The sequence below is a fragment of the Aythya ferina genome, assembly GCF_964211825.1.
Source record: "Aythya ferina genome assembly, chromosome: 1".
NCBI lineage: Eukaryota > Metazoa > Chordata > Aves > Anseriformes > Anatidae > Aythya > Aythya ferina.
Genome location: NC_140296.1, coordinates 145,232,255 through 145,370,046, shown reverse-complemented (window position 1 = coordinate 145,370,046; position 137,792 = coordinate 145,232,255). Strand labels below are relative to the sequence as shown.

The following is a 137,792-nucleotide window of genomic DNA, read 5'->3' as shown; positions in this document are numbered from 1 at the left end:
GTTTGGTTTTTAAGATGCAGCTTTCAAAATTTGAACCAGAACTTCACATTCCCTTGGGAAAAACAATAATAATAATTAAAAAAAAAGACACCCAAAATTGCGATTGAAAAGGTAAATATAAAATTCACAGTATGTATTGCACAGAACTGGTAAGACTCTTCCCAAATTTGTAGGCAACCTGAAACAACAGGCTTTGAGAGAGATAGCATTTACCATCAAATCAAATTGTCAAAGCTAACCAGTGATTGTGGAGGTATTGAATTATCAGTGTCCCAAATGGAAATGCTTCGGAAGCACTCCATTTTAATTCTGCCCTGTAAAATTGTATTCTCTTATATGTCAACAAGCAGAAATATGAGAGCCCCAAATCACTGTTGAGATTTTGGAGTTTTGTCCTCAGAAGTATAAAAAAAGTCAATTTACAAGTCAGTGTGATTAACTGCTATGCCACCCAAGAAAGGAAAATATTATCCACTAAAGATCTGCTTTCATTTTGGTGTTGGGCTATCGGTACCAAAAATATTTTAATAGATCATTGATTTGTCTTTCCATTTTACTTTCCATTTCCATTTTACTTTCCATTCCCTTAGACAATTAAAAGACCCCACAGATTAATTGTCACCTCTGACTCAACTGCCCATTTCCTCTTTTATTTAAAAAACGTAATTTTGTTGACAGCATTTGATATGCAGCCAGCGGGCTGAAACAGCTCCAATTTTGCAGATATATTCCATTATCAATTTCTTGCATGCCAGTGGTTTTCATCCACTGTCCTTCCTCAACTACATATAGGCATAGCTCCCTATAAAGCATGGTAGATTAGATCCCCAAGAAGTACATAACTCTCATTATAAGCTTTTCTGAATACATTTTTATTGCCTGCCTTTTCCAAGTTATTACTGTACCACTGGCAATTTTGGATCTTACTGGCTTCCTTAGAGTTCTATGCTGGCCTTTCTTTTAATTATGATAGTCAGAGATGGGAAGGCAGTAGGTTAAAATTCTTTCAGTTGAAATTAAAATTCTTTAACTGTAGCATTTAAACTATTAAATAAATTTACTGGAACACAGTTACAATAAGAATGAGCCTCTTGGAATTAGTCATAACTAGAATTTGGCAAGCAACTTATGCTAACATACAATTAGCTTTTGGGATTTAACAACAGGTTTGTACAGGAAATATTAGTGAGTTTGTTGTATTTCTGATTAATGCTGTTAACTCTTTTGCTTGCATGTCCTTGTTGATCCATTTTTTTTGATTCTGTTATTTTCATCTTGGAAGCATAGGAGGAAATAATTCCTTATTACTACAGCTTCATGGCCTGAAATGTGAAATTGGCACAAGTAACAAATATTTGAGTTACAAATAGAATATGACTGTATTGCCTGATTTCATACAGATGACTCCAACAAAATCTGATGTCATAATTTCTGGCTCCCCACAAGCTCTGAGCCTGATGAGGCAGACGTGCCTATAGCCTAGAACTGATTCCATTCATTCAGCCACTGAGTCCACTGCTTCCAAGATGTGACTTTCATAGGGCTGGTGATGAAAAGTACTAAGGCTTTGTAAGACAGCAGAATCAGCTGCATTGCTTGTGATCTGGGTGAAAAAAAAAAAAAAAAAAAAAAAAAAAGTTTACACAAAAGGAATAAAAGAAAATTTACGTTCACATTTCCACATTTCCGGATACAGACATCAGGACTCATCCACTGATAGCTTGTTCTCTTATTATAAAATCTTGGGTTGGAAATTTAAGGACCAGAAACTAATCAGCAGCAATCTATGGAGAACCTGGTTTAGGCATTTTCCACAGTCATGCCAGCAGTCAGTGTCTAATCTCATCTCTGCATTTACTTATTCTAGCCACCTTCTTCTCACATATACATAGAGAGTTAGAAATTGTAAATACTGACAAAAACATTAATCTCAAATTAGCAGAAAACAAAAGGCTGTATGGTTGGTCTTCTGAAAATCAGATTTATTGCTTGGTAAATTTCCTGAGTGGACATCTTTCAGTTTTAACTGAATGCTTCAGCTAGTCAGTTCCAATGTTTACTTTTTGCTTTACATAACACAAAGCAATAGAGATCATTGATTAAACAATGTGGGGATTGTCGTAGCTCCTTACTGCTAGTGTCCCTAGTGACCTGAAGAGATAAAAAAGCATATTTCCACTCCTTCTATGGAAACCACCAGATTGCTGCAGGGAGATCTTTATATCATGCTGGAAACAACAGCCCATAAAGCTTCAAGTGGCTGTCTGGAATACTGAAGTTGTCTGTTGCACTCTGTCTCTGTACTTGCAGTCAGTTTGGACATCAACGAAAGGGCAAAAAAACTTATCCAGAAATCCCTAGAAACCTCAGCTACTGTAGATATGCTCCAGCCTGTTTTTTTTTTTTTTTTTTTTTTTTTTTTTTTTTTTTTTAGTGAAAATAGGTGATATCCACTGCTTTCTTAAAAAGGAGAAAGCTGAAGTTAAAAAAAAGTAAAAAGCTTGGGGGAAAATGGGAAAATCTTACTTCTCACAATCTATCCCACAGAAAGTAAACCCACATACACACACCCTTTGGGTCCTGGTGCCAAACCCAGCCAGGAACAGATAAGAAGGGCTTACAATGAGAGATTGCCTCCCTGCTGTGTCCAGTACAGATTCTCAACAGGTCATGTCTGTAACAGGGCAGTCACAGCCTTCTAGAGCCGCATATTTCTCCACAGCATTGCCTCTGCTGATGTATGTGTCTCAGCACTCTGGCCTCTGCATGCTGCCTACTGCCTCGGTTGCAAGGAGGTATATGAAAGGAGTGTAAGTTCATTCTCTACAGTCCCCATAAATGGAAAGTCTCCTACATTGCACTCTGGGATTACAGCTCTGGCCTCACTGTCCAGTTTAGCAGAAGGAGGAGGCTCCCATTGCTATCAGAGTAGAAAGCAAGTCCAGTTTGGTACTGAAAACATACATGTACTTGAGGACCTTTTCATTTACCCCACTGCATGGCAGCTGAACTCTATGTAGACAGAGAGCATCTGAACTTGAGTTTGCCTAGCTCCTTTCAGCTCAAGCAGGATATTGTCTTGGGAAAAAAAAAAAAAAAAAAAAAAAAAAGACAGAGAGGGAGAGAGAGAGAGAGAGAGAGAGAAATAAAGGCAATATGATCTAACCAAGAAACCAAGAAACTCTGAATTTGTTCTGCACTGTGTACTTGTTCACAGATATACCACATCAACACAAAGACACTGATAAAAAGCACAGAACCAGTAAGGTTTGAAGAGAGTAAATGTTAAAGAATTCTGTTTATCTTTGCTAGCAAAATTTGCTCTGAAATGTTTCCAAGTTTGCACTCTGCAGGATATTTATTTAAAAGGAAGGAGAAGGAAAACAATAGACCTAAGTGAAAAATCCATCAAAAAGTATCATTTCTCTGCCAGGTGCAACAGAAAGGAAGATAAGACAGATAATAACACTTCTGAAGCAGAATACCATTTAGGTTGATGGAAGAGATGTGCTGACAGCATGCATAGACTGGTGGGGTGGGGACAAGCTGTTGGTATAGTGTCAAACAAAAATACATACATTCTTGTTTTGCTCAAACACAGATCTATAACAAATGATACAGTCCATCACTGTCATGTTTTTTTAATCTTTGAATATGAAGTTACAGAACATTAAAAAATCATGTAGGGAGTGCTGCTATACACACAAAGAGAGCTGAGGTATCCATATCTGAGAAATTTCAGTTTGTTCCACTGTAACTTTTATACCACTGAGGATCCAGCTGTCAGCAGAGATTGTATTCAGCAAGATGGTAGGATACAGCACTTGGCATTCTGTTAAGTGAACACATTAAGTTCACTGGGAATAATGTTAATACGTTAAGGGATGTGGGGAAAAGGAGGCAGTTCTAAAGAACAGTCATTGCATCATGTCTTGGCACTACTGAGGAATCTGGTGAGATGAAAGGGAGGAATGTGATGTTGCAAGGTGAATATACAAAAATATAATGTTGGAAGAGTTGCACTGCATTTGCATTTATATTTATTGTAAAATTCCTGTGAGAAAGGAAAGATTCACAGGTAGACCACAGGTAGATGCGGAGTTGTTTGTTTTTTTTAATCCATTAAAACATTTTTTTTAAACCATTTAAACCTTTTTTTTGTTTTGTTTTGTTTTGTTTTGTTTTTGTAAACCAGGCCAGTAGCTGGAGCAAATGAGCAAGCTCTTGGATACACAATGCCTTAAGCAAATTTTAAACTTTTCCTTAGATAATCATGGCCGTGACAACATTATTGAATGTCATAGTTCTGAGAGCCCTTTTCAGTTGTGAATCATGAAACATAGAGCAAAGGTAGAAAAAAATATGAGCAGTACATTATATAGAGACAATCTGAGGAAAAGTAAGGTATAGCAATTTTTAAAAGTTATTCAATAAGAATAGAAACCAAGTATCCAATAATCTCTTCTCCAGCATTATATGTACTGAATCAACCTGTGACTGAGTTTTTTTTTTTTTCCCTTTTTAATCCTTAAAATTTTGGAATTGACAATTAAGTCATATTTATGGTATCACCTCCAAGAATGTGGTATGACCTCTTTATGTCACACAAGAGGCCTTAAGTTCTTGGGAGAATAGTTGTATGTCCCCTGCCAGTTTTGCTGAAAGCGTTTCAAATGGCGTAGACAGAGCTACATTAGGCAGGTTGTTATGAATACCTCTACACCCAGACTCCCTTCTAAAGAGGATTTGAAATAGGACATTGAGCTGGGTTGGTTACTTCCCAGTTAGTTCACTATAGGAAAAATAAAAGCACTTATTTTTGCAGGTAGGAAACTGCTAAAAGCAGTTATTTCCTTAGATTGTTCTGTTTGGTATCTAGTGACATGCTACTAAAGACCCAGAGAGCAACTCATACATATGTTGCCACAGCATCATAGGAGAAAACAAACAATTGACTACTCAAATAAACTGTGTGAGTAAATAGTTCATTCTTACTCTTGTCATATTTAGGAGCAAAAGAGACTTTTTTTTTTTTTTTTTTTTTTTTTTTTTTTAAGGAATTTCTTAATAATTTCATTTTGACAATGTTTACATAAATTCTGGTTTTACACACTTATGCTCCTGCTACTGCATGACTTCAGAATTAAATAAAAATTGCTTTTGACTGCTCTGATTGTAGTAGAATTTTCTTTCAAATTCCTTCACTCCTCTTAAAGAAAAGTTTGCCAAGCCTTTCTGAGCTTTTCAGTAGCTCTCAAACTCTGACAAAATAAATAAATAAATAAATAAGAATATTTTTAAGTAAATATGAATTTTCTGAATTTTTATTTTACTATCATTTAAAAATAGATTTATTTTAACAATTTGAGCTCCCTATTCTTGTAAAAGTCCATAAACTTTTCTGTTTATCAAAAGACATCTTAAAATATTATGCATTGATAGTAAAATTTCTAGTAAATTTTAATTAATACTCTCTCTTTTGCAGTGCAAGCTTAAAACATCATAGGCAGTTATACACAGTCCGGAATCAACAAAAGAAAAAGACAGAAGTAGCTTTATCCCTTCTAGTGTTCCATGATCTTAAGCTACCATATTTTGCAATGCCCAGCTATTCAGGGCCTGAGCAGCAGTCCCCAAAAGCATAACAAAAAAAAAAAAAAAGGCATAACAAAAAAAAGCATAACAAAAAGTTGCCCACAGTGATGTCAAATTCCCATATGGACTTTTGATATGTTTAATACATGTTTCCAAAGATTGAATCTTCCAGTAATTTGAACAGAAAGGTACAGCATTCAACAGTACTGGCTATAACTTGGAACCCAATTTACACATGTTTTAGGCCACTTTGAAATCCCACCCCCAAGTTACAAGGAAATCCAAGAGCTCTGGATTTCGGTCAAGGCAAATGATCTTCCTAGGGTTTATTTGCTCCCCTAGCCTTCAGTGGCACCTAGTGGAAAAGAAGAAACTTGAAAAACTTGAAAGGAGGAACACTTTGGAGGGAAAAGTGTACTACACGGTCTTTTTCCAATTTTGTCAAACAACCTTCCTCCAACCCCTCCAAAGGAATAACGATGTGGAGTGGCTATATAGCAAAAAAATAAAAAAATGAATTAAAAAAAAAAAAAAAGGACAAGCTTCTGGTGTAGAGCAGAGCTGGCATTTACTGGTGACATGAGCCTCTTATCTTGATTTTGAATTGCCATTCAAAATAAGCCCAAGAGTTGCCACATGTACAGGTAGAAAAAGAGCTAAACACACATTAACATGAAATAGCAATGTTAGAAGAACAGGCTGGCTGCAAAAGTGAAATGAAAGAGTAAATCTTACCTGGGGGCTACTGGAATCTCTTAACACTTCTCATTATAAGTATGTACAAGGTTTTGTACCGTTTTTATATATTTTTTTTTTTAACCAATGCAAACTCTGAGTTGCCTCTATCCATTTAAAAGCCATAGCAGGAAGTTTAAAGAAAGTCTTCTCCTTTAGTGATAGTACCTTTGTTATTTAGTAATTAAGGTTAGATTATGCCATTTTGTGGAAGAATATTCATCCAGTTTCCTGGCTTCTTCATGACAATTTCTCTGTGTATTATTGGACGGTCTGCTTGCAAAACTCCTTCTTGCTTCAGCTACTCTTTAGGGATGAGACTTTATTTTTAAATTTCCCTTCATCTCCCTTTCCTTCTCCTCAGCCCCATCAGCTATCAAAGTTCCTAAATGATAATCTCATGAATTTGGCATTTCCCATTTATAGGTGTTTTTGTTGTTGTTTTGGTAGTGTGTTTTTGTTTGTTTGTTGTTAGCGTTAGGTTGGAGGTTGGACTCGATGACCTTGAGGTCTCTTCCAACCTAGAAATTCTGTGATTCTGTGATTCTGTGATTTGTTTGTTTTTAGTTCTTGAAAAAGTCTAAAGCCTCTTTCAGAGCTGTACTTCCTTGGCTTGTAGCATTCTTGGCATTTCTTACTCAGTTCACTGAGAAATCTATGCTGTAAAGCTCAGTTATCCACATATGCCACCTGTCTTAAGTCTGCCAGCACCTAAGTCATGAAGTTTTTAAGGGAAAATTTTCCATTTTTCCCTTAAAAGAAATGTGAAGCTTCAAGGAGATAAAGCAAGGATTCAAACTAAAGACAAAGGGAATTATGTACACTCAGTTACCCCTGAACTTCTGAATCTTAGTGTAATTTCACTGCCTTTTTTTTTTTTTTTTTCCTCCTAGTGAAACATTTGAGGAGTATTCACATGTTTTAACACAGAGTTTTCTGATGACTGGTTGTCTCCTTATAGCCAGAATAGATCTTTCCATGTGTCACTCTTTCACTGCATTTCCATGAAACATTACACTATTCCTGTAGTCCACCCTTCCCATTCTTGTACTTCTTCCTTCTGTATTCCTTGAGACTGTCATCCTTGTACAGCTGAAATAATGCCAAACAAAACAGTGCACTTGTGGGTTCTTTCTCCCTTCCTACTTCAGCTGCACAAGCATACACTGGGTTATTTCTTTCAAAAGAAAAACATACTGTTCAGTTCTGTGCTCAAATATTTTTGGCAGAGTTTTCATGCAAAGAACTCACTGAACGCTGAAAAATAGGACAGGCTTAAAAAAAAAAAAAAAAAAAAAAAAGTTTCTTTCTATCCTGTGTTTTTCATCTGTTCTTATGTATTTGTTTTGATTCATCTCCAAATTTCAAGAGTGGTGGCTTGAGCTTGTGGCAACTTTCCTGGGTAGGTGGTTTGTTTGTTTGTTCTAAATGTCCTCTCCTTTCATCTGTTTTGGTATGTATGCACCAAACAGTACTGAAGCCAAAGGACAGAAGGAATCTAGACAGACAATTTATCAATAGCTGCAACTCCATTCTATTGGGCTACCGCATTTCCAGCAGTACAGATTAGCCCTGTCTACAGTACAGCTTGTCCTCATGGTGCCAAATACATCATTGCTAGAATCTGCTTTTAGCATTAATCCTATGGTATTGTTCATATTAACTGCCTCAGTTGTTACTCAGAGCATAATAAAGGAGGGATTGTTAAGGGTTCCTTAATTGCTATGAAACTACAATACCAGAAAACTGATGTAAAGATCTCATATTGCCCATTGTTTATTAGAGAAGTTCAAACATTAGCTTGCTGGAGTGGGCTAACATTTCTAAGTCTTAGTGCTTAATAGTAGGCTTCTGTTAGGATATTTAAGCAGTTAAATATAAGCCTTCACATATATGTTTGAGTAAGAATACAAAAAGTTAATGTTTCTCAGACTCATTCTGGTTTGAGAATTCAACCTATGCCCAACATCAATGAAAACAAGCAAGGCAGAATATAATTAATAGGACTTTACAAATTAAATGACCTCTCTTTAAACGATCACTCACGCTAGAGAAGGTTGCTTAACTGGTGATAAGAAAACACAATTTATCATCATCATTAAATACAACGGAGAAAATGAAGGAACCACAAGAATTAGAAATTTCCATTGACTTTATTTCATACTGAAGTCAGCCAAGACTGACACCTTTATTATACTCCAAGTCATCTACTGACAGTCTCTACATTGTATTTTAAATGAAAAATCTAAATTTCCTGAGATCTCAGATTTCCTAACAAATGGTCCTTCTTACACAGTGCTTTGACATGTACATGTATTATATTTACTTGTGAATATTAAATAGCATTTTACAATTTTACCAAGTGATTTAATTCCTTTACCATACTCACCATTTTCCCTAACACTAATATACTCTGTGTTTGTCTTATCTCTTCCTTCCTGTTTCCTTCTGTTAAGTGTTAACACGATATAATGAAAGCTGCAAACAGATCGGTTTCATATCTGTTGATCTGTTCACCTTTAATTTTAAAATAAGGTACTGTAATTTCCTTCCCCTTCTTGGGTTCTGTTTTAGCTTCCAAAAACCATATTGCTAGTTGTTTTAGAAAACATTTTAATGCTTTGATAATATTGCTCAGGGAATACACAGTACATGAAGTACTTGGAGAGGAAGAGGATATGTCTGTTTGCAGTTCTATTTTGTGTTTTAAGGACAGAAGAAGCGTTTCATTTTTTTATTACATTTTTTTTTTTTTCTTTTTTTAAGTCAAGACCTTTTCATTCCCTTAGTTTCTTGGAAAGTCACTAAAGTAATGCAAACTCAAATAACATGTCTAAACTTACTTCTAGATTCACTACATCCAGAATTTCTGATCTTAAATCTGAGACGAGATGTAAGAAAACTTTTAAATCATTGTCAAAAAGAAGGAATGTTAAGAAAGCTATATAGGGTCTACAGGGCCCAGCTCTACACACAAACAAAACTTTTGTATTATTAAAGGTGAGACCTTCCCTGCCTAACCTCTCCCATAGAAGGGACTCTAGTGCTTTCTGCAGAATGAGGAAAAGACATTGTCTCCAGTCTTGGAGCAAGGGACATGGTTTAGTGATAAACTTGGCAGTGCTAGGTAAGTGGTTGGATTTGATGATCTTGGAGGACTTTTCTATACTAAGTGCATCTCTGATTCTGGTTCTAAGGCAAACTGAAGAAAGAATCACTTTTAAATCCATGCAGCGACTATTCAGCCTTACTAGTTACATCTGCTTATTAATTTAGATGTCCGGTTTAATATGCATCTCTTAGAAAACATTCATTACAGGAATAGCTACAGAAGCCAGCATAGCACTAACACAGATGAAAGTAAAACAAAACAAAACAAAACAAAACAAAAAAAAACCACTTTGTAACAAGAGGGTGATTGGTAGAAATGTTGCTTGCTGCCTGTCTATACTCAGCTCAGATTTAGTTACCACTATGAAACCATCCTTTCATAACTTTAATAAATAAATAAATGTATAATAGTGAAAAAAAAAATAAAAAATAAAAAAGAAAGAAAGAAGATCATACAGAGAGGGATAAAATTTGGTTGGAAAAATATAGCAATTTGGCAGATGGAGGTCCCACCTAGCAAAATAATGTACATCTGTCCAGGATTTATAAGCCTAATTCCCACAAATAGCTACAGAATAGCCAGGTTCTATTTTTAGTCTTTGTGAGAAGCCAAAGGAAAAATAAAATATACAGCTGGAAAATTGCAAATGTATCATTAGCTAGAAAATCTTGTTTTCAAAGAACATTTGCATACACGTTTCACAGACTTTCTTTTTGCAAAGTATTCCAACATCTATAATAGCCTCTTTGTTCTGTTCTATCTGCTAAAGAACTGGTTATTCTCCAGGAGCCTGATCTTAGTAGGAACTGGGTATTCCTCAAGCAGTATGAGCAGCTATCACTGCTGGGTAGTGTTCACAGAATCACAGAATTTTCTAGGTTGGAAGAGACCTCAAGATCATCAAGTCCAACCTCTGACCTAACGCTAACAGTCCCCACTAAACCATTTCCCTAAGCTCTACATCTAAACGTCTTTTGAAGACTTCCAGGGATGGTGACTCCACCACTTCCCTGGGCAGCCTGTTCCAGTGCCTCACAACCCTTTCAGTGAAGAAGTTCTTCCTAACGTCTAACCTAAAACTCCCCCGGCTCAACTTAAGCCCATTCCCCCTCGTCCTGTCACCAGGCACATGGGAGAACAGGCCAACCCCCACCTCGCTACAGCCTCCCTTGAGGTACCCATAGAGAGCGATAAAGTCGCCCCTGAGCCTCCTCTTCTCCAGGCTGAACAAGCCCAGCTCCCTCAGCCGCTCCTCGTAGGACTTGTTCTCCAGGCCCCTCACCAGCTTCGTCGCCCTTCTCTGAACCCGCTCAAGCATCTCCATGTCCTTCTTGTAGCGAGGGGCCCAAAACTGAACACAGTACTCGAGGTGCGGCCTCACCAGAGCTGAGTACAGGGGGACGATCACCTCCCTAGCCAAAGTGACTCCAAAGTGTTCTTTGGAGTCACTGACAGATGTGGATGGTACATGTCTTCCAGGGGCTCTCAGCACTTGTAAGAATCAGCCCCCACCTAAAAGTTAGCAAGAGTCAACAATGAGCATTAACATCTTTCTGTATTAACAACATATGAGAGTAAAATGAAAGGTATGAGATCATCCTGCAGTGACTATAATGTGTGTCTGTATTCATGAGTGTATGGAGGTGTGAGACAATTCTGAAATAGAAGAGATCAAAAATAACCCTTAAAAATAGTTACCAGTAGCAGGCACAATACTTATGTACTCAAGTTAGCACCTTGGTAATATAGAATAGACATAAATAGCAAGAAACAAGCTGATATTACCTGTTTCCACAAAAATGATAGCAGGTGGATCTTCCTTGTTGTCATCACAGCAGATGGGAATATCCTGGAATCACAGGCAATTTTTTCTGTCTGATTTCCTGGTCCTGTCTCCCTAGACTTCTCCTTTTCCCCCAGCTTGTTCACACTAGAGCAATGAGCCATATTTTGTCTTGTATCAGGTTACATATGTTCATTAGTTTTCAATGCTGTGTCACACTAGGTGTGGATGAAGCAAACCATGCCTAAGGGCAGTGGACATGGGCTCGCAGAGGTATAGCACTTTCTTGCCAAAATACTGCCCTCAGTCAGAGTGAGGGAGCAGCAAGGGTCTGCTCTGTGCAGACAAAGAGATGGTGGACAGGTGCAGACAAGAGCCTGGATCACCAAGGAAATGCATGAGGATGAGTCAGGTCCAAGTTCAAGTCAGGAAGTCAGTCTGCAAGCTGGGATTCAGGTCACCAGAGGTCATGGACAGGTACAGATGAGGCTGGTTGCACCACTAAGGCTTGTCTGTGACCTCAGAGTCCTGGCAGCCCTGAGGAAACTGTTGACTGATGAAGGAAGAGCCTATTAAAAATTATTTTTGTCGCCCTTGAAGAAATTCTGTAATAACATCCAGCTGTATTGTTGACATCTAATCATGAGGAAGGCGCTAATTGTCAACTGATTATGAGATTGTAGCACACATGTATTGAAACAAATTTACGGCATTGAAACAAATCTATGAACTGGCCCATTGGACAGCTTTTAATTGCATTGAAAAATGTAAATCCAATACCAACATTAAAGGATGCACATGGCAAAGTATACAAGCACAAGACAGGTGTTCACTATTCATATGTTTAATATCATGGGCAAGATTAGGATTAAGAGAAATGGTGTTTGGAGGGTTATGTGCATACATCTGGTGTTAACTTGTACCTAGCCCAAGCCTCAAAGCTCCTAGGCATGTTTTGCTTGTGATTTAGAGTATGTTTTATAAAAACACTTAATCATGTAACAATGAATAAAATTTACACAGTGAAGTTTAAACAGATCATTGAGGTAAGGTTAAGAACCTGTATGTGTCTGTTCCTCAACTGGGGTCTCAGAAGCTGTAACACAGACGATGATGTGCTCTTCCTGACACATGCCTCCCACAGCCCTAATTGTCTGCCTTGCTTCATCAGTGCACAGACTGTCCCTCACTGCACAAAACAGAAACAGAAATTAAGGTATATTGAAACGAAGGGAGGGGATGAGATGAACATTGTAATCTGGCTGCCACAACAATGGAAACTGTAATATTATTACTATTACTTTGATACTTCTATGTATGTGTGTATATGTGTATAGACAAAATATACACACATACTGCCATTCAATCTCAAAATGCCTTGGATCTCAGTTATACATACCTTTGGAAGAGGATGGCAAAAGTTATCCCATCCATGGTGATGGAAGAAAGAGAATTTGGGCAGGACATGAAGGGTGGATACCTACTGCTGCAATACAAGGTGAAACATATTTGTTTTCTTGCAGACTGGAAAAATACTGGAAAAATAAACAGTATAGAAGTGATTTTTTTCCACCTAAGGAGAAAGAAGGATTGAGTTTCTCTGCAAACATGCTGTGATCCAAGCCTAACATGGAATCACAGGCATGTTTAACCTGATCTGTAATCCAACCCTGGCATCTGACCAGTCATATTCCAACATTTCATATCCTAATATAATACAGGTAAACTTCTAGCTGCATCAATGAGCATTTTTGTGCTTTGTAGATCCCTGTATTACAGCACAGCAACACCTTGCTATAGATACCTTAAAAAGGGATTCTTCTAAAAAGGGACATATCATAATGAGCAAATATTTATGCAGACTGTAGTGACCATACGTTATTATAGTCACATTTTACCAAAATTCCTTAACCAGTATTTTTTCTCATTAGATTTTGAATGAATTTTTTTATTCCTTAAAAATAGTTCAATGTGGTTGAACAAAGTAACCGTGGGACACTCACCACAGTGTGTACCTCACCTAGTGTTATAGTTCTTGGCAAGACTTCACTTCCTTTCCTTGGAAAAGTTAGTCTAAAGTGTACCACAGTGAATTCTATTATGGAAGTTCATTGAGGGGCACTAGACATAGACACATAACCAAATCACAAACTGATTCATTTCTCATTCATTATTGTCACAAAAGAATGAAAATACAGTTGTCTTAAGGGGTCAAGAAACTTATCGGTATTACTGTTGAATCCACGTTATAGCATACTGCGGCATTAACCTCTAAAGTGTCTGAGATGGACAGCCTGCAAAGCTGATATCTTACATCTGTCTTTGCGATCTACTCTGCCCTGTACATAACGAAAAATAGAGGTCCTTTTATGAAAAGCTGAGCACAGCTTTTACTGGTTCCTGGAGATTGGGCACAGTGGGGGATTTGTCTGCCAGAGCTACTGCCGATGAATCATCAAAGCCCAGGAGGATTAGAAATTCAGACTGAGAAATGTGCACAGCAGCAGGCCCAGGCCATGGATGGGAGATGCAAGCAATTACTCACTCACGCTCTATTTTCTGGACAGGACACGTGAGCAAGCAAAGCTGCAAATAAAGCACAGCCAGTGGATTAATTCAAATTCTGCTGGTGTAGAGAAGTGTTTAATAAGATGGTAGACATGGAGTAAAATGAATGTACTGCTCACTAATACTTCTTGATCATAAATCTAACTGCTAACTCAAAGATATTTTTGTTGGGAATCAAAAAAAAAAAAAAAAGTATGCTCACCCAAAAAAACACCAAGGCAAACAACTTCATTGTATTTGTGGTTGAGAAACCTATTTCTAGCCCTAATTTAAATGGAATCCAAACACTTTCATCCATTCTTTATACTGCCATCAGTTTAGGTTTCTGGTGCTGTTTTCCTGGCAAGCACTAGTTTTCAGACAGAGACATATATATGATTTATTTATATGGGACTGAATTAGGAATTTTTTATGTCAAAACTAGAAAACAAGCACTGATTGCTAGGGAAATGTTGCTTTCAGAAGAATTGCAAGGTTGCAGGAGTAAGTTAATGTAAATGGTTAATTTGTATTAGACAGGCTTTGTATAATATTGAGGCAATCATCCGGATGAAAGCAAAATTACTCTTCATGGTAAAATAATATCAAACCATCATTTCAACCTCTAAAAAGGCATTTAACTATTTATTACAGTGTTATAAGCACATATTATACCACATCTGGATCTTAGGAGATTTCAGAGTACAGGCCAAAAAAAAAATCAGAGCGGAGGTAAATTTTTTTTAGAAGACTGAATAATTATATGATACATAAAAATACATCTTTATCTAAGAGTAGAAGTAAGAGTATGAAAGTAAATTCAGTCTCAGACAAGAGGGAAAAGCTCTTTGTGAGACTATCTTGGAAGAAATTTATCTACTTTCCCACTGTAGAAGGCTTTGCACAGTTGATTGTGCTCACCATAGAAAGTGAGGAGCAGTGCCTTCTTTTGAGGAAGGGGATACTGCTCACTGTAGCATGAGCAGGTGTTTGTCACCTGGTTATGACTTGCTCTGTATGTCTCAGGTAGAAATGTTTGGGGATGTGCCCATGCAGGGAGTGATCAGGTCCTCTCCTTGTGCAGTCCAGGTGTGGACATGACCCAAACACACGCTGTTGTTGAGTGACTATACCAAGATGCTCCACTGAGAGCATCTCCCTGGAAACACAAAACTGGGAACACACAGAGCTACTCTCACTTTCCCTGATCTGACAGCCAACAGATCTTGTGGGCTGCAGAATAAAGAAAAGCTGTTCTGCTAAAAGAAAACGTCCTTGCTGCCTGACCAAACTGCATCCAGAGACACCACACCTCATTCCCTGCTTACTACTGGGAGCAGCAGAGCTCTGAAACACACACAGTCTTTAAGTCTTGTCCAATCAGCAAACCTTACCTAGTCCTCCTAAGAAGCACATTTCAGAATTATTTTGTGTTCCTCTGTAGATTCATGTTTCTCATTAGCCAATAAACATTTTATTTTTTTTCCACCTTGCATTAAGCAATGGTACTATATTTTGTGTTTGTGATACAGCAGCAATTCTCCTGACTTGTCCATTTTTTGATTTTCCCTTTTTTTTTTTTCCTCTCACTTCTACTCACAGCTATTAGAATGTGTTGCTCTAATTTAGTGACCTGAGTAGAGATATGAAGACAGTGGAAAACAATCATTCAAAACCTCATTAAAATAACTCACCTCCAAGCAAGGTCGGTAGCCATTAAAAGAATAAAACAAAGAAGAAAATTTGTTAAAATGGAACAAGTGAAATACATGCTACGTTCTGTTTTTCCAACATTTCTCAAAGATCATGCCCTATCTCCAGCTTCACCTATTTTGGACAATTACCACAAGCTAAAAACAAATTTTCAAATTCTTGGTGGTGTCTCCTTCACCACCTTCAGGTCAACTCTTTTTTAAATCTGTGTTTGCTGCCCCAATAGGATCACAGAGGATGACACTCAAAGACCGTGGAGACTTGTTGCTCCAGCTGTTATGCAAATCAGCTATGGTTTTGTAAAACATAGCTTTCCATGGCCAGCTCAGCAACTGATCTTCATTCATTTTTTTTGGTAAATAGTCCCACTTTTTTAAAGGGTGAAATAAGAGTGCTGATCTCCGATTTGGCAGATGGAAAATATACAAAACACATAGTGGTCTCGCTTCGAGAGACTGGTCACGATGAACAACTGCAGAGAACAACAAGCTGAAGAGACACAAGGCAGAGCCCCCTCCATACTACCAATGATGCAAGTATGGCTGATACCCAGGGGCTAGCCTTGTGCTCTTTGGTCCTCTGTAAACACAGAGCAAGAAGGACCTTACGTTTGGAAGTCCAGCTGAGGGCTGAAGACAGAATGAAAGAAAGCCCCCAGGGGAGCACAGAGAGCAAACGCACCCAGTGGAGATGACCTGTAAAGAGATGGTTCTGAGAAAATTCCTCTCTCCTAGTAACATGTTTCAAAAGCTTTTATATGCAACTAAGCCCTTGAAATAATAATAATGGTAAGGACTGGCTTAAAAAATCAGACAAATTTTCATATATACTGGCTGTTTTGCTTGTTTTCTTCAGTGTAAATATAATTTTGGAGACCAAAACAATTTTCCTAGATAGCTTTCTTCTCAGGGTATGAAGATGTCTGTATGTAGTTTTACATTGTAGATGAAAGTCTTTGTGCCTGTAGCACAAATGAAGTTATAACTATCATCTACATTTATTTCACATTTTACTCAGGATGCTTCATAATTTATTTTTTACAGTTAATCTGGATCTGGTAAGATAGCATAAAAAAATCTTATTAATTTTATTAGAAGCTTTATTAAATATTTACCAAAGATTTATGAAGTTTTGACAAATCTAGTTATGTAGGAAAAAGAAAATAAAAATAAAAATAAAAATGCTTATGAAATATTTAAATATATATCTGGGAAAAAAAAATAAAAAAAAAGCATTTAAAAACTACTTTATGATAAAAGTGAGGTTTCAAAATTGAAGTAAAACCCTTTTAATTACCTAATATATATATTTCTATTTCTAATGATCCTTGACTATTTTTTAGCATTTTTTTCTGTAATATCTTCAGAACACTGGATTCCCACTTGTTTTCATAACTAGTTCTAACTGCACTTGTTTAGATGAAAGTTAAATCAGGGTAACAAAAATGTTCTCATGAAGCTACATTACTTTATTTACTAACACAGATAGATCTTCTAACCACAGACTGGAAACAATTACTGAGCCAAAATCAAATTTTCTCACATTTGCTGCCTCTCAGATGTCTTTGTGAGCATTAATAGTTCCATTTTCAAATGCAGTTTTCTTGAGATGAAAATGAATGTAAACATTGCCATCATTCCTGTTCTCAATTTTCCTCATATTCTTGCAGTATTAGAGAAATGTGATTAGTACTGAAGTTTCTGCACTGCCAAATGTGAAGAAAGAGTCAATTTTCAGATGAAAGCTACTTGCAGACAGTTTGTCTTGTATTCTGCATTTAGAGAGAACATCTAACTTTATATGTTCCCCTATAACTGGAAATATTGTTCCTCCTGCCAAGTGGAGAAATGATCATTCTAAGGGAATAAAGTGTGTGCATGGGGTAGGGGAGAAGAGGATTGGTATTCTCTATTTCCCTTCCAGCTGTTCATTTAGAATTGAATAGATTTAAAACCTTTCCTAGCATTTTGCATGCTATTAAAAGAAAAAAAAAAAAAATAATTCTTCCTACTCCATGCATTGTGCAATTGAATATTTATTCTCTTTTTACTCTAAACATGGTTGCATGAAGGCAATCTCCTTGTTCTGTAATGAGGAAATGTATCAGATTGTGTAATGATTTTTCACCAGGATGAAAGTGGTATGAATTTCCAGACTTTCTTGATTAAGGATCAAGTAATCTTGCTTTGCCATAGAGTCTCTACTTTGGGATGTTCCTGAAGTCTTTTTGATGAATAAATTGCACTCAGGAAATTCCCTGGTGTTTCTATGGGAAAAAAAAAAATAATAAAATTAAATAAATAAAATATAAAAAAAATAGTTACTTTGTCTTCAGGCCTTGTAGGTAGGAAGGTATTTTTAATTATGCAGTTTCATTTGCAGTTGTTGAAATACAGTGTTAACTGGTTGGACTGTATGAAGCGGTGTGGAGCTGCAATGGTGGTCAGACATCCTACTAGTACCCTTACGTGCATCTTTTTCTGAATCTTAGTTATCTTCAGGAAAGGTGGATGTTTTTTGGAAAACATTGCAAGAAACAGCTTACCTCCTTCAGAGGACAAGAATGAAAATATACTTGTTTTTCCCATTTGAAATAAGACCTAACAGCCATCTCATAGGAAGGTTCTTTGAAGATGACACTTGAAATTCAGCAGAGCTGCTTCCCTTTTTCTGCTTTTGCTCTCTCTCCTCCATATGGCAGTGATATGCATTTTACAGTTCCCAGGAAATTTCTTTCTCATTTGATTAGACACATGGGAAAAAAAAATCTCTCTATGCACAGATAGAATCAAAACTTGTTAGGAGTTCAGAGTGTGCCTGCAATTAAATGCTCCTACCTGGGTCTGCAGGGACAGAGCAGCACATTCTCTTCAGTGTCTTCTTTTTCTTTCACAAAGAAGATTTTGGCAATTTTGAACTGTGTGCCCTCAATCCCTTTCCCTCAACTTCTCTCTCTGCCAAAAGTGCAGAAAGACAGCAGAGGCTGAGTTCTGTGCCAGAGTACCAACTCTCCTGTATACAGGACAAGCACCTGACTGTTCCTGTGTGTGGCTTTACACTGGGGTGAACACAGACCAGAGAGCAGAAAGTCTCCTCAGAGATGCCTGGGTCATACAGAAGGTAAGTAGCACAGTGGCAAGGAAATTTGCAAGAGCAGAACAGGGCAATGATGCAGAGAAACTGAGAAGTTGAGATTATAAACAGAAATAAGAGGTGGGAGGCAGCAGAAGAGAAGAGAGCAAGAACTGAGCACTGGAGATGCTGAGATGCAGGAGAAGACAATGAATAGGAGGTGAAGGAGAGAGATAGGACAGCAGCAAAGGTAGACAAGAGCAGGATTGAACCAAAGCAGGCTATAGACACGGAGACCAAAGAACTTGCAGCCACTGTAGAACTCTGCCCTGTACAACCTGGAGCTGAACTCTAATTGCTGTAAAAAATAAGAAAAGATCTAATATAATTTTGTCTGCACATTATGTTGTTATCATTACCTGATTACACTTCATTGATTGCCTTTGAAAATGAAATGTCACTTTTATATAACTAAGGACGGTACTCAGGTACTCACCCAAGAATAGTCCCTGTAGAAAGGGAGATACACAGATGAATTTGGTGAAGATACTGGTTATGAGACATTTATCAGTTGTGACTATTACAAAACTAGAGCTGATAAAAGAAGACAGGCACAAGTCAAGAAGAACAGAAACAAAAAGAAGATAGAAAACAATAGACAATGGACGGAACAGAAATGCAGTGAAGATAAGAAGACATAATGAAATTGGGAGATGAAAAGAAAGAAGATAATGAAGAAAAGTGCTAGAATAGAGTTTCTCAAACTTTTTGAAAGTGTGAACATGTTTGGTCTCATCTGTCTCTCTATGACCTCCAGAGAGCCCAGACACTTGGTACAATGTTTTTAGCATAGATAATTCTTAAGCTGTTATGAACACTTTGCAAATCATCCTTGCACCCTTTTACAACCCCCTCTTCAAGAAACAAAACTTAGATGATTTTTAAAGTGCTAGCAATGGCAAAGAATGAGTTTATTATTTTTTAGTAATACTAGTATATGCATGTACGAAAATATTAGTGATGAAAATAATAACAATATATATATTAAATCTCAAGCATGAAAGAATCAAGCCACTGTAGGGCTGAATAATGCAGCTCATTCAACCTCCATCTATTAAATCCAGGAGTGCACATTGAATTAACTAGAGTAAGAGCTCCTTGGCCATTTTTTGGGCCTAAAGTACCACTTTACTGGCTTATCCTTGTCTTCCAGTGTAAAACCAATTTTCATTTCATCTACCCATGCTCTTACTTCATACTATAAGATGATTTGAGGCACAGAGCACCTGGCTTTAAAATAAGCATTCTGCAATCCTTCCTCCAATACATCTGGAAATCTCCTGGAATTCTTCTATAAAAAATGACCTCTTTGTAACAGTTACCACATTATTCCTTTTCCTTAGAGAGACAATATTTCTGAACCGAAAAATGTTCAAATTTACATATTTGTGTCCTGCTGTCTTTGCTCTGTGGACTGTGATTATGCTTTACTTAGTAATAATAACAACAATAATAATATATTTAAAAAAAAAAATAAAACAGGAGCCAAGACCTTGGGGTCAGGGTCAAAAGGAAGATCTTCCCTTTTCCCTTGTGTTAGGGTACCTCTAGGAACTGAAAAGTTTGGGCTTGAATTTTTGTCCCTGATGAAAACTATGTATACAAATTCCTAAACTTCATTAAAACTGTATATCAACTACTTGATTTTTCAACTGACAAACTCATGGTACTATGGTTTCACAACCAATTAAAATAACAAAATTAATGAAATAGAAAGATGCTAATAGCATGTCATAAAAGTAGTTTTCTCCAGATGCATTCTACATCAGAACCTCTTTCCTGTATTTAAAAATGTACCTTTTTAGCTCTTTTCAACAGGCAAATAATAATAAAATTAAAAGTAAGCTTACCTATGCATAAATCTTAAATCCAGATATCAGCTTTCTTGGACGTAGAGTGGTTTTTTTTTTTGTTTGTTTGTTTGTTTTGTTTTAATCTCACAGGGCTCTTAAACAAAATGACATTTAACCAAAAATCAGAAGCAGCAAAAGAATCATTGGTCAGCTGAGCAAATTGTCACCTATACTTCCTTAAATCACAATAGGAAGGAGGGGAGTAGTAGCTGGCATCTACACAGTTCCAGGAGTTCCTCAAACAGTCTTCTTCATTAGGACAGTAAGTTTTTACTGACATACAAGCACATGTGCACAGCAGAGTAAAATGTGTTGTGAGTTATTGCTTATAATAGGAGCCATGCATGCTTGTTTGAGTGTGTGCTCATTCATCCCAAGCTGCATGTCGAAAAGGCTGGGGTTTTGGCCCCACGTGCCTAAAAAGTGGATTCAGTCATTAGCAGGACAGGGAATGAAAACAGCATACCTGGTTACACCATCTTCCTCACGGGATGTGGCAGGAGTTGGCATACACAACCTGTCAGATTCACATTACATGAAGCAAGCTATCGCTCAGCTCCTTGGTTATGCCAAAGAAGAAGACAGCTGCTAGCTGTCTTCTCATTCACATACAATGCCATGAAGGCATCAAACAGAGCAAGATGTAAACTGAACATCTGTTGGACATAGGGTCTGTACTGGTGTGCAAGTGTGATCATGTGTGAAACCTGTCACTACCCCAACACAGTCAGAGATTTTAGCCTGTCCTGGACTGTGCTGGCACTGAGTGGCAGCTTTCAGTCAGCTTTACTGCTGGATTCAGGACATAGCCTTACCAGTGCTTCTGTCCTCCTGGGACATATCTGAGATGCACTAATGTCTAAAGAGAACAAAGTTATCCAGGGAAATAATATCTGAGAACAGATTAAGGGGAAGAAGGCAATAGTCCTTACAATACAGGTTTACCGATCTTTTTGTGTGCTGCAGTGAGGCAGGCCTTTCTCTCCATACTGCTAAGCAGAGCTGCCCAGCCGAGCTGAGCAACTCTCTTCATAGGACGAGCATCTTTGCTCTCTGAACTTGATCCTAATATAAATACCCCCTAGGCATTTGTATATCTGGCAGCATAGCAATATGTCAAAATTCTAAGTTTCATTTTATTTCTATATTAGAATAAAATAAAGTAGAGGAAATGATTTTGTGGAGTTTGTTCAAGCCTTTTCAGCAGTTGATAAGAAGTACATCATGAAAAAGGTGTCTATACAAAATCAGAACAGCAAATGTTAAATGAAAAAGAAAATAAAACTTTTTAAATTCATGCCCTGTGTTTTACAGCCAATTCCAGTTACTAAAATTAAAAACTAGTCTATTGGTTTTGGCATTGTGTTTTTCCTTCTCCTCACAACTCTAATTATGGTAAGCAGAACAACTACACTGTATTTTAAGAATGGGCTCAAGACCAAGGTCCCTGACTTTCCATACAACTGAAATGCTCCTGGAGCTGGCTGCAGGTGGCCCAACTAGAACAACCATGAGAGTGTCCTGGGGGAGTCCTGTGCACTTGTGGACATTTGACTGTGGCTCAGAGGTGCCATGTAGCCTGCAGTGAAAATTCTGACCTTTTATTTCTAGAAGTAAAGTAGTAGAATAGGGCCTGATCCACTGATACCGGGTTTGTCTTTTCAGTGACTGCAGTGGACAATGACTCAGGTGGAAAAAAAAAGAATATATATATATATATATATATATATATATATATACACATATGGCACAACATCAATATCTTAAAGGGACTGTATAAATTGTTCAGATGTATGGCTCCTGGGGTGAGTCAGGTTTATATCTCATATTTGATAACTAAATATTCTATTCTAAGTGCTTAACAAGGTAATTGACTCATACTAAGGAGGAAAAGTCAGATATTTGTAGCTCATTGTCATCACTGTAGCATTTAATCCTAAATGCATATCCTGTGTTATTATTTAAAAGTCTGATTTTCTTTTGCCACTTTGATTTCCCAATTCCAAATAAACCTGTTGAGAATTTATGACCCCACAGAATAACTTCCTTGCAGCACTTACCAGAAATACAACATCAGTTTATGAATTCATACTACCCAGCTAAAATAGGGTTAATTTCCATTACAAAGGACCACAGAAAAGCTGTGACAAAATGACTGTAATCCAGTCCCAGATTAACAGAGGAATTCTCTGGGATGGAGTTTGGGAACAAATAAGACATCTGCATGGTTGCTCTCATGGATGCAGAGCAAAAAATTCCCATCCAACAACCTTCCTTCCTTCTCTTTATGCAGTTGAAGTTTCCAATTCCTTCACACCTGAAGTAACCCTGTTTGCTGCTGTGCACTCCACAGAGGTCATTTTTAGAAGATTAACATTCTCTGATGAGAGAGCAGGAATTAATTGAAATTTTATCACTGAGCATCACAGCCCACTCTCCCCTGGATTTATATCAGAGAGTGCTGCCACCTGGTTATTGAAATACAGATTATCAAAAGGTGGCTCCAGTTGCGTATATGCATCGTTGAATCACGTTGTAGAAATGCAAAGCAGCTGCCATTGCCACTGCTGTATGAACTGTGCTTCGTAAAGTTTTCTGCATAAGGCAGAAACAGAAATTAAGTGCTAGACATTTTCTTTGGCAAACAACTTGTTACCAAGGCGAAACACGTTTCTAATTAATACAATAAGCTGAAAAGAAAGGAAGCTTTCTCTGAATACCCTCAGAAGTTTGATTCTTCATGTTCCTAACACATTTTCCATGACTTTACTGATAATCTAGTTACTTCAAAAAATAGCTTCTGTGTGCTGATTGTGTAACAGCCAAGTGGATGTCCTTGGACCTTTTCCTAGGAAGCCTTTTATAGAGATGGAAAGGTGCAGCAACCAAGCTAGAGGAAAATGTGTACAGCACTCTAACACTAGTTACAGAAACAAGGCACTTTTCACATTAAAACAATGTGCATGTTGATCCAAATAATAATTCATTTGAGACTTGCAGGACAGAGGAGAGGATACATGGCTTCAAAATTCTCTCACCCTCAAAAAATAAAACAAATAGACACTCGCACAATTGTTGCTTAAATAAAGGAGCCACCAAAAGTTGTGTCTTGGCCTAGATTTTGTATACCAGGGAAAACTAATCAGAGTTTTCAGTTCTATGTAATGGTTAAAGTTCTTCAAGAAATAAAGATCTAGAGGCCTTGAATTCTGGAATTTACAGGAGGGATGGATTTACAGTGGGATGATAAAATTTCCCACGTTCCCCCAAGAAGAATATCAGCTGTTCTCTTCATCTATAAAATGGGGATAAAAATATTGTATTGCACAAGGGACAGCTAAAGTGAGATAATCTCTGCAAGAGCCAATATTAGTCCAATTCTGCTGTTATATCTATGAGAAGCACCACCTCATATAAGCTACTAAATAGAATGCTGAAATATGACAAACAGCAGGCAAATATCTTGCCCAGAAATGGCTTTTGTCTGCAGATGCATGGATCTTTTTTATTCTGTAACAGAAAACACCATAGATTGGGTTTGTTTCTACTGAACAGCTGTCAGTAGAACTGACTTATAGTCCGGAAAATAGGTCAAGTAAATAATTGCTACATTTGTACCTCTTGTATCCTAGAAGTTCTGAAAAGAAATGTGGACAGCCTGCAAGGTTTGGTTTTCTAAATTCTTGGGACATAGTCCACGCAGTGAGAGATGTGCAGATGAACAGCAACACCAGGTGCAAGAGCCCCTTTAAATATTTTTGGAAGCTCACAGTATCAATCATCCCTGGCAGAGAAAACTTACCAACAGAGACAGTGACTTGATGTTTCAGCTCAGGATAGGAGACAAAAAATTAGGTGTTACAGCTCTTTTCCATAGTGTGAAAAAGAAAGCAGGTGTTGAGTTAGAAACCCTATTCAGGGTATTACACTACTGCTTCTTTGAAAATCCAGCCCAGATGGCTCCCCAAGCATTTGACCTTATAAGGCTTAAGAGGTGTTAGAAAACACAAGTGAAACGGAAGGAAAAGAAAGGGGGGGGAGGTGGGGGGAGATCACGAAAAAAGTCAGAAACATGGCACAGATGTACTCACTAATACAGTATTACTTGGCTATATTTCAAGATTTTACACTCAGCCAGTTTGGCTCTTAAGTGACAGACATGATTCCTTTAGCACATCCATATTACTTTTCTGGAGATTTTTAGTCAATACAACTTTTTTAATTTTTACAACTGTTATTAATTATAGGTCTTTAAATTCAGCAAGTGGCATAAATCTGTAATAGCGCAAAGCCTTAACTAAATATCTAATAAATCCATTTCTATTTATTGCCTTATTTTTATTTCTCTGCAAAGGCCTCAGTCTTGAAGTTACCTCAACAGGTGTATTACAGTAATCTGAGGCTCTGGACACATCATAAAACTGGATATGGGGCCAGCCTTTCCCTTCTTCCTTTTGTAGTGACTGAACTTTACACCTGTAAGGATCTTGATCAGGGCTTACCACCGCTTCCATTTGGATCAGTTGGCTTTTTTTTTTTTTTTTTTTTTTTCTCAGCCACATGCACAGCTGAAGCCTCTTCTTCTAGGAGGAATAGCAAGGCTCCATTTCTCCTTCATAGACAGGTTTGTAGGGTCTTTACAGGTTATCTCACTTCTGTCCTACTGCCTGGGGACAACATTTCTTTACCCATACAGTGCTGAGCTGCAACAGGAGGAAGAAAGGAAGAAAACCAGTCTAGATGAGATTGGTTTCAGGCTCTCAGCTGACTCCAGTGTCACTGCAGTATGACCAGGTGAGGCACAAATCCATGTTTTTCACTCAAACCAAGACAGTTAGAAACTTGTTATTGAAAATTAAATGTCATAGGCAAATGTGTTTTCAGAAGTTTAGGATACAGGTTGGACAGTAAGGCTCAATTAGATATATGTCTGTTAAATTTGGCTATGTCAAATTCCACAATCACAGAGGGTTCCCATCAGTATCACACATCTCACACTTGTGACCTGAACCTCCAGGGCTTATCTTCCAGCATGTCTGAATTGCTACTACCCAAATCCAGTTCCTTTTAATGACAGAATGGTTATTTCCTGTGATCAGCATCAAGAATTGGCATCAATATTTGACTTCATAAATCAAGATCGTAGCCTGATTTTCCTAGTTATTATCCAAACATATGCATTAAATCTTTGCCTTGAAGAATTTAGAATCAAAAGGCCAACACAGATAAAAGCTAGTAGAAAAGAAATATTGGTATTCACACTTATTGATATTAATCAAAAATGAAACCTAAGACTGGGCCTAAACTTTGGACATTTTTTCTTTTTTTTTTTTTTGTTTATATATATTTTTTGATAGATCTCCTTCAAAAGGGATAGCTCTGTGAACTAAGAAACAAAACAAAACAAAACAACAAAAAATAAAACAAAAACAGAAAGGAGGAAGTATGTTATAAAAGCAGGTAGGACCTTATTTTCTTTATCAAGGATTATATTATGCAATTGAGCTCATGGAGCAGATCCTCCTGAGAGTCATCACGCAGCACTTGCAGGGCGGGCAGGCGATCAGGCCCAGTCAGCATGGCTTTATGAAAGGCAGGTCATGCCTGACGAACCTGATCTCCTTCTATGACAGAGTGACGCGCTGGGTGGATGAGGGAAAGGCTGTGGATGTGGTCTACCTTGACTTCAGCAAGGCTTTTGACACTGTTTCCCACAGCATTCTCCTCAAGAAACTGGCTGCTCTTGGCTTGGACTGGCGCACGCTTCGTTGGGTTAGAAACTGGCTGGATAGCCGGGCCCAAAGAGTCGTGGTGAATGGAGCCAAGTCCAGTTGGAGGCCAGTCACTAGTGGCGTCCCCCAGGGCTCGGTGCTGGGGCCGGTCCTCTTTAATATCTTCATCGATGATCTGGAGGAGGGCATCGAGTGCACCCTCAGTAAGTTTGCAGATGACACCAAGTTAGGTGCGTGTGTCGATCTGCTTGAGGGTAGGAAAGCTCTGCAGGAGGATCTGGATAGGCTGCACCGATGGGCTGAGGTCAACTGCATGAAGTTTAACAAGGCCAAGTGCCGGGTCCTGCACCTGGGGCGCAATAACCCCAAGCAGAGCTACAGACTGGGAGAGGAATGGTTGGAAAGCTGCCAGGCAGAGAAGGACCTGGGAGTGATGGTTGATAGTCGGCTGAATATGAGCCAGCAGTGTGCTCAGGTGGCCAAGAAGGCCAACGGCATCCTGGCTTGTATTAGGAACAGCGTGACCAGCAGGGCTAGGGAGGTGATCGTCCCCCTGTACTCAGCTCTGGTGAGGCCGCACCTCGAGTACTGTGTTCAGTTTTGGGCCCCTCGCTACAAGAAGGACATCGAGGTGCTTGAGCGGGTGCAGAGAAGGGCGACGAAGCTGGTGAGGGGCCTGGAGAACAAGTCCTACGAGGAGCGGCTGAGGGAGCTGGGCTTGTTCAGCCTGGAGAAGAGGAGGCTCAGGGGCGACCTTATCGCTCTTTTTAGGTACCTCAAGGGAGGCTGTAGCGAGGTGGGGGTTGGCCTGTTCTCCCACGTGCCTGGTGACAGGACGAGGGGGAATGGGTTTAAGTTGAGCCAGGGGAGTTTTAGGTTAGATGTTAGGAAGAACTTCTTCACTGAAAGGGTTGTGAGGCACTGGAACAGGCTGCCCAGGGAAGTGGTGGAGTCACCATCCCTGGAAGTCTTCAAAAGACGTTTAGATGTAGAGCTTAGGGATATGGTTTAGTGGAGGGCTGTTAGCGTTAGGTTGGAGGTTGGACTCGATGACCTTGAGGTCTCTTCCAACCTAGGAAATTCTGTGATTCTGTGATAATTGTGAAAAGTGGATCAAGGATCAAAACCCCCTATAAAATGTGCAAATCATCTTATTCAAAATATTTAACTGCACTTTCAAAGCTGATGTCAAACATTAACTTCCCATTGATGGTTATTACATTTGGAAATTACCTGACATTTTGGTTGCAGGTGTAGAGTTTAGATGAATGATCCAATTATTTCCATGTTAAGTCTGTATAGTTCTTTGTGTATCCTTCAATCAGCCACTTCGTTTCTCATCTCTTTACTGAAACCAATGGGAATTTTGCTTGCACCAGAAGTTTAGGAACCAAATAGAAAGGAGAAGATTTTATTTCAACAGGACTTACAAAAGACACACTCCCCAAGACTCAAGTAAATATTAGACAGCTTAGAGAGACTTTTAAAAACACATTTTATCTGGCCTCCCTAGACAAGTGACTTTCTCTCTCTCTCTCTCTCTTTTTTTTTTTTTTTTTTTGAATGTTTGAATGACAACCAGAGATGTTTTCCTGACTATCAGAGTCCAGAATTGAGCTAACAGCCTCAGGAGTCAGATATCTGTGGCACCTCACCATTAATCTACTGAGTCATCCTGCTGATATATACCTGTTAGTTTCCATGATAATCTCCAGTGTGCTTTTCAATGCCAGGACACCAAAAGACATCTCTGAGAGATCTGTCCAGCCAGAGTGTTATATCCATAGTCACTCAGTTCCTCTCCACTTCATACTAATTCAACAACAATTCAACAACAAAACAAAACAAAAAAAAAGGAACACCTAGCTTGTCACACAGTTTGGCTTGCATGCAAGGGGTTTATTTCTTACTCTTGACCATTTAGCTGCTGATTCCACAACATAGGATACTTGGTCAGGAGAAGACAACTGTATGGGAATCTACAGGAAAATCCTGAATGATAAAAGATATGCTAAGCACCTCAGGAGCATAAAAGTTAGGCAGCAATTTCAGGCCCTTTAATATACACTTCCCACAAAACTTATCACAAATATTCCCACTGAATTCAGTTTATTCACCATTCATTTTATTCAAGTGAATAAACATTCTCTGTTGAAAAGAATGTCATAATTCAGTCTGAACTCAGCACACACCTTTTTATTGTTGTTGTTTGTTTGTAATTAGTCCTCAAGATACATTTAACTTGAATGTTCCATATTTGACTGCCAGACAGGAATTTCTGTAGATGACTCTTTATGTCTACTTTTTCATAAATCTTTTGTTGTGACTCCTTAACATTCACAGTTAGAAACATATTCTTCCATATAAAGGTGAAAACTATGATTTTTCCTTTCCATGTCAAGAAGACTTCGGTATAATTTTTAGCTCTAGGATTAGGGGAATAATGCTTGCTCAGTTCTGCTTCAGAGTTCTTATTATGCATCTTCTGAATCGTATGTCTTTAAATTTCACTGTTTTTATGAAGCTGCTAGCTATTGTACAAATATTTCCAGAAATATTTCTGGAAAGCAAAAATAAAGCAATGACAAATGTGAAAGCAATCTTTATATGCCTTTTTCCCAGGTTGCATTCCCTGCTAAGATATTGGGCACAGGCTCTGAGAAGTCAGGAGACATTATGCCTTTATTCTTCCCCTTAAACTGCAGTAGGTAGAAAGAACTCACTTTTCCCAGTGCATTGGTTAACAGAACGCATACCAGCAAAGTAGGGCTGCAATTTGCTGCTTCTTTTAAACTGTTAGGAAATGTTAATGTGTTTGTAGCCTCATAAAATTAAGGAAGTCTATACACATTGGACCCACTTCTATATGTAGTTCTTTTACTCATCATCCACAGATGGCAAATTTGTGATGACGAACATAGTTGCTCAACATTTTTACTATGTTTATCTAAAATGGATTTTTAACAATATACTACATTCCACATTTCTTTACAGCTTTCACAGTCAGGAGGGAAGATCTTATTTACGCTTGACTAAAACAAGTATTTCATTTGCTTACCGATATGAGACTTGCATATCAAGTTGTGAAAATATAGAAGCAATGATTAACACAGTGAAATAATGTGCCAAAGCTTGACGAGTATAAATGTTAAGATGACACGTTTATTCTTAAACACATTAATGTAGCAAAACATGTACTGCTCATGAATATCAGAAGGAACTTGTATAAAGAGTTGGGTCTTGTGCTGTTATATTTCTAATGTTTCTCCTTAATGCTGGTGAGGAAAACAGTATTGACACTTCTCTCCACACTGCTTCATGACTTTGATCTTCTCATTGTTTGCTTTTCTTTTATCATGACAATGTCTCAGAGTGAAAAGGTCCTCAAGTTTTCAACAACAAGGGTGACATTATAGATAAATCAAAAACCAGAATTCCTGTGTGCTCTGTGAGACCTTCCTATATCCATTTTCGTTCATTTAAATGTAGCTGAAAATACCTCCCTTTCTGGAAAAAAAAAAAAAAAAAAAAAAAAAAAAAGGTAAAATGAAAAGTGCTAAGTCCCCATAAACACCAGACAAAATACAACCAAATACAGAATGAGGATGGGCACCATGGGCAGTAAGATAGAAACAGTGAATTTATGCCTCATCTCCCACAAACTACACCATCTACAACACTCCCATGTTCCCAGGAGCATCTCCCTTCTACAGCCCGCACTAATCAGCTTCTGTCTGGAAACTTCGTGTTTAAGTCTTGGAAAGCCAAGGTGCATGCTGACTGTCCAGCTGATGCTGCCTCTCAGAATGGATAAGGGGCAGAGTTCTTGCTTTTCTACCAGTAGTATTGTTACTGCTCTCTCTCCTCTCAGCCTGCTATTTGTACTCACATATTTCCTAGCAATTTAATATCTTTGGGATATCTCAGTCATAACAGGAATCAAATAGTTCCAAAGTGTATTGGGGGAATGAAAGATACATGGGCAAATGGGGTAGGAAACTAAAATATACAGAGGATACATTGTTTGTGGAGAGACAGTTTTAAATATCAACAATAAGACTATACATGTAGATAAACTTTCATTACAAAATGTTTTACATGTGAATAACTTAGCTCATTTCCTCCACTTTGAAAGTGTAGAACCAGTTTTAAATTTAAATACCAATCATAATTCTATGTATGTAGAGAAGCCTCATCACAAAATATTTTACAAATGAATAACAGATCATTTCCTATACTTCTAAACTGCAGTCAGCAGAGAAAAAGGCTTAATAAAGCACATCCTTAAACAGTTCTAGGACAGAGAAATAAGAAGTATTCTGCAGGCTACACAATCACCAGTGAGACACACACAAAAAGTTCTGTACTGAACAAATAAAATCTTTTTTAAAACGTAGTTCAGTATAGATGTATTAAAAGGTGAGCTAACAGCTGAGGTGTAGAGATGCACAGTCTCAGAGCCTCTCTAGATTTTCCTTACTTATATAACGATCTGTAACTTGAACAGACAGCCCACTTGAAGACATTGGGAACATCCACATAACCAACCATAGCACTTCCTGTACAGTAGAAAGTGGACTATCTGCTCTATTGAGTCTAGTCCTCATACATAGTTTATCCTTTTCTGCATGGCACTGAAGTGCCTTTCTGTAATCATCCACCAAGCCTTTATCTTTGTCCAAGTTGTTTGGCCAGATAGGCCATCTTCCTTTGAAAAAGCCAACTTTTCATTTATTTTATTTAAATAAGCAGACATGGGGCTGTATCCCAAGATGTGGGACAGATCCACACAGATCTGAGAGAATCCTGAAGACTTCAGGGGCTACTTGATTATAGATCATATAAAACAAAATGAAGGGTAAGGGAAAGGAGCAAGGTTCAAAGAAAAAAAGCTGAAGTTAAACAGTGCCTGACTTTGAAATTTAGGAGAAGTAGGACTTTGAGGATGAAAGTGGAAAATTTATTCATGAACTTTGAGAATTTTTTTCATATCTTTGAAAAATTTTCTGAAGTAGCTTTTATGAAAACAACATGGTTCCACAGAGGAACAGGACCAAGGATCAGTGTGCAGACAAAAACAATTTTCCCTGCACCCCCAGGGTTCCACACATTGGAGTGGTTTATTGAATCATTGACCCCTAAAAAGTTGATAAGGAGACATTTTCTGGAGATTCCCATCCAACCACTGGCACAGTCTACAGACGATTCTGATCTTGTGCAACTTCACATTTGTGTCTTCAATAGATCTGCATCCCCTTTTTTTTTTTTATCTTTTTTTTTTTTTTTTTTTTTTTCCCTAACGTGTTGCTACAACAATCTGTGCTGTTGAAAGAGTAAAATACAATTTACCTGAAAACTCCTGGGTCCAAACTGAGAAATTTTATTAACTGCACATGCTCAGAGAGTCTGGACATATCATCTTTTTGGTTTTAAACTGTTAATTAGTGACTGGACCAATGGACCAAAAGTGAGCCATTCAACAACACAAAGTTTCTTGTATTTAGTTTACAAATCGCACTCCCAACCTACACAGGGTTTAAAGTCACTACATTACTAACTGTGAATGTTTACTGCAAACAGAACCTCTGAGAAATCACTCTCAGCCTTCCAAAGCAATTTTCCAGCCTCTGGTTTTTGGTATGAAACAGTTGTATTTTGTATTATGTATTCAATAATTTAAATGGAGTGTGGCTGCTGCAGGGAATTATTCAGATGTGGTGGCTGAAATTCACTTCCAAATTATTAGTTGAGATAAAGTTGGTCACAAGGGTCAGTGGGCTGAGTGGGACCACAGCTGTAAGCCATTGTAACAAGAACCTATTTTCAATTTAAAGGCTGAAAAGAGACTTGAGGTTTCAAAATATGGCTTGCTATCTAATGCCTACAGATTTTATTAGCATAATTCTTCCCTGAGCTTTATCACTGATTATATCATAGATGAACTCAGGAGGAAAAACCTTTCCATCCTCTGCTTATAATGGGCTGGTGGCCTGAACTGTATTTTCCCTGCATGAAAGATTCAGAGAAAAGATATATCAGCACTTTATCACCTTTCTTTCTCTTTTCTCTGAAGTACTGGGCTGCGATATACTTAGATATATATGTACACCTACATCTATGGAAGAACATGGGAACAATTACTGGAAATAATTTTATTTTGAACTTTAATAAAATTAACTAAACTGAAATTTCAAGAGTACACTTTAACATGCAGATTGAGCAAATATTTTGGTCCACCACTTGAGTAGGTGTTGTTGATATGCCATCCTCTGAACACCCCCTTTACCGGAGATCATTATCTAGTGCAAATACTTTCCAAAATTTTCCAGTGACTTACATTTCTATATTGAAATTAGTATACATAGTGCAGTGATGCCAGTGGGGCTGTCAGGGCAACACTGAATACTGGAAATCTTTCTGATGGGGTGCACTTTAGCTAATTTAAACATCATTTACAAACTAAACTAAAATTCTAAAACTGAAGTCTCATCCTGTGAAAGTTACTTTTGACATATTAAAACACTGTTAAAATCTTTATCTGTTGAACTACTTCATTATGTTTTCACAGTTTCAGATTTCCATAGGCTAGGTTTTCTTTAAGTATTCCCTTTCTTGGTTATTTAGTATTTGAATGTATTTCTGAGATTACTAATCTTGGTTGTACTTTTTACCATTGACTTTAAAGCAAAAGGAACACAGAAAAACCTAGATCTCCTTTCTATATATCTATCAGAGACATCTTCAGTTGTTAATCACCACTACATTTGATTCCTATGCAAAATGATCTACTTTGAAAGCTCCCTATCTTTTCCTTTTTTTTTTTTTCTTTTCTGATACAATATAATCCATAAAGTAATAATACTTACAAAATGTGTCAAATTGTTCATCTTCAAGTAACAAATATTTATTAATTTAACATCAAATGGATCTCTATGTTGCTTAACTAGACAATACTAAAACAATACTAAATCACCATATATACACACACCACAGATTGAAATATATACACAAAGCATAAGAAAAAAAAAAAAAAAAAAAGAGCATGAACATGTGGAAAGATTTTTTTGTTTGTTTTCCTTTTATTTTTGGTGAGAACCAGGAAAGAATTTTAGCTTTCTTTGGAAAATAACCTATAAAAGCTGCTGTTGTTCCTATTTAGTATATTTTTTCTACAATCACGGGAAGAGCTGTACTTTTTTATTATTATTATGAGGTACTGAAATTGACACAATGCTAGTAAAACTGATGTTAACTTATCTTATTTTTTTTATTAATATGACTACATAGTGGCTGATTCAGTTTTTGTTAGAATCTGGATTGATTACTCACCCCAGCCTTTTGAAAAAAGGCACATCCTGGTGAACAATGTAGATTTGGCTTCATGATCCTGTTACCAAAAGAAAATAGTTAAGGCCTAAGTTCTGCTTGAAGTCCCCATAAAAGCAAGGGACTTTCATTCAGCCAGGGACAAACCTCAGGTAACAAGATGTATATTCACATTAGAGTTGGATGGCAAAAATGACACACGAGGCTGTCTGGAAGAAAAAAAAAAAAAAATCTTGAATAAAGATACGGAATTATAGAAGTAGACTTCCTTTTAAAGACTTTCCAGGCAGGAATGGGCATAATCATTAACTATACATCAGTATTCTATCAGTACTGCAGTCAGAGGCAAAACAATTCTCACAGACATACCTAGGTTGAACATTACATACCAAGAGGAGCAGAGATACAGCAGCAGGGAACTTAGACTACACTGCAAAAGCTGTCTGAACAGGAAAGCTGATCATGCAGACCACACTGAGTTCCCTGCTGTTGCAGGTACATGGCTCTTAGTGCAGCGCTCCAGGTTAGCTGCAGAGTATAGGCAAGACTAGTAAGAAGCAGGACTGCTTACTCGTACCTATAGCAATAGTCTGAGAGCAATGAAGCATTCTTAAACAGGCATAAGTACAAAATACTCAATATCTTCCTTCTCCTTGTTGTCTAGACAACTTTTCTTCCTCTAACTTACTGCCTACATCTTTTTTTTTTTTTTTTTTTTTTTGTATCAACCTTTTCTAGAGTGCTTTTCTTCTTATGACCTGACTCATCACCTTCTAAGATTACACTGCTATATGTGAGAGTCACAGCATATTTAAAGGGAGGTTCATAGCGCTTTCTCTAGGCACCTAAGTTCAACTGCTTAAATTATGGCACTGAGCAGCTGGAACTTCCTCTGTAGTTAGTGAAAAGAGAAGGAGTTCTCAAGGGGGAAACTCAATACACTCAAGTGAAGGTCCTTTCACTAGCTACAGTGGTAATAAGCCTAGAAGCTGAGGCTGGATGTTGCAAATCTTTAATTTTATAATAGTTTTATTTGTGAAGCTTATGTAATTTTTATTTATTTATTTATTTATTTATCTACTAAGATTCTCATAAAGGAAATTACAGCTTGTTTTCAGTTTATAGCTGAGCTATAGCAAATCAGTTTCTTCCCCTATAGAAAATGGATTTTGAAAGCAAGCTTGCTACAATTTTCTGTATCAATAGGATGTGGTCAGGTGCTGTTCCTGACGAGTTGAAAGGTATTAAATGAAGCAGTCATCTAGTTAAACTCCTGTAATATTCCCTCAAATAATGAAATGTATTTCAGTTAAAATGGTATTACTTATGGAGCATTAGCCTGTGGTTTGTGGAATAATACTTAACTGGCATTTTGGTGAAGAATAAAGTAATGTGCAATTGTAATATTTATGTGACAATAAGGCAGACAAATAAGTTTTACTGAGGTGCTTTGAGCAGTCTGTTATAAACAATATTCATGAAAACATTCATGAAAGTTCCTCAGATGGATTGCTGAATCTCTATGCCACTGACTTATTTATAATTAAATTATGTTGAGACAACAGGAAGGGAAGGGGTTTTCACTGTAATTTTTTAATATAGCTGATCACTAGAAGTTCTTCACATTTATTTTTCTTATTTTCATAGTTTTTATGGTTAGCAGGAACATGATAACATCTGTGTAATATAAATGTCCAATATAATTTTTACATGTTTCAAAATAAACCTTGTACGTTTATTTTTCCATAGATCTTCCCAGACAACTTTGAAAGTACATTCTAATTTCCAAGTGAAAGCTTGCTGAATTCTTCTGAAATTAAAAAAAAAAAAAGAACAAAAATAAAAAACAAACAAACAAACAAACAAACAAAAAAAAAAAACAGCACAGTTCATAGTGATATACAATGTGCCTGCCACTTGCATCTGACCTGGATAAAAATGTGCCTTTCACCCCATTTCAAATGTAAGACTTCTATCACCAGTCCCTCCTGAGACATGCAAAGGCTCAGAGTTAGCTTCAGAGGAACAGTTTGGAGCACAGACAGAGAAGGAAAACAGCTTGGAGTTCTTTTTCCCTACCCACAGGTACATTAGTTGGTTTGATAAATAAACATTATAGATCAAAAAACCAGATCTTCACAACAGAAATTATATTTTTTTTCTTTTTTCAGTTTTGTGTTTTTGCAATTCCAATGCCAATTTAAAACTGTACAAGCTCAATTACTTCTTTGCAGTCATAAAATTTTAAAGGAAAACAGGTGAATAAACTGGAAAGTTTACACATGAATAGACTGGAAAGTGAAAAGGTCTGTGATTTATTCACTTGTTTATCCAAACATCTCTAAATTGTGGAGAGGAAACACCAATGTTTTGCAAACACTCAGACTACTGAAGACTTGATGCTGCTATGCTATACTCAAAGATTTTATGTAAGACAGATCAAACCACTACTAACTGGAAAAATATCTATCCATTCACAAATTAAAATTACAGTTACTTTTTTACTTGTTTTCACCATGCAAGTGAACAGCAGTCTTGCAGAAGAGTAGAATCTGACTTTCCCCCTCAAATAAATTTTTACTTCTATTTAGTCAATGTGATGCTAGGAAACACTTGGGGAATGTGATTTGCTTTGAAGATCCAAGTTTATAGTTGCTTTTTTATTGCAAGGAATAACATTTACTCCCACAAAATGAGTGGCATTGATGGCAATTTGGGAAAATGCAAAAGGAAGTATTTTAGTGAGTCACTCTCCTCTCGTTCTGTTGGGTTTATTGCCACTAATGTCAGCTCATACAAGCGTGGGACAACATCAGTTTGTGGTGAATATGAGACAGTTATGTTTCTCATAATAGGCAGTTCACCATTGTGTCACACTGAATGTATATTTATGTCAGAAGAGATTAGTGCCAAAAGTTTTCCAAATGGTTACATCAGCTCCTGTTTGGTACAAAAGATGACACAGGCTGCCTGGTCTTGATAAGTCCAAATCACTGCCATTAAGATAACTTTTGAATTCTTCCATTTTTCAGTCTGGCAAGAAATCAAACTGTAGTCATTGTTCAGTATTTTTTCCCAAACCTCATATTCCTCCTTTTATCTAAATTTCCAACTTAGCTTTCTGATAAGTAGTAAGTTATAACAAGAAGGTTAACTAAAAGCATAAAGATCTTCATTCATAGTATGTCTGAAAAATGTATTCAATGTCTTAGGTTATACATTTTCAAATCTCAATTTAAATGAAGATTTTTAAGTCCCCAGTTAAGCTTCCATGAGGGATGTCTCTTACTTGATTAAAATACCAATAGCAAAAATATTTTGGGTTTAACATTTCCTCTTACTGAGTGAACATATTTAATAGGGAGTCCCAAAGAGGGTGAAGATTAATGGGTAATTTTTTTTCAAGAACTCTGAAGGAAGGTGATGTCTGAAAAGTAGACTTATTTCAATATAGCATACTTCCAATGTATTCTCTCATAAAGTGTCTAATACATTTAGCTAATGCCTGGGTAGTTTTTATTCCTTTGTCCTCTAAATTAACACTTACCTGTACAATATCTTCAACAACCAAGTGTACCTGCTTGGGATTAAAAGTTTTTTTTTTTTGTTTGTTTGTTTGTTTTGTTTGTGGTTTTGTTTTTGTTTTTTAAAAAGTACTTTTCCATATTAAATCTGAGTACAGTTTGCATCTGATTATATTTCATACAGTCCTGGAGCTCAAGAATGCATTCATATTGCCTAAGTTTAGTCAAATTATTTGTCTGGATAAATATAAAAACTAGACTTCTTAGGATTAATCTACGTCTGATTGGGAAGTGTAACATCCTTCAGAGCAGGACCCTATTTTCAGAAGTTTTGGCAGGCCAGCCAGCCAACTTAACTGGGCAAGATGTATTCCTCTGACACTTAAGGCATTTTCTAAGTAAGCTTTTTTTCCATTGAGTGCATGTATATATTCCAAATGATATCAGCAGAACTGTTGCTTAACTAATTGTTAGTTAATTAAGCGCTTAACTATTTTGCAGATTTGAGGCTGTGGATTTGAAATATCTGAGGGGAATAAAAGTGTTTAACAGAAACTGGAGTTAAGTACAGCTTCATTTTGGAAAGATGTATAATGGTTCTGAGTTCCAAGGAAAGTCTATGCAGCAAGCAAAGCAAGAGCGAAAATGTATCACTGACTACCCTAGTTTTAACAATTGTTTTTCTAAAACAACATTGAAATTAGAAGTCCTTAACATAGTGGTTTGCCTGAGATTATCTATGGAACATAGAAAGAAGCCAAGATAATATGGATTTTATTTCTTATATCTTTAAATTCTAATGAAGAGACATACTGAAAATCTGTTAGCACATTTCCATGCAGCAATCGTAAGTCATAATGGCTGATCTAAAGCCCTCTCTTTCATGATGGCCTGGAGCATGTCATATTGAGAAGTATCTTGGAATAGGAAAGTTTACTTTCCTTTCCATTTGGCTGTCCTCAGCCACAGGCTAACCCACTGAAGAAACACTGCTCTTGTAGAGTTCAGGAACTTAGAGGAGCAGAAGTTAAGGATCCAGATAACTGTGCAAAGCCAGTTATTTAGACAACATAAGCTTGCTCCTGGCTCCAGAGAATTCAATTACAAACAAGACAGAAGAAATGATTGCTGACAGACATGGATGCATAACAGCGTTTGAGGAAGCACCACTCAGAATGATGATCAAAAGGAATGGCATGTCAGAAGAAAAATGTTACTCTACACTTCCTGAGGCCAGGAACATTTCAGTGAGGAGACTGAGGAATTTAATGAGACACTCTGAGATGCTTACAAAGAGCTCCTCTGGAATTTTGTTTGGCTCTGCCAGCACTCTCAACACTCTATTTTTTTAAGCAAATGTTTAAATGTTTCCAGTTTAGAAAGAATACAAACACTGTAACAGTCATGAACTTCAAGCACAATTCTGGAGAACCATAACCTATGGCAGTAAATGTGACATGCAGCATCATCTTATGGTCCTTTAGAGAAAGTCACATATCTATCTTGGACTCTTTCTCAAATGACTAGTCTGCAACGGAAGCCCTCTTTGACATTAGCTGTTGGCTTCCCAGAGCATCCTGCCTTTATCTCTCACTGTAACTGTTTCTACCAGTCTGGGGCAGCTATTTAATACAGCTGTCCTCTTGCATCTGTGGCAAAGAGCATTTTTTTAACCCCACTGATGATGTTGATCATTAATGTCATAAATGTCACAGCCAAGGCCACATACAGTTGTCCTATCTCAGTTCATATTTTCCTGCTTCTTAAACATTTCTTAACATTTCATGCACTTCTTTCAGAAGTGCTCTGGAATTGTTTCCTCTATTCTCATATGGTGATTTATTTCTTCATTCAACTGTCAGGCTTGTTGTTCTTTCAGTTTATCCCATTATTTCATTTCTAGGCTTTTTACAACTACTTTTTCCCTGTAAGTAGTAGTGGATTTTTCAGAATTGCTTTCAGGTTCCAGGCTCAGCCTGATATTGTTATAATATTGTGTCTAAAAACAAAACCTATCATTCTCTACCACATCAAGTTCTGCACAAAACTAAAAATCAAACTAAACATTTTGTCTTCTAACCTTACCTTACCCCACTCTCAAAAGCTTCACAGTTCAGCCTCTGTATCATACCACCTGACAGTAATATACAATTACAAGGGTGGCTTGCATGGGAAGCAACATCAGACTTGCTTAATCTTGTTTGCTGCAGCGTGGGCTCATCCCCAGGATGTGCCAAGCACATTTAGATTCCACCGCAGTCATCCCGCAAATACACGTGTCCTGCAGTTACTCTGTTTTTTAGGATCTGATTCTGCATGAGTTGGGTTAGCTGCTAGAGATGCCCAGCACACCATGTCTAACTCTGTAGTAATAATGCTTCCTTTATTTAAGTTTGGGGAAAGTATATTTCCAGTTCCAACCCTAAGATTTCTGGCCTTTTCCAGTGTTTACCTATGATTTTTAATTCCCATTACTATTAATCTTTTATTCTTCCTCTATTTTCCAATTCATCTAAAACATGTAATGTTTTTAATTGAAATCACCAGGCATGGTGGATTTAGATGATTAGAAACAGTCTTCATGTTGTGGTACCTTAATCTTTGAAAATAGCACTTGGGGCTCCATGCAACTATGAAATTACAAAACAAAGGAGGAATTTTTAAGCACCCAGTAGAGAATTATTTTACAGCGTAGCATGCTGTGCAATAACTGCAATAATAAGAATGTATAAAAATGAAGACCAAGTTTTTCCTCAATCATGAAAATTCTATTAGATTTTATAAATAATTATAAATTATTGATACTTTATTTATATTGGGGAAAGGAGGTATTTTCATTTTTGAGACTTTCAAGAGCATTCATCTTATTGTCCAGAAACTCCATAGAGCTAGATTTACACTGCCATATGGATTATTTTTGTGTAGATACAGACATCCAAAACAGTAAATCTGAGCAGATCATACTCCAAATTCTGTTTGAAAGCCCTTTATGTATTGTATTCATAGTGGAAAACTTGATAGCAGAATGAATTCTCTAAATGATAGTTTCATACTGGAAAGGGAAATATATATCTAAATATATATAATGTATTAATAACACTTACAAGCTTTTAAGTATAGTGCTGTTCAGCTCCTTGCTAAACCTTTGGAGTGATCAGCAAGACCAGGGAAACATCCATCATGAGTTAAAAAAAAAGGTGAAAAAGTAGTTCAGATCAACTGAACTCCTTATTACATCTAGTCCCAAAATCACTCCATACCTTTGAGCAAATTTTAAACAGTTTTATCTCTGCTTTTATAAAATTAAAGGATGATTTTATTGAGATTACTTCCATGAGCCACACAGTCGTCTTGACTACAAGCATTCAAGGTGCCTAAAGTGCCCATTCCACCCAAGTCCTGACTGAAGTGAGCTCTACATGACTTAAAGAATCAGCCAGGAAGGTAGCCCATTCTCCCTTTCTTTATTGTGGCTTTCTGAATTTTGTTTATTGATTTATTTTAATTTCTGTAGCACTCAAGGTCTAAGACAAAATATGAGGCATGTATGTACGTTGTGTGGTTTCTGGTTTCCAAAGTCGCTTTACCTGGTCTTGTCACTCAGGCTACTGCAGCTTGCTGCCAAAGACAAAGATGAAATATATGGCAAATACTGTGTTTCCAGAAGCCTTCTGGATTTTCTAGATAAACTACCAAACACAGCAGTTTGTGTAAACTGACTTGTACTGGATTCTAGCTGCAGTAAAATCTTCAAGTTTCAAAACTCCTTGGAAAGTGGGACTGTAACACTTCTCTGGAATCCTCTTTTCCAAGACATACTAAAACAAAAGCCAATATCATCATATAATCACAAAAGCCATCCTCTCTTTCACTAAGCCACAGGCCCATTATTTATCCTCAGAAAATCCTGAAAGCATGAATCCTAACAGTGCAATAGAGGCAACAACAAATGTACTCTCAAAAATATATTTGCCTCTTAGCAGTACTCCAGGAATATGGTAATTTAGCTATTTTTATATTCTACCATTCTTAATCCTTCATCCTGTAAATGCAGATTTTCACTTTCTCACACCTTTTATATCAGCCTCTTCATCACTGTGCAATGATTCAATAACTCAGCTGGGAGAGTTAGTATTATTTTGTCCCTGATACATCCATGGTCTCTGAACAAGCCTTTTAGTTTGATGTGCAAAAGGCTGTTAGACATCTGAATCTGGCTTAATTGCTTCTGTTGTACTTCTGTCTAACATGAGAATCCTTAAAAAGCTCTTTCAGCTGTTACCAAAATCGGGAATTATCTAAAATCTTATGCTTTTTAACAGTAAACTTCAAAGGTCTATGAAAAGCTTTTTATTTTTCTTGGTCTCTGGAGTGGTCTAGTGCCCAAACTCACAGCTATGCCCAGAGCCCATTTACTGGATTAGCCATCAACACATCCAAACAGCAGATGAGGAGGGAGGAAGGTGTCCTCTCCTCCCTTTTTCAGTAGCCTCACTACCTGTTTGTTTGGGATGTGTGGGTTTCTCTGCTGCTCCAAGATAAGTGCTTGATATATTATTTCTCTTATGAATAGTTCACAGGTTTTGGGCAATCTAGAGACCTGAGTTTGATCTCTGTCCCTGTTGAAAATGCTCTGCATGGTAGAAAATTGGAGTATTTGTTGGCAGACAGTGAGCCAGTGACCTTGTAGCCTGCTGAGACCTCCACAGGTATAAAGTGTTTCTGTGAAAGTATTGAGGCCTTAACGTGTAACATGTTAATCTTCTAATGGCCAGAAAGGGAAGACCATTAGGGCTTCCATTGAAAGAAAATTCTTTTCTGCATTGCAACATATGCCATAACTTCAATAAGAGCATCTACTCAAAGGGCAGCTACTATACACAGAATCATTATGGTTGGAAGGGATCTCTTGAGATCTTCCAGTCTAACGCCACTGCTCAAGCAGCGTCACCTATAGCATGCTGCCCAGGACCACATCCAGGTGGCTTTTGAATATGTCAACAGATGAGATTACGTATCTGTTTTCGGCAGCCTCTTTCAGTATTTGACCACACTCATGGTAAAAACATGCTTTCTTATGTTCATAACATAAATTCATTGAATTTCCTGATTTTTAATTTATGCTTGTTGCTTCTTGTTACTGGTCACTATGGAGGAGAATCTGTCTGTCTCCTCTTCATTCCTTCCCGTTAGATATTTCTATACACCAATGTGATTCTTCTCCTGAACTTTCTTTTCTCCAGGCTATTGCTGGGTTAATGCTTGGTCTGCTGAGCTATCAAGGAAAAATCTGTCTCTGGTTGTGCTTCATTTTTCAAGGAGTTTTGGCACTTCTATGAATCCCAGAAAAACTTTTGAAATGTCTGATAAGCAGGGCTTAAAGAAAACTATCCTCAGTGGTTTTTTTGGCAGCCTTTGAAAACAGCTTGCTGACATTTTGAATTCTGTTCTTGGTCAGCTCTTCTTTGAGACAAACCTGAAATTGAAATGGTATATGGAGTCCAATAAATTTGTGTGTATTTTTATATACTTACAATCCTGACAGCAAAAGGCTCATAATTTCATTAGGAAAATAACAATAATAACAATAATAACAATAATAATTTTGAAGTATTCCATGAACTAAAAAAAAAAAAAAAGATATTTTATATATATATATATAGCTGTATATATATATATGTATATATATATATAGCTGTGTATATATATATATATATATACAGCTAAGAAATTAGAAACAGCAAGAAGTGATGAAAGAGGGGTACTCTGTTTTATTTTAAACATTCTGGAGCGCTACCCAACAGATGTTAGATAGCAATAGAGCAAAGAAAATGTAGTATAGATTTTGTTAACTTTGTGGCAAAATCAATCACAGAAAACAGAATTTGGTCTTGTAGTTAAAATAGGAATCAACATCTCCTACATGTACAGTGGCAGTGGTCAACTGAAATGTTTATGGTTTGATCCAGAACCATCAAAATGCTCTCTCTCACTTCATTTTTCTCAGGATAATCAATTTTAGTGAGAAGTCCAGAATTCAAATAATCACTAAATATAATCTGCAGCAAGTTATACTGAATTCAGAAATCTGCTCAAAAACTAAAAATGGACTATAATAGCTTTGCTGATACTGGAAACATTTGCTACTAGCCAGTAAGGGAAAAATATTCTCTGACTATAATAAAATGAATTTTGTTCTCAGTTAATATAATTTTGAAGGAATTGCATTGAAACCCTGTTTTGATTTTGCATCTGATACCAGAATTTTGCCAATTCTGTTTAAAAGTGGACTTCAATTAATTGTGCTGTCTGCAAGAGGTGTGATATGTTCTCTACTATTGTTCATTGAGTCAGTAAGAAACATATTTTAACAACTTTACTCTCCAGGTATCTTACATACTCTGAGATATTGTAAATGAACACTTTGTTAATACAAGAGCTATATTTATTTCTCAGCAAAACTGTGATTGAAGAACATCACAGTTCTAACCTCAGTGTCAACATGGGCATAACTCATGAGAGATGTTTACTGTATTTGAGTTTCTAGGAACTGACAATGGAAAGGTTAAATGACGAAAAACAGAGTGAATGGAAGGGCAGGTAAAAAAGGACAGCAGGGGATATAAGAGATAATTGAGTGTCACTATATTTTACTTTTTAACCATCTAGAGATCTGCAAAAGAGGACCTGTGCTGTGAATTAAACACAGGCTGCAGAACAGTAAAGAAGGAAAAAAAATAACATTTAAAATAAAAAACATTACTAGAGTGCATAATATGAAAACATGTTCAAAATGAAAAAAAATGTTCAAAATGAAATGTCAGCAAAGCTGGCAGGTTTTTAACACTTTTCAAAAACAGTAGAAAATCATTTCCAGTATACCCACTAGATATAGAAGATAAACAGTCAAACAAACAAAACCCTACCAATTTAAGATGTCATCCAATTCTTCATCTAGAAAGGATATTTTTTAACAAACACTAAGATGCTTAGAATTAGAGCAAAACAGCTCAAAATATCTAACATCTGAAGTTTCTCCATTTTTTAAGGTCAGAAATGGGTCTTTATAAGAGCTCCCAAATTTTATATTCAAATTTTCATAATTGAGTAAAAAGTGTTGTTGTAGCACTCACTGAGGGATGTGTGATTGCTAGACCAGTGGGAAGAACTCTGAACGCTGAGTCTCTTCCATGCAGTTGAGCAACTTTGTCCTTCATAAATGCCAAGTAACGGAGAAAACTGTTTACTAAGAATAATGTTGTTTGCTCTCAAATACGATGATAATTATAAAATTAAATAGGCAAAATGGCTAAGCGCTGCTGTATACCCCCTTCTCAGGCCTTGCTCCACAGCAGCCCTCACGACAGTGACTGTACCTACATCCTTTTGGATTATTCTTTACGCCCTCATTTCCCTGCTCCTCTTTTTCTCCCCTTTTTTATCTATTTATTTATTTATTATTATTTTTTTTTCCGCCATCCCATTTCTCTGCCTTCTATCCCCATTCCTAGGTACCACTTGTTGACTACTCCATTGCTGCCCCCTAATACACAAATACACACTTGCATTTTCTTAAACATATCAAAGAAAGCATACTTGCATTTTCTTAAGCATAGCAAAGAAAGCATCTCTGTTCACTAATATTGGAGAACTCCACTTACTGCTCCTCATCACAGGAGCTGTTAAAGTGTGAAGAACATACCCAACCTGAGTAAAGAGAGCAATGATGCCTCTCCTAGACCACCAAGAAAATATTTCTTCTGAGTTTGTTCTCATTTTCTTTAATCATGGCAAACTTGAATTATTCCAGTTCCTATTCTCAGAAAGGCCGAGGTTTGTGGAAACAGATGGTATTGTGGGAAAACCCAGCATCAGGAAAGGATGAGACACATCTAGAGGCATGACTGTAATTAAAGTATAGCTCAGGTTGAATGTGTTTAAGGGCTTTCATAGAACTTGGGACTGAGACATGATGGTAGGTGCATTAAATATGTGCTTTGGTATAAACTCCTTACAGAGATGAGATCCTCTTTTAATTAAATGTAGCTAATTAAAGTAAATAACATATTTCAGGCTGAAGAGTTCATCTCATTTGCTGCACTGAGAAGAAAAAAAAAAAAAAAAAAGCCTTGTCACATTAGGACTGTAGAGCAGTGTAAGGATCTCAAGTTAGCAGTTCCAATATTTTTTTTACAGACATATTACAGGGGTTAGTTTCACAAGAAAAGTATAATATCAGAGAACGGGACAGAGTTGTAGCCTATTTCTTTGAAGCGGGAAGATAGTATTAAACGAAGAGGAAATCAATTCAATTCTGTTAGAAATTGGCTTGTGTGTATTTTCCAGTGAGAAATGAAAAAGTGATGAATTTTGTAGTATTGTTAAAAATTGTTTCACTTAATAAACCATATATAATTGCTTTGGAGGATCAAAAATTTATCTTAATCTGATATTAGAACAATTTTATAGTTTTATGTATTTTATAGTTTTAAGTATTTATTGGTAATATTTAGCAAGAAATGATGAGAAAGTCTTTGGCAGAAAGTATAAAAAGAGCTCCAAAACCACATATACCTCTTTGCCCATTTTTTGAAATCCTCCCAATATCAGAAGACATTTTAAACATGTTGCTGCCAGGACATGGAAGTAGGGCTGAATAGTAATAACATTCCTAACAACTGGTGGTCTAGCTTTTTTGGAAAGAGCCTTGCTTGCTTCATTTCTCTCCACTGCTACTCCATAGGCCTTAGGTTGAGAACAGCTCTACAGTAGCAGCCATGACCTGAGAAAGCTCTGAAGGGAAAAGGAAGGTTATGGGTCTTCAGAAATACTGTTGCCTGCTCCCTGTTCCTTCCCATTCTCCTTCATGTGTTCTGTGGTTGCCTACATTCATCCCTTGCACAATTTATCCCTTGTCTCAGCCTTTAAATATTTCCCTTGTGACAGAAAGGACAGAGGCAGGGGTTTTAGGCAGCCTGAGAAAGTTATAAAGAACAGGTGGAGAAAAGCTCCAAGGGGAGAAACAAGCTCTGAAAGTGCCAGAGCAGCTCACATGAGCCCTACATTAAATGAATTAATGACTGAAGGGTTTAATTTCTCCACCTCTGTTCCAGATGTGTAAGATTTGCATTACACACCTCAACTTGTGGAGATGTTACACAGCTAAATCCATGAATGAAAATGAAGACATAAGTTAAGAGAGTGCATCATTAATGCATCATAAAAGTGCCTGAAGGAACTTATGAATAATTCTGCTTACACTGGAGGAAGTCAAAGAAGAGCTCAAAGTATTCTGTCAGGCCACAAACTACAAAAAGTATAAACTGAATTAGTATGAGATACAGTCAATGAGTAAGGGATATTTTTTTTTCTCTTCTTTAGGATTTCCCATGGAAATAAATCTTACTGCAAGTACTGAAATTGATAAAGCCTGGTTTCTTTTGGATTTATCTCTTGTTTGATTGACTTTTTAACTAAATTATAGCAACATTGTCTTTTATCTCGATATATATAACTAGATTATGAAGCTGAGGTAACTTGTTTTCCCTTCTCTTCCTCATACAACTGTCCTCCATCAAAGTATTTGGAAAGCAACAAAAGAAAACATCGCTTTTTTTCCAGTCAAGCATGTCAAGTATCAGGCTAAAATACTGCATTTCCCCTACATTATCTACCACTGCCTGAATTTATCTGAGCAGTCAAGGGAATGAAAACTTACCCAGGAGAAAATTAACAAGTGTTTATAACAAAATGTTTCCTCTCACCTATAGCCCATCCTTTAGGATACTTAGCAGAATACAATTGCTTTTGAAACCTCTATATCTAGAAACTAACAGAAATTCCCCAATGGATATGGAATTTCTTAGGAGGTGATAACACACCCTGGTAGAGTGATTTTGTAAGTTTTGTTTCCACCCAAATCAGTGTAAAAATAACAAGTGTTTGCATAAGAAAGCATGAAGTAATAATGCAAGCACACAAAGAAAAAAATAATAGTAAATAAGGTTTTCTCTGGATTTTTAGTCTTTAAAGTCTCTGCAACCTTAATATTTATTTAACATAATTCTGAATATTGTCTGCCTCCTTCTTAATATATCTAAAATATATATAATCATATTTTTTTAAGTATACATATTTACTAAATGCACATATAGATAGAAAGCAATGCAGTCATTCACATGCTGTTATTCAGTAGTGGATTTTATTATTTTACTTTTTTATTATTTATGTAGCTAAAATTGTTCTTCAAAACTATTCATTCTCAACTACTATCTATATTTCTGTAGGAAAAACTACATTGAAAAAAGGCAGTATCTTTGTCTGCTCTTGTCTGCTCTAACAGAAGGTCTGCTAATTACAAACTGGGCATTCCACTATAAACATTTTGATAATTGTCATATCACTTGGGAAGTAAGTAATAAATCTGCTTTGTAAAAGCAGTTTAAGTGGCAATTGTTCATCTTTACATATAGAAAATATATCTGCATGACATGAAGTATTCTTGAAGTTATAAAGCCATCTGCACAAAGCTTGTTTTTTTAGCCTGTGAAGAAATCACAGGTAGGTGACTATAATGATCAACATTCATTATTGAGGTGGTTTAGGTGAGAGCTGCTTTGCTCAGACTTTTATCAAGACAAGAAGAATCCAAAAGTCTGTTCCAAAGAATATACAATTATTAGTCTTAACTGGAATTGATGAAAAGTTTCTGATAGATATCAGACTGGGATGCTTGAGTAAGAAGGGACAGAACTGAGCTTGAAGTTTTGTTCAGCTATAACAATATACAGCAGCAATTTAAAATTGTAAATTAGTACCAGACAACAGAGCAGTATGGCACAGTGAATCACTGTATCTCCTGCACTTTTCAACCATGGTTTTGTAATATGATGGGAATGTAATGTAGATGTTTTAAACACTTGTTTTAAATGAGACTTTACACTTTTAGAACCAGCTAAAGATTGAGAAGGTTCATAAATCTGAGTAGACAGATGGTATTGCAGACAAATCTGAAGAAGTAATAGGGAATTGTTGGAAATCTTTACTGTGAGTTGAGAGAATTACACAGGCGGATTTTAGACTGGACAGGAATAGAGTTTATTTTGTTGCACTTTAAGATGCAAATAAATAAACCACAATGACTCTTACATTTAGCTGATCAGGGATGGAAATGGGGTCAGAGACTGGGGTGTAAAGGTTTAAAGAAGACTTGAACACAGAGACATAAGTACATATGTGAATGGGGAGAAGAAGGGACATAAACTGTTATAAGGGGAAATATCTGCTGTCACAGGGTGGCTTGAGATGGCTGCAGCAATTTAAAGAGTATGACAAAGCTGCTTGTTGTAGGTATTTGGACCAGCTCCAAACTGTGAGGATAGTCAAGTGCCTCATAGGTTTTGTTATCCCTCTTTTCACTTGTGCTTCTAGGTGAGAAATGTTGACAGGCTTCCTCAGTAGAATTTCGTACAGCCTTACTCTAGTATAGACATTGGTTATCCTAATCGCATACTTATTTTTAGCCTTCAGTTAAACTCACCTTTTCTATTTAACCAAAAGTATAATGGGTTTGAGGCTTGTAGCCATGTGTTTGTTCTGTTCAAATATATCATTTAAGAGAGAACAATAATTCCTAAGGAGATGGAAGAGCTTTTATTCATCCAACAGACAATAGATTAAGACACTGGAGACCAGATTTAGAGAGGTTTTCATACACCAAAATAACAGTACAGTACCTAAAACTTTTCAGGGGCCTTGACCTTTAGAAGCTGAGTTAATATGTGTCCCCAGATTAAATCCACCAAACAGAGTTCCCTGCATCATTGCTAAATCTTCATTTAGGGGATATTTGTTATATAAATTTTTATATGCAGGCAAACTAAAGCTGATAAGGCTGAATTCTTTACTTTGCCTCATTTTTCCTTTACTGTAATTATTATTATTGTTTGCTTCTAAACACAATGAAAAAGTGTGTTTAACAAAATAGACACGTCATCTTGCATTACTCTATTTAAGTCTTTTTCTTGCAGCTACAAGGAGGAAGAGTTAAAATAAGTTTCTGGCTGCCCTTTTTCATTACCTTTTTATTAGAAATTATCACCATGTGAACAATTATTTATATGTGTCTGTCTTTACTGCTGTAGAAATAGTACTCAGTACATATTGTCCCCAAGGATGAAAAAAAAGAAATGAACATTCTACAGATTAATACATGGCAGCATTTCTGATGCTGAAGCTAAAGGGACACTGTTCAGTTGATTAGGCCACAAAATTGATTTACATTTAAAGATGTTTCATATTATAGCTCTTTACTTCCAGACTCCCAAACGTGGTTCTTTTGAAAATCAGTCTTCACTGACAAATGTTTATGACAAAGCCATAACAAATGGGCAGGGATCAGCTCCAAGAGGTATGCTTATTACTGTCTTTTCAGAACACCGAAAGGCACTCTCAAGACCTGTTTCATTGTCTTTTCTGACAGTAAACTTTTAAGTCTAACTCACTACTGCAATTGCAAAGTGCCTTCCAGAGCATTCAAGACCTGTATTTTAAGGCATGGTTTTTGGTCTAGTGCAGCTTGTGGAAGCATAAAAATCCTGCCAAGCACTCCTGCTCAGGCCACCCATGGGGTAACCGTTTACATGGGAATTTAGTAGTGGTTCCCAAGATCTCTTTTTGAAAATAGGTTAGTTTTAGCCAAACAGTTTTTGAGGGCAAAGAAGAAAAGTTATTCAAAGGTTTGAATGACAACTGCATATTTCACTCACATTTACACTCTGTAAAAATTAGGCATGTAAATGACATCTGAAGCTTTGAAAAGCTCCACCTTTTAATTTTAAAGTGTATGATGGTAGCATGTTGTAATAAATTAGAAAGCGTGTCATTCTGAACAAAAGACATCTTGGACTGCTAATCTGCTGCAGGCTCATCAAAGAAAAGATGTCACTGGAAATGCATTTATTAAATGAGTGCATTATATTCCATTGTGGTGTAAAAGCTGCGGGTTTTGCCATTAAAAAAGATATATATATATATATTAGACAATACACTACATGTTCATAAAGGCATTAAAGAGCATAATTTACAGCTGGACAAAATGGATATTTTAAAGAGTTACCACAACAGGTAATATTTTGGGACACAGCAAAAAATTTCCCCATGATGCACAGGTATGCTTCCCTTACTTCTTTATAAAGCAGAGGAATATTCTAACAATTGTAAAGCCCTCTGTGAGAGTTAACAGTTTACATCAAAATGTGTTCTCTCTGCATATCTTGGTGTGCTGGAAGAATTACAAGACAGCATGGTGAATTCAGCCTACTTGTTACAAGAACTGGAATGTATGCACTCATGGAAACCTTCAATGAAACTAAAATAGTTGTTGGGACCCTGTTAATCTTGACACCTATGAAACTGTATTTTGCTTGTATTAAAGAGGAAGGCAGCTGTAAAAACTGAAGTTCTGTACATAGTAACACTGAAAGCAAAAATTAGGCTCCAGAGAATAATAGAGTACAACCCAGGGCATTGTTCTTAAAGGTGTTATGCTTATTTTAGAGGATATCATATATCAGAAGAGTTTGTGTTAGATTACATAGCCATGATTTGATTTTCTCTGCTTGCATGGAAAGAAGTGAGGATAAGTGTAATTGCTTTTGTGCTGAATTTTCTAGCAGCTGTGTTAAATCAAGCTGCTGAAGACATATTTTTGAAGCTCTGCACCAAAGCATGGTCTTGAAAAAAACATAGCATATGAGCCTTCTGTCCATATGCTCTTGGCCAGTAAGAAAGTGCACCCTGGGAACATACTGTTTTTCCAATAGAGTGCTCTGTGTTAGTATGGAAAATTTTCAAGCAGCCTAATAGCATGTTGATAGCACAGAACTTCAAAAGAACCTCACAAAATAGAGTGACTACATGCTTTCAGTGTAGAAAAATATTTTTCAACAAATGTAAGTCAATAAACCTAAGGAAAGAATAACATGAACAAGGGTTACACGCTACAAGACTCAGAACTGCCATATTCAGTTCACTGTAAAGATCCTAGAAGATCCTTTCTGAGACCTTCAAGAAGCTGTGGTCTGTACAACTCAAGAAGTCTGTAGATAAGTTATAGAAGGTACAGAGGAGGTAAGATAAGATGATTATGGTGATGGAGCAGCTACTTTATAAAAAGACACTAAAAAAGTTGGAACTCTTAAATTTGGAAAAAAAAAAAAGAAAAAAGATGATGGACGATAAGATAAAAAATATACAAAAAAAAAAAAAATCAAAGCAGTGGATAAAATGAATGAAGAACTGTTATTCATCACATCACCATACAAGAGCTAAAGAAGAAACCTTCTGAAACTATTAGGAAATTGATTTAAAATAGTTTTTAAAATGATAAAATGAATAAAAAACTCTCCTTAACAACGAATATAATGAATATCTAGATTTTATCATCAAAGGAATTTGAGGATATAAATAGTATATGAGCAGGTTCAAAAATGGCTAGACAAACTTATGGGCAACAGATTCAGGAACACATACTTTTAACATGTACAATGATCCTAGATATGTGGAGTATAAGGGGAACGTTCTAAAGAAAGTGTCACTCTCCAAACATCCCCTATTGATACTGTCTGACACAGCTCTGGGTTTGATGGACCATCAGCCTGACTGAGAAGGACATTTCTCACATCCTTATGTTCTCATATATCGAACTTCTAGGTATATATAAGACTATTTTTATGCAGTCGTAGCACAAATACTGCAGGTTAAGGTATGCAAATGTCCAGGTAATTAGTCATTGTATACTTATAGTGAGGTATCACTGCACCTTACAGGAACTTACTGTTTAAAAACTAATTTGGAGTATTGGGAATGAAGGCAGAAAAGCTACTCCTCATATCAAGAAGAGACTGGAGACATAAAGCACACTCTCCAGTGAGAACATCGCAGGCAGGCTGTTAGCTTCAAGCACCTTAATGTCAACAGATAGCTATCAGTCCTGACAAAGCCGGTAAACTGGACATCAGAAGAACTGTAACATGTTTTAAAGAACTTTTGAAGAAGGGAAGGAGGTTCAATTACGAGAATTGTCAACAGGATGACAAACAGAGTCTGTGGAGGGAGCCTAATGACATTTCATCTTTTTGGATCTGGGAAGTGCTAAAGCTTGGGAAAAAGAGCAAGTAAACTCACATTTTGGGTTTAGTGGTTTTGATACACAGTTCTCCTGAAAACACTTTATTCTAAGTAAATATTATATGGCTTTTAGGAGAGAGTGCAATCACTGTATGAGTTATTGCTATTGCCCCAGAAGGACAATGCAAGCCAGGATCACTGCTGGCTGAGAAACTCAGTGTGTTCTCAGAAGTGAAGGCTAGGTTTGGTTTGAGGATAGGAGATGTACATGATCCTATGTAGAACCAGGTGGCAGTGAGAAACCAGAGGCAGAAGGGTGGAGAAGTCCATGTCCTTCCTGAATTAAAGGTGGGTAAGGGTACTTTTCAGCTAGCATTGCTGCCAGCTAGGTTTTGAATTAAATGATTAACATTACCCACAATTCTACCCTGTTGAAGAGCATCAGCTTGTGCTAGAAATAGTTTTTACACATGAGGCATTTACAGTCATTTACAGCCATTAAATGTAGACATTTACCCATTTACAATGGGTAAAAAAAGAGGGAGTGGGGATAAACACATATTTTACACACAGGGAAGACTAACATCAGATGATAAAAGACTTGTCTAAAACTGTACAGGAATATCAGACAGAACTGGGGACTGAGCCCTAGATTTCTGAATCCTTGTCTGAACTCTCAAGCTGAGGAACTCCTTCCTGTTAATGGTAGCACTGTCATATTAGGCAGGCACATACCCGGCTGGACAAGTTAATATGTTGCATTCAAATGCCTCTATACAATCAATTAACAGCATCAAGTGAACATCTGGTATAATAATCTTACTGCTTTTCTTTCCTTCTGCTTCTTTTCTTGTTTCCCTAGCTGGTGATTTCTTCCTTTTGTAGAAAAGCTTAATCATTCTGTCTCCATGGATTAGCTGACACAGAAAACTATAGCAGAAGCTTACTACTGCTATGAAGAAATATCTTTTTTTACATTAAAATATTAAAAACAAAAAAAAACAAAACAAACAAACAAAAAAAAACAAACACACATTTTTGAAGCCCTTGTAATAAACTAGCATCTTTCCATGTCTTCCTTAGCTGCCACATGTATGCAGCCCTTTAATGTTGCCATAAGAACTGAACAAATGAACAAAAGAAAAATAACCACTAATTTATATTAATATAATATATTAATATTATAAGATATTAATAATTTCAATGATTAAGATATTAATGCTTTTAATTAAATTTGCTTTAGTAATGTTTGTGCCTCTTCTAATTTATGTGTTACAGAAGGACTTTAGGCAGCCAGTTTACTGGCATCAATAATTTAAAAAGAGATTGAGAGACTGACAGACAGAAAAGATATCTTCAAAACAGGACAATTAAATAAAACTTATTGGGCAGACGGACAGGTTACCTGGAAATTCAAATCAGCCTTCTCTCAACAATTTCCTCACTTATCTCTCCAGTAATTTTCCTACACACATAATTGCCCATATTATTTCCAAATTTTTCATGTATACACCAATCTTCACATTTAGTCTTAGTTTTAAAAAGCAGGGGATGGAGGACGAATTGTGGGGAAAGAAAACCCAAAGCTCTGGAACTACTTTCTGTCCCCACCACATTTATAATGAGACAATGGAGGAAAAAAACATCCATAAGTGTCAGAAAACACAGAAGCTCTTTGATTTCTATGACCAGTTACAACCCAGTCTCTATTTAAAACATTTCTGTCAATCATCAGATTGAGAGAGAAAAATTTAAAAAGGTATTAATCAAATAGGAAAAAAAAAAAAAAAAAAAAAAAAAAAAAAAAAAAAAGGTTCTTATGAGGAAGCTACAATTTATTTCGTGATGCCAAATGCATCAGATAAATTGTTTTCTGTGAATTATTCACTTGGGTCTAAATTGCTACTCTTTCAGACAAATACAATGGAAACCTATGACTCCCTGTCATCAGATTTGTTCTTTTCAAGCTGCATCACATTCACTGTTCTTAGCAAAAAGGGCTTTGTATGACAGTTAGCAACATAAGAGCAACAAAAGAATTGTGTTACATTTTTCTCTTATTTTTAATTACCTTCTTCTATATTCATATTATTTCTTTACCTTTCAAACTGAAGATTTCAACTTCTTTGCCTGTAGTTAAGCAAGGCTGAAGAAGGATCTTATAATAACAGAAGAATATATGGTTAAAATTAACTTATTTCCCATGCAGAAGTGGCGCATTGACGTATCTATCTAGTTTGAACTACTTTCTAAAGGTTTTGTTGACAGATAGATGAGACTAGCCAGTATCTGGGAAAGCTCCCGTTATTGCTGCCCTTTATGCTGCAGTAATTTATCAGTCCACTAGAGCGCAGTACTTTCTCCTTAGATAAAAATACTTCGCACTGTACTAAAGTAGCCTTCAAAAAATATTGTAGGTAAGCAAAACAAAGGACTAGAGAAAACACCCTCACTACTGGGAAGAAAGTGTAGAGCAACAGTAAATATATATATGAAATGTATACAATACATTCACTCAAAAACCTTGGGTCCAAAATTTGATTTTTTTTTTTTTTTTTTTTTTTTTTGACCAATACAGAAATAAATGGCTTATTGTTTTCAGGTTAAGAAGTTTGGCTTCTTCTCCTGCCTATTATGTACAAATATACCCACACAAACTGTTTTTGTTATTGTTGTTTTTGTTGTTTTCTCTCTCTTTCAGCTCACTCTATTATGACGAATAATGTCCTTATATTTCATTGCCATATCCTTGCCTATCTCTTTCAGCATTTTTAAAAAGAGATGGTGTATGTTACAGAGTGCTTAGAATGGTATTTTTATTTTGTCCTGCTTTGGTCCTTTGCCTTGAGATGGATGATTCAAACATAAAGCAGGTACCATAAAACAGTGTACAGATGATGCACTATCAATCTACACATCTAAATGCAGATGTTCCAGCCAGTGATTGTACGAGGAATGTTGATGAGAATGGAGAAAGACAAAAAGATCTGAGAAACCACAGTTGTCCTGACAAAAGTTACAATATATATATAAATTTTAATTATGTGCATAAGATAAAGTGTAGGTCAAAGTTAGATAACATCATCTCCTATACTAAAAAATAAAAATAGAAGACAGTTCTTTCTTAACAAATAGCAGGAACACAATGTATCTTTTGCTGAAACAGAAATACAAAAAGTGCTCGATAGAATTTGTTGTTGTTGTTGTGTTTTTTGTTGTTGTTGTTGTTTGTTTGTTTTTGACTGTTTCTTCAGATAAGTATCTTACCTTTCTCAGCCTTCTTCTATAGGGAGTAGGCTGAAAAAGGGTATAACAGCACTTAGAGAGCAAGAGTGCTCAATTACAAATAAGTTGACAGGTGCAAGCATCTAGATATGTAAGTAGATGTAACTAGGGTCATATCCTGCATATGGAGTCTTCTTGTGACAATTGATCCTACGTCAAAGGAAAGACAACCACTGATGCATGGCCTTTGGTTCTGGTCATACAGCATGATGCTGGAGTCAATGGGAAGTCCTCACCAAATACACTGAGAAAAATCCCATGGAGAGATCATTTTATCTGGCTTGCCCTTGTGCAGTTTAGGACTGGCCCTGTAAGACATACAATACATTCATCTGTAGTGTGAGCCCTCTGTGGTAGCTGTTCCTCTAACAAATATAAATATGGAGGTTGAAAAACCTTCACTGAATCACTCTGTATTATCAGATGCAACAAATTGTACCTCTGAAGTATGATCCAGTATAAGGGAATATGGGTCATCAATGTAAAAAGAATTACTACATTTTCAAACCCTGACATATTATCTATCATTTAGTAAGCAAATCTACAAGCATATAAGTTTGTTGTTGTTGTTATTGCTTTTTGTTTGGAAATTTAGTTCAAGATAAAACTATATGTCAGGGTTCACTTCAAGTTTGAGACAAAAATGATTCAGGGTGTTTTTTTAAAATTATGAAGTGGGACCTTTAAATGCATGACCTCCACTTGCTCATAGGGAGAGTACAGGACACTTTCAATGATTATCTGCACAGAGGAAACTGCAACAGTTCCTGCCTCGCATAGGTCCTTTCTCATCTATCCATACAGTGAGAATGAGAAAGTTATTATGAACCAAGAACATTGAATTTAGCTCACCAAGAAGTATTCCTTCAGAAAGTTATCAAATAACATTTTAGCAAAGCTTGTAATGGTAATTTAGAGAAGCTGCCATAGAACTAAATAACCCTTCAAATCCATTTATCAAAGTAGTTACATTTCTCGTTTTAAGGCAAGTGACAGATAATAAATATAGATCAAAGAAAACTAGTCAGTAGATAAAACACTGTATTAGATTAAAAACAAAAAACAAAAAACAAAAAAAAAACACCACAAAACAGCATTATATATTTTATAACCTCTTCACAGCTCTACTTATTTATAAACTAAGCTTTGTTTTCCATGTCAAAGTTTGCCAGCTATAACATCACAGAGCTATAACTTCTGGGGCAATTTTGTAGGAAAAAAAACAAACAAACAACAACAACAACAACAACAAAAGAATGAAGATCCATAATGACAAGAGATGGTTCCAGGCACAGCCCAGAAACCAAGTATGAATCCTTTCAGATTCTGTGGACATTAAAAAAGTGATCCCATTTTGGTAGAATATATAAATGCTTTTGTTAAACACATTTATGCTAGAAACTAGGTTCAGCCATTCTTCTGATGGGCCTATGCAAACCTCTCAGATTTCTTTTTTTCTGCTGTGCAAAAGGAAGCACTTCAGCTTCTCACCTGATGGAAGTCACCTCTGATGCTCGGAAAAGCCACAGCAGAGTCCAAGAGTTGCAGATTGTGCCACTTACAGGGCAATGTTTCATCCTAGATCTTGCTGGTAACTGTCTCCTTCACAGCAGCACAGTGTCTCTACTTCCCCTCCACTTCATGACCTCAGCCTGTAACCTAATGGGCCTCTCCTCCACAGTCACCCTTGAAAGTGAGATGGGGTTGATGCAAGACAAACCTTGCAAGTATGGGAGGAATAAGCCCATGCTGTGGGGGGATGTGAAGGAGGAGACAGGTGAACAAAGATGCAAGTGCTTAGAGGATCAGATTTGACAGAAGTGCAGGTGTGTTCTCAGGACAAAATAAGTGGTGGTGTCAATAATCCTTCATGCCCTCCTTGAATATGAATTCTTTGCAATGCAAAAAGACCTGGAGGTAACAACGGGAGGTGTTATTTTTACCTTCCTTAACTGGTTTTAGTGAATTTAGTCCCTTTATGTGACCAGCCTTCTTTTGGAACCTGTCAGCAAATCCGTGTTTTTCTGGAGTAGAAGTCTGCCTTTTAACAACAATCTTCCCATTACTGTAGGTTTCATTATGTACTTTGTCAGGGGTAGCTATCTGATCTTCCATTCCTCTAGTATGAATTGAAATGTTCCCTTCAAACTGTGGAAACCAAGGGAGGGATGTTGCATCCTCTAGCAGTCTGGGGATTCTTGACCACTAAATTTGCAGGGAGTTTATTTGATAATCCAGCATCATATTAATAGACTTTTAAAATGTCACATGTTACTTTTTCTCTTAACTTTTCAGGAAAATTAATTCCTTCAACATTAGTGTACTACAGAGAAAATTTTAAATGTTCTTTTCAAAAGATTATGCTTGATTTTTTGTTAGAGATTGTTTGTAATGCATGGAGAGAAGTCCTAGCTTCTTATCTGGAAATAACAAATACTAAAGCTATATACAAAACACTGCACGAAAAACCTACAACTTGTCAGATCTAAATGGCTTAATGCAAATGCATTATTTCTATGGATCCTGGCACATTCTCCAGCATCTGAAAGGTTTGAGCAATTTTCAGTCAGGAAAATGTTTTAGATACAGTTTACACAGTACATACTAATAAATCAAAAACAGACAGTGGGAGAAAATGTGCATTTATATGTGAATTAACTTAAAATTTCCTTACTGGAAGGCCAGGAGAAAAACTGAAAGACGTGAGAATCCTTTGGGTTTGGTTTCTCACTCCAAGCAAAACTCTTTTTAAAAAGTCATGCTAATTTGTCTGTGGTGTTATTCACAGGGATACAAATTAGAATAAGTATGGCTTTTTTTTTTCCTCCTGTACAGCATGACTTTCAGATATGTGTTGTGTTGCACAAAGTCCATGGCTGCAGCAAAAACTCAGCCAGCCGTCTGTATAGGAGCATCCTGCAGGCAGCTCCCACTCAGTGATTTCATCACCTGTGTGGCCTTGCAGCTATCAAAAAGTGCAGAAAGAAGTCCCCATGAGAACTTCCTTTTTGTTGTTGTTTTCTTATAATGAGATTATATATTGCCTTGAACGGTCCAAAGGGAAAGCTTCTCTCCACGGACAAGACCTGCTCTGCTATGTGCAGCACACTGCAGAAAAATCCATCAGGGCTCTGTCTGATGCTGCACAAACCTGGAGTGTCCAGCATCTAAAAGAACATAAGATTTATTCACTCTGCATTTCTCTTTTTATTCTGTCTTATTAAAGCAATTACTTTATTAAGCCACTTGTTGTCTGGCCTTTCCTATTGAGCTCCAAACAGAGCCATTCACACTGCCCTTCTCTCTTCTCACCCCCCAGCCACTCTGGTGCAGAATGCCTTCCAAGGGGAATAAACAGCAGCTGAAATTCAGTCTAACAGCATCTCATTTAAAAAGTACAAAATTGCCACGTCATTCCCCAAAGATATCTGCACACTTTCTCCCATAGTGATGGGTTCTCTAAAATTAATGCTTTAAATTGCATTGAAAGGGCTGACCATCGTTTCCTTCCACTGTGACAGGAAGACAATGTTGAATCTATCTGTTTGAACTATGTACTAGCAGTTTACTGTCAGGATACCACTGCAGCTCATTACAGGTGCTGTGCTGACATCAATAAATTAACTCTTTATGTTTCCTTGAATTTCAATTTCTCCATTAAGGACTGCAGAGAAAAGCATATGACTTCCAAATAAAGTGCCCTGTATCTTTTTGGATACACAATGAGTCAAAGTTAGGGAATTATATGTTTTATTTCAGGTTCACTAGTAAAATAAACAATCATTTCAAAATATCAGTACATATTAAATCCATTCCTAAGATTCTTAGAAAATGGATCTATGCTACCATCAAATACACCTCACTGGATATCTATCTGCTAGCAAGCCTAAAGCTGGACTTATCCTTTTCCTGTATCTGATTTTTATTTATTTATTTATTTATTTATTTTCCTCAGAGCAGCTGTGAACAGTCATTTTAGTTACAGCTGCCTGTCCATCATCCCAATTCTTCTTAAGTTTACTGAATTTTAGCCACTGGTTAATGTAAAGTTGACAATAATCAGTCTGGCGTATCCTAATTTAGAAGTGCCTGACCTTGCAATAGTAATCTACTTTCATCCTACTCATCCTGAGCAGGTAAAGCCTACTTATCATGGTCAAAAACACTCCACAGATACTACTATATACATGAGTTACAGAATCTTCTGACTCAGAAAATCTTGATAGGATATGTTTAAAATTACTAGCCCAAGGTTATACAAGTAGATCATGTCAAAACTGCCAAAGGATTACTGGTGTTTCTTATCTCCAATCCAATGATAGATCCATTAGTACTGCGTATTAAAAGAGTTTTAATTCAGATACTCTTCTCTTGATATCCTATAATACTGTTTTGAAATATGAGTTAGTACTCTTATTTTTATGTCAGATGATCACAGAGTAAAATTCCCCTTATCATAAACAAGTAGAGTAGTTACTTGCTGATGGTACTGTGGAATATTATATAGGAAGTTCAGTTCTGCTCCAGAGCTGCATTTTACTAAGTTAATACTTCCAATACCATAGCTGGTTCATAACAAGGCAGAAAAGCAGCAAATTCCATTTAAAACTGAATCTATTAAAGCAGTAGTTAGGTACCGCAGTGACAGGCTATTTACTGTTACTCAAAGTACATTTCCACACTTTTTCTTATTTGCTCTTGTAACTTGCAGAGAAAACCTTACTTCCCTCTCAGGTGTTCAGACATTGGCACAATGAGATTTTACATCATTATCCACTCCAATGGGTCTTGTAATCAGAAACATTTTCTCAAATACAGGAAGACATTTCCTACCAATTTTAGTATCTGTAATACAGACAGGAAACATTAATATCCTTGTGGGTCCCTTCCAACTCAGGATATTCTATGATTCTATATCAGGCTAAGGAAATCTGGAACTTCTGAATTTTTGAAGCAGAACTGCCTATGTTAAAGTCACTATCAAGAGAGATATCTATATGTACTGACATTAAACATTCTAAAGCCACATTCATTCTTATAAAGTGAAAGCTAGGAAAAAATAAAAATAAAAAAAGATAACTTTTTAGAAGTAGATGCATGTTTAGTAGTAAGATTATTTTTTCTATTAGTAAAGTAAATGTGGCCAAAAGGATTGTGAACAGAAAACTGTAGCAGCATCTGGGAATTTGATGGGGCTGATCTGCTGAGATAGAAGTCACTGGAAGAGCAGTATGAATACCTGCTTGTTATAGCAACTCTTATGTAAACAGATAGTTATGGAATGTTTAAATGTACAGAATAGGAACAAGATTAATGACCAAAGAAAAAATAGGTTTTGGGACACCATACTGATTTTGCCCTCACAGAAATAGTATTACAGCATACAGAAATCTGCATGCAGAATCAGTGCATACATGTACATATTTACATAACCTATGAGTAGTTGTATGCATACAGGCATGCTTCATAATTACCAGCAAAGGGGTAGGGTAAATAACAAAAAATATTTCTTCATTTGATATTATAAGTAACACAGACATTCTTTTCCTATATATACACTGCTATGTGATGTATATGTGCAGAGCAATGCACCAAAAGCACATGCGCTCACACACATACACACTACTATATAGATCCAAAAGCTGTAATTGCTGCTTTACACCAGGTCAGGATAGGGCTTTGAGCAACCTGAACTAGTGGAAGGTGTCCCTGCCCATGGTAGGGGGGTTGGAATTTTATGATCTCTAAGATCCTTTCCAACCCAAATTACTCTGTGATTCTGTGTGATAACATCTCCTTTGTGCCCTACTTCTTTATCACTGGTAGATCAAATCTATCTAAATTCATGAAAAACTGATCCTTAGATCTCAAAGGACTTTGTAAAGATGGATAGATATTATTTCAACTCACAGAGTCACCTCTTTTCCTGATTGTCAGAAATAAGAATGTAGTCTTTCCGTAGGCAGGAGGAGACTCAATTCACGAACATAACCACTAGAGGTCAGGCATGTGTGGCACTTCATCGCCACACAGACGGGAGATTTCTATAAGGGCTGTTAGCAAGATAAACGAGTGACCGGAGTGACACGTAAGATTGAAATATTTGCTACTTTTCATGTCAGAAAGCAAAACCATGATTTGAAAACCGGTATAATTCAGGAAGATGACTTGTGCTGGTAGTAGGTAAACGGTGAGGAAGTCCAATTTTACTGGAAAACAGGTGTACAGTTAAATATGCACAATGATATAAATAGAAGTTGGTCACATTAAACACCTAATTCAGAACGTGTTCAAATCACCAAAAAATTACCTGTTTAGTGGATCTTCAGTTGCCATATGAAGCAGTTTATCCATATTGCTTTCATTACAGAAGGAAAGGGGAGACAGACAAAGTAGAAAAATACTTGAAAGTAGAAAAACATTCTCTCTTTTTCTTGTCTGAATGAGAAATACCATCCCAGTCTTTGAAGATATGACACTGAAATATTCAAAACAGTTCAGCAGCTACTCCCCTGAATTACCCACTTACTTGTCACTATTTTGGTGAGCTCCCCAGGAACGTCTGTTCCTTCAGTAGGAATAGATGAGTAGGAATAGCTCAGTGGGTGCATAGAGAACCACATTTTGCCACCAAACCATCAAGCTCAACATGTTTGATGTGTAGCTGGGTGTGAATACAGATCTTTGATGGAACTTTTTTTTGTTTCCTGACAGCTCATTTTCTTGTTCACATTTAAAATAATTCCACCAATATTCACATTAAGGTGGGATCAGTTATCCAAAACAAACAAACAAAAAATAGTGACTTTAGTTAGCTTGCTTACTTGCAAATACCTATGTTTTTCTGGATACCATACCCAAAGTGAACAGAAGAAATGACTGAAAATTTGGTAACATTTACTAAGACTTCACACTTGAATGTACCTCCTGTTCTGTTAATTCTTTATAGATCTGTAAATCTGTTCTTACAGATGTTTGTCCTTGATAGCTCTATCAAAACCATCACTTCAGCCAGAAACATAATTTTATTAGGGTTAGCCAAAATCTTTATAGGCACTTGCCATCTACTGGACTGTGAGATAGTTGTGTTATGGTATTAGGCAAAATGATATACAGTAAATTTAGACTCATTTGCAACAATACAATAGAAAATAAAACATAATAATAGTAATAGTAGTAGTAGTAGTAGTAGTAGTAGTAGTAGTAGTAGTAGTAGAGGAAGATATGCATAATACATGTTGTTATTTAATAGAGCCTGCTAATATTTAATATGTAGCTTCTGATAAACCTTTTCTTCCTTCAACAGCGGACATCATATGTAACAGCTGTAAAGGAATAAGACCTGCATCTTTTGTGCAGTTGCTTCAATGTCAGAACTGGCCTCAGACAAAGCAGGGTAAACTGGGAACCCTTTTTTTCTGGACTTGTATCTGAGCTGACAAACAAAAATTTATGTACAAGTGCAACCTGTAAAGGTGTACCAAAAAATGGTGTTTCTGCAGATGTTATATTTATTTTATTCCTACTTATAGTAGGAATAATCTACCTATTACCACCATGAATAGGGACTACAGAAGACTGTTGAAAGATAGCACAGATCTGTTCTTGTTCCTTTGTCTCTATATATTTTATATACATAGCACTGCTGTTTTAGACTAGATGCCTGCAGCATATTATGTCTTTACTAGATGCATAGGCAAATACCCATGTATCCCACAGTTTCTTTTGTTCTTCCAAAGAAACAGAGAGGGCCAATTTCTCATCAGCTTCCATGCAGAGAAACAAGGAAATACAAAGGCACAGGAAAATGCAGTTTGCCACTTGTTTTTATTGCCACCTGCACTGCAAAGCCCTGAATTTCATATTGCACAGCAGTTAGAAATTGGAGAGTAACACCTGGTGAATGGAGAGTGAAGTAAATGTATAGCTCTGCGCATAGGACAACACAAGATTTATTATTAGCATGCACACAATACAATCTGCAATTACATTTAAAATGTGAATTGTGAGAAAATACTGTTAATACTCAATAAGCTGCTATTAGTGATTCTGTACGTTAATAAAGACCATAACAAAAAGAAAGGGTAGACACGGAATGAGGCACAGTCAGTATGTGGTCAGCATGTGTCAATTTATCCAGTTAGGCTGTATTGGCATGCTGCTTCTTTATTCCATTTTCCTGAGCAGAAACAGGCTATGCATCTTCACAAGAATAGTGACATAGCACCTTGGCATATTGATTGAATGAAGCGAAGCATGGACAACAAGTGGCTTTACAGACTCATGGTGCATGAGCATAAACCTTTATAAATAACCAGAGCTGCAGAAATATTCTGGGCATAGGTATCTCGCTCCCCCTTGTTGTGTGATCTGAGACTTTAGGATCTCATGAATCTGCCAAGAAATTAAACACAGATATTCATTAGCACATGCAGGGTTAATTAAAAGCACAAATAAACTGTAAGTGGCAGAACAGGAGGGTCTGAAATACATTACCTAGGACAATGCAGACACTCTAGGAGGCACTGCATGGTGCAGTGGCATCTGAGCTGGTTCCCGTGCTCCATGAAAATATGGATCAGTGCCATGCAGAAGTAATGACTTTGATTTTAAAGCTAATATGGGTTCAACAAGGCTTAGCCGCAGCAGTGCAATGAATGCAGCAAGACTGAATTGTTCACATTTTTCAAATGAGAAACCTGTGCAGATGTTTTTGTGCTGTTACAAATCTGAATAAAGAGTGGATGGGCAATGGCAGAGTTACAGTCTGTTAACTCTAGGAATGGCTGTATACTATTCCTATCATCACAAACATGAGTAGCCCTGTTTCCAGAGTGACCTATGCAGGACATAAGCAATCTGGCCAAGTGCATTGAGCAATCCTTAGCTGTCCTCTTGAGACTATTGTGAGGCTCCTGCAGTATTCCCACACACAATGTTGGAATAATGCATGCTACAGTTTTGCAAGGGCCTTCTGCACAATTAAAGGGAGAGGTATAATTTCAAACTGTTTAAAATTCCTCCCACCCCCTGCTAAGACCATGAAGAATACAACAAAACTGTACCCAGTTAGCATGGAAGGGGCAGCATTGCAACATAACACTGAATCAGACTGTACTGTACTGGAGATCTTCATCAAACTGAGACCAGAATGTTTCATAATCCATGTAACAAGAGATGTACACCAAACTCAAGGAAGCTTTTGCCTTTTGCAAAGCATGAAGAACATAACACAAACTGTTGTATAAATAGATTATGGTAAGAACATTCTCATAGTTCTGCCTCTGTTATTATGAAGGGATAGTTCATGTATTAAATAGCAAACAGAGAAAAGAAAGCGGAAAAATGTGGAAAGAAAGAGCATAAATAAAAAATGAAAGAAAGAAAAAAAAAACTGTTCTTCAAACTCAGGGGAAGGTTGTCGATAAAAACTGAATACCTACCCAAGTCACATGTATGTCTGAAAAGCACGTATTTGGTATGAACTGTCTGCAAAAGTAGGATATGTTTCATTTTGGGGGAGAAATTCACCTTTCAGCAAAGGTTTTTTTTTTTTTTTTTTTTTTTTTTAATTCTTCTCCAAAGCTGAATAGTAACAATCATAATTGATTCCTTACACCTGTCTATCATCTTGTCATACAATTGTCAGAAAAGAAAAATCTGCCATATATTTATAATACTTTTCACTTATAAAGCCTCCTTCAGCCAAGATTTTCAGGGGTTTTTACAATTACAGAAATACGTTAGACTATGGATAGGAAAACAAAGGCATAGGAAATGATGGTTGGGACAACAGTGTCTCCCTGTGGCACCATGGCTATTATTGTTAACATTTGTTAGTTAAATGTCACCAGTGAAAAATTCAATACCCAAGAAAGAAAAGAAGCTATCTTCCTTGCCTTTTGATTTATAGACAGTGACTCAGTTTATCAAACACATCAGAATATACAAAATATTTCACAAAGTGTTACACTTTTTAAATCAGCACAGCTTGATGAGTTTTGCTATATTGAAGGTATTTGCTTTGAAGATCTTATTATATTTAAGACCTTTGGTTTATCCTCTGATTCACACAGGACAACCCGTATAGCAGCAAAGAATCTGCATAAAATCAGGGCCATACTGGTCTGTAATGGTATGTCTCAGTGTGGAACCAGTGGCACAAATTTTATTATGGTAGTGGACAGAACACTAGAGTATGTGTTTCATCAGTCTTTTTGAATGTTCAGACAATAAATTCCATTTGGGTTAAAAGTGGACAGTTTCAGACAGTGCTCAAAGCACTAAAAAATGAACTGTTCCAAAATGAACAAGATTTGTAAGCCAGCACTCAGTGCCCCTCCCAGTTGTAAGATCTTGCCACCATGAAAAAAAAAAAAGGCATAGGCATCCCTATAAAATTCTCAGCTTAGAAAGGGCAACGAGGCCCCACCACATGCCAAACTATATAGTCAGTGAGTGGAAAAATTCAGATCTAAGAAGCAGCTGCTCCAGAGGCAGTTTTCTCTGCTGTATTTGTAGAAACTGAAGTATTCAGTAGCATCTCTATTTTTATTATTTTTTTTCAGATAGAGCTGTTTTCTAGTGAAAACACGACTTTCAGTCTGCAGGTAGACCTATGATTATTGTCCAGATAAAACCTGGAAGACTGCACATAACCACATGCTACCTTGAGGTACTGATCTGGATGGAAATATAAGTGGCAGAAAAAAAATAAAATAAAAAGAGTTTAATGTTAAAATGCTTCTGTTTTACCTTAAAACTTTTTAACACTTTGTTCTGCTCCTGGTATTAGCCAACTGCTCCAGTTGCCCATTCACCCAATATATATTACACCAACTTATACTCACTTTTCAAACTATAACTTGCACACAGACACCTTCTCTGAATTAAGGCAACAATGCATGAGTGGATGTAATTTTTCAATTTTTATTTTCAGTGGCTGTCTTTTCTATGAAAGGTGGAATTCTTCAATGTAGAGTTGAGCAATTTCTTTTTATTTTATTTTATTATTTTTTTTTTCAGAGCATTACAATGTAGAATTATCTCTATGCAGCTATGCAAATTCAAAAATCACTTGTTTTCAGTGTAGAAGATCACACTGGTATCAGTTTTAGTAGTCAGTTGTTTATTGCTTTGACTACTGTGAGAAAAAAATGATGTTCCTAAAGTTTCCTCTTTGTTAGCATAAGTCCCTAATGCGTCCAACTCTCATGTGCTTACTAGCAAAAGATTTCACCTTAGTCAGCACTGCATAGCCCATGCTGTTGTCAAAATGCAAACTGCAACCTATTCAGACTCTTGCACACTCAGCAAAGCATTGGGCTGGGTTCTCCTGATTGCGATTCTCAGCTATCCTGTACAGTCCCTTGCTTTAGAACATAGACTGTGTTTTCACCCATGATAGTACAAGCTCTCCAGAGTTTAACCCTTCATTACAACCATTTGCTGGAAGGCAATTTCAGCATCCAAAGGAATAATCAATAGTGATTGATCCCTTCTAGTCATCACTTGTGAGACTGCAGCTGGTATACTGCTCCCAGTTTTGGGCTCCCCATTACAACAGAGATGTTGATACTGGAACAAGTCCATCAGACAAACCAAAACAATAAGCTGGCCAAAGCATATGGCAATAACAAAACACGGGAAGAAATTGGCTTGTTCAGCCCTGAGATGGTGAGATTTGGAAGGGCTGAGGAGGTGAGGTGTGAAGCTGCAGCAGGAGATCTCAATGTTGTCTTCAACTACCTCATGAGAATGCAAAGGGAAACCAGAGCCAAACCCTTTTTGAAGGGGTATAGGATAAGATGTAACAAAGATAAAGCTGAAACAGGGGAACACTGATTAGATAAAAGTTTTTCTTCTTTGGTTGTTGTTGGTTGTTGCATTTGTTTGTTTGTTTTTTTGGGGGGTTGTTTGTCAAAAGGAACCAAACATTGGAATAAGTTGCCAGGAAAACTTGTGTTTTTGCCATACTTAGATATGCTCACAACTTGATTGGAGAATACCTGGAGCAATCTCACACAGGTTAGCCCTTCTTTGAGCAGGAATGATGATAACCTCCCCCAGCTTCCTTCCAGCAAGAATTATTGTATTTCTATAATTTACTGATTTTAATTTAGAGATATAACTGAGATTATGAAGAGATAACTTCTTGTATTTCCACATTCTTGTATTTCCACTTCTTGTATTTCCAAAAAAAAAAAAAAAAAAAAAAAAAAGCTTACTGGCATCTAGTAATGACATCTAATGATTCTGGGAAAGAGAAAGCCTACAGATGGAAAGACATTATGCTGTGTTAATAAATAAACCCAGCCTGGCTCTTTATGGGTCAAACCTCTACACCACTATTCACCTGCTGATCTTCCTGAGAGTATTTGTCAACACCGATACACACCTTTCAGATACAGCCACTTGTTTAGCAATTGCTAAATTGAGTGCTAGATCATATTTACTAAATAGCATCCAAGGAAACAGCAGTTCCACTCCACGGGAAGATTCATTTCCACAAATGTTGCCCTTCATTACTACTAAAGGCTGGCACCCACTACTGTATTAGTTTCCAAGGTCCAGTCTCATTAGGATTGAAGAACAAGTGCCAAGAAGCTAGAGCTATATGTCTTTGTCTGCTTCTAGTGCTATTTCAAGCACCACAACAAATATAGTCAACAGTTGTTGGGTTTCTCTGGCTGCAATCTTTTGACTTCAGGAAGGAAAAAATAACTTACTTCCTTTTCCTCCCCTTTTCCTTCAGACACCTCACCTCACATACAGGCAAAGCGAAACCTAGACTTATGTTTACATTTCAAATATTTACACAGATTTTGAAAAGGTTAGGAATAAATTTATTTGCAGTAGTGTCGGCAAATACTCAATTATTTCACCAGAGATTTATGCAGCTAAAGAAAGAACTTCAGGAGAGAGAAGATACTTGCCTTTCATATCCTGTATGCAAAAGTTTAAGGTGTGTAGACCAAAACCCCAAATTTTTTTTGGCTAAAATGAAGTACAATTATTGCTGGATTCAATGGCCAAGGGGAAGATATGAACTTTTCTTCTCTGGCGGTCTCCATGGCAAATCAACTGTATCAAATAGTATAAGTATTGCAAACTAATATGCAGAAAACCAATCAATTGTCCAATTTTCACCTGTCATTCCTAGATCTCATGTTAATTCTGTAATTTTATTCAGTCTACTATTTTGTTTTAAATTTATTATCTTCTCCTCAACAGAATTTTTTGTTTATTATGATATATAATACTACTGTTTGGCTGTTGTTGCTAAACTAGCAACTGCTATTTATGAACTGTTTGGCATTATTCGAAGGGAATACAGCAACTGTGTCATCAAACATGGGTTTTATATAAAGCCTGAAGAGGACCATCATATATGCAAGTCTCCTGTTTGTGTTTTGATATTGTTTTGGTTTTTATTTTAATAACTAAATTCACTGTCTTCTGTTCTAGACTATTTCTGTATTGCATTTATGATTTATACAAGTGTATGCATTACACAATAGTACTGTTGTATAAATGAATATGTTTGAAGTGAATTACATGTATTTGCTGAAATAGAAAAAATGTAAAACAATACTTATATGCGAAATCATATGTGAAAATACACAATACATACAAAAAATAATAGTATTTGTATCCAGTAAGTGAGATTCACTCTGGTCAGCAGAGCAGGATGAGTCTATGAGACAACTGAGCAATTATCATAGAATCACAGAACTGTAGGGGTTGGAAGGGACCTCGAAAGATCATCGGGTCCAACCCCCCTGCCAAAGCAGGTTCCTCAGAGCAGGCTGCCCAGGTAGGCATCCAGACAGGCCTTGAATATCTCCAGAGAAGGAGACTCCACAGCCTCCCTAGGCTGCCTGTTTCAATGCTCCGTCACCCTCTCCGTGAAGAAGTTCTTTCGCATATCAGTGCGGAACTTCCTGTGCTCTAACTTGCAGCCATTGCCCCTTGTCCTATCCCCACAAACCACTTAGAAGAGGTTGGAAATGTAGGCCTCCAAAACAAGCCTTAACTTGTAAGTGAGAGCAGAGAGATTAATTTCATCTCAACAGGAATAACTGAGCTAGAGAATGCATAGTTTCTAGTTCAATGATCTAGCACTTTTCCTACACCTTAACTTCCTGTCTACTCCAGCCATTCAAATGATGGGATGAAGCATCTCGTGCTTCTTGAGCTTTTGGTAGGATGCAGAATATAAAATAAATAATCATTTTTAAGTCTGTTGAAGCACACATTCATAGCAAACATACAAAGCTGCTGACTGGAAAGAATGTTTGTTCTTGTAATACATTTGGATTATATCTTTACCTAATTACAAATGCTATTTTATTTAATGGTCCTCATTATAGTATATCCTCAGGAGCATGACTTGCACATTGTATTGACACTTATTTTGGTAAGACTAAAAATACTGTTTTGAAGAAGGAATGTCACCAAGTGAAGGCTTATATCCAAGAAGCCAGCATAAATTCTATGGCTAACAATCATGACTCTCTTGGCAATGAACTAATTCTCTGGATGGTGAACTTACAACCCACTTAGAGCTTTGCCTAGTATGGTTCAAGACAGTATGAAGAGGAGATCCGTTCTACAAATGCAAAGTGATTCCACTACTGATCACAAGAAGGGCAAAGTAAACAGGGAGAAGTTTAAAATTACTAGTTTAGGCGATTCCAATTTTAAGACTTCCAATCTAACCCAAGTCTCACAGACTTTATATGTTTAGCTGCATTTATTTTCAAATGTAACTTTGCAGTGATTTTAGGAGAAAAATGTATATGTTTAAGAAATTCCTGTGTTAAATGTGTATTGAATGTATTTCTCTCATTTTTTTATGATTAATGTCTAAAAAACAAAGTTCTTACATGCATACAGGCTTCTAGGAGTTGGAATTAAACCCGAAAAATGTAAAAGAAAAATAATGAGGGCTAACACAGTCCATACAGCTTTTAAGGTACATATGATAGCATAGCTAGAAAATTGCATGAGGTATGTTTTTTTTATTCCTCGATGCATGACTGAGAGATCTGGTATTAGTCACTAATCAGATAAAAAACATTCATAATTTGGGCCTGAAGCTAACCAGTGAGTAGGCATCTAGTAAAGACATGTATCAGGTAGAAGGGGAGAAAAGTCTGAGTAAACCATGCACTTTATGTAACAGGGCCTGTAGAGAAAGAGGTAAGTGTGAAAGCTTTTCTGCTTCAGTGATAAGGTAGGAGTAGGGAAAACATAGGCAAATTGAAAGACTGAATTTAGGTAGTACAAATACGGAAACTGAAGTGTCTGGTAACATTTAAAAGAAAAAAAGGTGGTCACAGATTGGCTCCTTGATGCATTATTCAAATATTTAAGTAAGTAACCAGAATACTAAAAATGTTTCACCAGATGCATTAACTATTTAGTCTGCCTAAATAAGGAAGATATTGGATTTAACTTTTTATTTAAAAAATCCAAACCTCCTTACCCTTTTTGCTGACTGAAAATTAAGCATTGAAAAATTTTACACATATACTGGGAGCACTTACAAAGCAATGCAATAGCACTTGACAATTTGTGCCTCTCAGAGAATTTTTCTTTTATTGTATTAGGAGAAGGAACATCGACAAAACCATATATATTTCAAAGCATCTCAATTTATATGTGAAATCAATAAGGATTCTGACTTGAAAGAGTATAGATTTTTATTTCCTTGCAAATAATATTCTAGCTATTTAATTTAAATACCATTTAATCCCCGTTCAAACTCTGCAGATCACAGAATCATAGAATCATTAAGGCTAGAAAAGACCTTCAAGATCATCTGGCCTTCTTGGCCAACTGGGCACAATGCTGGCTCATGTTAAGGTGAGTAACAACCAACACAGAATCACAGAACAGTTGAGGTTGGAAGGGAACTCAGAAGGTCACTTGGACCAACCCCCCTGCCAAGCAGGATCACCTAGAGCACATTGTGTAGAATGGCATTCAGGTGGGTTTTGAATATTTCCACAACTTCTCTGGGCAACCTATTCCAGTGCTTTGTCACCCTCACAGTAAAGAAATTGTCTCTCGTATGGAACCTCTCAGATGGAACTTCCTGTGCTTCAGTTTGTGCCCGTTGCATCTTGTCCTCTTACTGGGCACAACTGAAAAGAGACTGGCTCCATCCTCTCGACACCCTCCCCTCAGATAGTTATACACATTGATGAAGTCTCCCCTCAGTTTTCTCTTCTCCAGGCTAAACACGCCCTGTTCTCTCAGCCTGTCCTTGTACAACAGCTGCTCCAGTCCTTTAATCATCTTCATAGCGCTCCTCTGGACTCACTCAGGTAGTTCTATGTCCCTCCTGTACTGAGGAACCCAGAACTGGACACAATACTCCAGGTGTGGCCTCACCAGGGCTGAGTAGAGAGGGAGGATCACATACTCCCAGATTCTGTTCCTCTGCACAGCTTTCCAGCCACTCTGCCCCAAACCTGTGGCACTGCATGAGGTTGTGGCCAAAGTGCAGGATCTGGCACTTAGCCATGTTGAACCTCATCCCATTGGTCTTTGCCCATCAATTCGTCTGCAGGGTCTTCCTACCCTCTGGCAGATCCCCACATATTTAACATTTCAGTGTTCAGAAATATAAAGAAAGCACAGAAACATCATAAGCTGTATAGCAAGCTCATAAATTTCCTTTGGCCATGGAGTGCCTCCTCTTTGCCATTAATGACACCATTACTACCTTCAAACACTGTTGTGCTTTTGCATACTGTTGCCAGACTGGGTACACTCATCCCAACTCTAGCTGCAAGGGTGTTTGGGCCGATGCTTGTCAGAGGGGGTTAGAAAGAGCGGCTGCCTGTTAACAGTCAAGCCTGACTCACATAACAGGCTGCATGCTCCATACGCAAAACATGTGGTTTCAAAAAAACAACCAGATGCAACCACCAAGTGCCAGCCTACTAATTAATTATCACACACTTCCTTTTATGTCTCGCCGCTCATGTTTTGGAAGTATTATGGTAATTATTCACTGCATGTTTCAGTGCCTGGGGCGTTGAAGAAGAGGTATTGAGACGCTCGGTTGGGTGAGCACAGACACTCAGACACGCTGCTCCTCGGGCAGCAGGGATGGAGGAGCCCAGGACACAAGCCCCAGGCCTCAGCAGGGCCGCGGGCGTTGGGTGAGGTAAGCGCAGCGCTGCCCGCGCCTCCATTTCTCGCCCCAAGGCCCGCGGCTGCTGGGGCGCGGCGCAGGCCCCGTCACCATGGCAACCACCGGGCCGCCGAGGGCGGGGCGAGGCTTCGGGGATGCAGTGCGCACGCGCAGTGCCGCTTCCGCCCTCATCCCGTCCCCCTGCCCGGTATCTCCGGGCCCGAGGAGGGGGCGGGGTGCTAAAATTAGACACTTGCGCAGAACGGGCTACGGAGGGAGGCGGCGTGCTGCGCATGCGCCCCGCGCCTCCCTCCCCCCCCCCCCCGCTCTGCCCCCCCCCACTCCCGCGTGGGTGTCGCGGAGGGGTGGGCAGGGGACCGGGGGGGCTCGGATGCAAACCGGAAGCGGAAGCGCCGCGCGCCAGTAAACCGCTGCTCGCTCCCTCCCTCCCTCCCTCCGGCCGGGCGGCTGCCGCTGGCCCAACCGCCGCCGGGCCCCATCCGCCAACGGCCACAACCGCCCCAACCGCCACCGGGCCCCGGCCCTGCCCCGCCCCGCCCCGCCCGCCCGGGGGAGGGGCTCCCGCCCGCCGCCGCCGCCGCCCTCGTTGCTGCCTGGAGGCGCTGCCGGCCCCTCGCCGCCTCGCCCGCGTCTCTTCCCTGCCCGGCGGCCGCGATGTCCGACAAAGAGTTCATGTGGGCCCTCAAAAACGGGGACCTGGATGAGGTGAAGGACTACGTGGCCAAGGTAGGGAGGCCCGGGCCGGCGGCGGGCTGCTGAGGGGCGGAGGAAGGGGTGCGCTGGGAGCCTTCAGGGGCCTCCCCGCGGCTGCCCGGGGGTCCGGCTGGGGCGGGCGGCGGCCGCAGCCCATGCGGAGCTCGGTCTCTGCGCGGATTTCCTGCGGGGCCGGGCATCCAGGCCGGGCTTCCCCTCCCCCTGCCGGCGGCCCGCTCCGTGTCTCTGCTTCCTCCTTTCCGCACCCGTAGCCCTGCGCCCCCCGCCGACCCCTGGGCCTGCTCCCCGGGGGGCTTGCTGCGAGTAAGGGCAGCGTCGTGACTTGACAGGCGGTGTCCCGGTCCTGCCTCACTGAGCTCAAGTGGCTATGCATATGTGTGGCCTCGGCTTGGTTATCCTCTGCGTGCCTCAGGGCTCGTCCTTAATAGGGTGATGCTAAGCTGCCAGGTGTGTTGGGGCTTAATTCATTAACCTTCTGTCAAGTGTTTTGATATCTAGCTAGGGCAAGTGCTACAGGAACAGCAGACACCTGTGTAATGGCTGAAATAATCTTCACACACATCCTCATATTTGGAGTCTGGATTCCATCCTCGATTGCTTACAGTTGTCAGTGAGTTCTGGGGGAAAAGAGCTTCTATATAAAGACAAAATTCTGCTTCAGTCAGTCTGTAGTGTTCAGGAATATTTTGTCTACAAGCTTACATCAGAGCAGATGTTCACAGGCTCTTTGGTTTACGTGTAATTTAGCTGTAATTATTTAGATCTCTGAACACACAAATGGTTGTCTTCAGGAACTCGACGCATGCTGACATACCTTCTGATGACTGAAGTTCTTCCTACTCCACTTGTCAGCTTTGGTTGAAAGTTACCCAAACTTGTAGCACTCTTGGCAGAAAGAAATATGTGCAAGTACTTCCAGCTGCTTTAGTGCAAAGTCCAACAGCTTAGCTTGGATAGTCTTCTCTGACAATTTCAGCTAAGCTCCTGGACTTTGCATCAAAGTGGCTGGGTGCTCACATGCTCTGCTCTATCTGCAAAGTGCTAGAGGTAGTAATGAGGAGTAATATTATCCTGCTTCAGCCACTTGTTAATGATCACGTAGCTCTCTTTCTTTGTAATAAAGTTGAATGCTACGTTGACGTGTTCTTATTTCCTCTCAGCTTTGAAGGCCTCCAAAATGTTTCAGTAGAAGATTTGGATTCCTGCTACAGCTCTTACAGGAATTGCATATATGCATACCTAGAGAAATTGCTGCATGCTCGTTGGTAATGGATTCTTCTGTGTTTGTTGCTCACACAAAGAGTCTGGCAGTAGTCATCTTGAGTCAGTTTATATCCACAAGGTTGTTGCAATACTTGTTAATAAGACTGGTTGTTTGAACGTTCTGACCCTTCCCAAATGGCTCTGCAACTGATACAGCAAATGGATCACTCTTCATCTACTTCAGTATGAAGTCAAATATGGAAAGTTGTTTGAGCCAGCCTGGTGGATGCTGTAGTGAAGATAAAGGGCATCTTCTACCTGTGCTAATAAGTTAGAAACCTTTAAAAGGGAAATTTGGTTTAAGGTTAGACGATTACAATAAAAAAAGCCTACAGTCCTTGAAACTTACATTTTAGAATGGTTTCTAATGTAGAAGGTGAATAAACTATGGGAATTTCTTTGTGGTCAAATCTCATTTGTTCTTTTCCCTCACTTGCAAATAAGTCCTTTTTCCTCAGCTGTTAAGCATCCTACTTTCCAGTAAAACAAGAAATATAATGTTTTATTTTTCAAGCGCTATGTTTTCCTGACAGATGGTGGACAGGTAAACCTTTAGTGTGATTTCCTGTGGAAACTTAAAGAGCAAATTTTGGCTGACTGTATTCCTTGCTAATGGTTTGTTAATCTTTTTTTGGTCAATTTCTCATAAGTTTTTTCTCAGGGCAGATGTTTCCAAAGGTAGTTTTTTTTTTTTTTTTTTTTGTTTTGTTTTTTTTTTTTGTTTTTTTTTTTATGAAACTGAATGAAGTAAAGGGAGATCCCGTAGGGAGGAAAAGAGTGCAAGGGTGACAAAAGGGAGTTAAGGGAGTACAGGAAAACTCTAGAAGCCTTCTGACTGTAAGAAAAGCCTCAGTTATTTCACATTAGTTCCTAAATTAATGAAGTATGTGAGTTCAAATCATGCTTTGATAGCTACAGTTCTCAGAAAAATACCTTCATTCTGTGTGTTCTCTTTTTGAGTGTCTTGCTTAGCAGTTATGTAGCTTCTTCCTGCTGCTTTCCTGTTTTAAGTATGATTTAATGTTTTGGAATTTTGCTAGAATTATAAGCTTTGTAGTGGTAGAATTTCCTCTCCCAGCAATGTGGGAGGCAGTCTTACTTCTTACGGTCTTCACCTTCCTAAATTTCTAACTTTCTTATCTGTTTTCCTGGAACTTTTGACTTCCAACTTCTTTTTTCTTTTTTCTTTTTAGTTCTTGTTCTAGTGTTATTTTCCCATTACTTGAATGGATACAAAACAGCTTATAATTGTGTGGTTTTGCTGCCAATTACATCATAAAGTTTTTTGACGTTTGATTTTGTTCAGTATCTGAGTGGCAGGTCTTGAAGTGGTAACCAAATGACCACTTGTGATTTAAAAATAATAGTATAAAAGGGCGTTATCAGTGAGGTTTTGAGGGTTGAACTCTTAATAATCATGTATTTTCTTCACTTGTGTGTTTTAAGCTACAAAGGTTTTGTATTTGGAATTATTAGCATTTCTTTTATTTCATCTCAGGTATGATTAGTAGGTATGGAGAAAACCATAATCATTCAGATTCAAACATAAGTGAAACTCAAGATATGATGTGAAAACCTTTATTTTCAGTGGCATGGTTTGTTCTCTAGAGAAATTTTCTGCGATTTCAATGGTTCTTAGACAAGCGAAGGGTACAGAGGCAAAAGGAAGAGTCTCCATTTGCATTTTATGTGTTGTTTTTTTTTTTCTGTGTGAAGAGATCTTGTGTTCTCTTAAGGATATTTTCTTCAGAAAGAACATGTTCTCACAAACAGTAGCTCTCATGGACGACAATGAAACAGGCAAATGCGACCTAATATTTCCTTATAGCTCTGCAAAGAAGTTCTTAGTGCTTCTTATCTGTGTGTTTTAGAAGTCACAGCTGGCTTCTACTTGATAAAAATATGAAAGATGATTTGTATGGTTTTAAGAGTTCTATGAGACTTCATTCTTTTCTGTAGGAAATATTAGTCTCATCGTTTCTAAACTTGTAATCATATTAACTTTTTATGGTAAATGTTAATTTCTACTGAAGTACAGCAGTTAGTGTGTTATGCTAGCTGATAAGTATAATGTCATCTATGTTTATGATGACTAGATTAAAAAGTATTTTTTACTGTTTGCTTTCTTTGATGTCTTCCTTTTGAATATAGCCAGCATATGTTGCCTTCAGAAGTATCTTTGCAGGGCTAGAATTGAAGGAATTCTGTGCTCTTCCCACATACATCCACTCAAATTTTTAAAATTCCACAAGAAAGCAGAAGCTTTCATATGAACAGATGAATCAAATGTGCACTCAAATGGGTGAGGAGGACCCACGCAGATTAGAGAAATTTGATTCCCTCAGGGGAGGGAACAGAGGGTAAAAAAGTACCAGTTAGAAGAAGAGCAGTCTATATTAAGCCTGCAGAACTTTTTATCGTGAGTGGTATTTGCGCTTTTCCCTTTCTTTATTCTCCTTCCCCATTAAAATGAAGTAAGTTATATAATTGCGTAAAAAGACTCCTCTTTTAACATGTACCTGTAAGTTTTCCAGTTAGCAATAAGACTTCTCAGACTAAGTAGAAGTTACGTTCAGTCACTGGGCACAAAGACTTTCTCCAGATAAACTTGTATTTATAAGAGGCTAAAATGTTATTTTCCTGGAGTAATTTCACTTTCCATGGCTTAACTGAGAATTCCTCAATTCATGAGCTGCTGTAATCCCCTACATTGTTGCTTCTTAAACATAGCACTGCTTACAGATGAATTTGACCAATCAACTAACCTAATACTATAAGAAGGTAGGACAGTGCCGGACTGGAAGTACCAGTTTTTTGCTGCTAAGAGGACAGGGAGGTTGAAATGATGGTAGGCTGAGAGTAGAATGTGTTTGGAAAACACGTGCTGTGCTATGCTGGCCTAGTGGACATTTCTGATGGGGAGTCTTCACTTTAACTTCTTAAAGAAAAGAGAGAGAGAGAAAGCTAGGAGACCCTCAATAATTCAAATGGTTGGAAAACAGAGCAATCACCTATACATCCTTCACAAAGTTGTTATGCTATAAAAATTCTTGTACTTTGGGATATAAAGATGTTTGATTGGATATTTTGTGAGAAATGGAGAGAAGTTGACTGCTGCAAAATTAACTGGAAACACTAAAGCAAAAAAACATAGTTCAGAAATTAGAAATACTCTTTTGTAAAAAGGACAGCAGTCAGAGGTATATTTAAAGTCTGAATGCTGTGGAGGGGTAAGAGAAGAGACTTAAATATGTCTGGGAGAAAAATGATTAGCAAGGAGAAATAGTTTTTTTTTTTTTTTTTTTTTACTTTTGATGACTAGCTTCTATTCTTTTGAGTGTCAATTGATATTTCTACTCCTTCAGGAGCAAACTAAATGAAAACAAACACTTAAATAGCCACTAAATATGGGTGGATTACTTCAATTTGTTTAACCCTATTGCTAATGCACTGAAATCTACGTTAGTTGAATGTGTAGAGAATACTGAAGTGTACTTCGTTATTATGGCTATATTGACAGCCAGTTTGTATCTAGTATGGAAACAGTTGCTTGGCTTGAAAGTCTTGCTGTTTTAGAGTGAAGCGTAAATGCTCTGTGATAGTTGGGCAAGAACACATCAGGATTAGCACTGACCTGAAGCTGCTGGTCTGGGGCTATCCCCTGTAGAGCTGTTCAGATGCTTCTGTGATGTAGCTCCCCAGTGTTGTGCTAATACTTGCACTGTGTGGGTTTGTCTCTGTGGAGTATGCTAGGCCTTCTGTTCATTTTCTCATGATTACTTTTGAGTGTGCTGGAGTGTGATCACTTAAGATAGTATAACTAAGCAGTAAAACAAAACTGAAATTCGGTGTTCAGTTTGCTTTGTCAATTTGATTATAATAATCTAAATCTTTCATTTGTGAAACAAGACCATCGTGCACTACTGAATGGTATAGAAGAGAGGCTGTTAGCAGGCTGCATATTCGTGATAGTTCTTAACTAAATTGCCATGAATATACTAGAACAGTTTTCTGAAATACATAGCGTGGCTGCTACTTTTTGGTAGTGAGTACAGTGAGATGTATGAGGTCAATGAAAACACCGTCTCAGGGTGGCTGATTAGCATCCCCAGTGGGATTCAAAAGAGTCTGAAGACATGTGACATGTCACAAATATTATTGGTTCATGCATTGGTTCTTTAAGTACTTGTATAGGAACATCAAGGAGTAACAAACTCACCTGGTACAAAGAGCATCTGTTTAGGAACGTGTGTGGTGGGCTTTGGTTGCAAACTGATTTTCAAATTGGTCAATTTTTGAATGTCTATTTCTTAATTCTTTTGGACTACAGGTCAGAATCGTAGAATATCTCAAGTTGGAAGGGACCCGTAAGGATCCTTGAGTCCAACTGGTCAGCACTTACTGTTCATGTGTAGGAAACAGTTCTGGAGAACTAGCATTAAGATATCTGAAGTTTAGCAAAAGGGACGTTTTTGAAGTTGAATGTGTTGTCCCCACTGAATCTTACCAATTAAGATAACATTAAAAGGAAAAATAGGACAAGTATCAGGAAAGTCATACTGACTTAACAGAGAGTGAATCAGCCAAGAATAATATTTTCCAGGGGAAAATAGGGTCTATTAAAATATAAACTTGGCATTGTAGTGGAATGTATGACTCACTGACAGGATGGATGTCCCAGAATTCTCTGATCTGTCCATTTCATGAAGATAAGGGTATAACTGATTCTGAAGCAATTTTCACCTGAAATATAAATGGAGATTTTAAGAATCTTAACATGTCTGGAACAGCTAGTTATAGCGGTATTGTTGATGTCAGGGCCTGTGATTGTTCTGTTCAATCAGCTGGGTTCTGCACCCTGAAGCTCTTGGTCACTTTAAGAGATTGCCAAAGTACGTGACCTATGTAAGAGTGTTTTTTCCCTGCCCAAATTAAAAAAATCAGCTCTTTCTCATTTGTTTGTGTGGGCTATTATTATGTTGATGTGCTCATTCTGTATCTAATTGCTCTTTGAAAAAAAAAAAGATATCAAGACCAGTTTTTAATAAAGCATTGAATTTAAATGTTTGCTGCTGGAAATTTTTGTTAATATATTCAATTCCACAAATGAAAGAAAATTGCCTCTGCTGCGGATAAAATATCTTTTGTCTGAGGTAGTCTCTAGCACATATATCACTAACTACAACACTATAGATTAGGAATATGTTATGAATAACAACCAGAGAATTCGGTGGTGTTCAGAAAATATTTACTTCTGGTACCACTGTATTTCTTCTTATCCTTCCTCATTCTAAGCCCATTTTTCCCTCCTCTATTCTTTTTTTTCCCCTTTAAATCCATGTTTTTCAAGCCTAGGTCTTATATTCTGATTTTGTTAGTTGTTGATTGCAACAGGAGGGCACATGGAAGATGAGCTAAGCTTTCTTAAAACCAAAGAGAAGAGTTTTGCAGTGGTCTGTATTATGTCTGCATTTGGAAGAATGGGTGGAAAGTTGTGTTAGCTGTGAAGGTTAGGCACTTGAATGTTGACTTGGATACCATGGAATTGGTGAGTCATGCAAGGCTTATGAGTAAAAATACTGAATGAGTAGAGCTTGTAGTAGTGTCAAAAAGCATAGGTAAGGAATTGGAACATGAAGGTCAAATAAACTACCCAAGTTTAAGGAGAACGTACTGGACTCATAAATACAGGCTTTGCAAGTACAAGAATTCTTATGAGACTAAAAGTCTCTGTAAAGATGCATATAAAAGTCAGAAGAGAAAGTGGAGGAAAGATAAAGAAAGCAGGGGGATGTATCAAATTATATTGCTTAAGTCGCATATTTATTTCTGTATGTGTCGCTGTGTTCTTAACATTTATGTTTTTTAATATTATGCTCGTTTCAGCTTCTGGATATGTGCCCAGACAGAAGTGTGAATGAAGTTACTTTTGCCTAATCTGCACACTTCCAAAGTTGAAGGTTTATATTAAGTTGTTCTTAACTTATCTTATTCCCCTAGCAAGAACTTTATCTGGGACGTTATTTTTACCTGCCAACACCTTTCTGTGGAAAGAGGTAGTTGTTGCTTGGATATGAAGATCTGTTACTAAGACAAAAGTGTTAACTGAAATTAAGTGCCAATAAGTGATCAGCTAGTTATATAATGATTGTTTTTCTTAAAACTGCTGCTTCAGCAGTTTTAACTAATTAGTTTTTTTCTCCCTTAGCTTGTGAGGATGGGCAGGTACAAATTAGCACAGCTCATATTGAAGAGTTTGCAATTATTGCATGCTTGAGATGCTAGTAGTTGCTGAAGCCAATGCTAAAGCCTGTGTTGATTGCAGCCACCAATGGTAAATTCTGCAATCATACGGCAGAGAGGAGAGGGGAAACAATGGTTTCCTTTCAGTGTTTAGGGGATTATTCAGGGGTGCTGTTCCATGCAGTGAAGGTTTGTAGCTCTCTGACTTGGAAAGTAATCAGTATTAATGAGTCGTGTTGAACAAGGTACTGTTCTTGTTCAGTTGTTGGTTAGATTGGAAGGTACTTGTGTTTTCTTGTTGGATTTTTTCCTTAAAAAAAAAAAAAAGTTTGTTCTGAAAGCAGCTGACCTCCTGATGAGGTAGAGCAGGAGGGGAAAGAGAAACATGATCTTGTAAATTCACTATTATAATGTATATGCACTTGAATGTGACTTTAAATTAGTTCATGGGACTTGGATTTTAGTACTTTTTGACACTTTGGCTGCTTTTATGGTCTTTGTGTTCTTTTATTAGTGTTTTATAGTTTGATGCAGATGTATAGTACAACACAGGTCATTGCATTTCTCTGAGTGAAGTGTTTTTGTAGCTGCAACAAGAATTATAGTACAGTCTAGCTTTTTGTCTTTGCTTATATACATTTGCTGCAGCTTTTAGTGGTTACAGGCCAAAAGGGAAATGGTGAAATCATTTTACTTAGCCTCCAGCTACACTTTGAAAATCAAATAGAGTAATTGCACACAGTGGCTAATAAGCTGAACAGACCAAAACATCAGTAGAAAGGTTTTCTGGAGATTTGCCTGTCATACTTCCAGACAAAGTTCAAAGAATATTCAGATGTGTATCTAATTACAGAGTCAGTTTATAAAACAGAACTGTGTGCTCAAAGTTTCTTATGAGCTGAGATAAAGTCTTTATAATTATTGTTGAATGACTGATACTTTGTTTGCTCAAACTCCAGTAATTTATGAAGATTCTTTTTAACACACTTGTGGCCTATAAATTAGTGATTAGCTTCAGGGAGGAAAGTTGAGCTAGAAGGCCATTTGAGACAAAAGAGAAAGAGCTGTCTATAGAACAGTTATCATCAGCATCTCTCTTCTAAACGGACTTCTTAACAATGCTATGAATATAAATACTGTAATACTGTAGGCAACAAGTGTTTAAAAAATATATTTGTTCAAAAGCACTTCCAATACTCAATTCAGGTAATGTAATTAGGAGGACGAAGTTTCAAGTCCTATTTACCAAAAAAAAAAAAAAAAAAAAAAGGAAGGGGAGGGGGCGTGGGCCAGGAGAGTTCCTTCCTGTGAAGTGAGATCTGCATTTCTGTTTGAGCACACCCTGTATAAAGAATTTTGCAGGATCCTTCATATTCAAGTAAGGCTTGGGATTATTGCTTCCTTGGATTCTTAACTTTTCAATACCTTCAATAATATTACCTATCTCTTTAGGTAAGGAAGAGCTGTTATCATGGCTTACAAAAATAAATAAATAAATAAATAAAAATTTAGATTTGACCTGTAGTAAAGCATTATTTATGTTAGCTAAATTTACCTTGGGCATAGTAGCTCAACAAACAGTATATACGCTTACATTCAAGGTTTTTATTTTAGGAAACCTAATTCATGAAAAAGATCAAAGGTTTCTTTAAGAAGAATAAAATGCCAGTCTTCAGTACAGTTCTTGTGACAAGCTAGTAGACCTTATGGTTACTAAATCATTTTCATTAATAGGTGAGACCTAAAAAATTAGCTTACCTTTTGTAGATGGCTTATTTAAGTTAGTGTAATATTGCTATTGGTATATTTTAATAAAAAAACATTGCCATAAAGTTTAATGCCCCAAGTATAAGTGGTTTACAAAGGCATTCTATGAATGTTATACACGTTTTCTGAGTATATGCTGCATGTATTTCATGGATTTATGGTTCAGCATTTATTTCATGCACTTAAATAGCATTTCTGATCAAGCTTTTACTTCCATTGCATTGTGTTTTTTCATGATTTCATTTCATGAATTATTTAACCAAAAGTCAGTGTTAATTATCAGAGCTTTTGGAACTTTATTATTAATACTGCTTTTTATATTTTATGTGTTTTTATACATTTCTGTATGAAGGCAACGTAAACTCAACATGTAGGCATTATTTTTCTCTGTTAATGAGATATGAATACTTGTAAATAAGCTAAGCTAAACTTTGTTGCTTTGGGTTTGACAGAACATATGATCTTGCTTTGGACATATCCTTTGTTTATATTCTGGAGAAGGAAGTCATGCATTTGATGTCTAGCCCCAGTTATAAAGCTTAAATTTGGTACCTTTTTAAACTACAGCAATTAATTCTGGAAGATGTACTCATTTTCCCACTTAGCCTGTCATATTTTCATGGTGGAGTATGATCTTAACTTTGAGAACTCAGGATTGTTGTCGTGTTCTTTTTTCTTAAATTATTGATAGTAGATTTTAGATCACACAGAAATCAAAATACCAAGCTGGCATCAATGGAACCTGAAACTCGGTAGCTGGCCGCCCCTACTGTTCTAGAAGGAAAACGGTAATTTCCTTTGCATTCTTTGGACAACATCATCAAAAATTTAAATACAGATGCTGATGTTGGTGCTCGTACAACAACTGAAAATGCTTTCATTCAGGGGTAGAAACTAAGTGGAAATTGGATAATAATTGCTTTTAGACTTTCATGACCATTGCTCTAGAAGTTAACCAGGTCTAATGATGGAAACTTCTTGAATGCCCTTATTGAATCTCTAAACGGTTTTATATTTTAACTTTATGGTATCAGGAAAGGAGGTGAAGCATGTTATGCTGTTTCTTTATCTGTCCACGCTTGCTTTCAGAATACCATGACTAGATGATCTGATGTATTAAGCTTGAGTTAAAGTCATGTGAAACTACGTAAATGGGTATTTTGTAGAAGATTGTTCTGATTTGATAATGTCATCCTTTGTCAATCTGATAGTATAGTAGTGAATTACCTGCTTTCTGATTCAAATGTGGTTCCCGTCTTCTGTTTAGCAATCACCCTGGCACCCATGTGAGCTGGAATATTTTTCTGCTTGATACACCATTGAAATGGTAAATCTTCCAAATCAGATCAAAGTGCAACAGTGTTAAAATATGGACTTCGGCCAATCACTTCTGGAGGGGAAAAAAAAGTATATATATTTTTTTAAGGCCAGCTCAGCATTGCCTGTGAAAATGGACACTGCACTGTATTCCATGGATGCATAATTAACACATCTTTTCAGAGCAGACACTGGTTTTATGCCAAGTGAAGGCATATGGTGATAAGTTTTGGTTGTAATACCTTACAAATTGTTAAATGTTTTTATTTTGAGTTGTGTTCCCTGTATTCCAAATCAGGTCTGATAGACAAGCCCTGGTTCTGTAACTAAAGCACTTTAATTTTAATTCCAAATTCTAACAATTTTTCTAAGCAAAGAAAAAGACTTACTCAGTCATTCATAGTTCATAGTTCTTTTCTATGGTTGGCATCCTGTAGACCTCTGCACCAAATCTTTTGTTAGGAGCAATAATACCTCTGTCTGCAGCAGCTTGTTCTGTCAGAATTAGTTGCTGCCATTACCCAGAGCTGTTACCTAACTAACTAACTAAAAGACAAGTACTTTTGGACAAAATGTTTTAATAGGAATTCATAAAAGCTAAGAGAGGATGCAAAACTTTCCCTTATATTCTTGTTTCATCTTGCTTACTAATGCAAATATTGAGTAGTTTCCACTGTTTTTAACTCAAGTCCTAAACAGTTAAGGATTGAGGGGAGAGCAACTACTTTCAACGATGCAAATAGCTGATACATCTACAAGGCTGGGATTGTAGCACATTTCTAGAAGCTCTTACTAGAAAACAGTAGGTTCATTTTTGTTCTGCAGAACAACTCTTTTATCAGGTTTGTTTGTCTTTCAAAATGCTGATAAAACAACGAATACAGATGGCTCAATAGTGCAGTTTGTTTCTGGAGTTGTCGTTTTGACTGCGAGAAAGAGCTCCAGATTGCATTTGAATAAAGTGGATAAGCTAGATATTTGTTTACCACTAACAAAACCTGAAAAGTAAATTAGTATACAACCTTTTTGTTGTCTTAATCAAAAATGAGTGGAAGAGTGCTTATAAAAGCGTCTCTGAGTATTTTAAATACCATATAAAGATAGGCCAAATCCAGCATCATGTTCAGAATTCATTTTCTTAACTTGTGTGGACCAAGTATTGGTCGTACCATCAGCAGCTGAGGCATCTATTAAATCAGAACTACATACATCAGTGATAAAGTAGATACCTGTTCTAAACATTTAGACATCTAATCTGTTTGCTCTGGTCCTAGCACTTGCTGCAAAATGTCTACAGGAGAGCAGCTACCTCTCTTGATAAACCAGTGACTTTTATAGGGAACGTTATGCTGAAATTCTTTGAGTTGCAGTTTTCAGCTTGTTAAATACTGAAGCACAGATGGATGTTGTAAGGAAAATTAATAGGAAAAAAAAGACTGGGTTAGATCCAGAGCAGCAATGAAAACTTCACTTGCTACTATGTCTGCAGCTTCCACAGATTTAACTTTCTGTATTTAAAAAGTCCACTTCTGAATACCTATTAACAGAATTTCGCTTTTTGATAATTTTCTATGGGTTTTTGTGGAGACGCTTTTGCTGTTTATGTTGGTAAGATGCAAAAGGTGGAGGTAAAGACAGTTTGTCCTAGATATTCCCCAAAGTGAACAGGGAAGTAAAACAGCAGCTGGGAGAGAATTACTTGTTGTTCCAGGTTATGACATTTTGAAGCAGAGAAATGAAAAATACAGCAGTAGCAAAAAGGCATTTGTAAATCTCCTATCATGAACACAAAGATTACCAGTAGAAAGGCTTAGCTAATGCATCTGCTTCCAGTCTTTAAACAAAACAACAACAAGCTTCTAGATCTTAAATTCTCTGAGTGGAAGCCGGTATCCCACACAATAAATCTAGGTCACTTGCTTCTGTCTGACCACAGTTGTGTGTGGACCACTCCGACCACAACTGGAAAACTACTGGAATGGTCAGCATTTGCTTAACCACTGAGCAGAAGCAGAAGTCTTCCTGCTGCAGGCTGAATGAGACAAGATCACATTAATTTATTTAGTGGACTGAAAATAGGTAATTTCTGAAGATATGAACATGTTAATGAAAACTTGGATCCTACACAAAATTGTTGCAGTTGCCATGGTAAACGGCCTACTTGCAGTTACAATGAGTTGCTTCCTTAGCCTTGGCAGGAACTTAATGTTGGTTTTTAACGGAAGAAATCTGCTTCAAAATCATAAACAAATCACAACACTTACTGTTTTTTACCCCTTCTCTTTTTCTCAAACTTTGAATTATCCGTTACTTAAATATTCACTATTTCTACTCTTAGGCTAAATATTGGCTGGAGCAACAAGGTTATTTTTCCTTGTGAACCAGAAGATAGAGACAAGAAAACTTGAGACTTGGTAATTTCGCTGAGTAGAATATAGGAAACTTTCCTCTTTAGGCCTTCTCTTTTGAGAAGCTGTTTGCTACGTAGTTTTTGAACACAAGTCTGAGTGAATATGGGGACTTTGTATCTTTTTGATACACTGACTTGTGTTATGAGCTGGTTGTTTTATTTTTCTTTCTAATAACAGTTGACAAGCTTGTGGAAACTGCATTAGGGTATGATTGTGATGAAATATAGAGCAGCTTACGAAATAGTTCTTGTCTGAAGTGCTAGACTAGTGATTCAGTTAGCTTCAGGCTTCTATTAGGACGGCTGATGTGAGGATATGTTTGCTGTAGCAATTCTGAACAGAGTTTCAGTAATAGATGCAGATATGCAACCTCTCTGCTTTACCCAGCAGAAACTGCTTCAGCTTCATACTCCATTCCAGTTACTATGACAAAATCTCTAGAGAAAATGGTATAAACAGCTCAGGAGAAGAGACTAATTTGTTGTCCCTGCTGCTTCAAAGTGTTTTGAGGCAGGAAGTCATTTTAATTATAACACTTGAAAACTAGAAATAAGGCTTTGGGAAAAAGTCATTAGTCCTAAGTTATTGAATTCATTTTAAGGGTATTTCTATTGGTGATCTCCAAGGACCTCTGAAAGTGCTTGTGGATTTTGGCCAAATCAGTTTATATCATGGCAGGAATGAAAACTGCTGTTTTAGACTATTCTGTAAGGGGAAAACATTGAGTTGAACTGCAGTGCTACTTGCAAAAACTTGAATGTTGTAGGGTCGCTGAACTGAAGGCCTAAAACACAGACCAGGTGAATATTTTATATAGTGAGCTCTGTACTTGATCTGGTGAGATCTGGTATTGCGTTTAAAAAAAAAAAAAAAAAAGGGCAAAGAAGCCTGACAGCATTATAGAAATATGTATTTTGGAACAATAGATGTCTGCAAATGCAGCTTTGAGTTGAGGTTAGCAGCATGTGAATCAGCTCAGTGGCAGTCATTAGGTGAGAACAAGGATTACAAAATGGAAGGCCTCCCTCATGAGGGAGCCTGAAAGAAGAGCTTTCTCCAGGTGGTTACGTGAGGAATCAGGGCTTTCTGTATGTAAGCCCCAGGAACGTTTCAGTAGTGAGGAAACTGAGGTAGTAGCTCTTGAGTTTTCAGTGATAAGCCTCATCTTAGATCTTACGCTCGTAAATGGTAAAAGTGAATCCTCTTTGTTTGAATTCAGTGTTCAGTTTTAGTTTTGAATCTTTAGAGGAAGTTAATTGAAAACCAGGGTATTTGAGGCTTGAATTCTGTGCTTAAGCAACTGAAAGCTGGAGGAAATCATTAGAGAAGAGCTATAAAACTTTATTCCAGTCAAACAAGATGAGACTTCAGTTTTTGATGGTATTTGAGTATAGATGAGGCAATACTGCAGCCTGCACAAGTACAGAAGGTTAACTTGCTTCAGGGGCCTTTCTTTGCATTCTGAGACCGACTGGTGACAGCATGAGAAACATTGAGTTGAGAGAGCCCTTTCCAGGGCTGTTACTTAGAAACAGCAAACACCTCTCTGGCCAGATAGTTTGAGGAATCTGTAACAGATAAGAGTTACACAGAAGGTGAAAATGAAATGGTCTACTGGAAGGAATGCAGAAACATTGCACAAATGTGCGGGGAGTGGAGGTAGGAAAACTGAAGTTCAGCTGTAGTTGAAACTATCAAGGAGTTCGAAGGGCACTAGTAGTAAGTATATCGATAACAAAAGGAAGATGTGGACCTACAGCTTAGTGGGGCCGAAAGCCTAGCAATAAAATACTAGAATGTGTTCAGAGGCAAGCGTTTGGGGGAAGTTTGTCTTTTTGTACCAAGGGACAGAGAAGGTTGAGTAGAGGTGCACACTGAAAGTGTGAGAGATAACAGTTCAGCTGAGATGTGAAAAATTCCTGTTAGGGAAAAGGGGAAAATAGTTCAATATCAAGATGATCAAGCCCTGGGAAGGGCTGTGTAGAGAGCTTGCGGAATCCTCTGTCGTTAGGGGGATGCATGGGTGTCAGCTGGGCAGTGTCCTGAGCAACCTGATCTGATTGGACTGATTTTGAGAAGATGTTGGATTAGATAACTCCCTGAGTTCTATTTCGGCCTTAAATAGTCTGTGATTCAATGAGTTAGTAAACTCACAAGCATGTAATATTGAACTGTCCTTATATTTTTAGATTATTAGTCATGTCTCAGGAAGCGTGGTCTTTGAGTTTCCTCTCACTACCTCAAGTATTTATGACCTGCGGGTTAGTATAGCATCTTATGTTTTTAAGGGTAAAGCATGTAGAATAAGGACAAAAGCTGTTGCTTCATTTCATGATGTTTTTGAACTCATAATGACTTCAGAACTTGTAGGATGATTGAAGAAAAAAAGAATTTTTTTTTTTAGTTGTATTTGCCTTATACTTTGCCTTGTCCTTGAAGACTTTTAATCAAGGGGTTGACATCTGTGTTGTTGGAGAGGGAACTTTTGGATTAAATCAGTCACAGCTGAAAAATAACAGCAGTAAACATTTGAAAATACTATGAACATACAACTGAAATACAGGTTAGGTAGTGAACTTTGGCTTAAATTCTTAAAAGACAGTTACCTTCTAAATAGAATTACAAAGATAGCTAAATGTATTTTTATCTTCAGAGTAATGTGGGGATATTTTTTCAAAAAAGCCTTTTCCTATATAGATGAATTCTGAGGAAAAAAAAGTTATACTGGGGAATGAGTCAGTTTACACCCCATTATTCAAACTTTGAGGAAAAGGAAAGAGAGTAGTGGAGGAAGATGAATACACAGGAGTTCCCTCATTGTGAGAAAGCAAGACTGTCAGCTAAACTCTGAAAATATGGCTAATGTTTTTTTCCAAGGTTTGGTTTGTACAAACTTATTTTCCCTTAAGAATATTGAGGATTGTGTCACTATTACGTGGTTTTAAAGCTTATGTTATCTGTATTCTACCTAAAAGCATAAAACTTAGTCTTTTAGGCAATGGGTTAGGTGTGACTTCTGGTTGTAAGGAAAGACACTTCACTCATTGGATACCAGCGTAACTTCTTTTGATGTGAAATGTATCTTCAGATTTTATTCAAGAGCATAAATTACAGTTTAGTTCTATTAGTTCCATTTTACAAAGTTTAAGTGAAATTGGGACACCTGACCATGGTATTCTTATTTAGAAGAGGATTTCTGGATTCAGAATATCACAAAATAAGAAAGATTTTACCTTTCAGTTAGAGGTCACCTCCATCACTTTTATTGGGAGCATTAGAGCTTATTTAGTTACCTAATAGGGGTTTTCTTTAAAGACATATCATGAAGAACATAAAAAGCAGATGCTGTATGAAAATTCTCCAGTTTTCAATTTATTTTTTTTCCTGCATAAAATTTCTGGATGATTTTGTTTGTTGACACTATGCACTTGAAAGTGCAAAATCTCACTAACATTGCATAAAGGAATGTTACATGTGATCCTTCCAATAAGGTCACACACGACGATGTGGCAAGGGAACAAAAATGTAAAATATCCGCATTTTTCTGTTCTCTTTTATTCTCAAGTATTTGCCTGTTGTTCCTACACCTGGAGAAAATAAATATTCAATAAATATTCAAAGCTTGAGATGCTATTTTTCATAAATTAAAATCTAAATATGTTTTGCTACAGATATGTACAGTGAGATTGTTTTGAAATGTTCCTGATAAACTAAAACTCATTAAATGTTTTGGTTGAAATTTAAAAAAAAAAAAATAAATCTAGTCAATGGAACAAAGGCCTGTGGGAAAGATAGAAAAATATCACATGCTTGAAAGTAGTGTTCGCAATATTCAATAAGATTTTTTTCTAAATTTCATCCAGAGGATTTAAACTTCTCTTTACAATAAGAGGATTTCTTAGTCTTCTTTACCACTCAAACTTCATCAATGAAGTTATTGCTTTATATAAAAGGTCAGAGTTATCTAACACTCTTAAGTATGGCCATCCTTTGTATGCAAAGAGATTGGGGTAATGAAATGGCTTGTATAGTCCATCTTTTACCAGAGTAATCGAGTCTGGCATTACTCAGTAGTGCAGTACCTGTAGTGTGCTTTCCTTCATTTAAAGGACATCTGAGTGCATGGAATCAGGTTTTCTTCATTAAAATTTCAAGGAAGGGAATGCGTGAAGTGGGGAGACAGAGTTATTTCTGCACGATAGGGTAAGTACAGATGGGGATATGGAGTTGTTTCTAAATCTGAAAGAGCATTTTAATGCCATCAGAATTGCAGATACTGCTCTACTAATCCAGTTAACCTATGCAACAGGATTTAATGAGGTCACCAGTTTCAGTTTCTATTCCTGTAGAAGAACTGCAGTGTAAATCCAAGCGACTTACTTCTGTTGTGTTCAAGTGCCAAGTGGTGAATCAGATAAAGAAACAGGTTCATTTGGAAAGATGAAATGATAAAGTTAATTCTAAGATTGATTAGTTGCTACACTGGATTCATTCTTCAGCTACTAATTTTGATGCAGGAGTGGAAAGCATCGAACTGTGACAATGAGTAGTGGTACTGTAACTGTTACACAAGAAGAAATGAGTGCTAAACTAATTGATGAGCCGAGATATTAAGAGCATGGCAGTAATGTTCTAGAGCAAAATTACTGGCAAACCACAATGCCCACATGAATAGCTGGTTCAGCCTCAGCTGGAGTGCCACTGCAAAGTAAGCCTGTGTTTGAAGCATTTGGAGTATGCTGTAGGGATGCTTGAGTGGCACTAGATAAATTTGTTCTAGCTGAGCTGGCCTTAGGTATTGATGCTTTTGAAGCTGACAGGAACTGGGACAGGAGGGAGTTAGTGGGCAGAGCTAGATCAAGGGAGGTGTGGGAATGCAGTCTGTGTATCAGAGCCTACAGAAAATGTAAGGGCTGTTCTAGAGGGTAGCGTCAGTTTGTGGTTAAATAATTTGCCTGGAAAATAACAAGCATTAGAATTTAATTTATGACTAAACTTGCTCATTTGTTGTTTCAATGAGCTAATGTCATAATATTCATTAGAGGCAGACAGTGAAATTTTAAGTCATTGTTATCACTTGGACTGCAAAAGCATAAAGAAATTTAGCAGAACTTATTCAAGGCAGCTGCTAAGGTGCAGACCCTTGCAGGTTATTCTGAAACATCCAGCAGGTATGATAGGAGAGCAGTGTGGTTGTACAGTGAACTCATCTCTGAAGTCTTAAATACAAAGAGTATGAAAAGTAGAAGTATGGGTGTTGAAATCCAAGAATAATGCAGAAGCTTTCCCAGGGTACGCAGGGATGGAACTAGAAAAGCCAAAGCTTCACTGTAGTTAAAGTGGAAAAGGGTATGAGGCAGCCAGGGCTTTTGTGTAAGTACATGTATAGTGGCAAGAAAAGATGGAACAAGGAATATGCTGGCTTGCAGATGATCTAGTGATGATAAGATATGGGGGGGGGGGGGGGGAGGGATAAGAAAAAAGCTTAGATATTCCATGCGGTTCTTGCCTCTTTCTTTATAAGTAAGCTCTGCTGTCAGGCCTTGTGGGCTCCTGTGCCTAGCTTGGAGTCTGGGTTAGAAGCAGTCTTCTCTGTTTTGGTTAGAGTCAGGGATCATTTAAACTGGGCATCTACAAATCTGTGTGACTGACTGGTGGTGTGCAACCAGAAGCACTGACATCATTGAGGCCTTTTGGTCATCTTTCAACTGTGACCTATCAGTCATGGGAAGGAATGATGCATTTTGCATGTTCCCATGCAAAAAAAAAAAAAAAAAAAAAAAGGCATGTCATACTCATTTCCCAAAAGGGCAAGAAAGGAAGGTTGGTCAACCTCACTTCAGTCCTTGGGAAGTCTGTGTAGCACATCCTCCTGGATGGCTTTTTCAGACCCATTATAGTGGTTAGGAGCAGCCAGCACAGATTAACAAGGCCAAAACATGCCTGACTAACCTGATTGCTTTCTGTAATTTTTCTGATTTTTTTTTGTCATTCTTGATGGACATAGGGGAGGTTTCATTTGTATAAAATACAAAACTTTCACTATAGATAATTAAGCACTGGAACAGGGGTTTCAACCAATATCCTTATGGATTTTAAGGCCTAACTAGACAGGTTTGACAGCCTGGATTTAATTCAGAGTGGACCCTACTTTAAGCAGGCAACAAGACAGGGACCTGAGTCCTTTTCAACCTAAATGGTTCTGTCACTCTGGCTCAGTGGCTGCTGTTCTTTTTTGGGGTTGGTCCTGAGTGATGCTATGTGGTATTTTCATAAATACCACATAGCATCTGAAATAATGGAACGAAACACCACTCAGGTCAGCAGATGACACCAGACTGAGGGGGAATTGGCTGATAACATGGGAAGTACAAATGCTGTTCAAAGGGGACCTCAGGAAGTTAGAGGAACGTGTTGACAAAGCCTCAGATTTTAACGAAGAGAAATACAGAGCCATTCTCTAGGGATGGAATAAGTTTCGTGTGCTAGTGCAAGTTCAGGATTAATTCACTCAGAAACAGCTTCCCAGGGAGAACACAGGCTGCATGCACTAAGTTTGCAGTGTGCCCTTTCATTGTTGAAGGCCACCTACACACTGTACTGAGTAACAAGTCCAGTGTGTTTGAGAGAAGAGTCCAACAAGTTTGACGGAAGCAGTTGTTTCCTTCTTGTCAGCACCTCTGAGCCCGCATCTGGAGTAGTGTGTTCAGCATGGTGTTCTTTGCAAGAGACACAAACTGGAGTGAGGACAGAGAAGAGCCATGTATTGATGTTGAAGGGGGGTGGATTTTATGATATGAGGACAGCATTTCTTTAGCTTTAAGGGATGTTAGAAAATGGATTAATATCAGCTTTCTAGTATTAAATGGCAGGGATATAGAGAAGATGGAACTTGGCTCAGAGGTGCTCAGCTACGGGACAGGATGCAGTGGTCACAAAAGAAATTGATTGGACACAAGGGAGAATATCCTTCACAGCAGCAGTGGTTAAGCACTGGAACAGGTGGTGTAAAAGTCTTGAGTGCTTCTGTTTTTCAGCATTGAAGAGAACCAGGCCCCAAGCAATCTGATTAAACTTAAAGGATAGCTCCGCTTGGAGCAGGAAGGTTGTACTAGACGATCTCCTAAGATCGCTGCTGACCTTACTTTTCCTGTGATTCTATTCTGTTACTTCTGACATCTAAGACTGACATTCAAAATCTTGCACTAAACTGAGATTTTGCATTAAGCATGTTTCCTGAGTCCTTTGATAGAGGTTAGTGGGAGAACTAAGTTCAAGAGTAATTTGGACAGTACTCAAGAAATGAGTTTGAACAGATCTTTGAGGATTTGATTCCACCATTACAGGAAGTTAACATGATACTTTCTTTCATGATGAACCCTACTGTAAGCTATTTCAAAAGCAGAGAAGACTTTTTAAGTGTTTAGAACTGAGCTTTGAATTTTTATTTTCCTGTATTTTATTGAATGTTGGTAGATAAATTTCAATTAAAGCTGTTACGTAGTCTTTCTAAATGAATACTCTGTAGTTACAAGTGTATGTGAGTTTTCTAAGTAGGACGTAAGATGAGTGTGTTGTAAACATCTTTTATTCTGTCTTGTGTAGTAGCTGGAGATTCACAGAGAGGCTTTTCTTAACCTGTAATCAGATTTTAGTAGAGGGGATTAAAGTAGATACCTGTTAACTGCTGGTTCTCATGTTTCATGTGTTGAACCAGTTTTTAATGTTAGTAAGTAGTTGGTGCCTTAGGTCTTTGATCAGCAAAGAGAAACATTATTGATGTGGCTTACGCCAGACTTAATCTCAAACGTCTGACTAAGTGAACTCAATGTATTCTGGGAAGTTATTAAAAGAAGTGATTGTTTCCCTTTGCAAGGGCACATTCCTTTCCCCAGATTTGCACAAGCATTTGCACAATTGTCAGTGAATTTGTAGGTCCACTACAGAAAGTGGAAATAATTTTCCTTCAGGAGCAGTGTGGCCTTTGAGGGAAGGTATATTTTATTTTGAAGTCGCTATGGCTCTTTTTTCATTTCGATTTGTGTCCTTCAAAGTACCCTTAGAACTATTAATCTTGTTTCTGCTGTGTTAGACTCCAGAAGATGACAAAAATAATCTTATAAAACTTCCTGTGAGAGCTGTTGGGATGCTTTTTGGCTAACATACATAAGAGATTACTTTCTGTGCTATTTCCAGTCTTGGCCTGTTAGCAGGGCTTGGCTGAGCTCTTCATCTCATTCTGTTAACATAATTAGCCATGTCTTCACCAGAGCTGCCTTAGAGAGGAGACCCAAGTCTTGACCTTACACTCCAACTTTCTTCATATCCTATGAAGATGTGAATTGGGATTTGGAGCTTGTTGCTATAGCTACAATACATAATTTCTTTGCAGTTATGAATATTTGAATTTTCTAGTACCGATTCGTGCAATTTGTAGACAATACTGTATGGATAAAACGTGTTAGCTGTGCAAAATATGGTCTGTCATGGCTGACCTCTCTGAAACTGAGAACCCATCTCCCTACAAGTCAACATCTCTACCTGGCTTACTAACCAGAATACTTCAAATGGAAGAAGAAGAAAATTCAATGTGGAGTGCTCATTGACTGAAGACAAAAATCAATACTCACAGGGCTGTATGTTTGAAGTTTAAAGGAGAACAGCATCTTGTTTAGATGATCTTTGACAACATTATCTGGGATGTTAGATATGTTCCACGTCACTGTCTAGCCAAGTAAAAAGCTTATTGTTGCAGCTGTGGTGACTGCTGTCTTTGGCAGCAGCCTACTGCCAGTTTGAATCATGAGGGTTCAAGCAGTCTTTTGATGTTCCCATTTTATTGGTGATCTTATATGAAACTTACATGTGCAGACCTATTTAAGCACATAAATGCCAGCTGGTGTACATTAAGGTGGAAGCTTTATATCTTTAATCGAAATTCTGTTAAAAGCCATCATTTCCATGCCTAAAGGCACTTTCTCTCTGCAAAAGTGGAACTATAATGATATTTTTGAGTTTTCTAACAGTTGGTCTTTAATCCTAATAATTCTTGGGGGGTAAGGTTAAGGGTTTTTTTATTTAGCCTGTAAAACTTTCATTGGAACGGTTTAATCACCTCCTGAAAGAGTTCACTTATTGTTTCCATGTGTATGGATAGGACTCTAGACCAGTTGTATCCACAGTGTTTTGATTATGCACCCCATCAGTGGGGAAAAAAAAAAAATTGAACAAAAACCACTAATAGATTATAAGTTATATAAATGTACTACTTTTTTATTTATAAGTTATATACATGTACTACTGTGCTAATATATTATGCATGTAAGACCCAAAATAGAAATTAAAGGATGCGATAAGGATGAAATAAACAGTTTTTACACCTCAGTTATGGTGCAAAAAATCTCCTCCCCCCCTCCCCCATTAGATTATCTTGCACACCCCTCCAGGCATGTGCGCCCCGCTTCAGAGACTGTTGATCTGTATCAATTGTGTGCTTTTTGTAGTTCACATTCTATTAGCTGGGAATGCAGTATAAGCAGGTGATCTAAAAGCCAGAAATAAATTATCTAAGAAGAGTCCTGCAATTTTTGACATGTTATAAACTGCATTTAGAACTACTAAATTTAAAACTACTTGTTGTAGGATTTGATCCTTGGGTGTGAAGTGGATTGATTTGTTTTGTTTTCCTTTCCTACTTCTATATGTCTTAGGCTAGGGATGGGGAAGGCCAAATGAAGCTTAATAATATCCAGTGGGCTTTTAACAGTATGGTGGCTTTTCACAAACATGAGAAAAAAAAAATGGATATTTGGCTTTGTTTATTACAGAACCTAGGAGTACATTTTTGTTCTTCAGTTTATTATTGTAAATGATAGTGTATCTTGGTTACGTTAATTCAGGCTGAAACATTTTAGTGCTATAGTTTGTGTTCGGATGCTGCTAATACGTTTCCTTAGTGCTCGTGTTCAAGTCCACATCATGTCTTTTTGGGATGTCTTTGGAGACTTCTTGCAAAGTACTTACCTATAAGCAAGCTTTAACAATCTCTAAAGGGATCCTAGAAAATTTGGTGTTTGAGTGATTAAGTTCATTATCCAACAGGATTTTTTCCTGCAACTGGCTTAGAAGAGCGCAGAAGGATCTGTCGTATATTCTTTCAAAAGAAAGATATCCTATAGTGTAAGCCAAGCAGCTGAATGTTTAGACACTTAAAGGGGAGCTTTGGACTGTCTTAATCTTAACACATGATGATTCTAAGGTACAAAACATCATTTTTGACTGTGAACTTTCTGAATGTGAAGCTTTGCTATGTGATGTCCCAAGAGTTAACATTTACGACCCTCTCCCTTATCCCCTTATTTACCCTGTCTTCCCATGTGGCAGACATTAGATGCTTTAGAGCCTGTTTTTGGTGGTATCTGCATGCACGTGCTGTTCAAATGCCAGTTGTTTTTAAACTGATGAAAAGTGGTGTGGTGCAAATAAAAATCAGTAGAGCTTAACTCCCTATTCAAGCAAAGTATGCAGATTCCTTATGTGCTTTTCAGACTGATGAGGCTATTTGTATGCTGTTAGTGTACTGTGATCTGGATGAGTGTGGGGTTCTTCTGTGTTTTTTTTTTTTTTTTTTTTAATTGGAACACAATTGTTAACATATCGCAGCCAATGATCTGTACTGAAAATTGGCAAAGTAAGGGACAAGTTGCATCACAGGACTTGCACGGCAGTGAAGTTGTCAAAGATAATTAGACTTTCAGTAGCCTTACTAGTATCTTACATATTGTACTTTGAGTATCCACAGCTAAAGTAAAGCTGTGGTGGACTCTGTTTAGAGGTACATTCTTGCTGTTTTGAAAATTATAAATAATAGTTAAAGCTATTTAAAGTTAGTTAAAACTCTTTTCTCACGTTCAACATGCTTCCTAAGCCCTAGTCATGTGTCTCAGGTCAGTAATAATACCACCTACAGGGATTTTTCTTTCATACTGCTTTGAAGCTCTCATGCTACTGAATGTTCTTGCAAAGTCCTGATTTCTGAAACCAGAAAATGCAGAGTATTCTATTTAAGCATGTTAAGTTAAACACTGTTGTGCTGCTTTTACTTTCATTGGGATTTATTATGGAAAGAGTCAAATAGTCTATTGGCAAGGAGAGGAGAATTCTGAACACCAGGCCAGGTGTTCTTGTTGACTGGCCTGTAGTACGAAGCTGTGACAATACAGAACATCAAGCGCAGAATAAGATTTCCTTTTAATGGTCTATCCTTCCACTCTCAGAGCTGAGACAGGAGTAAGTGGACTGCAAAGGTCCAATAGAGAAGTATGAATTGGTGCTGCAGCTGAAATTATTTTGTTTGTTTTTCTGTGGAGACACACAACTTGAGGTAAGATGCTAAATTTAGCTGTGACCTGAAATACTAAGCTCACTTGCATAAACAAACAAGAGATTACCATATGGCCTGTCTGTGTTTGGTGTTTAGTAACTTCTTATCATTGCTGAAGTGCATTAAATCAGTTTATCCTTAGTTGCACAACCTAAGATGAAGAAACAAAGCTAATTAGGCATTCACTGAATTAAATTTAATTTGTACCTTAAGGGATGCCTCAATCTACTATTATGAGGGGCATTAGAATATAACTTCCTGTGTCCTGATTTGATTAACTGCCTTCAGACCTTTTTGTGTCATATTACAGATTTGGTGGATGCTATTTATAAAAGAGTGAAGTTCTGTAATTGTGTTTTAGATTATGGATGGTCTGTGTTCACTTGCTAGTAGTTACGATGCTGACTTATTTCTGTACATGTAGCTTCTTAGCATGCAGCACCTCAGCATGTGTAAAACCAGGGAAAGTAACTTACAGTAGCCAGATAACTAAGATCCCAGTTAGGTGTAGGAGAAGCAAAACAAGCAAACATGGGCATTTTCCACATACTATAATGACTTTTTGTTGTCAAGTTGCCTACTGCGCTTGGGCACTCACTAGACCTGAAATTCAATGTGGAAGGAGAAACCGAGGCTGTCATGTAGTTTTAAATGTGTAGGTGAAGAGAAAAATAAAATCAAGTACCTTAATTTTGATTTTTATTAGGCAATAACTTAAATATTTGAAGTTGTTAGATATTTTTCAAGCTTTTTTGTTGTGATAACTTTAAATTTTGCTTATGTGTTTGTTTACACTGAAGGGTGAAGATGTCAACCGGACACTTGAAGGTGGGAGGAAGCCTCTTCACTATGCAGCAGACTGTGGACAGCTTGAGATTCTGGAATTTCTGCTATTGAAAGGAGCTGATATTAATGTACGTACATCAATTTACAAACAGTTTAGGGTCTCTTTTTCTCCCACATACACGATAGGTATAAGTGCTTAAATGGTTACTGGAAGAATTGGATGGAACAGCAATTTGATTCATTTAAGAATGCCTGACAGGTGTTCTCCTAAAGGTCAGAAACTTAAAATTACATTTGTTAAATGTTCTAACACTTTGAAACACATTAGAAAAAGCTGTTATCTACAAAAATTAAATTTTATTTGATGATGATGATTAGAAAAATAGAACCAGCAATTATATCTGAAGGGTGACATGAAATGCATGTTAAATTTGTTGAAAGGGACTTCATAAGACATTGCAATGCATCCTTAGCTGGGGCAGGATCAACTGTCTAAATGCGTGTGCTTGTCTTTTTTATTTTATTGATTTGAGACATTTTTATTGCACAAACTGTCATTTTGCTGTAGCTTGACATGCATGGCTTTGTGTCATGAAAAGATTTGGCTGAGCAGTATTGGCACTTCAAAACAGTCCTCCATGAAGTTTCTGTATACTTTAACCATATACCCCAAATGCCATGCTTCAGAATACCTGCCTAAAATTAATGTATGAAACATCTTAGCTTCAGACCTTAACAAAACGGCTTGAATTTTCTCATCGGTGCCTAGAAAGATTAGTAGTTGCTCAGGATTTTTACTAATTCAGCACAAAATGGAGGAAAAAATAATAATTTTTCAGTTGCTACACTTCTTATTCTTTCCAGGATCATAGGTTAGAGAGAAGAAAGCACAGAGAATGTTTCCAGCCATAACAGGTTTCTAAAGCCAGACTGTCTGAAAAATGGGAGAATTGGGAATACTGTTCTTAAACTGGGCAAAATTTTTCAGCTGAAACTTTGCAAATGTTATCATTGGCCTAAAAAAAAAAAAAAAATACTAGATGAATTTTGGAATACCAAGTAGATTGATGGAAGAGCTGTCATTCTGTTCCCTTGACCGATTTTTAAATACACTTCTTTTTAAATGGCAGAGCAAAAAAATCTGAAGGAATGCATTTCTGGAAAATACTCTTAAATCCTTAACTTCACTCTGGTTGACAAAAACAAAATGAAGTTAAGCGAAACCTTTTAATGCTGTCTGAAATTGTGTTTCAAATAACTGTGTCTCAATTTACAGGCTCCAGACAAACATAATATTACACCACTCTTATCAGCAGTCTATGAGGGCCATGTTTCCTGTGTGAAATTGCTTCTGTCAAAGGTGAGATACAAATGTTTAGAACAAGTTACCCATTAGTGAATTATGTTACTATGATTTTTAATAGGATTTGCTGCTCCAGCTAAGATCAAAACATCAAACAAATGCTGTTTATGTTACTAAAAGAGAAAGGGTATGCTTGTAATGAAAAGATAGTTGAATGAAAATGTTCTAGGACTGCAGTGTAGCAAAAGTAATGGCAACCACTAAAGGTATTTATTGTGAGCTCTGACTGAGAAGTTAACAGCAGATCAGGCTAGATTACAAGTGTTTGTTCAGCAGACAGAAGAGTGAGTGGGGTTTTGCTGGAGTAGCCGGTTAGGTGTCTCTATGTCCACTGTGAAGTTGGTCAGAGGTGTGGTTTCTCTCTGTTTCTCTGAGATGAATGAAAACCCATCAGGGTTAAGAAATATAGATTGAGGACAATAAAAGTAGGAAGGTGGCAAACTTTCTCTTCTATAGAGCTTGTAAATTTTGTCCAGAGCAGAATAAACTTACCTAATTTTGGTCTCCTTTTGATTTATATTGCAAAGGCGATCAATTTTACAAAGCAGTAGTTAATTCAAGCAGTGTTTTGTCTCCATAAGTGCTCCTTCTTGTTATACCTCATTTCCTTTGAAGAGAGAAGATTAACAGTGAATTTGCAGTACATCAACCCACTTAAATTATTCAGACAAAGGAATATATATTTCCTGCTATGCATAACATTAGTTTCCAAGGTAAAATGGCTTTCCTTAACTGCCTTGGCACTGCATGGATTTTATCTCTACTTCACAGAAAGATAACTAACATCAGACTGAGTCAGAGAAGTGAAGAAATGCTGTGACTCTTAATTTAGGACTCAAACGGTATATTGGTCTTTTATATCTGTTGAAAGGACTGGTCCCTCATTTAGGACCAAATAAACTAAACATATGTACAGAAAAGAACTTTTTCGTAACTAGTGTAGAATTCTTACATTTCTCAACATTTGTCTTCGTGGCGTGTATGGGAATTTTAGTTTATTTTACTGGTGAAGTATATAATAATAGAAGAGAAAGACTTAGGCTCTTGTTTTCTGAGCTGCTATTCTTACACAGTTCAGAGCTGTGGTATATAATGCTTGCTTAAATACAGACTATTGTCCTTATGTCCTGTTGTCTGATTCAATGTAATTTCTGATACTGAAAACTGAAGTTCAGTTCTGGGAATTTACTTTGTTCAGAAGCACACTTGTAAATTTTCATACAGTTTTGATATTTTTTTCTATGTTGTTGGACATATTGCTAGCTTAGAAAGCTTATTTTTATATTTTGTAGTGAGGACTTCCTTTGAGATATTCTCAAATATAAAAATCTGTTGTTACTTGCAACAGATTGCCCCATGTGGTCCATAACTAGAAAGATTTTAATGTCTTGGAAGTGCATATACTATGTAAATCCTTCATTCTTCAAGCCAGAACGAGTCCAATTCAAAGACAGTAACTTTTTCTCTGCCTTAAATGCCAGTGACCAAGACAAATGTTTAATTTTCTGCATATTGCTTTAATACTATCTCCATCTTACAGCCTAGGGTGACTTACAGATGTTTGGTACCATGCCTCTATGAGCAATAAACTGCTAACATAAAGTAACATCTAGTGATTCAGTTAAACACGCTTGGTACAGTACTAAAAGGTTCTGATTCAGGGAGAGTGTATTATGAGAGCGCTTCTAGAGGTGCAGTTTTTCAATATATAAAACTTAAATTCTTTGTATGGTATTGGCAGATACAGTATGTTACTGTGACCATTGTTTTTTAACCGTTAATTAAGTTAATAGCTAATATTCCCATGACTGTTTTTACTTGTTGATTAATCTACTGTGGCAGTAATTCCTAGAGTTAAGATGAACTTGCCAAGTTTTTAGAGAGCTAAGAGGTTTCATTTTAAAGGATATCTTAGTGTCAGTGAGTTTACCTCATGATTTCTACGTTGTTTTTGTTTACTGTATGGTTTAATACAAAATTGGATTTGCAGCAGTGTTCATATGGCTCTCTATGATTGTATCTTGTGATGAAATTGGAAATACAGGCCTTGAGGGTAGGGCTAATCCTAAATTTTGAGATTTTTAGAAATGTTATTTCTATATCTACTCATATGATTGACATATATGCATTACAAAAGATCTCCTCTATCATACAGTGTATTTCTTGCCATTTCTGTTTTGAAGTGCTTTGCATTCTAAAGTTGCTCTGAACTTGTTTCCTGTGAATGCCTCAAAATTTGAGTTCACGCATGAATTTTCTGGCATCTAATAACAATTATGCATGGATTGCAGTTAGTGATGACATTAAAGTCCTTCCTGAATCAGCCTTTTTTTTTTCCACACAGTTTTTGAGAATGTATTGATCTCTATCCTTGCTGTAAATTGATTGGAATTGGTGAAGTCCAATGGTCATAAATACGAGGTAATCATAGAAAGATATGCAGAACGTGAACTTAGTCTAGGACGAGAAATTAGAAAAATGCTATTGAAACTAGATAGCTTGGGAAAGCTTATATTAGTTTTCAGATTTCTTCATGGAGGCCTAGATCTGCTAGTTTCCATTGACATGGACTGGCTGATGAAGTATTTATATTTTTGATCTTTTATCACCACCTCTCAAATTGGCATGGTTTGAGTGGCCTCTTGATTTTAAGCTGAAGTAGCCTGGGTTGCTTCAAGGTTGCTTCAAACATATACTGCTTGTTGTTGAATCTTGTGATCATGCAGTTCTACAAGGAATTTATTCAGGCTGCTAAGCTCTTAATAGAAACCGTTTACACTAATAAGAACTTAATCTAAGAAGTAATGGGGGACCTACACTGACTCTGAATTTGTTAGCTCAGTTTCCACAAAAGTTTTTAATGTATGTGTCACCAGTAACACAACTTCCTGTAGACAGTGCTAATAGTTGAAGTCACTGCATTAACTGTTGTCCTTTAAAGAAGAAGCAGTTTTGTGGAATTGCAAGTCATTTTCAAAAAGGCTTTCCTGTGATAAAGCCCTGTTTGTTACTATTTTTATTCCTTAGCAAGGGCTGTTTTGGTGTTCTTAGTTAATACTTATTGCACATATGTAAGCTGAATGTGTGAGACATTCTAAAATGCAAATGATTTCTTTGATTAGTGAAATCTGGTTGTTTACCCAGGAATCATTAGCAGCCCATATTCAGTTAGACTGCTGGCTCCACACAGCTCAGAATTTGAAACATATTGGAATATAGTATGACAAGGGAAAACATTGAGTTGCATAAGCAGTCTGCACTATCACCAACAGTAGAATTGTTTCAGTAGATCAGTAGAATTATTTTACATGGTAGCATTTAGAAATGGACGAAGAATCCAGCCAGATCTTACAAAACGCAGCCTAATTGGTAGTCTTGTCAGGATCAATATGGGTCTGTGGATATGGGGAGAGATGGAAAAAAAAGAACTGACTAAGCAGGTATTGTTACGGAATGTATTGTAGCATACAGCTAAAATTAAGTCGCATTTTGTACAACCAGATAACTAAGTCGTATTTAGATGTTCAATTTTTGATGTCCTGTAGTAGTTTCAGTCACATAAGACTAAAGGAATGTTTGTATGTTTCTTTTCATGGCGTAATATCTCTTCTAAAGGGTAAGAGGGAATAATGAGCATGCTGTCTACTAGCATTCACCATTGAAGGTGAAGCTGCAGTCCTGTGTTACAGCTCAGCCAATGTAAACATTAGTTGCCAGCAGAACAGGTGATCCTGTTTAGTCATTTAATATTATTACTTGTGTATTCTAACTGCTTCCTTACAATAGCCCTGGCATTGACACTCTTCATTTTTCCGTACTGCAAGTTAATTTCCTGTAGTTAGTTTTCTGCAAGTTGAGGTTTCCAAATTTGTTGTTTTAAATTTAGTTCCTTGCATTAGTTTATGGGATTAGGGAAACACTGATGCCAAATCAAGATGGAATGGAAATACCTTCTGTTTCAATTCTGTTGAATTTTCAGTGGTCTTGTGATGGTGACATACCTGTTCCAGAGGGTGGCCTTCTGGGTTTTGTTGCAGTCATTGCAAATGTGCAACAGAACCCATTTTTTTGTCTTACTGCTCACCTTGTATCTGCGTTGCCTTGTAAATGGCAGATGTTTGCTTGTTGCCTTGTACTAACTGCTTACTTAGTTGTCTATGTGTTTTTCTAGGGGATGGATGAATTTCAGCTGAAACTTGAGAATAGGAGACATGAAACAGATGAGAGGAATGAAGCTATAGTCTGTCTAGCTGGCTCATTAGTATATTTTATACCCATGCTTGCCTCATCCTATCACTTAGAGTGGCTCAAGTTCTGTCTATTGCCCCTATTCATATTTATTCTTCAGGAACTATGTGGAAAATTTTATTAGTTTTGGTAACATGTATAAAACACAGCTCTTGTTGTTTTTCCATGTCTGAAGAGTGATGCATGTGTTCTAAGAAAAAAAAGTTACTTAAGGCTAATGGTTACTTATCCCTTGCATGTTTTTTGACACACCTGTATTTTTTTTTTGTTTTTGTATTAATCTGTTTCTTGACTGTGCAGTATAAGATTTATGTTTGGCTAGCAGCTTATGTGGGGAGGACTCTGGAAGTACCTGATCACAGGAAATCATGCTGTTCGGATATATGGTCTCATTGCCTGGGTATTGAACTTGCATTGAAATATTTACATCTTTTAACAGTAACAAAGCTTTTGATTGCTTCATTTTAGCAAAGAAAATAAAAAAATATTGAAAATCTTTATGAAAAAGTAGGGTAGGCAGAAATAATCCAAATATACAATAATTTGGGTTAATAACAAGTTTTTGGCCTTTGTATAGGAAGTAACAGTTGTAATATTGTGTGGGGTGAGACTTCAAGGAGGTAAAAAGTGAAATAGATACTTGAAAAAGAAGCTGTAGCTGCATGCTCAATGCGAGGGGATTTCACTGATAGGAAAAAGTCTAGAATATTCCTGCTAAAAACACAGTATGCCATGCTGCTACCTCTGTTCTAGTACTGTTTCAGGAAACTCAAACTGATTGCTTCTGGATAAATTTATAATTCCTAGTTTTTTTTTCCTGCCTCTTCCTTCCTATTACAAATGCATTAAGTTGTTTTGTCAGCCACAACTTCAAGTTATGAAATAGCTAACATTTTCATAACTACCTTGAGGTCCTGCCTGCAGCACTCTGTTATAAACTAGAACTGGAATACTATGAAAACTGCAGCGTAGAGCTCCTTCCTTAATCTTGTGTGTTATAATTCTTTGCCAGTTACTGTTAGGGGTAAAACAGACTCAGCATAAGGGAGTGTAATGTAATCTATTGCTTACTGATAACATACTAGAGCAGTGAGAAACTAAAAGCACCTTCACTCTCAATCCACCCTTTTCTACCTCTTCCATTAGAGCAGGGGTTTGAGGGTTGCAGTCAGTCCATAAAATTTAATCTCTGCCCCTACTCCAGTGTCGGGTCCCTCCCATTGGATGCTGTCCTTCCTGAACTGAATGTCCTGCATGGACTTCTCACAGATTGAAACTCTTCAAGAATTGTTTCAGTATGGGTCCATACCAAATGGTCAATACTTCAGAAGCAAACTGCTCCAGCACAGGTCCCCCACAGGTGGGTGGCAGCTCCCCCCAGACCCCCTGCTCCTGTGTGGGCTCCTTTCCACGGTCTGCAGCTCTGGCCCGGGGCCTGCTCCTGCGGGGGCTCTCCATGGGCTGCAGCCTCCTCCAGGCCACATCCACCTACTCCACCGGGGGTTCCTCTGTGGGCTGCAGTGTGGAAATCTGCTCCATGTGGGGACCCATGGGTGCAGGGGGACAGCCTGCTCCACAGGCCACAGGGGAACTGCTGCTCTGTGCCCAGAGCACCTCCTGCTGCACACACCTTGGGTTCTGCGGGGCTGATTCTCAGGCTGCTTCTCACTCCTCAGTCTCTCAGCTGCTGTTGCACAGCAGGTTTTTTTCTCTTTCTTAAATCTGCCTCTCCCAGAGTTACAACCGATGCCACTCATGGCTAAGCTATGGCCAGCAGCAGGTCCCTTTTGAAGCTGGCTGGACCTAGCACTTAACCTGACATGAGGCAGCTGGGCCGCACTCTCACAGTCCACCTCTGCAGCCTCCCTGCTACCAAAGCCTTGCCATGTAACCCTTGTATACGCAGACACTTCAGAAGTTGTAGAATGATTGAAGGATAAAAGTATTCAAATTCCTGTCTTTGGAAGGGTATTAAGGGCTGCCTAAACCCAGAAATATAACTCCAAATTTCTTCTTAGAATCCCTTGAAGAATTTGAAGAGTGGTGATCTGTGAAAGGGAGGTAACCCCCTAACATTTGATTTGACCTTGAAAAGAATAATCATCAAAAACAGTGAAGTGTACTATAAGGAGAAATTGTGCAGTGGAATTTCCTGGTAGATTTTATAGGAAGTATTTGAAATGTGATTTAATATTAATTAGTGGTTACAAATGACTACTCTAGCAGGTTGTCACAGTAATTTTTTCAGCTTCAGAAAGCCACAACTCTATAAACTGCTTTTACCCTTTGGTAAATCCTTTGTTCAGTACTGAAGTTGGTTACAAGGATTGATTTTTTTTTTTTTTTTTTTTTTCAAGCTTTGTTCTGATGTGGTGGTTTAATATGCTTAACCACCACCATTTTATTTTTATAGTGTTTTCTTCTACTCGTGAAAAAGAGAAAACATTTTTAGGTTGTTCTTTTATGATGAATCTACTTTGAACTGTAGCTTCACACATTACCGTAATTGATGTTGATATTCAAATTCAGACATTTTTTCCTATATGAGAAATCAGATATAGCCAACGTATGGTTATTTTGTATAAACAACATGACTTGCATTGTTTAAAACAAAAAAGTTACCTGACTTTGCTCTCACAATTGCAGTGCAGGTATAGTATATACATGCATATGTGTGGTACTGGTAAATACCTAACATGGCTTAAGGGTAGACGTATTATACTAATCTAAAGGCACTTCCTCGAAAGTGTCTGTGTTTACATACAGTATTCTGAAGTTATTGTTTCAGTGAGGACTTCCTGATACCTTGTTCAGATGCTTTGATTTTGGAATCTTGAGCACTCAGTTTAAATTATACTATAAGAAACATAAATACAGTTTGAAAGCTTCAAAACTGAAGATAGTGTTTGAGTGTGTTCAAGCTCCGCTGTTGTGCTAATTGCAGTGATCAGCCATAATCAATTACTGTGATGATTTAGATGGATTGGATTCGTTAATTGTTTTTTACCAGAGCACAGTTGTGGCCTTCTTTGATGGTTTAAGCTTGTCCAATATCAGCTAAACCAAAACATTGATAATATGGTAATTTAAACTTAAAGATAAATGTTTTTGTTAGCATGTATACAATATTCAAATAGTGTCATCCTTCCAGACATTTAAGGATTAAAGCTCTAATGCTAGTCTGAAATCATCATTTCATCATAGAACTGTAAAATGTACTTAAGTACATGTGCATGGAGGGGATGTTTTGTACTTGAAACTTTTCTGTACATTAGAAAGGACTTTTATCTTCCATTTGGGAACAAGAGTTTAATGTTTGTTCTCTAAATTGCTGCTACATGTATGCTTGATAAGCCTACAAAAAGCTTAATTAACCTACTGTTACTGGTAGTTAATAGTACATGTACAGTGTCATTAATTCTCAAGTTTGAAAGACTCCAAGCACTGAAATATACAATTCATAAAGCAGGGTTTTGTTGCCCTCAGTAAGGGATGGTTGAATTTACTAAAGTAAATGAGTTAATCTTTAAGAGTTAATTTCTAAGTTAATTTTTAAATTTGTCAGCGGTAGCTTAAACCTTCTAGGTCAGAACTGAGGCACACTTTCCTAATAATCACTTATTTTGGTTACAGTATTTTGACCTCTGATATATCCCTAAAACATGCTTTTTGATGAATCCATTTATCAGATTCCCACAAAACTGCTCTTTTGTATAATCAATCACTTCTGAACTATTAAGCCTCAGTTATACAGTATGTATGTAGCCCAAAACCAGTTTGGGGAATTCTTGGTATATCTTTGAAGTTTATGAAAAACGATGGAATATCATTCTATAGACCTGCTGAAGAACAGACCTGTAGAGGTTTGTACAGTGATACCAGAAACTGATCTGAGTTTGCCCAAAATATACTACAGTAAATGAGAGCAAAGCAACATGAAAGTAATTAGCTTTAGTCTAAAGAGCAATTTGTTTTTAATTCTAAGGTAGTGCTTGGTGCTACCTTAACAGTAGCTTTTTTATTTTTTTTATTAATTTTAACATATTTCTTTCACGACTTTTAAAAATATTCCTGGTTATTTTAAACAGTGTAGTGGTTTGCAGCATATAGTGACTTTGAAGCAGAGCTGTTATATATTGTGTTCAGTTCTATCACTTCTGCCTTTTCAGTATTATTAATGTTAAATAAGATTAAGGATATTCTACTCTTAGCAAAGTGAATTATCAGTAGTTTTTGATGAAATTGGAAATGAATTGTCTTAAGTACCAAGAATTTAGTTTATGAGGTAAAGATGCAAGCATTCTACAAACAAAAGAGCAGATACAATGTGCACTAATAGCTAACATAAGTCATTGTGCTTCAGTTTGCTTTTAGTTTTTGCCAAGATAGCAGAGGTATTTATTTAAAAAGCAGAAATTTATTAGAATTGTTTCATGTTTTTCTTCAATATGAGTTTTATATTTGAGTTTTAAATGTGAGAAGACTTCTTCTACGTTACAAAAGATAAAAGTTTCGTGTTACAATAGATGTTATTTGATCAGTTTTGACTACTTCTAATAGAGGTTTCCATTTGTGGCACAGTTCTTTTAGAATACCTCTACCGTTTTTGTAAAATACCTAATACAACTTACTTTGCTTACTACTAAAACTGTGTCACCTAATTCAATAGCATACTTTTAATTTAGCACCTTTTTTCTCTGACACTGGCAGGATCAATGCCATTTGAGAAAAGTTGTGGACTTTACCACATTTGCTCATTTATTCCTTTCGTATTGGGGATTTTAGAGGCTTGCAAGTCTATTTAGAGGTTCAAAAGTCTTCTGAAGTCACTTCCAAAAACATTCTCCAAGAATTCACTTGCATCCTTTTTGAACCAGCTGATGTCTGTCTCTAACTTCAACGGGAAACTGATTCTGAAAGTCCACTGCTTGCTGTGTAAACCAGTTTTCTATTAGCTAGGTTCATCAAGCATTACCCGTTCAAGTTTCACAGGGTTTAAAGAGCTCTGCATTGACTACCTGTCACCTTCAAGATTCTTCTGAACTGCAACTGTACTATAGTAACTATTTTGCTCCCTTCAGAGCGTTTTTAACACTTCTGCTTTGGATAGTGTCTTAACAACAAACAAGAATGTTTGCTCTGTTTCACGGTGCCAAAGAGAGTGTGTGTCTGTGTGTGTATATTTTAATGTGTATAAGTAAGGAAACATAAGCAAGAGAACATAAAACAGAAGATGTTAATACCTTTTTACTTTGGGGAAGTAGAGAATGCTGTGGAATCACTTTCTTGTATGAATTTTTCATTAAATTTGCTTCCTGGCAGTGTTGTACTTCTGAAAATTGAAGTCCTCTTGACCTGAACTTTATTATTTTCTTCTTATTATTGAATGCAGGCAGGAATCTTTCTGTGTAGTGAAGAGCTGTTCTCCTAATTTATGAACATTGACTCTAGTGTGTTTCACAGAATCACAGAATCACAGAATTTTCTAGGTTGGAAGAGACCTCAAGGTCATCGAGTCCAACCTCCAACCTAACGCTAACAGCCCTCCACTAAACCATATCCCTAAGCTGTACATCTAAGCGTCTTTTGAAGACTTCCAGGGATGGTGACTCCACCACTTCCCTGGGCAGCCTGTTCCAATGCCTCACAACCCTTTCTGTAAAGAAGTTCTTCCTAACATCTAACCTAAAACTCCCCTGGCTCAACTTAAGCCCATTCCCCCTCGTCCTGTCACCAGGCACGTGGGAGAACAGGCCAACCCCCACCTCGCTACAGCCTCCCTTGAGGTACCTAAAAAGAGCGATAAGGTCACCCCTGAGCCTCCTCTTCTCCAGGCTGAACAAGCCCAGCTCCCTCAGCCGCTCCTCGTAGGACTTGTTCTCCAGGCCCCTCACCAGCTTCGTCGCCCTTCTCTGCACCCGCTCAAGCACCTCGATGTCCTTCTTGTAGCGAGGGGCCCAAAACTGAACACAGTACTCGAGGTGCGGCCTCACCAGAGCTGAGTACAGGGGGACGATCACCTCCCTAGCCCTGTTCTCCTAATTTATGAACACTGACTTTATTAAACTTTATTAAACCTAAACTTTATTAAACCACATCATTCTTAGGTGGTCGTGACCTTCTTTATCCTACATTCAGTAAAGCTGCTTTAGAAATTCAAGTCTACCATGTCTAGCTGTTCTGAAGTACAAACATACCTGTGGGAGAAAAGCAGTCCTAAGTCTATACTAAAGTTCTGTTAAAAGTTACTTCAGTTAAGTTGTCTTTTATGCTATAAATGCTGTACACTGGTGGAGAGTTGGTATTTTTAGTGGAAAATCTTTCACAAACATTGGGTTTCAATGATTTCAGCCAAAGGGTGTATTTGTGTTGACCATATGGTCTGTCCCCAGGAAATGACTAAGTCAGCTCACGTTCAGACCCAAAAGAACAGTGATACTGCAGCATATAGAGTGTACCATTCTGTCCAAGGATGTTGCATAGCAAGAGGAGAAAAAGGTAAATGTTATCACTCTTGTCACTGCAGTGATTTATTGCTTACGTACAAAACATATGCCTGCATTCTGCAGTCTGAAAAGTGTGGAGAACATGAGCAGCCTGGAAAGAGTTACTGCAATTATTAGTAACCTCCATGGAATTCTATGCTGGAGTTCAAGACAATTGTATTTTCACGGGCTCTTTCTCTGATAGCAGAAACCTGTCTCCCTGCCCAACAGCTGACTGCTACCAGTCTGTTCAGTTGATGCCTTGTGTTAAGGGTCTGTAGGGGCTGCAAAGGAGGTAAATGGCTGTAAGCAGGGTAGGTTTGGCCAGTGGACTACAGGATGAGCACTAGTGTGTTTTAAAAGTACTGCAAAGACATCTCCTTAGAATGGCAGGTAGAATATTTCCATCTTTGGCAGCAAGTTACAGTAAGGTGAGATCCAAAGTACGAGGAACAATTACAGTGGGAAGTGTAGTGGCAAGAGTTGTCTTGGGAACAAACAAGGTATTACATGTAGAAGTTCAGCTGTTTTTTGTGTGTGTAACCTTTTTTCAATAAAGAAGCCCTTGAAATTCTAGATCCAATATGTTCTTAGAAAATTGTGTGTCCTTTACAATTAATCTATGCGCTTTCTTCCCTTTAATGTACTGGAAAAGAAATTTGTATTTTATAGACAGGTTATACATGAAACTAAAGGCAGAACTCTTCAGTCCATGTTCTTGCCAAAGCATGTCTGTACCCACAGTGTTCTTCCTGTCATTTGATTGAGCTAATACAGGCATTGAGAATTGAACATTTTCATGAGGAGTTACTTTGGAATCTAACTTACTTTCAGGAAACATCTTGGTTTTGATTTCTGTAGTTCTATGTTCTCTAACTTTTATCCTTTTATTTAATTTATTTAACTACCCTATTTATGATCTCCTCTGGGTTTTTATTTTTACATATATATGACCAGTGCTCAAAACAAACATGACTAATCACTCTTTGCTTTTGTGTTTTTGTTTTTTTTTTTCTTCTATATTTCTGGCACTGGGGCTGCTTCTGTGGTTACCATTCTCCTACTGCCCATTTGGTACCCTACTGCCCATTTGATATATTTGTTATCATCTGTGAAGTAATGCCATATCTGTAAATAAAATGCCTCCCTGTTCTGTTTTGTTATTTTTCAGGTAGGCTTAGCTTATTCAGAAACTTATTCAGAAAGGTTGTTCAATTTTTCATTTAGAATGACTTCACTTTTTTTTCCATGTAGTAATAAGATTTTTTTTCCTTCCAAAATGGAAGAGAAGCAGAATGCTAGATGGATGTAATCTGTTACGATATAGAAAAAGAAAACACTTCATGTAAGCTCTGAAAGATCTTATTAACTAATTTAGAATGTGGAAAAAGATGCTGCACCATAGATTTCATAGAAATGTATGAGACTGAATTTTTACATTCATATGAATAGTTACCGAATACAAATCCTTATAGTTCTGTTCTACGTTAATTGATAAATTGTTGATCTTGAAATTTGCTCTGTGACAGGTTACTTGGCTTTTTTTTTCTAGCTATAAAGTTTGAAGTTTAGCTGCATGCTGAATAGTTCGATAAATGTGGCCTGTTCATTTCCTAAATGAGAACATGCACTGGACTGAAAAGGTGTAATTTAATCAGTGTAATTATCCAAGTTAAGTGTTGTGATGTTCTTGATACTTCCACAGCCTAACTTTATGAATTGACAGTCCTTCTCAATGTCTTTACAGGGTGCTGATAAGACTGTGAAAGGCCCAGATGGACTAACTGCCTTTGAAGCCACTGACAACCAGGCAATCAAAACTCTTCTTCAGTGACGGATGGACTGATATCTTAAATGTCTCTCCTGTGGCCTCACACTGCTGCCTGTCTGTCACTCTTTGCATCTTCCAGCTTCTTCAGCTAAATACTTTGGGGGGAGGGAAATTCTTTATGAATCAGACTAGTTAGGGGCCTGTATCGAAGATAACCTGTTTGGAGAGGGTTGAAAACAATTATGGGCAGTGTCCCTCTAGGACTTCTTTTCAGTGCACAATCTCTTCCCATTTCTAGTGAAAACAGAAGAAGAGAGACCATGATCTTGAATTTTTGGCTTGTAAACCTTCTAGGTTAGTACTAAGATTTTTGTTGCAAGATTCCTTTAGATGGAAAGTACTGTGCTATGTACCTGAAACTAATTGTGAAGGGGACAATAGTCCCATGCTCTTAGTGTCTGCTATAATCTGAAGTGTAGTAATATAGGTGGCTGGGTTGCTTTTCTCTCATTTCTCTGTGGGTAGCTTTATTCTTCCTCTGCCTAAAGCTTACGTTGCAGTTTTGAGGACTTTTAATACTACTTATTGGAGCTGGTCTTTTTATTGACTAATTGGATGTCACACTAATATTTTTTTTTCTGACTCTTGAGTAAACCAGAAAAGATGAGTTAAGGCATGGTGTTACACTCCAGAATATCTGCCAACATAGTTTTGGGTGCTTGAATATTTTTTTTCCTTTGCATGTTAATCCAAGACAGGTTTAAAACAACTGTTCTTGAGAAAGTTAAAAACATCATTGCACTTATTTCTAAAAATGATTGTAAGATAGAATTTATTCTTTATTCACCATGTCAGCATAAAATGAATCCACATGTGAAAGCTCCAGGCTGTTTTGTATGCAAAGATAATCAAGTTGTGCAAAATGAACAGTAATTATTTAGACATAAATGTCAGGTGAATATAGTTGCTAAACTTCTCTGGTAATTTAAATACTTGGGAGTTCTCTAAGTTGAGATGTTAAGAACAGAAAGACTTACAAGTTGAAAGCTTCACTTGCTCTTATTGCTGGAGAAGACAAAGTAATTGTGGGTATCCTTGATTTGGTGCTTCATTATTGGCTGAACAAATCTCTTAAATTTCATTACTAAAGCATGGGGCTTGTTCTGAAAGTTCCCACTACAACCAAACCACATTAACCATTGAATTCTAGATATGACTTTTTGTACCAGTAAATATGGCAGTGCTATTGAGAGCCTTGACAACTCATGAGAAGGTACTTAAGAAATTGTTAGAGATTCCTGTCACATCCTTTAGTCCTCAGGAATGCCTGAGCTTCTGGCTTTCATCTTGAGAATTTTCATTATAATGCTGATTCACCCAAGACTAAACAACAGGTTTTATTGAACAGAATTGAGTACCGCAAACTATAAATATTTTCTTTTTTTAACAGATTTCACACTTTCTGATAACGTATACGGAATATAGAAAACAATGTATATAGTATCTCATGCTGAATTCATTAAAGTAGCTGATACTACTTGATATCACTGTTGAAATTGAGAGGATATGTAGAAATAGGTTGGTGACTACAACTCATAAATATTTAATGGAGACTTAGTTTTACTTGAATCATGTTGCATATTATTATTGAATGTTTCAGCTATAAAAAGCCTTGCATTTAGATTGTAAAATGAGAACAGACTGATTTACACATACATGTACATCTATATCCCATAAAGAATGCAATGGAGCAAACAATCAACTCTGGCCATCAACAGTACAGTGCAATTACTTCTTGCTTCTTGGATATGGGTGTCGAGGAAGAGCAGAAAGATTGGAAATCAGTGATAAATCAGTTGGTGAGCTGCTGATAAAAGATGAAGCATGTTTGGTGAACAGTGTGTTTAATGACTATTTAAAGAGAACTCTTTAATCTTATCTCTGATCAGTGCTGAATTGTCATGTCATTGTAATAGTGTTTGAACACAGACTATAGGTTTAACTCTATTCAGCTATAAAAGTAACCATTTTTGGCATAAATTTGCCTCCATATTATGCTAGTCAATTCTTAGCTATTAAAAGTACTAGTCTAGAAAACTGCAATCTGTTTTTATGTGGAAAATTTGATTATTCAAGTTTGTATTGATTAGTGTCAAGTTGTCTGGCCATAGTGTTTGTTTTTGTTTTTTTTTTCTCCCTGTATTCTTTACTGCACTTCCCTTAAACTAGCTTCAGTGAGCATTATAATAGTAAAGAAACATCATCTTTGTACTAACCCTTGCGGTGATTCACTGAGGTAATTTTGCCTCCCTTTTTCTACAGTTATGTGAACACCATAGTTTTTTTCTTACTTCACTTGACGGAAAAAATGCAAACAAACTTCAGTGAGACAAGTATTAATTTGGCTGTAATATACACCCAAGCTGCCTTTCCAGTTCGTTAAAAGATGGCATTTAATGTTTGATTTGTAAAGAAGAAATACTTTTTTTTTTTTTTTTTGCTTTTTGCACTACATGAGAGGTGATTGATCATTTTGTCCAGGATTAAAAAAAACAAACAAACAACTAAATTCTTTTGTAATTCTCTAGAAACTGGGCTTGTTCATTCATTCCCTTGTTGATAACTATATTGTGGGGAAAAAGTAATGGGTGGGTGCCTGTATCTTTGAGTAGGTCCTAACTAGATGAAAATACCAAAATGTAAATTATTTTACATTCTTTAAAGAACATTTAAATACTTTGTCAGACTGGAATCACATACACTTGGAAATCCACTCTGTTCGTAAACCTTTTCCTTTGAAACTTGTGCTGAATAACTTATAACCTAAAGTGTATTTTGAATTTTGTACCCTCTTTTGTTATGGGGGAGCAAATTGGAAAAGTAATGTAATAGTTAAATGGAACTTATCCTTGAATATAACATTGAATTATTAGTAGAAGAGGCTGGCAAGAGTGGAGTGTCCTAGGTCAAGCAATTGCAGTGTTGCATGCAAAATTTCAAAATGAACTTGTCTTAATTATATTTTGTAAATGGATAAACAATCATCTTTCTACGCAGTGATGGAAGAATAGTGCTCTGTGCATTTTGATATTTGACTTCCTCTTTTCACCATCGTTAACTGTTTTGACACAGTTGGGTTCATTATCATGGTTCATAGACATCAGAATGCTAAATGATACTGTATTTTTAAGTTTGTGTTGCAAGAATGAATGGAATAAACTTGAATTGTGCGATATGAGAATCTGGAGTCTTACTTCTTCTTTTGCTTCTGTTTTATTAATCTGGCTACAACTTTGTATTTGCTTAGAAGGCATTTAAGCTTCATCTCCCTTTTACAGTGATTAAAATACTCAGGTACTTAAGATTTAAATGTGGGATAGAAACTCCCTAGAGAACTAAGTATATAAAGCTTTTGATTAATTCTGTGGTCTTGTAGTCTGCATTTCCCAGTTAAATGGTAATGCATAATATTAAAGATCTGTTATTCATCTTAAATTTTAAGAGACATTCTGTAGTGGAGGGATGTCCCTCTTATTAGCTGTTTGGGAGACTATGAATTACTTTAGTCTTTATCACAGAAAGTAAACCAGTTGTTTACAGAGAACACAGATGATATGTAAATAAAATTATATTCAAATGTATATTTGTTATGCTTCCTGACTCATCAGGGCTACATGCAGTAGTGATTTATATCCAGTTGTTTGATATGGTTTATTTCTAAAATACAAACATTTGAATAATAAAAAAAAAAAGTATTGAAGTGGGAAAATTGTATGAATATGAAAAAAGTGAGTATTTCTAAAGAAACATAGTTTCTGTGCAAAATTTTGGAAACAGGGACTTAATGCTGTATGCACAACATTTCAGTCAATATTGGAAAACAGAAGAGGGGGTTGTGTTCATCATAAATAGTTTTCCAAAGCAGTTCAAATAAGTGATAGCAGGTGGCAACTGATTTGTGCTTGGGTTCCTGTGTCCATCCTGTTTTTTTGTTTGTTTTTGATGGATAGGTAGCTTTTCTGCAGGACAAAGTACAAGCTAAGCTTTAGAATGTAGATTTCCTTCATTTTTTTCTGGCTAACCAAATTCATCTATACATGTAAGCACTTATCTTCATATTTGTCTAATCTCCCAGAAGAAATGGATTTCTTAGCTCAAAAGGAAGTTGGCCTGAAAAAGCAATTTTTTTCAATTGGATGACTTGATTGTTTCTCTGTTTTGAGAGCAGTATATTCTCCTCAAAGCTCTCCTCAAAATATTTTTGTTTTACTCAAAAGCTGTTCCAAGATGCCAGTTTATAACTAAGTTATTCTGTAAACTTTGAGACATAAAAAACCTGCATTGATTGGAAAGCACTTTGTTTCATTAGTACTTTGAAAGGCTACAAAAGCATACAGTATTACCCCACTTGGGAAGTGACTGATAATTCCTAGGAGTAGCACTTTTTTTCTCCCTGCCTCAGCAGTCAAAACAATGTTTCTAGTAACTCAAAACCATTTAAAAAAAAAAAAAATCCAATGAAATACTGTAGTTGGCTGTTGTGATCTAATGTTAACATCTGAAAGGCCTTCTTTAAATAGGATAAGTCCTGGAATCTTTGCTCTTCAGATTGTACCTGGAAAGAACCTGTATGCACACCTCTATTCTCCTGCTAGAGAATGCACAGATACTAGTCTTGAAGTAAAGAGATGATTTTGAAAAAGGAAATATGTCTGTCTAGCTGATGTCCCACGCAGTGGTAAGCATGATTGTGCAGATTAAACTTCTTCACTCTAACTATGCCTCCCTTACTGGGCTGTGATTCTGTTACCTAGACACTGATTTGGTGGAGACGGCTGCTCTGCAGACACTTAGTCTGTTTCTAAATCATTGTTATCTGTGATATCATGTGATGTGAGGGAGATCAGCAGATGAAAGGAAATTAAAGGTAATTATAAATAATATTCACATCTAGCTCTATAGTTGTTACATAGCAAATTTAAACTTTTTTTTTTAATAAAGATGTAAAAGCAGTATAACCAAATGTTTTTAAACAATTCATTTTGCCTTCAGTAGTTCAGTATTAAATAGTAGAAAGTAACACCAATTTGAAATAAAAACAGAAGTGTTCTCTATTCTTTACCCCAACTGTATATATATATGTGTGTGTGTGTGTATACATGTCCTTGTAAGAGACATAAGAGGAAGAGAGCTTCAGTCTTAGTGCCAGATCAATTCATGCTGCTATATACTTAACACATGTTGATGCTTTTTATAGGTATTTAAGATTTTTGAGGAGAACCACCCATAATATGGATCATAGGTATTTTTGGTGAAGAAAGTTTTAGTTTTATCACAACTTTTTAGAAAAATCTGTCTTTAAAAGCAAGTCTCTTTTCTAGTAAGAACCGTTATTTAGTTTTTCTCTAAGACTTCATTCAAGCTACCCTTTAAAGGAGCCTAATGAATGCTAATGACTATGTAAAATACAGGTTGCAGTGTGTCCTTCGTATTAAAGAAAAAAAAAAAAAAACTGACAGAGCTCTACAGGAAAGGTCAGCACTATTTAAAAATAGATGTTTTCCAAGTCTTCAGAATAAGGGGATGCTTTGCTAAATCTAAATGTGTGAAACAGCAGTATTTCATTTCTGTTGTCAACACTATCTAGGAACATGTTTATATATAGATATAAATAAATTTTGCAGGAGCTCCCTTCTGCACATTAGTAACAGAGCACCATGAATTTTAATCTTTTGTAGAGTGACATTAAACCAAATATCGTCACTACAGGCAATTTAAATAAAAAAAAAGTTCCATAAGCTCCATCAACTACTTCTAGTGTTTTGCTAGTACTGCAAAATCAAACAATAACGTGAAAATAGTATGAAAACTGCATTAGAGAAACTTCAGGAAGTAGTAGAGGAGGAATCAACGACTATGAAGGGTTTGCATTTTCTCAAGCCTGAAGGTAAAAACTAGTCTTCAGTAAATAGATATAAACGGGATGTGCTTTCATAAAGATAACTATCCCTATATAGCTGAGAAATGTACTGAGGTTTTAACTGTAGACAGTTTGTCTTCACCAGACAAAGTTAGCATGTTTTTAAATGTACAGAATAGAAGGAATTATCAGATCAATATTGTGTAGATGAAGGAAAGTTACAGGCATATTTTAGCTCAGTCAGGAATAGTGGGCATGCTGCTGACCACAGCTTCCACAGTGTCTCTGATGACCAGGCTATTGAGTGCTTGCATTATTTCATTTAGCTTTCATGGCAGCTTTTTGCAGCTGTCAGCAGTTACACACACACAATGTTTCCAAACTTTTAAAGAAACAACCTGAATTTGCTTTTCTGGCCATACTTGCTTCCTTCAATATGGTGAAAACTTTCCTGAGGGGAAAAGTTAAGTTTTAATCTGCTTTTATATCGGGGTTTGAGGAGGGTAAGCTGTTTCCACTTAGAGGTTTTCTCTAAGAATAAAGTTAATTCTAAGAGCAAAGATCTAGTTTGATATAGGAATGCAGTATTTACCAATAAATGTGGATGTAAAGGGAAATGACATGCATCAGTATCACAGTGCTAGCTATTACTTGAGAAGAGAGCTAAATTTAAAAAATAAAAGTAATAAAAAATGCTCTAAGATGGTAAGAAAAAAAGCTTCAGTTTTCTAAACTATAATTAGGTAGGTAGTTCTCATTAAAGCTGTGTAAAGATATTTAGAGAGAGAATTATTGTTTTTAATTGCCAAATTTGTCATTTAAAGTGTCAGGGGACTTCAGTTTCACCTAAATTGAGAACTACAAGCTTAGGATTTATAGTTTTGTGGGGTTTGGTTTTCCTGCTTTACTGATGAGATGAATCTAAGAGCTGAATGAGAAGAGTAGTAATGGTAGTGAATGCATATGTACACATACTGTGTGTGATGTGTATATACATAAGACTGTGATTCTTCTGAAATACTGAAGCTGAGAACATAGGACAATTTTTAAAAGAAAGTAAGGCCCCATCTCTGTTTAGTGCTTTGTGTTATCTGTTATTATGATGTAAGTAAAAGATGAAGAAGCTCTGCTTCTACCTTGAAATATTAATCACTTTTTTGCTATCTTTGTTTGCTGGTCATGAATAATGCTTAAAAAAAAAAAAAAAAAAAAGTGTACAAAGCCTTTTTTGGAAAAAAGCCTTTGCTGGAAAGTCTTTGCTCTGTTGAGGAGGTAAATTTTGGAGAAGGAAATGAGAATCAGTGTTGTCTAAATAGGAGGTTAATTTGAATTTAAAACCCAGGAGTTCCGCAACAGTGGAATCCACCACCAACAGGGAATGTCCACAAACACTGGAAGATCAATCCATGTAACCTGCGTGATTAAAGTACAAAGTAAAGAATTAGTGTAAAAATATATATATATGAATTGATTTCCTCTAATAATAACAGATTAAATCACTGCTATGGTGGCTGTGAACTGAGTGAAGATACTGATCTTGTCCTTCTAATTTAAGGACCCTAAAGCTTTATATGATTAGTTGATAAGACAGTTTGATATTAAAGGGCAGTCTCATAGAAGCATAAACTTTGATTATCTGGAGTGTTTCCAGTGATGCACCATGTATAAAAGCAGCTTCTCTAGAATTATTTGAAGTCCTTAACTGAAGAAATAATGCCACTGATAATAGGACCTGCTTTTGACAAGTCAGGATGGGAGGGACATGTATGCATTAGCAGTTTGGGGCTTTTATTCAAGGGGATATTCCTTGATATTACAAAGTTGACAGTCAGGACAATGAGTCAAAACCACTAGGTAGCATATCTCAATTCATCTACCAAATTTACAATTAAAAAGAAAAAATCTCAAGCTAAACACAAATTTATTGTACTACAATAAATTCAAGTTTGCTGTATGTACTGTATGTATAAAAATTACTTGCTTTCAAAACATTCCTTCATATGTGTTTCTCATACACTTCCTCTAACTGAAAATATTTTCTCAGTACATTTATCAGAAACTTTTTGTTCACCAAAATTTTTGTTTCAAAATAAAATAAACCACTTTCTAGTTCACATCAATGTTTAACTATTTTGCTTCAAAAGTGTTTTGGAAGTGGGAAGTCTTGAAAATTATGTAGCTGTTCATGGCAACAAAATGAAATACTTCCTCTTCTTTAAAATAGCTTTTTTTTTGTTTTTGTTTTTGTTTTTTTTTTTTTGTTTTTTGTTTTTTGTTTTTTTTTTTTTTTAGAAATATAGCCTTTAATTTAAAAAGAGGCAGAATACTGTGGCAAAAATCCAACCACCCATTTGTCTTCATCTTCAGTAGGAAAACTAACAGCTATATTCAAAGTTGACTCTACTGAAGCTGTTTGTTTGTTTGTTTGTTTTTCTCCCAAACACATCAGTACAGCCACCAAACCAGATCATTAGGACTCAGCCTGTTTTCTGCTTAGAATTGTGATATGCCTGGGATATCACCTGAACAATGCCCTGGAGTTTTATAGTGTGACCTAGTTGAGCTTCAGGCTACAGTCCATTATAGTGCAAGGCAGAGGTAGAAGGTTATTTAGGACAAAGTTCTGAGTGGAGTTATTACCTGACTCAGTTTCTGTATTGTAGACTTCCCAGTATACACCTTTCAACAGGTAGAGAATACAGATAGCTACCAAAGTTGCTGTTAAACAGCAGTTTGTCATTACCATGTTATGATGGCCATAGCCCATCTGCTATAGTCTGTTAGAAAAAGCAAATTATTTCTAATGTTAGTTTCTAAAAAGTCTTCCCAAACATTGATTCTTTTTGTGCATGTGTATATATTTCCTTTTTTGTTGTCTTGCATATTCTTTAGGAAGAAAGCTTCCTAAAACAAGAATTCCATTGAGCTTTCATTGCTCCTTTTCATAAAGTAAAGCTGCAACTTTACATTTTACAGTAGAAATGTATTTTTTTTAATTTTTTTGTTGTTGTTGTTGTTGAAAAAAGTATCCTAATTATATCCAATGGTAGTTTTCTTTTCTATTATATAAGTAGTATAAGGACTCTTGTGGCAAAAAATACTTCTCAAGTATAACTTTGTCAAATTGCTATGAAAAACTATTCCTACACCTGATATCAATGCCTACACATTGATAAATCCTGAACAGTTAGTGTAAATAGAATACAGGAGGGAGATGTTTGAGGCATTCGGTGAGATGCCATTAGAACTGGGTTCAATACAACAAGAACTGGGATCAATACAACAATAACAAATTTGTTTTGTGACCATGCCCAAACCTCTCTGTATATCACCTGTCGATTGAAAAGCTCTTTTCTTTCCTTCATTTTTTATTTGTGCATTTGGCCTGTAAACTGACTGAAGCATTATTTCTCAGGACCTGACACACCTTAAAGTTTTTTATGTGTTTTCAGTTAGTAACCTTCTCAAGAGCACAAAAGAGCTTATTTAACGAGAGAAATGAAACAGATGGGAAGCACACCAACTTCTAATGTCAGAGGTTTAAATGGTAAGAACAAAACTCAACCTTATTAATTAATGAAATTTCTGAAGATAGATTTAAATATTTACAAAGCCATATTAAATGGTAACTTGAAAGAAAAGAGATCCTACACAATAAGGTTGTATAACCTGTACACTTAAGGAGGTGCTTCTAAGGCTGTGTTCTCACTATAAACAGCTGGGTATAAACTGGCTGTTCTCTCATCTGATTAAAAATAAATAAATAAAACTGGCATTTAACTGATGGTTGCTTTGGGGGAATGGAATTCCCTTGATCCCAATTTGCAAAACTTGGAGGTTGAGGGTTTTTTGTTTGGTTGTTGTTGTTGTTTGGTTGGTTGGTTGTGGTTTTTTTTGTGTTTTTTTTTTTTTTTTTTTTTAATTGCTGTCAGAAGTGAAATTTACAGAGGTATACAAAGTGAAACATACTGTAAATTAATGTCAGTCTCTCTGAGTAGTTTCTAAAGATCACATTTGGCTAGGCTCATTCATTCCCCACGTGTCCAACTTGTAACACGTGCTTTCATCTTCACCTTACCTTCCTTACTGTACAGCTTTCTAAAGCTGTAGTTTGACCCCATAAAAGATGCCATGTGGCATCTTTACTTCCAGGAATGGAAGTATCAAAATCAAGGGATAAAAGACTTGGGAGAAATTAAGTGAAATAAAGACTGTTTCAATCCTATCTCCATACCACTACAGGCTAATTCTTTCCATTAAATGTTTCTGTAATTTGTCCCATTTATTTTTTATCAGATGCTTCATTTACTTGCTATTCTTCTTCTTTGCTGTACACGTGATGCAAAGAGTTGTTATAGCACTGGAACAAATTGATTTATTTTCCACTTGTTTTTCCCCAACACTACTGAAAGACCAGGTGGTTTTAAAATGCAGCAGTATTGGTGGTACCAGAGATCCTTGGTGCCATCCTGAAGCAGTTTGTTTGTAATACAGGTGTTTTCACCTGCATGTTGTTTGAGACCTGGATGGCCTTTTGACTACTTTTCTCCTAATCCTACAAGTCAATAGGCAGCTCTTCCTAAAAGAGGAGAGGGAGAAAAAAAAAAAAAGAGGGAGAAAGATAGCTGTTGATAATCAACAGTTCACTGTTCAACTCTTGTCTTTTTCAAAGCCATCACAAACATGAATTTTCAGTGGTTTTTTTTTGACAATATTAGTAGAGGCATTTTTTTCCTGTTTATAGAAAAGTTTGCAGAAAGTTTAAAGCTTTCTACTAAAAGATTTATTTTGTCTAGGAATGTAGCAGGCACTGTTGTATGGGAAAGACTGAAGGAAATAAAAATTCGAAGTCATAAATGAGAAAGTGATTGGCCAGTTTAAGAAGAGTCTATAGTTTGGAGATACGTGGAATCATCTGTATTACCAAACATAGAGAAGAAAGAAAAAAAAAAGAAACAGAATGAACTTTTTAGAAGGTTATGAAATATCGCGTTGGTGGTATAGTGGTGAGCATAGCTGCCTTCCAAGCAGTTGACCCGGGTTCGATTCCCGGCCAACGCATGTCAGTTTTTATGGCTGGGGGATTGGATTTAGATGATCTCTAAGGTCCTTCCAACTCCAGCCATTCTATGATTCTATGAAATAACTGCTGAACCTTGTGTGCAAGAAGTGCTTGTTTGAAAAAAAGTTGCCATGTCACATCTAAACCCCCAAATACTGGCATCGTTTGAATTTATCTTTGATGGTAAATGCTGCTTAGCTTCTACATGTGGACCCAACTCTCACTCAGTTTAAGGAGTGTTCTGGACCATCCTTACTGACTGATACAAGGAAATGCTGAAGCTTTTCTTTCTGCTTTGCTCTGCTACTTGCAAAGCTATCTCATGTTACTGGAGGGAAAGGTGGGACATAGTATAATGGAGTTCTATGTTATGGAAAAACACAAGCAAAGCATTATGAGCAATGTCACTGTTCAGTCTCGGGTTAGCACTGAAATCAGAAATAACTTTATTGTGAGCTGACCCTCTTTTCCAGGCATATACGTTTGCTCAATTCCACTTTGAAACCAGCCTAATTCACTGGGACTCAGAGCTTGGTGCTCTCTTCCAATTCTATCAGCTGCTTTTATAAAAGATACTGCTCCTTCTTTACAAACCTGGCTTCACTTGTAGCCATAATGGCTTAAAAATACATTACATGGTGTAAATTAAAAAGTCATCTCAGCCCTTCCTCTTGAGCTTTAATAAACATGATTAGTACTGATGTGATTCCTGCTACTGCAGGTCACTGTTTTAAGTCTAGGATTTAAAATAAGGATATAAGATATCCCATGCTACTAACTGTATTATCCTGACATTCATTAAATGTCATTGTCGCAAAAACTGTCAGGATCCTATGCATCTGCCACATCTGAGTGAAAGAGCCTTTCCTGCATAACTACAGTTAATGCACAACCTATTTTGCCATTGTTCACAACACTTTAGAAAAATATGCAATTTTTTCTAAATTTTCCCCAATATTCAAAGGATCACCATATGCATTCTGTGCTTCAGTTGAGCTTTGTGCTACTGTGCCTGTTTTCTGAAACAGAGAAACTGTTGCTTTGTCTGCTTTAGTAAGCATACTTCAAATTCATAATTGCAAACAGTTTTTGCTAATCTTAGCTCAATGAACTTTGAGTAAATCTTGTTGAACAAGTATGACATGCTTATTTATAGAATCATCTACGTTGAAAAAGAACTTCATCATCAAGTCCAACTATCCACCTTACTTACTGAGTCCCATCATCAAAATGTGTCCCTTAGTGCCATATCCACATACCTCTTAAATACCTCTGCGGTGGGGTTTCCACTACTTCCATGGGTAGTCCGTTCCAATGCTTGACTACCTTCTCTGTAAAGACATTCTTCCTAAAGTCTAGTCTAAACTTCCTCTGACTCAACCTGAAACCATTAAAAGATTTCAAAATACAATTTAATTCAAAAATACCTGGGCAGATGCAGGCCTCCAAGACCAGACATTTTAATTAGCAGGATGAGTCAGCAATGGATATCTTATTTTTAATTAACTGGGCAAAATAGCATAGTAAAATGAAAACTGTATTTAAAAGACCATCCATGAAGCAGAAGGTTAAAATGATAGACTTAGAAGCCAGGCAGAAGTGTGAGTAGGCTTGGCAGTATTTTAGCACTTTGTACCAGCAGACTAGAGAGGCAAGTGAAGGATATAAAAATGACACAATAATTAAGTAGTTTTTCATGGTCTATTTTCTATTTAGAGTTCAGTTCCTCACAATTACCATTATTCATAAACACCTGAGCTTCAGGAAGGTGTGTGGGGAGTGAAGGAGGTGTAGAGGGGGATAAGGCGGAATAAAGAATTACATTAATTTTTTGTGTTTAACAAGCCATCTTATTTTCCAGAACATTTAGAATTTTAATGAGCAAGCTTTGCTTGTGCATTTGTGCATTTGTGAGATATAGTCCCATTATCCCAGTAAATGAAACATCTTGTTTTTTCTTATCATTAATATTTTGACTTGAAGTGTTCTGTAACGCATTTTTATATTCATGTTGAAGGCAGTTTTTATTGCATTCCTGTTCTGAAATGATAGATGAAAGATGCTGTATGCATTTTTTATTTTATTTTTTTTTTTCCAGAAAAGCTTAGGTGTCCTTTGTTCCTCAACCATTTAGACTGAGAATTGTTGCTCTGTTGAGATGGAGGTCTGCTACAAAGTAGAGGCCCATGTAAGCAGAGAGCTGTCTGATGCATGTACAAGCATTTTCACTGCAGAGAGCAGCTGCAATGAATTGTGGAATTCCAAACATATTTTTCCCCACTGGTGGCTGTGAAAACCAATCACTAGGTGAAACCAGTCATTAGGCAGAAATGTGTCACATAATAAGTACATAATTAAATAAATTAAATAATTAAAAAAAAAAAAAAGTAGTGGCCACTCGCTAGAATGAGGTAATGATGATTTGAAAGAGGTAATATGAGCTTGACCTGTCCAATATAAACACTCCTATAGAAAACAGCGTGTTCTTCTGGATCCTCTCCCAATGAAATGTTAAAACCATTACCAGACAGGTGGTATATGTGCTAGGATGCACCTGCCAACTAGTCATATTATCTCATCTATTTACTGAGGATTCAGAATGTCTGTTCAAATGTTCTGCATTTCACTGTTAAACTGATGAGTGAAACCTACCTTTGTCACTTGACAGCAGTGGTATTAAGAAAAGGAATAGTACTCAATGAGGGATGCTGGAGTAGCAGGGTTTAAGTTTTTATTTAATGTAAGAATAGCAGTAAGAAAGACTAATAGCTAGTATGGGAGTTGACCTATTAAGGTATTTGACAAAATAAAAATAACAAGCTTTTCTTATAGAGGACTTGAAATTTCATTGAACTTATTTTCAGAACAAGTTAATAGTAGGGACCATGGATGTCCCTTGTTAATGTGTTATTAACACTTGTTTTTTTCTAGGCTTACCTTTGTCTTAATGAGAAGTTCAGTCGGCCTTCTCTTTGTATTCACAATTTCGTCTACATATAAGGGTAGTTTATTGGTTATTCTGTCTTTCAGTTCTCTTATTTAAAAATGGGGTATATGTTTTATATGCTATTTGGATTAAAAATAATAATAAATAAAAAATCCTTGTAACCTGGGGAAATATATGTGTGTGTGTGTGCATATATATATATATATATATACATTTTTATACATTATATATACACATATATTTATATATATTTATATATGTATGTATTAAAATATAATAAATAATATATAGAAATATAATAATAAACATATATTCATATGTGTGTATTTATATATACATTATGTATATATATACACATCATATATATACACATTTTTAAATGTACAGAGTAATATTCATCATAGAAGCTTGTTTTGTTGTTGGTGTTTTGTTTTGTCTTTTTGTTTGTTTGGTATTTGTTTGTTGTTTGTTAGTTTTTAAGTTACTTTGCTTTCTTTTCAGAGAGGGAGCGAGAGAGTAGTTTTTCTTTCTCAAGAACCATTGATCACAAAGTAAGGGATAGGAATTTCCCTGATCTCTGGACTTTGGTACTGTTTTCTGATCAAAAATTGATACCTTCTTCATCAAGATGTCTTTGGCAGGATTAGTGTATCAACAAGACCTAATGAATTTTTTCAGTTTAATTCTATATAAATGGATCATGTCATGGATCGGTTTGTTATAACATCTGGTACCTAATATGTAAGAATTTCCTCTTGAGAGTTGAAAAATTCAGGGCAATTTGTTCCAAGCACTTTCTTTATAATGAGGAGTTAAATTAATGTATTTGGTTTTGAGTGGCAGCTAATAAGCAGGCATGGAAATACCTGAGGGAATCTTCCACTTCCTTTGCAAATGACTAGAAGTGTTGCTAGAAAACTTAAAAAGCAGAACAAATGAACAACTAAACAGAAAGACGTAGTTCTGTGCTCCTGTCTGGGCTAGCTGGAAGATTAGTATTTTGTTCACCAACATTACAGATCTTGTCTCTCTACCTGTGCCAAGAGTGGCAGCATCTTAAAGAAGTTACCATAACATTATGTGACTACACAAGAAAAACATGGAATATCAGTCCTTAAAGGTCTGTATATTAGTCATCTGCTTGCCATTTCCAGAGTGTCTTCAGACAAAAGTTTTCATATAGCATTGTTTCAGTTGTTAGCCAGGCCAAGAGTCTACAGGGAGGCCAGGCCTTCTCAAAAACTGATGAGGGATGCTGGAGAAGCAGTATTTTGTTACTGTGAGATGCGGGGTTTCCCTTTCTCGAGAAATATTAGGAAAAAAAAATATTAGGGGTAGAGCTGAATATTTTATTTGTTTTCATCTGAGTTTAGTTTTTGCAAAGCCAAAATTGGGCTTTGAATGTTGTTCCAATGTAATTAATTCATTAAAGGAATTTGTATTCAAATAAAATAGATAAGAGTATGGCAAACTAGGAAGAAAATGTTGAATGTTGTTGTTTTTTGGTTTTCCAAATAAACTATGCCACCAGAAAGTACTTTCTGCTTTCTGGATCATAGTTATTTAGCAAATTAATCCTTTATAACATTGTTTTGGTCTTGTCAGTCATAAGTTTTCCTCTGGATTTAGTTGACTGAAAGTAGTTTAAGCACAGTTAACATGTGTAAAGCTGCACAAAGATGCCTCTTCCAAGCTGGAGAACTCTGAATTTACCCTGTCTGCATAACAAGAAAAGGTATTTGTATGAGGGGAAAATAAAAAATAAAAGATAATAATAATAAAAAAAAGTGAAACAGTGGAGCAGGGTGGGGAATATTTTGTATTGATGAATTTGAATCTTTACCTTTAAACTGATTAATTTTGAAGAAAATTACACTGAAATATGACGGCTTCAGCATTATCTTATAAGGAACATGAAGTAAGTATGTATCACAACAGCAGTTGGGGAAAAAAAAAAAAAAAAGGAAATGGCAAAATATAGCCAGCATAGGAGAGGAAAGCAATGAGTATCAATCCTGTTTATTGCAGTACATTAAATAATAAACTTCAGATTTACACAGTCCAAAGGGTTATGCTCCAGAGGATATTAGCTCAGTATGGTGAGACAAGAGTTGAAAACAATTTTTTATGCTATAATTTGGGGGAGAGAAAGAAAGAAGTCTAAACTTGAGGGCAGTCATTAGAATCTATTTTCAAATGGAATAATTATGTCTTTTCATTTATTTTGCATTTTGTTTTCTCTTAGTTGTGACTTTAAATAAATACATGAAAGCTGAGTAAGTGAAAATTGCAGCTTTTGAAGTTCTTTGGCTCAATGTTTAATTTCTAAACGGTGTTATTATTTAGTCCTGAACTGTAAAGGCCACTGTGTTCTACAGTGTTGAAATTGTGAAATACGCTGTTGCAAGAAGCACAGGAAAGCAGTTGGAAGGTTTATTGCTGAAACAGACAAAACCAGCAACCTCTCTAAAATGCAAGTGTGTTTAAATGTGCAGTTTGTAAGTGAATAACCCTTTCCAAGCTTTGCTTTCCATAGGCTTTCTATACACACATACTGTGACTCTCTTCTCATTGGGAATGACCAATCTCCAGTTATTTATTTGTAGCTGGTTGGACGCTGTGAAACTTTCTTCTGTTTTAACACAGATTCTTTACACATTAAAGTTTGAGGACCCGTCACCAATCCAATAATTCTTAATAGAGAAATAATGAAGATAAATGTATATTTCAACAGAACAAACCCACACTAAACTTTTCTCTTTTGTAATAAGCAGTCCCAATAGACATTGGGAAGTACAAATCTATTTGTCAGTCTGGCATGACAAAGCTTTGGTTCTCCTGCCAGGGTCCTGTCCTTGGTGCAACTCCCTCTCTTCTAGCTAGCAGTGGCAGGAGTACTGGTGTACGTTGGCTGCAAATTACTTCATTTTTCACAGCCATCACCTCCAGGCTTGCTGTAAGCAGTGTTAAATGCTTTGTTAGTATATAATATTGCAGACCTTGGCTGATGTGTTTCCGTGAACTATAGTGGAGGAAGAAGAAAATCACTACTCAAAGGGTGATTAGGGACTTGCATTAAAGATTCTTATGCAACTGGTAAGAGAGAGAGTGCTGTGAGTTGTCACAGATTTTACAGGTGTGTTGTCATCATTGCAGCAGTGGTGGGAGAATTACAGATACCAGAGTAGAGAAAGACAAAGTGGACAGACTGATGTTGCTGGTCATTGCCTTCCTCTACTGAGATGGATGTTCCAAGTGACAAAGTGGCTGTCCCAGATTCAGGAGGGCTGACTTCCTCATATAACAGATTTTGCTTGATCTTTGGACAGATAATTTGTGGTGCAGTTTGATGGAGCAGTTAAAGTAACAAATGCTGCTGAACAGGCAAATCTTGTCCCCTGCCTTAGGCCAAACCCCAGACTCTTTTCCTGCATTAGCACTAATGTTCACCTGGTCCTGAGGAGAGCTGAAACAGCAGAAAATATTGCCTAACAGCAATAACAGAAATATGATAAGCCTAAAACAATATTTCAGCTGTCATTAGGGAGCAGAAGCAAATTTTCTCTCTTAATTTATAGCAGTGACAAAAATCGTATATAGCTGTCTGTGGATTCATTGCATCTGGCACATTCCCCAGACATACTACGTCTTTCTAAAGTTTCTTCTAATTCTCACTGGCCACAATAATCTACTGTAATCCAGGGGATATAGTCACCTTGCTGCTTACCTCTTCCAGCTCATTAATACATCAGTGGAATGTCCTCGGTCCAGTCCTCATCGTGGTGCCACAGTCACTCTAGTATTAACCTCCGTCAACGGTGAGAAATAGCTACTTACATGTATATCTACTTCTCTGTCACATTTTACACTACGTTATGACTTTAGCCCATGCTGGTTGCTGAGTTTCTCCAATAACTTCTTGTGAAGGAGGTTTTAAAAAAATCTTTGGAAAGTTTAAACATTTTCTATCTACAGGTTGGCGTATTTTAAAATCAATCAGATAATGTGTAGGGAGTGGCAATAGAGAAGGAATAGCATGGGCTTTTTTTTCTTAATATGGTTCCTTAACAATCAATAATTACCTTGCAACTTTAAAGTTCTTCAGCTCCGTCAACTCTAACTTCAAAGGAAATAGGGGATGCAAGTATCCTTAACAAGTGGATAGAAGAGCAATTAAAATCTGGCCAGAAGTTTGATTTTTCCCCAAAGGCCTATTTTCCCACAGAGTAAGCATTGTAGTCTTTAAACTGTTCTTTACAAGGGTAAACTTATGCTTAGGGTAGTGATCGATACCTCTTCTAAATGAATGAATTGATTCCCTTCCCCCTACCTCTTGTAGCAAGAAACAAATGATCAGCTGCTGTTGAGGCAACTTCAATACAAGACTTCTTTGCCATCTCATCTAAGTTTGGACAGATCATTGATATTGCAAACCCAGTGAACTAGCATCTCTGCAATATTTTCAAGTTCTTTGCAATTGAAAATCAAAGTTTTGCCAACAGCCTGACAGTTCAAACAGCACAGCACAAGCCACCAGGCTGTCTTATATATCAATAATTTATCATTATTCTGTGAATATACTAGACAGTCATTTAAAAGTTAAACATACACTTTGAATGATGCATAATCACTTGAGTTCACCACTACCTTGATATCATGGGCAAACAGCTGAAAGCTAGAATTAGTAATGCATGGTTCTTGTACACCATTTTGCGAGTGGGAGCTTTATAGAGGAAGCAGACACTTAGAGATAAAAATCTCATGGTCAAGGACAGAAATAAGTTCACATCCCCAAATTCTCAGCCTGATTTGCTGTTACCAAATCAAGTTAACACTTTATGGTGGAGTCCAGAAGCCCCAGTTAAAGGCTGATATCTCTCTTATTTTGTGATACAGTGCAAAAAGGTAAAATAAATCTATAACAAGACATTGTTTTACACCTATTGCTATTTCAGATAACTCTGACAGACCAAAAAGTCCTGAATTTTGGTAAGAACTCTGAACATGCCTTCACACATAGAAGAAAGCAGCAAGAGTGATCAGGGCTCAAGAAAACATGACAGACACAGACAGACTTTCAGATATGTAAAACATGCCCGTGACTGTGGTGGATAAGATAAAACAGATATAAATTTCAATAAAGAATCTGACATCAAGAAGTAGATAATGAAGTTCTGAAACTGGTATTTGAGAAAGGTTTCTGGATGTTTTATTTCAATATTTGAATTTTAAATAATGTAGCGATTAATGATGTCAATAATGATAAACAATAAAACAATATAAAAAAGTTAATCCACATACCACTCCTTTTCTGATACATATACCAGACTTTTAACAAGTTTAAAAAATATATATATATAAATACACTTACATACAGATCTGAGAATACTTGGAAACACATTAAGACTTTCCTTCTCTAATATTTTTAAGTGTAGTTAATTTTAAAGTTCTCCCTTTGCTTGTCAACTGATAACACGAAATAGTTGTTTCCACACTTAACAGCATTATTACCATAACATATTCTTCCTAGAAGAATGATCCTCTGGGCTGTGCTTGCCTCTGACAACCACAATCTCTGGATGCGATAAAATGCAGCTTCTCAATGTACGTGTCCCATGCCACACACGATTCTGAGTGAGTGATCTGAATCACATAGCTCTCAGTGTCATTTTTATAACATATTTTGTCTCATTCTGAGGCTGACAGAAGACATGAGAATCAATAGAAATACAGGAAAATAGAGAGGAAACTAGAACTAGGAAAAATGGGTATGAAGCACTAGAGATATACATAATCTTCAGTGAGATGAGAACATTTTGGCCAGGTAATTTTGACAGATAGCACACCCCCAGCCAGTGGTTGATCTGTGTAAGAGAATGTTTGTTGCTGCTGTTATTTTCTTGTTTGTTATCCCCTAGAGTTCTTGTGTTGGTATCTTGAGAAGTTATTTCATCATTTATTGAAAAGTTCCATATATCCTCATTATAAATAGTTAATGCTGTGATATTAAATGTCTGATGTCTGACATGAAAGGTCTCAGTTGCAGTTGTTAAGAGATGTGCACTTCACTTTTCATTTTTAGTGTCCGTTTAAAGATATATATAGAAATTCGCGAAGGTACTATATGTGTCTTGTTTACACTAAGCTTTTTTTTTTTTTTTTCTTTTTCTTTTTTCCCTCCTGTTATTTTCGATATATTTAGTTGTTTTGTTTTGTTTTCATACAAACTGGTTGCCTGTATTTCAAGGAGAAAAAAAATTATCTGGTTAACAGGTTTAACAAAGGAACATAACAAGAGGATAAGCAGTCCAACCTGATGAAATGTACATTTCTGATATAACCAACATTAAAATAAAAAAGAATAAAAAAAAAAAAAAAAAAAAAAAGAGAGAGAAAACCTTAGAGTACCTCAAAGCTTTAGGAATTCTTGCCATTAAAAGGATAAAATATTAAAATTGTTGTTCCTGTTTGTTATTTTCTGGGTGTTCCTCTAATTACTTTTACATGTATTCCTGTATGTAAAGGAAATCTTTTTTCTTTTTTTTCTCCCCAACATTCAGAGAGATCTCATGTCCTAGGCTACCAAACTTAGAGAAACAAAGGCTGGCTTTGAAATTTGACTTTATTTCTACAACTTTTTTAGGTGTCTGAAAAAAAATATGTGTGGGGTCTATTAATAGCTTACATTTAAATCAACCCATATTGTGATTTGGAGAGGAAACAATATTTACAGTCCCAGATATTATGTAAGGTAGATCTTGGTTTATCCTTTACTACTGGTAAGGTTTTCAGCTGAGTATCTGACAATGAGAAAACTTAGTTAGATTTGGAGATTTCATTTAAATGAAGTTCCCAAAAGTTAAATCTGATTTTAAGCTGTATCTGAACTGTATCTGAACTACTGAAAACAGTGTTCCTTGGTAAGCTCTGATTTACAGGTATTTCTAGCTTACCTAGAAATGGAAGTAGCTTATTTTGTGCCAGCCAATGTTGGAAATAAGCAGTACAGGAGCCAACAGCAATGGTCACAGAATTATGTAAAAACAAACCAGCTTTATTTTGCTTTGCTTTTTGTAATAGTGGAGAAAGTTCCTTTTGAGTGTAGCCAGTGTCATCAATTACAATAGTAAACGTAAATTACTTAAAAGCCAGTTTCAACACATTTTAGGTAGCCTGACTACTCCATTCCATGAGTCAGTAACATCTAAGAGCCTTAGGACATATCATGCCCATATCATAACACTTAAATTGAAGAAGGCAGAACTTACTAAGGTAAAACCCTAAAGTAGGTCTCCAGTAATTCTCCTCCTCTCCCTGCCCTGAGTTTTCTAGCCCTGCTCCCTTCTCTGGTCAGACATTGTGTGATTGACTGAGGAGGGACAAGAAAGCAGCTGAGCCCATGAAAATTCTTGAATTCTGGGGGAGAGTGCCAGGCAGAATTGATGGCCTCTGATGGCCCAGACAAAAGGGCTAATGCAAAGGAGTGGGTGAGAATATGTGTCTCCAGGTCACAGCTCAAAAATGGATCATGTGAAGCCTCCATGCAGCTGCACAATTATTTAAGTGTTATTATTAAAGTGGTTGCAAGCTGAGTATGAGCAGGAGAAAATGTTTGGACTCAACAAACAGGCATGACACTGAGATTCTGAATCAGACTGCCTAAACTTACACCAAAAGAACATTTTTACAACACTCAAAATTTAGGAAAAATAAGGATTAAAATGCAACTTGTAATCAGTTTCTTCTTGCATTATTTTGTTTGCCTAAAATAATCAGTCTGGAGTACTAGATGGAACAGCTCTCTAACACAAAATCCTGGAGTAGTTCAGACAACAGCTACAACCATGTGATCTAATTCAGATATCATTCAGGGGATTTTTTTTTCTTTTTTTTTTTTTTTTTTTTTTTTTTTTTTTCCTAATCCCATTTGATTGGGTACCAAACTCTTATTTATTTATTTATTTTTTGCAAAGAGAGCCTTAGTCTTAGCAAAACCTTCCCTTGGACAGCTCTGTGAATGACACCATTTATTTCTCTGGTGAAGATTTCACCAAGTGGAACACTTTTCAAAGGCAGGGGCCCTCAGGCAGAATCCCAGCACAGGTTGCATGCTCTTTTCATGGTTCTGTGGCTGACAGCACGTGCCTTCTCCCCAGTGAATCATCAATGATAAAGAAAGGCAAGAGGGTGATTCTCTGTGCACTTTATATCTGATGTTTGGAAGGACCATGACTAGGGAGCTAATACACTGGCTGCTGGAGAGCTCTAGTCACTTCATTGTGAATTATAGACTGGGAAAGTGAATCACATTAAAGACCTAACCTGCAGATGAATACAAATTTGGTTTTTCATTATAAATGACATTTGTGAAATGCAGCTTTGCTTCCTAGCAGGAGAAGGAACAATCAAACTAAATGCTAATGCAGCAGCCCTATCCTGTCCTGTGACGCATGGTGATCAATTGCTTGTTCTTCTGCTGTGGACGTAACACATCTTCAAGCAGGGAAACGCTTTAGTCTAAGGTGTGGATTTAATTTGGCTATATTTCTTGCTGCTTTGTAGAATACGTTTCTGAGCTGTGGCAAAGAATATATTTATTTATTTATTTATTTGTCTGTTTATTTCCAGAGACGTTGGTTGAAAGTAATTTTTTTTATAAGTGTACAGCTTTAAAGAGCTCATAACATTAATTGTTTTATGTCTTGTTCAAGCTGTTCTTTCTGATGGTCAGTGACATATTAGATTTGTTTCTGTGTTATGAAGTCATAGGCTGGGTGCAACATTAAATATCCTTTTTCTCTTGATTTGGAATATTTTATGTACAGACTGGAATTAGTGAGGATTAGATCAAACTATGACTGCCAAATTCCCTTTTTCCTTCAGGATAGCTGCTTCCTCCCTAACATGCAGATTTGGTAAATTATGAGTCACATTTGCCTATTACTCTCTCTGCAGATGGCTTTGTTGGTGTGTTTTTTTGTTGTTGTTTTCTTTTTGAAAATGCCAGACAAGAGTTTCTCTACTGTACAAGTAAACAGCTCTGTGATTTGGTTAGTTAGGGTCATCTGAAGGAAAGAGAGAAATAAACGTGTTGAAAAGCACAGCTCTACTAATTGAGTTTTATGAGGACCAACGAAAGCTTGCTTCTAAACTTCTAAACTAAAGTTTCAGTATTACTCAGAAGAGAGTTTGCACAGGCTTGCAGAGGGCAGCTTGACTTTCTGAAAGCCTGTTAAAATTGCCTTGCACAGGGGAGTGGTGCCTTTTAAGAGAGAAAAAAAAAATATCCTCAGCCTTAGAAGTGAAGCATGCAGGTGGGGTTTCCTTTGTGGTCACATATCTTGCTCATTTGATCTAAAAATAAGAAATCTAACAGTAGATTTTATTGCAGTTTCCAACTTGTGCTCAAGTACAGGCAATTTGCTTAAGTTTTGGAAGTGATGGGACAATTTGAACTGGAGCAACTAGCATCTGTCTTGCAAGAACATTCTCTGTTTGGGATGAAAAGCTGAGCAGAAATTGAAAGCAATTATGAACAAATGGGTAATTACCTGGATGTGGGGTTTTCTTTTTCTTTTTTGTTTTCCTGTTGCAACCTTCACTGTCATATAGCTACTGTTAGTTCACTTTCCATTCTGCACTGATACCTCTATACATTCAAATGGATTATCTGATTAAATAAAATCCTGGGGATTCTTCACACATTAAATAAAATTACAGAAGCCTTTGCATATTGTGCAATTACCTCTTCTTTTGTTTTCCTAAAAAAATACAGTAGACACCTCCCTGTCAGGACACTATAATTATCAGGTCAGTATCATGGCATCACTCTATGGGAGAAATCTCCATATATAACATCGCAGTCCAAGGTTATATGTTGATAGGCAAAGCCACATCAAAAAGAGTTGTTTGCACCAGTATCTTCAGGGGAAGTAAGCAGGTAGTAGTCTGTTCATTCCTGTCATGACTTCAGAATCTCTTACAGGCAGAAAAACATTTGTGATTTAGATCAAGAGGTTTCAGAGTAGACAACCTCATTTCCTGTCCTGCACCCCACACACTCCTTCCGATCCCCAAAGTCCTTCCACATAAGAGACAACCTCATCTGCACATTGCCATTGCCTGGAAACTGATATCGCTCTTCCAGCCTGGCTTTAAACAGTGGAGCTCTAATGATGGCATTCTCCACTCATTTTTTATCATGTCCATCTTCACTGATGAATATTTTTCCTGTCATACCTAAGGTGCAGACAGTGAACCCCTTCTGAGAAAACAAATAAATACACATATATATGACTTCAAAAACAGATGTAATTCTGGGAAATTAAGTGCTTTATGTGATGATGTTTATGAAGGTTAAATATTCTAATTCAAACCCATCTTTAGTTCTGGAACAACTAATTTGCTCTAGAAGTCAGAAATGTATCTGTATTTTTAAGTTGTATACCAGAAAGGGGAAAAAAAAGGAAAAAAAAAAAAGAGAGAGAGAAAAAAAACACTTTTTAAAAGCTCTGATCCTCCTTATACATCTACACTTATACATCTACATCTACTGCCAGAGTAGATTGCAGTAGATAAGAGGTAGATGAAACTGAACAGCCGGTATAAGAGGGATCAGCAATACCTGGAGTCTGGTGAAAGAGGTTTTCACTAAGAGGCCTTCCACCTCCAACCTCCCCACCATGACTCTGCAGAAAAGTCAGGACAAGCCTGGGAATTCCTAAATTCATAACACTGCTGCAGACTGAAATCATGGACAAGACAAAAACACCTTGCCTTCCATTCTTTTTGCAATCATAACAGGTAACTCTTAGCATCGTTGTGCTCTGCCCCTTCTCAACTGTTGTAAAAGCATTGGTCCTGTCTGTTTCTGACCAGGCTGAAAATTTGTATGCCCCAGGCCTTACCTTTTTTTCTTTTTTCAATGCACTCAATTGATTTTATAAAGCATTTGACCTGTCCCTTCAAACCTTACTACTCTGGAAAGATTAGCAGTACTGAGGACATTGCAGTTTTTGATGCTGACAAGCTATTTGAAGGGAGCTGGGGATGTATGTGCCTAATCTTGAGCAGCAGAAGTCTCTCTTTAGTTTGCGTGACAGAACAGGTATAGTTTGGGCATAATTACAGCCTGATGGGGCTGCATCTCCCTCATGTTCCTTCAGTGCCATCTTGCTCAGTCAGAACTGGATACAAACTTCAGTAGAACAAGCTAAATACATGAAGGTTAGAGTGGATAAAAGTGCCAGACTGGAATACACCTGCAGTCTTGGCCCAGTCATCCCACCTTCTTGTACCTTAGTTTCCTCATCTGTAAATTGTGAATAGTAATGTTAACCTTCTCTTCACAGAAACATGAAGAAAAAAATTACAGAGGGCTACTAAGATCACCGTGGTCTGTAGGAGAAATCCTAGCACCTGGTTCAGTATTCTACTCAGGGAGCACCACAGTTACTTTTTGGTACCCCAACCATTC

The 137,792-nt window shown here is 37.0% G+C and overlaps 1 protein-coding gene across 1 annotated transcript; it reads left to right on the top strand.

The window, feature by feature from the left end:
• Nucleotides 1-73,052: 73,052 nt before the first annotated feature.
• Nucleotides 73,053-115,628, top strand: MTPN (myotrophin). The gene is made up of 4 exons (XM_084513619.1): nt 73,053-73,362; nt 98,535-98,648; nt 99,797-99,880; nt 112,364-115,628. Exons 1-4 carry the CDS (start codon nt 73,291-73,293, stop codon nt 112,448-112,450), a joined length of 357 nt encoding a protein of 118 aa, XP_084369745.1. The 5' UTR covers nt 73,053-73,290; the 3' UTR covers nt 112,451-115,628.
• Nucleotides 115,629-137,792: the final 22,164 nt, after the last annotated feature.

Bases quoted from the DNA above. Each gene is read 5' to 3' on its own strand.
- MTPN (XM_084513619.1), top strand. From the start codon at position 73,291: ATGTCCGACAAAGAGTTCATGTGGGCCCTCAAAAACGGGGACCTGGAT. The intron at 73,363-98,534 runs GTAGGGAGGCCC...TTTACACTGAAG, and splicing joins TGAAGGACTACGTGGCCAAG to GGTGAAGATGTCAACCGGAC. The intron at 98,649-99,796 runs GTACGTACATCA...CTCAATTTACAG, and splicing joins TGAAAGGAGCTGATATTAAT to GCTCCAGACAAACATAATAT.